Source organism: Triticum urartu, chromosome 6A, assembly GCF_056163025.1.
Source record: "Triticum urartu cultivar PI428250 chromosome 6A, HENAU_Tu73, whole genome shotgun sequence".
Taxonomy (NCBI): domain Eukaryota; kingdom Viridiplantae; phylum Streptophyta; class Magnoliopsida; order Poales; family Poaceae; genus Triticum; species Triticum urartu.
Genome location: NC_141878.1, coordinates 69,493,783 through 69,637,961, shown reverse-complemented (window position 1 = coordinate 69,637,961; position 144,179 = coordinate 69,493,783). Strand labels below are relative to the sequence as shown.

At 42.6% G+C, this 144,179-nt stretch overlaps 4 protein-coding genes, 1 long non-coding RNA gene and 1 pseudogene across 22 annotated transcripts; all 6 read right to left on the bottom strand.

Moving 5' to 3' along the window:
- Nucleotides 1-80,338: 80,338 nt before the first annotated feature.
- Nucleotides 80,339-82,062, bottom strand: LOC125512887 (protein FAR1-RELATED SEQUENCE 5-like). The gene is made up of 3 exons (XM_087529780.1): nt 81,608-82,062; nt 81,121-81,503; nt 80,339-80,571 (listed from the first exon to the last, which is right to left on the bottom strand). The coding sequence occupies exons 1-3, from the start codon at nt 82,060-82,062 to the stop codon at nt 80,339-80,341; spliced, it is 1,071 nt and encodes a 356-aa protein (XP_087385906.1).
- Nucleotides 82,063-84,459: 2,397 nt separating this feature from the next.
- LOC125512886 (chlorophyll a-b binding protein, chloroplastic-like) lies at nt 84,460-92,750 on the bottom strand (annotated as a pseudogene). Its single transcript, XR_015607305.1, has 2 exons — nt 92,616-92,750; nt 84,460-90,167 (listed from the first exon to the last, which is right to left on the bottom strand). The product of XR_015607305.1 is annotated as a chlorophyll a-b binding protein, chloroplastic-like (transcript).
- A 139-nt stretch (nt 92,751-92,889) lies between these two features.
- Nucleotides 92,890-93,871, bottom strand: LOC125512885 (chlorophyll a-b binding protein, chloroplastic-like). The gene has a single exon (XM_048677955.2). It carries the CDS (start codon nt 93,798-93,800, stop codon nt 93,000-93,002), a length of 801 nt encoding a protein of 266 aa, XP_048533912.2. The 5' UTR covers nt 93,801-93,871; the 3' UTR covers nt 92,890-92,999.
- A 3,081-nt stretch (nt 93,872-96,952) lies between these two features.
- Nucleotides 96,953-99,111, bottom strand: LOC147963986 (uncharacterized). 2 transcript variants are annotated; one of them, XR_015608917.1, is made up of 4 exons: nt 98,113-99,111; nt 97,887-98,048; nt 97,589-97,796; nt 96,953-97,487 (listed from the first exon to the last, which is right to left on the bottom strand). It is a non-coding gene; the product is annotated as an uncharacterized LOC147963986 (long non-coding RNA). The 2 variants fall into 2 exon arrangements; XR_015608916.1 differs by having other exon boundaries at nt 97,887-99,111.
- A 218-nt stretch (nt 99,112-99,329) lies between these two features.
- On the bottom strand, nt 99,330-118,604 carry LOC147963985 (uncharacterized). Of its 2 annotated transcripts, XM_087526618.1 has the most exons (3): nt 118,368-118,604; nt 118,201-118,262; nt 99,330-109,062 (listed from the first exon to the last, which is right to left on the bottom strand). In XM_087526618.1, the coding sequence occupies exons 1-3, from the start codon at nt 118,575-118,577 to the stop codon at nt 108,801-108,803; spliced, it is 534 nt and encodes a 177-aa protein (XP_087382744.1). In that variant the 5' UTR covers nt 118,578-118,604; the 3' UTR covers nt 99,330-108,800. The 2 variants fall into 2 exon arrangements, with proteins under 2 accessions (XP_087382744.1, XP_087382745.1); XM_087526619.1 differs by lacking the exon at nt 99,330-109,062 and having other exon boundaries at nt 111,179-118,262.
- A 3,461-nt stretch (nt 118,605-122,065) lies between these two features.
- On the bottom strand, nt 122,066-127,322 carry LOC125512909 (uncharacterized). 15 transcript variants are annotated; one of them, XR_015607302.1, is made up of 6 exons: nt 126,778-127,261; nt 125,806-125,897; nt 125,302-125,506; nt 122,948-124,246; nt 122,691-122,812; nt 122,066-122,614 (listed from the first exon to the last, which is right to left on the bottom strand). XR_015607302.1 is itself a non-coding variant. In XM_087526616.1 (4 exons), the coding sequence occupies exons 1-3, from the start codon at nt 126,832-126,834 to the stop codon at nt 125,347-125,349; spliced, it is 309 nt and encodes a 102-aa protein (XP_087382742.1). In that variant the 5' UTR covers nt 126,835-127,261; the 3' UTR covers nt 122,066-124,246; nt 125,302-125,346. The 15 variants fall into 15 exon arrangements, 3 of the variants coding, with proteins under 3 accessions (XP_087382742.1, XP_087382743.1, XP_048533931.2); XR_015607300.1 differs by having other exon boundaries at nt 122,066-122,812; nt 122,948-123,025; nt 123,490-124,246; XR_015607303.1 differs by lacking the exon at nt 122,691-122,812 and having other exon boundaries at nt 122,948-123,025; nt 123,490-124,246.
- Nucleotides 127,323-144,179: the final 16,857 nt, after the last annotated feature.

Here is a 144,179-nt window from a genome sequence, read left to right as displayed (position 1 = left end):
AGGTGGATTATGGTGGAGGGGGGCACCGCGCACGGCTAAAAGATTAACTGATCAACTTGTGTGTCTTGGGGTGCCCCCTGCCCCCGTATATAAAGGAGCAAGGGGGAGGCTGGCCGGCCCTAGCAGGGCGCGCCAGGAGGAGGAGTCCTCCTCCTAGTGGGAGTAGGACTCCCCTTTCCTAGTCCCACTAGGAGGGGGAAGGAAGGAGTGGGAGAGGGGAAAGGCAAGGGGGGGTGCCGCCCCCCCTTTCCTTGTCCTATTCGAACTCAAGGGGTGGGGCGCGCGGCCCTGCCCTGGTTGGCCCCTCTCTCTCTCCACTAGGGCCCAACAAGGCCCATTAACCCCCGGGGGGTTCCGGTAATCCCCCCGGCACTGTGGTAAAATCCCGATTTCACCCGGAACTATTCCAATGTCCAAATATAGGCTTCCAATATATCAAGCTTTATGTCTCGACCATTGCGAGACTCCTCGTCATGTTCGTGATCATATCCGGGACTCCGAACTACCTTCGGTACATCAAAACACATAAACTCATATTACCGGTCGTCACCGACTTTAAGCATGCGGATCCTACGAGTTCGAGAACTATGTAGACATGGCCGAGACTCGTCTTCGGTCAATAACCAATAGCGGAACCTGAATTCTCATATTGGTTCCTACATATTCTACGAAGATCTTTATCAGTCAAACTACAAAACAACATACGTTGTTCCCTTTGTCATCGGTATGTTACTTGCCCGAGATTCGATCGTCGGTATCTCAATACCTAGTTCAATCTCATTACCAGCAAGTCTTTTTACTCGTTCCATAATGCTACATCCCGTAACTAACTTATTAGCTACATTTCTTGCAAGTCTTATCGTGATGTGCATTACCAAGAGGGCCTAGAGATACCTCTCCGACAATCGGAGTGACAAATCCTAATCTCGATCTATGCCAACTCAACAAGTACCATCGGAGACACCTGTAGAGCACCTTTATAATCACCCAGTTATGTTGTGACATTTGGTAGCACACAAAGTGTTCCTCCTGTACTCGGGAGTTGCATAATCTCATAGTCACAGGAACATGTATAAGTCATGAAGAAAGCTATAGCAACAAACTAAACGATCATAGCTCATGAGAGAGGCTTAGTCAATGGGTCTGCAACATTCAGATCCGTATGTATCTTGGAAATTTCTATGTCTCCCTCCTTGACTTGATCGCGGATGGAATTGAAGCGTCTCTTGATGTGCTTGGTTCTTTTGTGAAATCTGGATTCCTTTGCCAAGGCAATTGCACCAGTATTGTCACAAAAGATTTTCATTGGACCCGATGCACTAGGTATGACACCCAGATCGGATATGAACTCCTTCATCCAGACTCCTTCATTTGCTGCTTCTGAAGCAGCTATGTACTCCGCTTCACACGTAGATCCCGCCACGACGCTTTGCTTAGAACTGCACCAACTGACAGCTCCACCGTTCAATAAAAACACATATCCGGTTTGTGACTTAGAGTCATCCGGATCAGTGTCAAAGCTTGCATCGACGTAACCATTTACGACGAGCTCTTTGTCACCTCCATAAACGAGAAACATATCCTTAGTCCTTTTCAGGTATTTCAGGATGTTCTTGACCGTTGTCCAGTGATCCACTCCTGGATTACTTTGGTACCTCCATGCTAAACTAATAGCAAGGCACACATCAGGTCTGGTACACAACATTTCATACATGATAGAGCCTATGGCTGAAGCATAGGGAACATCTTTCATTTTCTCTCTATCTTCTGTAGTGGTCGGGCATTGATTCTGACTCACCTTGTAACACAGGCAAGAACCCTTTCTTTGCTTGATCCATTTTGAACTTCTTCAAAAATTTATCAAGGTATGTGCTTTGTGAAAGTCCAATTAAGCGTCTTGATCTATCTCTATAGATATTGATGCCCAATATATAAGCAACTTCACCGAGGTGTTTCATTGAAAAACTCTTATTCAAGTATCCTTTTATGCTATCCATAAATTCTATATCATTTACAATCAATAATATGTTATCCACATATAATATTAGAAATGCTACATAGCTCCCACTCACTTTCTTGTAAATACGGGCTTTTCCAAAAGTCTGTATAAAACCATATGCTTTAATCACACTATCAAAACATTTATTCCAACTCCGAGATGCTTGCACCAGTCCATAAATGGATCGCTGGAGCTTGCATACTTTGTTAGCGCCCTTTGGATCGATAAAACCTTCAGGTTGCATCATATACAACTCTTCTTCCAGAAATCCATTCAGGAATGCAGCCTTTACATCCATCTACCAAATTTCATAATCATAATATGCGGCAATTGCTAACATGATTCGGACAGACTTAAGCATCGCTACGGGTGAGAAGGTCTCATCGTAGTCAACTCCTTGAACTTGTCGAAAACCTTTCGCAACAAGTCGAGCTTTGTAGACAGTAACATTACCGTCATCATTAGTCTTCTTCTTAAAGATCCATTTATTTTCGATGGCTTGCCGATCATCGGGCAAGTCAACCAAAGTCCACACTTTGTTCTCATACATGGATCCCATCTCTGATTTCATGGCCTCAAGCCATTTTGCGGAATCTGGGCTCATCATCACTTCCTCATAGTTCGTAGGTTCGTCATGGTCAAGTAACATGACTTCTAGAATAGGATTACCGTACCACTCTGGTGCGGATCTTACTCTGGTTGACTTACGAGGTTCGGTAGTAACTTGATCTGAAGTTACATGATCTTCATCATTAGCTTCCTCACTAATTGGTGTAGGAGTCACAGGAACAGATTTCTGTGATGAACTACTTTCCAATAACGGAGCAGGTACAGTTACTTCATCAAGTTCTACTTTCCTCCCACTCACTTGTTTCGAGAGAAACTCCTTCTCTAGAAAAGATCCATTCTTAGCAACGAATGTCTTGCCTTCGGATCTATGATAGAAGGTGTACCCAACAGTCTCCTTTGGGTATCCTATGAAGACACATTTCTCCGATTTGGGTTCGAGCTTATCAGGTTGAAGATTTTTCACATAAGCATCGCAGCCCTAAACTTTAAGAAACGGCAACTTTGGTTTCTTGCCAAACCACAGTTCATAAGGCATCGTCTCAACGGATTTAGATGGTGCCCTATTTAACGTGAATGCAGCCGTCTCTAAAGCATAACCCCAAAACGATAGCGGTAAATCAGTAAGAGACATCATAGATCGCACCATATCTAGTAAAGTACGATTATGATGTTCGGACACACCATTATGCTGTGGTGTTCCGGGTGGCGTGAGTTGTGAAACTATTCCGCATTGTTTCAAATGAAGACCAAACTAGTAACTCAAATATTCTCCTCCATGATCACATCGTAGAAACTTTATTTTTCTTGTTACGATGATTTTCCACTTCACTCTGAAATTCTTTGAACTTTTCAAATGTTTCATCAAGTAGATATACCCATATCTGCTCAAATCATCTGTGAAGGTGAGAAAATAACGATACCTGCCGTGAGCCTCAACATTCATCGGACCACATACGTCAGTATGTATGATTTCCAACAAATCTGTTGCTCGCTCCATAGTTCCGGAGAACGGCGTTTTAGTCATCCTGCCCATGAGGCATGGTTCGCAAGTACCAAGTGATTCATAATCAAGTGATTCCAAAAGTCCATCAGAATGGAGTTTCTTCATGGGCTTTACACCAATATGACCTAAACTGCAGTGCCACAAATAAGTTGCACTATCATTATCAACTCTGCATCTTTTGGCTTCAATATTATGAATATGTGTATCACTACTATTGAGATTCATCAAAAATAGACCACTCTTTAAGGGTGCATGCCCATAAAATATATTTCTCATATAAATAGAACAACCATTATTCTCAAATTTAAATGAATAACCGTCTCGCATCAAACAGGATCCAGATATAATGTTCATGCTCAACGCTGACACCGAATAACATTTATTCAGGTCTAAAATTAATCCTGAAGGTAGATGTAGAGTTAGCGTGCCGACCGCGATCACGTCGACTTTGGAACCATTTCCCACGCGCATCGTCACCTCGTCCTTAGCCAATCTTCGCTTAATCCATAGCCCCTATTTCGAGTTGCAAATATTAGCAACAGAACCAGTATCAAATACCCAGGTGCTACTGCGAGCATTAGTAAGGTACACATCAATAACATGTATATCACATATACCTTTGTTCACCTTGCCATCCTTCTTATCCGCCAAATACTTGGGCCAGTTCCGCTTCCAGTGACCAGTCCCTTTGCAGTAGAAGCACTCAGTCTCAGGCTTAGGTCCAGACTTGGGTTTCTTCACTTGAGCAGCAACTGGCTTGCTGTTCTTCTTGAAGTTCCTCTTCTTCCCTTTACCCTTTTTCTTGAAACTGGTGGTCTTGTTGACCATCAACACTTGATGCTCCTTCTTGATTTCTACCTCCGCAGCTTTTAGCATCACAAAGAGCTCGGGAATTGTCTTATACATCTCTTGCATATTATAGTTCATCACGAAGCTCTTGTAGCTTGGTGGCAGTGACTGAAGAATTCTGTCAATGACACTATCATCCGGAAGATTAACTCCTAGTTGAATCAAGTGATTGTTATACCCAGACATTTTGAGTATATGCTCACTGACAGAACTATTCTCTTCCATCTTGCAGCTGTAGAACTTATTGGAGACTTCATATCTCTCAGTGCGGGCATTTTCTTAAAATATTAACTTCAACTCGTGGAACATCTCATATGCTCCATGATGTTCAAAACGTCGTTGAAGTCCCGGTTCTAAGCCGTAAAGCATGGCACACCGAAATATTGAGTAGTCATCAGCTTTGCTCTGCCAAACGTTCATAACATCTGGCGTTGCTCTTGCAGCGGGTTTGGCACCTGAAAGTGCGTTATATCGACTAGAGGGGGTGTGAATAGGCGATTTTTATGAAATTCTTCACTGAGGAATTTGCCGGTGAGGAAATTCCTTAGCGAAGAACTACTAGCAGCGGAATAAGTACTCAAAAGTAAACATAACAGAATACAAGCATAGTCATCATGATGAAATGAAGACAGGCACAGAGTATAGGAAGCATAAGCACAGGATAACATAGGATGAAGACAAATAGACTAAAGAAATTGAACTGAGGAAATTGAGAAAGTCTTTAGTCAAAGTCTTCAAACACAAATATGAACAAACACACAACACCGTTATGAGGAAATGAACGAGTTGAGGGAATAGAACCAGTAAGCTTGGTGAAGACAATGATTTGGTAGACTAGTTCCAACTGCTGTCTCAGTTGTACGTCTGGTTGGAGCGGCTGAGTATTTAACCTCGAGGACACACAATCCCGGACACCCAGTCCTGAACACGCAGCTCAAGACACCCAGTCCTCACCGTATTATCCTTGAACTAAGGTCACACAGACCTCATCCAATCACTCGTTTTAAGTCTTCAGGTGACTTCCGAACCTTCACAAACTTGGTCACTCAGCGATCCACAATTCCTCTTGGATGCTCTAGACCATGACGCCTAACCGTTTGGAAGAAGCACAGTCTTCAAAGGTAACAAGCATCGGATCCACGCAGGATCAATCTCTTCAGTGATGCTCAATCACTTGGGGTTTGTAGGTGTTTGGGTTTTGGGCTTTTCCTCACTCGATGATTTTCGCTCAAAGTCCTTGGAGGATGGGTTGCTCTCAAATGACAAGTGTCAGTTTCTCTTGGAGCAGCCAACCAGCTAGTGGTTGTAGGGGGAGGCTATTTATAGCCTAGGGAGCAGCCCGACATGATAAGACATAAATGCCCTTCAACGATATGACCGTTAGGTGGATAGATATTTTGGGACAGCTGGCGCATAGCACAACAACGGTCGGAATTTTGAGTAGCAAAATCCTCAGGGCTATCATGTTCCTCACTGTGTAGGCAATCCGCACTGGCGAATTCCTAACTCCTTAGTCAGAACAAATTTCTCAGAGACCAGAAGAACTTTGTCTCTGTCGCTGAAGAATATGACTGGACTGTATGAGATTTCCAATGGCTTCACTCGAAGGGATTGGTAGGTGTAGGATTTTGAGTTGAGCATCACATGGTAATTTTTCCTTAGTATTTCCTCGACCCCCTTTAACAGTACGGTGTTTCCTATGACTCAAGAAAGAGAAAATGAAACTATGAAAACAAAAGTCTTCACGCTTCATGTTCCTCGAATGAATACCAAGTCTTCAAGGTCACACCAATTTCTTCACTTTCAAAGTCTTCAGAAAATCTTCAGAGATTTAAAGTCTTCAGTCGAAGAACTTCATTTTTAGGGGTCGACTTTCTCTGTAAATATCAAACTCCTCATAGACTTATAGACCTGTGTACACTCACAAACGCATTAGTCCCTTAACCTATAAGTCTTCAATACACCAAAATCACTAAGGGGCACTAGATGAACTTACAATCTCCCCCCTTTTGGTGATTGATGACAATATAGGTTAAGTTTTCAACGGGGATAAACGTAAGAAGTGTAAATACTGATATTGAGGAATTTGATTGCAAGATATAGAAGAACTCCCCCTGAAGATGTGCATAGTGAGGAATTAGCTTTTGAAGCAATGCACACTTGAAGAGTTGAATCATGGAGATCTCCCCCTATATCTTGTAATTCATACACGCATTTGACATATACCAGTGAAGAATTTGAAATGCATGATGAAATATGGTGACTGATGTAATTCAGCATGCGTGCAATAATATTAACGAGGAATAAGCATGCAGAAAAATGTCTCAAAAGTATCAGAGCACCATCGGGTTTAAGTTTACAACTCGATCTAATAAAGTCTCAGAAGAACGAGAGTTGTAACTTGAGAAAAAAAACGCCCATATAGAAAGACCCGCTTGAAGACTAACTCAAAATTCTCCCCCTTTGTCATCAAATGACCAAAAGGATCGAATATGAGGACTAATGCCCCTGAAGAATATCAAGTTGATGAAGGAGCGCCAGTGTTGTTGGGGTCGTTTGTCGTAGTAGGGCCTGCCACAGTGTCGTCCAAGTCTTCATTTTCATTAGTGTCGCGTGATGAAGAATATGAGCTGGCCACTAAGGAAGGAACCTTGACCTTCTTGAATTTCCTCGGTGGAGGTGCAGACTAGTCAAAATCTTCTTTGAGACCCATTTTCTTCAGATCGTCTTCACCATACAGATGTGACAGGATTGCCCAGGTGCGACCGAACACTTCCTGGAGGTAGTAGTGGTTTTTCTTCACTGCATTGTGTGTAGCAGTCATGTTGTGAAGAAATGAACCAAACTGACGCTTAACCCATTTATGATTTCGATCCACCTTCTGGTGAAGACTAAGCAGAAGCTCACGATCAGTCATCACACGAGGAGCAGTGGCTTGAGGAGTAGACTTGGGTGCATTGGCAGAGTCATGTGTGGCAGAGTCATCACTGGTGGAATAAGAGGCAGCTTTGCGAAATTGTCCATCCAATGGACGAATGCCTTCATCTATAACAGCTGGTGCCATGCCCTTTTCATCAACTGAGGAATAGGTCTGCTTGAGGACTTCAATTGGGGGCAAGTAGCTGAGGTGATTCTGAAAATCAGCTTTGTAGTTGAGTGAAGACCTTGTCCTGAGGAATCTCATAATCCAAGGTGCATAAGGCTTTAGCTCAAACGGAGACAGTGCAACATTTGCCAGAGTCCTCATGAAGAAATCGTGATAATTGACAGGAATGCCATGAACGATGTTGAATACCAGATTATTCATGATGCCAACAATTTCCTCATCAGATGAGTCGTGGCCTTTGATAGGACTCATTGTCCTCGTAAGAATACGATAGACAGTTCTGGGCACATAAAGTAATTCCTTCACGAGGAATTTGGTTCGTGGGGCCTGACCTGGCTTCAAAGGTTTCATCAGAACCTGCATGTAGTGATTTGTAAGCTTAGGTTCACTGTAGATGCAACGAGCTTCTTCAAGGGGAGGACTGAGTGGTAAGGCACGAAGCAATTCAGAAGCTGGTGCAGTGTAGTGAGTGTTTTCAGACATCCAGTCCAGCACCCATGAATTCACATCTTCAGAATCTCCTGTGATGTGTAGCGTTGCATAAAATTGAAGAATCAGTTCTTCATTCCAATCGCAGTTGTCAGAGCAAAAGTTTAACAGTCCAGCATCGTGAAGAACACTGAGGACTAGTGCAAAGCACGACAGAGATTCCATATCCACGTGAGGAATATGCTCATGGTAGAAGATTTTCTCTTTGTTGAACAACACTGAGGAATAGAAATTGGCTTGACTAGCAGTCCAGAAACGCCTCTTCCTAATGCGAGCAGAGTTATAAGGGTTGTAGTCTTCGAAGAATACATGCTCGCCGAAGAAATCATCAGCCTTGAACTTTTGCTTGCATGAGAATGGATCCTTTGGCTTGGGCAGAGGAGTGTAAGTGAGTTGCATCACGACCTCAGGAATCACAATCTCAGGTTCTTCAGGCTGAGGAATTTCTAGTTCCTCTTCAGTGGCAGTCTGCGTCTTCAGATGTTTAGCAGCAACAGTTTCTTCAGCACTAGTGGCTAGAATTTCCTCATGTACAGATGAAGTGGGGTGAGTTTCTTCAGAGCCCATTTGAACAATTTGTGCGGGGGACTGAGGTATTTGCTGCAACGGTGTGAACATTGGAGAGTTTGGATGCTGACTTTCCCAGAATTCATCACTTATTACGGGTGTGGAGCAGCCAACGTCCACATTTTCATCTTCCATTTCTTCAATGCCAACCTCTTCAGCTGTGAACTGAGGCATGGGCGAGGAGATGACAGGTGTTGAAGGGATCGTATCCACTTCAATTTCTTCATCAATCTGCTCTGACGAAGCAGCAAAATGATTTTCTTCATCAGATCTGCTAGGGATATCATATTCTTCACCAAAAGGAACAAGGTCCTTTGATGGCATGGTTGATATTGGAATAGCATCAATGGGATTAGCAAATGAACTGGTCAAAGGCTTCATCTTCTTCGAAGCTGAAGAATCTGAAGTAGCTGATGCTTTCCTTTTCTTCACCGCTGCACGCTCTGCAGCCTTGGGCTTCTTCACATCTGATGCAGATGGAAGGATCGGAGTTGGTGTTGGAGCAGGAGGAGCAGAGGAATTTGGTTGATTTTCTTCAGGCACAACTGATGTAGTTGCCCCGATTTCTTCAGTTTCTTTAGGCGCACCACTAGTGGATGCCCTGGCAATTTCTTCAGCGGCTGGAATGCAGTCATCAGCCCTGGAACTCACATTTTCTTCAGCAGCCTAATTTTCATCAGCGGTGCTGGAATGTTCTTCAGTCGACTGAGTGGATGCTTCAGCCTGAGGAACTTCCTATTGCATTGGGGCAGCAACATTGGAAGTGAAGTTATCCGCAAGTTTCACAAAATGAACCTTGGCTCCAAGCCAATCAGCATGGTATGCGTCGAATTCATCACTGAGTTTCTTGATCTCAGATTGAGTAGTGACAAGTTCTTCAGTTGTCATAGAGACAACGTTTTTGTTCAGATAGTGCTCCTTTTGTACTGCGCTTTCTTGATCTGCCTGGCCTTCTCATATTTCCATTTTTCTTCTTGGATGAAATGGGTCAGCATGTGACTTTGGCTAGGAGTCAACTTGAAATCAGGCATGGGAGTGTTGGGTCCTTGTGCCAAACATCAATGTATTCGAGGATCAACTTGGGATCCAAAAGCAGTGGCACATCTGTTCCCTTGGCTCTAGCGGCCCTGACTTGCCTATCTCTGATGATTTCAGCAAGTTCATCATCATCAGCTTCGTCTTCATCAGACGGCACTTGGAAGGTGACTTGCTTCTTCTGAGGACTAGGGCGAGGACCTCGTCCAGCAGTGGCCTTTGTCTTCAGTAGAGAGGGTCCCGTTGAGGAAGTTGGTGCAGCTGAGGAACTAGCTGAAGCTCCTGAGGCAATTGAGATGCCTGCAGTCCTTTGGCACGAGGCAAGATGCATAGGTGCTGAGGACTTTGTCGGAACAGCCGAGGACTTTGGAGGAGCTGAGGATTTTGAGGGATGATAACCCACAAGTATAGGGGATCGCAACAGCTTTCGAGGGTAGAGTATTCAACCCAAATTTATTGATTCGACACAAGGGGAGCCAAAGAATATTCTCAAGTATTAGCAGCTGAGTTGTCAATTCAACCACACCTGGAAACTTAGTATCTGCAGCAAAGTGTTTAGTAGCAAAGTAATATGATAGTGGTGGTAGCGGCAACAAAAGTAAAGACAACAAAAGTAATGTTTTTGGTATTTTGTAGTGATTGTAACAGTAGCAGCGGAAAAGTAAATAAGTGTAAACCAGTATATGGAAAACTCGTAGGCACTGGATCAGTGATGGATAATTATGCCGGATGCGGTTCATCATGTAACAGTCATAACATAGGGTGACACAAAACTAGCTCCAATTCATCAATGTAATGTAGACATGTATTCCGTATATAGTCATACGTGCTTATGGAAAAGAATTTGCATGACATCTTTTGTCCTACCCTCCCGTGGCAGCGGGGTCCTATTGGAAAATAAGGGATATTAAGGCCTCCTTTTAATAGAGAACCGGAACAAAGCATTAGCACATAGTGAATACATGAACTCCTCAAACTATGGTCATCACCGGGAGTGGTCCCGATTATTGTCACTTCGGGGTTGCCGGTTCATAACACATAGTAGGTGACTATAGACTTGCAAGATAGGATCAAGAACTCACATATATTCATGAAAACATAATAGGTTCAGGTCTGAAATCATGGCACTCGGGCCCTAGTGACAATCATTAAACATAGCAAAGTCATAGCAACATCAATCTCAGAACATAATGGATACTAGGGATCAAACCCTAACAAAACTAATTCGATTACATGATAAATCTCATCCAACCCATCACCGTCCAGCAAGCCTACGATGGAATTACTCACGCACGGCGGTGAGCATCATGAAATTGGTGATGGAGGATGGTTGATGATGACGATGGCGACGAATCCCCCTCTTTGGAGCCCCGAACGGACTCCAGATCAGCCCTCCCGAGAGGTTTTAGGGCTTGGCGGCGGCTCCGTATCGTAAAACGCGATGATTTCTTCCCTCTGATTTTTTCTCATCGAAACTCAATATATGGAGGTGGAGTTGGAGTCAGAGACGCAATAGGGGGCCCATGAGGTAGGTGGCGCGCCCTAGGGGGGGGGGCGCCCCCCACCCTCGTGAGAAGGGTGTGGGCCCCTGGTCTTCATCTTTGGCAAGGATTTTTTATTGTTTTTTCTAAGATGTTCCGTGGAGTTTTAGGTCATTCCGAGAATATTTGTTTTCTGCACATAAAACAACATCATGGCAATTCTGCTGAAAACAGCGTCAGTCCGGGTTAGTTCCATTCAAATCATACAAGTTAGAGTCCAAAACAAGGGCAAAAGTGTTTGGAAAATTAGATACGACGGAGACGTATCAACTCCCCCAAGCTTAAACCCTTGCTTGTCCTCAAGCAATTCAGTTGACAAACTGAAAGAAAGAAAGAAAAACTTTTACAAACTCTATAACTATGTTAAGTCAGCATTCAAGTTTTCAGCATAGATCATAACTAACCACATTTGCAATAATTCTCAGGTCTCACAATTACTCATATCAATAGCATAATCAACTAGCAAGTCATAATAATAAATCTCGGATGACAACACTTTCTCAAAACAATCATAATATGATATAACAAGATGGTATCTCGCTAGCCCTTTCTGAGACCGCAAAACATAAATGCAGAGCACCTTTAAAGATCAAGGACCGACTAGACATTGTAATTCATGGTAAAAGAGATCCAATCATAGTCATACCCAATATAAATTAACAGTAATGAATGCAAATGACAGTTGTGCTCTCCAGCTAGTGCTTTTTAATAAGTGGGTGATGACTCAACATAAAAGTAAATGGATAGGCCCTTCGCAGAGGGAAGCAGGGATTTGTAGAGGTGCCAGAGCTCGGTTTTGCAATAGAGATAAATTGTATTTTGAGCGGTATACTTTCATTGTCAACGTAACAACTAAGAGATGGCGATATCTTCCATGCTAAACACATTATAGGCGGTTCCCAAACAGAATGGTAAAGTTTATACTCCCCCTCCACCAACAAGCATCAATCCATGGCTTGCTCGAAACAACGAGTGCCTCCAACATACATCAGGTCCCAGGGGGAGTTTTGTTTGCAATTAATTTTGATTTAGTTTGCATAAAGCATGGGACCGGGCATCCCGGTGACCAGCCATTTTCTCGTGAGTGAGGAGCGGAGTCCACTCCTCTTGAGAATAACCCGCCTAACACGGAAGATAAGGACAACCTTTGTTGATACATGAGCTATTCGAGCATACAAAACAGAATGATTATTTGAAGGTTTAGAGTTTGGCACATACAAATTTACTTGGAACGGCAGGTAGATACCGCATATAGGAAGGTATGGTGGACTCATCTGGAATAACTTTGGGGTTTAAGGGATTGGATGCACAAGCAGTATTCCTGCTTAGTACAAGTGAAGGCTAGCAAAAGACTGGGAAGCGACCAACTAGAGAGCGACAACAGCCATGTACATGCATTAAAAATAATAAACATTGGATGCAAGCATGAGTAGGATATAATCCACCATGAAGATAAATATCGTGAAGGCTATGTTGATTTTGTTTCAACTACATGTGTGAACATGTGCCAAGTCAAGTCACTTAAATCATTCAAAAGAGGATACCACCCCATCATACCACATCATAATCATCTCAATAGCATGTTGGCATACAAGGTAAATCATTATAACTCATAGCTAATCAAGCATGGCACAAGCAACTATGATCTCTAATTGTCATTGCGAACATGTTTATTCATAATAAGCTGAATCAAGAACGACGGACTCATCATATTTACAAAAACAAAAGAGGTCGAGTTCATACCAGCTTTTCTCATCTCGGTCAGTCCATCATATATGTCATCATAATTGCCTTTCACTTGCACGACCGAACGGTGTGAATAATAATAAGAGTGCATGTGCATTGGACTAAGCTGGAATCTGCGAGCATTCAATAAACAGGAGAAGACAAGGCAATATGGGCTCTTGGTTAAATCAACAATAATGCATATAAGAGCCACTTCAACAATTTAATTATGGTCTTCTCCTACTGACCCCAAAGAAAAGAAAAGAAATAAAACTATTTACACGGGAAAGCTCCCAACAAGCAAAAGAAGAACGGGAAATATTTTTGGGTTTTTTTAATTATTACTACTACAGCAGAAAAATAAACTACTACTATTTTTTTATTTTTCTTAAGGTTTAACAAACACACAAGAAGAAAGCAGGAAAAAGAAAATAAACTAGCATGGATATTACAGTGAAAAAGTATGAGCACCGAAATCTAGCAATGAGTGTGTGTGAACATAAATGTAATGTCGGTGAGAAATATGTACTCCCCCAAGCTTAGGCTTTTGGCCTAAGTTGGTCTATGGCCACGGCTGGCCTGGCGGATATCCATAATAATAGTTGTTGGGGTCGTACTGTGATGAGGAGGAATAGTTGGAATCATACTGTGATGAAGAAGAAGACTCTGACTGCCACTGGCTGACAGTCATCTCTGGATCCCAAGAATAAACAGATTGTCGGGGAGGCTCATCTTGTGGCTCCTCTTCCGGGGCTGGTGCAGGATTCTTGTAAGCTTGGACAGCAGCCCACGTAACGAGGTAGGGTCCTACAAAACTAAACAAAGAAGGAGCAGGCAACGTAATAGTTTCAGGATGATGTTTGTTAAATAACAATTGATATTTAAGCTCTCCTGCCCTATTCTTAACAATAAAATCATGTGCCACCATACTTTTATGATCTAGATAAACACGGGCAGCGCCTTTTCTTCCTTCTCAGCATGCCTAATAGGTATGTTAAAATGTGCAGCTAGGCGTGTGGCATAGATGCCTCCAAAGATGGGACCCTTAGTACGGTTCATACTTAACTGTCGAGCAATAATACCGCCCATACTAAAAGTGTTATCACTGTATAAACCGTGGTGCAGAATAATTATATCAGGGATACTCAGGTTTCCACTGTTTCCGCGTCCAATTAAACAACGACTAGCAAATAATGCAAAGTAGCGTAAAACAACAAAATGTATGCTAGTGATTCGTGCATCGGAAACCTTTCTAGTTTCTCCTACAGTGATAGTATCAATAAACCCAGCCACATCATCATGATATGGTTCTTCTGTCTTGCCCTCAAAAGGGATTAAACAAATCCAATAGAAATCATAAAGTGACATCTCCTTATGCTCATCATATAAATGAAACTCCACCGTAGGTGGTGAGTTCCTAGAATGAAAATGAAAGTTTTTCACACAAGTATTTATGAGTAAGAGATACTGATCGCATTTGTCGTGGAGGAAAGCGGTGAGGCCTGCATTGTGAGCCAATTCATGAAAATCTTCATAGATACCGGCTGCTCTCAAGAAATCTTCAGAAGGCCATTCACACGCTCGAATCTCTGCGGTGCGCGGCAAATTATACTTAGGCTTCAGTGCCTTTTCCTTCGAGCTTTGGCTCAACGAGCCCCTCAACAATCTGAAATTTTTAGTAACTTCAAACAAAAGTGAACCAACTTCAATAAAATTGATAGCAACTACTCCTACAAGTGCCTAGAGCCTATATCAAGCATTAGAACTACTTGGAACCATATAAATTTGACATGCAAGCTCAAGAACATGGTCACCTATGCAGCACAAATTTGCAAAGAATAAAGCACTAGAACAAAAACTAATTGGACCAATGGAGGAGTCACATACCAAGGAACAATCTCCCCAAGCAGTTTTGCGAGAGGTGCTTTGAGCAAGGAGATCAAAAATCGCGGCAAAAGTGGCTGGAACTCGTGCTTGAGTTGCTTTTTCGGGTTTGTGTGAGATAGATGAAGAAGATTGTGTTGGAAATATGCCCTAGAGGCAATAATAAATTGGTTATTATTATATTTCCTTGTCCATGATAATCGTTTATTATCCATGCTAGAATTGTATTGATAGGAAACTCAGATACATGTGTGGATACATAGACAACACCATGTCCCTAGTAAGCCTCTAGTTGACTAGCTCGTTGATCAATAGATGGTTACGATTTCCTGACCATGGACATTGGATGTCATTGATAACGGGATCACATCATTAGGAGAATGATGTGATGGACAAGACCCAATCCTAAGCCTAGCACAAGATCATGTAGTTTGTATGCTAAAGCTTTTCTAATGTCAAGTATCATTTACTTAGACCATGAGATTGTGCAACTCCCGGATACCGTAGGAGTGCTTTGGGTGTGCCAAATGTCACAACGTAACTGGGTGGCTATAAAGGTACACTGCAGGTATCTCTGAAAGTGTCTGTTGGGTTGGCACGAATCGAGACTGGGATTTGTCACTCCGTGTAAACGGAGAGGTATCTCTGGGCCCACTCGGTAGGACATCATCATAATGTGCACAATGTGATCAAGGATTTGATCACGGGATGATGTGTTATGGAATGAGTAAAAGAGACTTGTCGGTAACGAGATTGAACCAGGTATCGGGATACCGACGATCGAATCTCGGGCAAGTATCGTACCGCTAGACAAAGGGAATTGTATACGGAATTGATTAAGTCCTTGACATCGTGGTTCATCCGATGAGATCATCGTGGAGCATGTGGGAGCCAACATGGGTATCCAGATCCCGCTGTTGGTTATTGACCGGAGAGTTGTCTCGGCCATGTCTGCATGACTCCCGAACCCGTAGGGTCTACACACTTAAGGTTCGATGACGCTAGGGTTATAGGGAATAGATATACGTGGTTACCGAATGTTGTTCGGAGTCCCGGATGAGATCCCGGACATCACGAGGAGTTCCGGAATGGTCCGGAGGTAAATATTTATATATGGGAAGTCCTGTTTTGGTCACCGGAAAGGTTTCGGTTGCTATCGGTAATGTACCGGGACCACCGGGAGGGTCCCGGGGGTCCACCAAGTGGGGCCACCGGCCCCAGAGGACAGCATGGGCCAAGTGTGGGATGGGACCAGCCCCAGGTGGGCTGGTGCGCCCCCCCACAAGGGCCCAAGGTGCCTAGGGTTTAGGGAGGGGGCGCCTCCACCTTACTTGGGGGGCAAGTCTCCCCCTCTCCCCCCTTGGCCGCCGCCCAAGATGGGCTTTGGGGCTGCCGCACCCCTTGGCGTGGAAACCCTAAAGGGGGCACACCCCCTCCCTCTCCCCTATATATAGTTGAGGTCTTTGGGGCTGCCAACACATGAGTTTTGACCTCTCCCTGGCGCAGCCCTACCTCTCTCCCTCCTCGTCTCTTACGGTGCTTGGCGAAGCCCTGCTGGAGTACCACGCTCCTCCACCACCACCACGCCGTCGTGCTGCTGCTGGATGGAGTCTTCCCCAACCTCTCCTTCTCCCCTTGCTGGATCAAGGCATAGGAGACATCACCGGGCTGTACGTGTGTTGAACACGGAGGTGCCGTCCGTTTGGCACTAGGATCATCGGTGATTTGGATCACGACGAGTACGACTCCATCAACCCCGTTCACTTGAACGCTTCCGCTTAGCAATCTACAAGGGTATGTAGATGCACTCTCCTTCCCCTCGTTGCTAGATTACTCCATAGATTGATCTTGGTGATGCGTAGAAAATTTTGAATTTCTGCTACGCTCCCCAACAGATGGGTGCTGGGATAAGTGGAGGAGGGCCACTATGGGCCCATGAGGCAGGGGGGCGCGCCCTATAGGGGGGCCCACCACCCTCGTGGCCAGGTGGCAGCTCCTCCCGCAGTAATTTTTGCACAGTAAATCCTCAAATATTCCTGAAAAAATCATATTGAATTGGCATGGCATTCTGAGGACTTTTATTTTCGGGATATTTTTATATTGCACGGATAAGTCAGGAAACAGACAGAAAATACTATTTTTACTTTATTTAATATAAATAACAGGAAGTAAAAGTGGGGTACAGAAGTTTGTGCTTCTAGTTTCATCCATCTCATGCTCATCAAAAAGAATCCACTAACAAGGTTGATCAAGTCTTGTTAACAAACTCATTCCGATAATCATGAAACAAGAGAAATTTCGTATAACACTATGTTACCTCAACGGGGATATGCACATCCCCAATAATAAGAATATCATATTTCTTCTTGACAGTAGGAAGAGGAAATTCAAAACCTCCAAATATAATCGATGGAAATTTTCCAATAGAGTTGATACTATGAACTTGAGGTTGTTTCCTCGGAAAGTGTATCGTATGCTCATTACCATTAACATGAAAAGTGACATTGCCTTTGTTGCAATCAATAACAGCCCCTGCAGTATTAAGAAAAGGTTTTCCAAGAATAATAGACATACTATCATCCTCGGGAATATCAAGTATAACAAAGTCCGTTAAAATAGTAACGTTTGCAACCACAACAGGCACATCCTCACAGATACCGACAGGTATAGCAGTTGATTTCTCAGCCATTTGCAAAGATATTTCAGTAGGTGTCAGCTTATTCAAGTCAAGTCTACGATATAAAGAGAGAGGCATAACACTAACTCCGGCTCCAAGATCACATAAAGCAGTTTTAATATAATTTCTTTTAATGGAGCAAGGTATAGTAGGTACTCCGGGGTCTCCAAGTTTCTTTGGTATTCCACCCTTAAAAGTATAATTAGCAAGCATGGTGGAAATTTCAGCTTTCGGTATCTTTCTTTTATTAGTAATGATATCCTTCATATATTTAGCATAAGGGTTTGTTTTGAGCACATCAGTTAATCTCATACGCAAAAAGATAGGCCTAATCATTTCAGCAAAGCGCTCAAAATCCTCATCATCCTTTTTCTTGGATGGTTTTGGAGGAAAAGGCATGGGTTTCTGAACCCAAGATTCCCTTTCTTTACCATGTTTCCTAGCAACAAAGTCTCTTTTATCATAACGTTGATTCTTTGATTGTGGGTTATCAAGATCAACAGCAGGTTCAATTTCTACATCATTATCATTACTAGGTTGAGCATCATCATGAACATCATCATTAATATTTTTACTAGGTTCATGTTCATTACCAGATTGTGTTTCAGCATCAGACATGGATATATCATTTGGATTATCAGGTGGTTCAGCAATAGGTTCACTAGAAATTTGCACAGTTCTATCATTTTTCTTCTTCTTGTTTTTAGAAGAACTAGGAACATCAATATTATTTCTTTGAGAATCTTGCTCGATTCTCTTAGGGTGGCCTTCAGGATACAAAGGTTCCCGAGTCATTCTACCAGTTCTAGTAGCCACTCTAATAGCATAATCATTTTTCTTACTATTCATTTCATCAAGCACTTCTTTTTGAGCCTTAAGTACTTGTTCTACTTGAGTGGTAACCATAGAAGCATGTTCGCTAACAAGTTTAAGTTCACCTTTAATATTAGCCATATAATCACCCAAGCGTCTAATCATATAAGCATTTTCTTTTAATTGTCTACCAAAATAAGCATTGAAGTCGTCTTGCTTAAACATAAAGTTATCAAACTTATCCAAGCACTGACTAGCAATTTTAGTAGGAGGAACTTCAGCTTTATCATATCTATAGAGAGAATTTACCTTTACTACCTGTGTCGGGATATCGGGATCAGGAAGTTCTTCAGTAAATAAAGAATTGAGATCATATGTTTCTTCAACAAACGGTATATTAAGACCATGTATTTCTTCAGTAGGAGGTAAATTCTTAACATCTTCAGCTTTAATACCTTTTTATTTCATAGATTTCTTTGCCTCTTGCATATCTTTGGGACTGAGAAATAGAACACCTCTCTTCTTCGGAGTTGGTTTAAGAATAGGCTCAGTAATTGGAGCAGGAGTTGGCTCAGGAGTTGGCTCAGGAGGTGCCCAATTATTTTCATTTTTCAACATATTATTCAATAGAATTTCAGCTTCATCCGGTGTTCTTTCCCTAAAAAGAGAACTAGCACAACTATGCAGGTAATCTCTGGAAGCATCGGTTAGTCCATTATAAAAGATATCAAGTATTTCAGGTTTCTTAAGAGGATGATCAGGCAAAGCATTAAGTAACTTGAGAAGCCTCCCCCAAGCTTGTGGGAAACTCTCTTCTTTAATTTGCACGAAGTTGTATATTTCCCTCAAATCAGCTTGTTTCTTATGATCAGGGAAATATTTAGTAGAGAAGTAATAAATCATATCCTGGGGACTACGCACACAACAAGGATCAAGAGAATTAAACCATATCTTAGCATCACCCTTTAATGAGAACGGAAATATTTGGAGTATATAAAAGTAACGCAATCTCTCATCATTAGTGAACAGGGCAGCTATATCATTTAACTTAGTAAGATGTGCCACAACAGTTTCAGATTCATAGCCATAAAACGGATCAGATTCAACCAAAGCAATTATATCAGGATCAACAGAGAATTCATAATCCTTATCAGGAACACATATAGGTGAAGTAGCAAAAGCAGGGTCGGGTCTCATTTTATCTCTAAGTGATTCTTTGTTCCATTTAATTAATAACCTCTTAAGCTCATATCTATCTTTGCAAGCAAAAATAGCAGCAGAAGATTCCGTATCAAAAAGATAGCCCTCAGGAATAGTAGGCATATTTTCATCATCACTATCATCATCGTATTTAGATTCAATAATTTTTTTTCTCTAGCCCTAGCAATTTGTTCATCAAGAAATTCACTAAGGGGCAAAGTAGTATCAGGCATAGAAGTAGTTTCATCATAAGTATCATGCATAGCAGAAGTGGCATCATCAATAACATGCGACATATTAGAACGAATAGCAGAAGAAGATGTAGGTGTCGCTAACTTACTCATAACACAAGGTGAATCAAGTGCAGAGCTAGATGGCAGTTCCTTACCTCCCCTCGTAGTTGAGGGATATATCTTGGTTTTTGGATCTCTCAAGTTCTTCATAGTGTCCAGCAGATATAAATCCCAAGTGACTCAAAGAATAGAGCTATGCTCCCCAGCAACGGCGCCAGAAATTAGTCTTGATAACCCACAAGTATAGGGGATCGCAATAGCTTTCGAGGGTAGAGTATTCAACCCAAATTTTTTGATTCGACACAAGGGGAGCCAAAGAATATTCTCAAGTATTAGCAGCTGAGTTGTCAATTCAACCACACCTGGAAACTTAGTATCTGCAGCAAAGTGTTTAGTAGCAAAGTAATATGATAGTGGTGGTAGCGGCAACAAAAGTAAAGACAGCAACAGTAATGTTTTTGTTATTTTGTAGTGATTGTAACAGTAGCAGTGGAAAAGTAAATAAGCGAAACTAGTATATGGAAAACTCGTAGGCACCGGATCAGTGATGGATAATTATGTCAGATGCGGTTCATCATGTAACAGTCATAACATAGGGTGACACAGAACTAGCTCCAATTCATCAAAGTATTGTAGGCATGTATTCCGTATATAGTCATATGTGCTTATGGAAAAGAACTTGCATGACATCTTTTGTCCTACCCTCCCGTGGCAGCGGGGTCCTATTGGAAACTAAGGGATATTAAGGCCTCCTTTTAATAGAGAACCGGAACAAAGAATTAGCACATAGTGAATACATGAACTCCTCAAACTATGGTCATCACCGGGAGTGGTCCCGATTATTGTCACTTCGGGGTTTCCGGATCATAACACATAGTACGTGACTATAGACTTGCAAGATAGGATCAAGAACTCACATATATTCATGAAAACATAATAGGTTCAGATCTGAAATCATGGCACTCGGGCCCTAGTGACAAGCATTAAGCATAGCAAAGTCATAGCAACATCAATCTCAGAACATAATGGATACTAGGGATCAAACCCTAACAAAACTAACTCGATTACATGATAAATCTCATCCAACCCATCACCGTCCAGCAAGCCTACGATGGAATTACTCACGCACGGTGGTGAGCATCATGAAATTGGTGATGGAGGATGGTTGATGATGACGACGGCGACGAATCCCCCTCTCCGAAGCCCCGAACGGACTCCAGATCAGTCCTCCCGAGAGGTTTTAGGGCTTGGCGGCAGCTCCGCATTGTATAATGCGATGATTTCTTCCCTCTGATTTTTTTCTCATCGAAACTCAATATATGGAGGTGGAGTTGGAGTCGGAGACGCAACAGGGGGCCCATGAGGTAGGGGGCGCGCCCTAGGGGGGGCGCCCCCCACCCTCGTGAGAAGGGTGTGGGCCCCTGGTCTTCATCTTTGGCGAGGATTTTTTATTGTTTTTTTCTAAGATGTTCAGTGGAGTTTCAGGTCATTCCGAGAATATTTGTTTTCTGCATATAAAACAACATCATGGCAATTCTGCTGAAAACAGTGTCAGTCCGAGTTAGTTCCATTCAAATCATACAAGTTAGAGTCCGAAACAAGGGCAAAAGTGTTTGGAAAAGTAGATACGACGGAGACGTATCAAGGGAGTAGGAGCAGCATGAGGAATTGGCCTTGCGGGATTTGAGGATTCTGGCCGTGAGGGCATTGCTGAGGAACTTGGCCTTGAGGGCACTGTTGGTGAAGCACTTGGCTTGCGCGCATGCTTCTTTGACATAGCCTTCTTCAGCTTGACAGCAGAGGCCACAACAGAGGCAGCAGCAGCATCAGCTGAGTCTTCATTGAATTTCCTCACCGCTTCTCCGGCTTGCTTTGCCAAGTTGGCTTGGCGCTTGGCCCATTCATCAGGATAGTCCTCACCGCGCTTGAGGCTGGTGGGATCAGCTATTTGGCCAGGTGCCAATGGAGGCCTTGGGCATGGAGGATTGAGTGCGAATTTCTTCATGTACTTGGGAGTGACATATCTGTACTCCCTCCACTCTCTAGCCCATCTCCTCTCTATCTTCTGAATGCGCACCTTGCGCTCATTCTTGGTTTCCTCAGGAGGTGTGCAGTACCTAGCATATATTTCATCAGGGATCTCAAACGCTGTATTGACATCATGCCACTTTCCTCCTTTCTGTGGCTTCTTACCGTCAGCCATTTTCTTCAGTTGAGGAATTTGGACAATTGAATTCTCTGAAGAAGTATGCAACTTTTCTTCGAGGAACACTGCAAATGAGTTAAGTTGATGAGAACCTAGTGATTCAGTAGCTGACATAAGTACCTGTGAACAGAGTATAGTTGCGAGGAATTTGGAGAGGTTATATGTGTTCTCAGAAGGTTTTTCAAAAAGGAACAAGTTTGAGGAATTTGACCAGATGAGTCTTGAAGAATTTCACTAAGCGTTCTTTGTCTTAGGTTCCAGAGTTGTATAGATCGAAGATCCACACAATTGAGGAATCTTGAAGAAAAATGATGCTTAGAGAAACGAATCAAGAACAGATGACTTGTGAGGTGTTTAGTGTGTGAAGATATGAAGAGAAACACCTTTGAAGATTTTGTAGATAATCATTCGAATCAATGAGGGCAGTAAAAGTAACTTTTAAATTACCCTGGATGAAGAACACGATGAATAGTGAAGTAGAGAGGTGAAGTTCGTCTCTGTGTAGATCTTCCACACCCTAACTCGGCGGAGGAAGACGGCTATGGCGGCGGTGGAGTGAAGATTTCCGCGGACGGCGCGAGTACGACGGCGATGAGGTCGAGGCAGTGAAGCTCTTCCTCACCGGCGATGATGAAGTAGTGGCGGCCATAGGGTTTGAGAAGCTCGAGCTGGAGAAAGGTCGAGCGGAGTAAAAGAAGTGAGGAAGGGAAGGAGGGGTATTTATAGCCACGGTGAAAAACTGTTTGCCCGAAGAAATTGGACGAACGTGCCCCTGACCCTTCTCATTCGCTTGACATGTGTCACCCATGTACTGAGAGGTGGAGATCGTGTGCGATCGTGGGTGAATGGATAAGTGTATCGTGGGATGCGGAACGGTTTGAGCGGCAAAGCCGAAAATTTAGATAAGATAGGTTTTAAAGTTCCGTTCGCAATTTCTTTAGCTGACAAGGACACAGTGAAGATTTTGAACGAATTTCAAATAGAACGCATATGAAGAATTTGTGAACAGATTGGGTCGAGTATAGCATAGAGGGGAAGGGTCCGACCACATTCACTTAGCAGAAAAATCAACTTGAAGAATTAGCAATAAGTGAATGTTGTAGAGGACATAGACTTATATATATAGCTAATGAAGAAAAACGACGGAAACAGTGAAGACAATGCAAAGTTGAAGAATATGAACAACTGAGGAATTTCAACTTTTGGTGGTGGCATGACCCACCGTATAAGAATGATGATTTCAGACACCGCGTACAATTATCGTAGGGTTCTGAGAATCAAATTCTTCGTTAATTTCTTCACATTAAGAATGTTATTCTTCATTGATTGAAGAAAAACGTTTCTTCATGTGTTGCACATCTAAGTCATCAATTTTGCATAAGTGTTAGGATGAGTGTCCTTTTCAAAGAACATTCGAAGATTCTAGGATATTTAGCTCACACCGCAACTTGCTAAATCTCTTCTCATCCAAGGGCTTTGTGAAGATATTGGCTAGCTGTTCTTTAGTCTTCACATGCTCAATAGAAATGTCGCCCTTCAACACATGATCACGAAGAAAATGATGACGAATCTGAATGTGCTTAGTCTTCGAGTGCTGAACTGGGTTGTGAGCAATCTTGATGGCACTCTCATTGTCACAGAAGAGAGGCACATTCTTCATGTTGACGCCGTAGTCCTTGAGAGTTTGCTTCATCCATAGCAATTGAGCACGGCAAGAACCAGCGGCAATGTACTCAGCTTCAGTAGTAGATAGTGATACGCAGTTCTGTTTCTTCGAGGACCAACATACCAAAGATCGTCCGAGGAAATGACATGTACCATATGTTGACTTGCGGTCCACACGATCACCAGCATAGTCAGAGTCAGAATATCCATTGAGATCAAAAGCCGAGCCCTTGGGGTACCATAATCCAAGTGTTGGTGTGTGAGCTAGATATCGAAGAATATGCTTCATAGCCTTATGGTGTGATTCCTTCGGTGTAGCTTGAAATCGGGCACACATGCAAACACTAAGCATTATGTCTGGCCTAGATGCACATAAGTACAATAAAGAGCCAATCATGGAGCGGTATACCTTATGATCAAAGTCAATACCATTTTCATCAGTGCACAGATGGCCATTTGTGGGCATAGGAATTTTGACGCCTTTGCAATCTTGCATGCCGAATTTCCTCAGTACATCCTTGAGGTATTTCTCCTGGGATATGAATATGCCGTTGCGTTGTTGACGAATTTGAAGACCTAAGAAGAATTTCAACTCTCCCATCATAGACATTTGATATTCTTCACTCATCATATAGGCAAATTCATCACTATAACGTTGGTCAGTACAGCCAAAGATAATATCATCAACATATATTTGGCACACAAACAATTCACCATCATAAGATTTAGTGAAAAGAGTAGGGTCGAGTGAACCGGGTTTGAAGCCTTTGTTCATGAAGAATTCCTTCAAGGTATCATACCACGCCCGTGGGGCCTGCTTGAGGCCATAGAGGGCCTTGTTGAGTCTGAAGACTTTGTCAGGATTCTTTGGATCTTCAAACCCAGGGGGTTGAGCAACATATACTTCTTCCTCAAGCTTACCATTGAGTAATGCACTTTTCACATCCATTTGATATAAAGTGATATCATGATGGTTAGCATAAGCAAGTAATATGTGAATAGCCTCAAGTCTAGCAACAGGTGCAAAAGTTTCATCGAAATCAATTCCTTCAACCTGTGTGTAGCATTGAGCTACGAGCCGTGCCTTATTCCTCACCACAAGACCATTTTCATCTTGCTTGTTGCGGTAGATCCACTTTGTGCCAATGATATTGTGCTTGCGAGGATCTTGCGCTTTGATGTCATTGATGATCTTTTCAACTTGCACTTCTTTTGCAATGCGAGGACGAGCTGGTTGTCATTGAAGAATTTGATCAGCATTCTCTTCAGCACCATTTTCTTCAGTATTTTCTTCAGGTGCATTAGCTCGACATTCTTCCTGTTCTAGAATGAATTCTTCAGCAGATTGTTCAGTAGGAATGACATCCTCAGTAGCCTTGAACTTGATAGTTTCCTCAGGTGCTGGTTCATCTATCACAGTAGGTAGGTGCTCTCTTTGCGAGCCATTAGTTTCATCGAACCGCACATCTACAGTTTCAACAACCTTGTGAAGAACGTTGTTGAAGACTCTATAGGTGTGCGAGTCCTTTCCGTAACCAAGCATAAAACCTTCATGTGCTTTCGGTGCAAATTTTGAGTTGTGATGTGGATCTCTAATCCAACATTTAGCACCAAAGACTTTGAAATAACTTACATTGGGTTTCTTATCAGTGAGGAGTTCATAGGAAGTCTTCTTGAAGAATTTGTGAAGATATACTCTGATGATGATGTGGCACGCAGTATCAATTGCCTCAGTCCAGAAACGACGAGGCGTTTTGTATTCATCAAGCATAGTGCGAGCCATCTCAGCAAGAGTCCTGTTCTTGCGTTCCACGATGCCATTCTGCTGAGGAGTGTAAGGAGCAGATAACTCATGAGTAATACCAAGTTCATTAAGATAGTCATCGAGACCAGAATTCTTGAACTGAGTGCCATTGTCACTTCTGATGTGCTTGATCTTCACACCAAAGTTGGTTGAAGCCCTCGAGGAAAATCGTTTGAAGACTTCCTGCATTTCATGTTTGTAAGTAACAAGGTGTACCCATGTATAACGAGAGTAATCATCAACAATAAAAAAGCCATATTGAGATGCATCATTTGAAACAGCAGAATAATGATTAGGACCGAAGAGATCCATGTGAAGCAATTCAAATGGGCGAGTAGTGGTCATGATAGTCTTCGCTGGATGCTTGGCCTTTGTCATCTTCCCAGCTTCACAGGCTCCGCATAGGTGATCCTTGAGGAATTTGACATTCTCGATGCCAATGACATGCTTCTTCCTCTCAAGCGTGTGCAAATTCCTCATGCCTGCTTGACCAAGTCGTCGATGCCAGAGCCAGCCTTCTGAAGCTTTTGCAAGTAGACACACGGCTGGTTGTGGTCCTATAGAGAAATCAACAATATACAAGTCTCCTCTCCTAAAGCCTTCGAAGACTTTGGAATTGTCAGCTTCCATAACCACAACACAACGGTACTTGCCAAAGACAACAACCATATCAAGATCACAAAGCATTGAGACAGACATAAGGTTGTATCCTAAGGACTCAACAAGCATGACCTTGTCCATGTGTCGATCCTTTGTGGTCGCAACCTTACCTAGACCCAATACCTGACTTTTGCCTTTGTCGGCAAAGATGATATGCTTTAGATGCGACAGAGATAATGGAGCATCCATCAATAGATTCTTGTCACCAGTCATGTGATTTGTACATCCACTATCGAGGACCCACTCAGTGGCTTTGGGTTGATCATCCTGCAGATGAATTAGTGCAGCTTACAAACTCATATACTTCATCAGTGAAGAATATGACATCAATTCATCAGATCAATTTCATCAAGCAAGAGAACAGATAAAGCAATATGAGGACGTGAGAAATGAAAGTTCATTTCTTCATGATTAGCCTGCATCCTATCAGGCATGCTCAGGTCTCCAGCAAATTCTTCAAACGATTAAGTACGTCTGGAGACCTGACCCTGCAGAAGAGATTAGTTCTTTTTCTTCACCACCCACATCCGAAGGGGTGGCAAAGAGTTCATCATTCTGCGAGCTCCATACGAGAAGGATGGCATAGAAGCCAGTCCATTTCATTTCACATAAGAGGGGTTAGAGTAAGCAGAGAAATTCTTCGAGGACTTATGGACATAATGATTTGAAGAATAATGCACATATCCATAATCCTTGGATCTTCCCTGCGAAACAGACGGGTTAGCACGATGATGTTCATAAGAGGACTTTGATCCTTTTGAGGAATATGATCCATGTGAGGAGCTTGGTCCGTATGGGGACTTGGATCCATATGAAGAATTTGGTTCATATGAAGAATTTGATCTGGGGTTCCTATTCTTCGCAGGTGGCGTCATGATGACATTCACCTGAAGATTTTCAAGGCATCTTTTGGGAACCCAGATTTTCTTCATAGGGGAACCGTTCCTGCAGTTAGTGCCAACATATCTAGCAAATACTTCACCATTCTGATTTTTGAACAGTTTATAGTTGGAGTCAAATGACTCATCATCAGAACGAGGGGATTCACATGCAAATCCAGATAAGTTAGATGGATCAACTGGAGGTCCCTTTGCAGCAACCCATGTAGTTTTGGGGTACTGCTCAGGCTTCCAATATGTACCATCAGCATTGAGTTTCCTCTCAAAGGCAATACCCTCTTTCCTAGGGTTCCTGTTGAGGATCTGCTTTTTAAGCACATCACAAAGAGTCTGATGCCCTTTGAGGCTTTTGTACATGCCTATCATGTACAATTCCTTTAGCCCTGCATCATCAGTGATACTAGCAATGTCCTCAGATGAGGAATTAGTGATAGCAGAGGCATGTGAAGAATTTGAAACATTAGCAACATTTGAACATTCAGGTGAAGAATTAGCAGATTCACGTTCAATGCATTTCAAACAAGGAGGAACAAATTCTTCCTGAGAAGCGTTGATTTGTTGAGCAAGTAATGAATTGCGCTCCTTCTGAAGATCTTCATAACTCACTCTTAGCTTCTCAAGGTCTTGCTTTCTTTGAAGAAATTCATAAGAAAGCTTCTCATGATCGGATAAGAGAGTGTTATGATGATCTTGAAGGGTGTCATACTTAGTATGAAGTCTCTGAAGACTTTCAGCCAAAGCTTTTGATTGATCCATTTCTTCACCCAACAAATCATCGCTCTTATTTAGCATGTAATGAACTTTTTCCAAAGCTCTTTGTTGTTTAGTGGCAAGGGAAGCAAGTTTGACATAGCTGGGCCCAAATTCATCACCAGACTCATCATCACTAGACTCGGATAGGTAGCATTCAGTTACCTCAGCATCTTTTGCCATAAGGCATGATGTAGAAGATGATGATTCTGGTTCGAATGTCATCGCTTTGAGAGATTCCTTGAAGTCCTCAAACCAAGGATCATGACAGGTTTGATGACCTTCATAGACCTCAGAGAGACGGTCCCAGATAAGCTTCGCAATTTCGAGATGCATGATATCCCGGAACTGATTTTGAGACAGACAGGAGCAGATGACGTCCTTCGCCATGAGGTTGAGAAGAGTGTACTTGCGAATGTCATCTGCTTCCTCCATCTTGCACAAATCGGTCAGACCAATCTCAGTGATGGTCCACAGCTCGTTGTTCATCGCCATGAGGTGCTTCTTCATCATGGCCTTCCACTTGGGATACTCATGACCGTCAAAGATGGGGCATGTCACTTTCTTCATACCTGCGGTCGACATAACTAAACTCCAGGCGGTTAAACCAAATCACACAGAACAAGGGAGTACCTTGCTCTGATACCAATTGAAAGTGCGTTATATCGACTAGAGGGGGGGTGAATAGGCGATTTTTATGAAATTCTTCACTAAGGAATTTGCTGGTGAGGAAATTCCTTAGCGAAGAACTACTAGCAGCGGCATAAGTACTCAAAAGTAAACATAACAGAATATAAGCATAGTCATCATGATGAAATGAAGACAGGTACAGAGTACAAGAAGCGTAAGCACAGGATAACACAGGATGAAGACAAACAGACTGAAGAAATTGAACTGAGGAAATTGAGAAAGTCTTCAGTCAAAGTCTTCAAACACAGATATGAACAAACACACAACACAGTTATGAGGAAATGAACGAGTTGAGGAAATAGAACCAGTAAGCTTGGTGAAGATAATGATTTGGTAGACCAATTCCAACTGCTGTCTCAGTTGTACGTCTGGTTGGAGCGGCTGAGTATTTAAACTCGAGGACACACAGTCCTAGACACCCAGTCCTGAACACGCAGCTAAGGACACCCAGTTCTCACCATATTCTCCTTGAACTAAGGTCACACAGACCTCGTCCAATCACTCGTGGTAAGTCTTTAGGTGACTTCCGAACCTTCACAAACTTGGTCACTCGGCGATCCACAATTCCTCTTGGATGCTCTAGACCATGACGCCTAACCGTCTGGAAGAAGCACAATCTTCAAAGGTAACAAGCGTCGGATCCACGCAGGATCAATCTCTTCAGTGATGCTCAATCACTTGGGGTTTGTAGGTGTTTGGGTTTTGGGTTTTTCCTCACTCGATGATTTTTGCTCAAAGTCCTCGGAGGATGGGTTGCTCTCAAATGACAAGTGTCGGTTTCTCTCGGAGCAGCCAATCAGCTAGTGGTTGTAGGGGGGCGGCTATTTATAGCCTAGGGAGCAGCCCGACATGATAAGACATAAATGCCCTTCAACGATATGACTGTTAGGTGGATAGATATTTTGGGACAGCTGGCGCATAGCACAGCAATGGTCGGAATTTTGAGTAGCAAAATCCTCAGGGCTATCATGTTCTTCACTGTGTAGGCAATCTGCACTGGCGAATTCCTAACTCCTTAGTCAGAACAAATTTCTCAGAGACCAGAAGAACTTCGTCTCTGTCGCTGAAGAATATGACTGGACTGTATGAGATTTCCAATGGCTTCACTCGAAGGGATTGGTAGGTGTAGGATTTTGAGTTGAGCATCACATGGTAATTTTTCCTTAGTATTTCCTCGACCCCCTTTAATAGTACGGTGTTTCCTATGACTCAAGAAAGAGAAAATGAAACTACGAAAACAAAAGTCTTCACGCTTCATGTTCCTCGAATGAATACCAAGTCTTCAAGGTCACACCAATTTCTTGACTTTCAAAGTCTTCAGAAAATCTTCAGAGATTTTAAGTCTTCAGTCGAAGAACTTCATTTTTAGGGGTCGACTTTCTCTGTAAATATCAAACTCCTCATAGACTTATAGACCTGTGTACACTCATAAATGCATTAGTACCTTAACCTATAAGTCTTCAATACACCAAAATCACTAAGGGGCACTAGATGCACTTACAGCACCTAGCGGTGCTTCAAGACGTAATTCTTCTGTGCAGCAATGAGGATAATCCTCAAGTTACAGACCCAGTCCGTGTAATTTCTACCATCATCTTTCAACTTTTCTTTCTCAAGGGACGCAGTAAAATTCAACAGAACAACAACACGGGCCATCTATCTACAACAACATAGACATGCAAAATACTATCAGGTACTAAGTTCATGATAAATTAAAGTTCAATTAATCATATTACTTAAGAACTCCCACTTAGACAGACATCCCTCTAATCATCTAAGTGATCACGTGATCCATGTCAACTAAACCATGTCCGGTCATCACGTGAGATGGAGTAGTTTTCAATGGTGAACATCACTATGTTGATCATATCTACTATATGATTCACGCTCGACCTTTCGGTCTCAGTGTTCCGAGGCCATATTTGTGTATTCTAGGCTCATCAAGTTTAACCTGAGTATTCTGCGTGTGCAAAACTGGCTTGCACCCGTTGTATGTGAACGTAGAGCTTATCACACCCGATCATCACGTGGTGTCTTAGCACGACGAACTTTCGCAACGGTGCATACTCAGGGAGAACACTTATACCTTGAAATTTAAGTGAGAGATCATCTTATAATGCTACCGTCGATCTAAGCAAAATAAGATGCATAAAAGATAAACATCACATACAATCAATATAAGTGATATGATATGGCCATCATCATCTTGTGCCTGTGATCTTCCATCTCCAAAGCACCATCATGATCACCATTGTCATCAGCTTTACACCTTGATCTCCATCGAAGCATCGTTGTCGTCACGCCAACTATTGCCTCCACAACTATCGCTACTGCTTAGTGATAAAGTAAAGCAATTACATGGCGATTGCATTTCATACAATAAAGCAACAACCATATGGCTCCTGCCAGTTGCCGATAACTATGTTACGAAACATGATTATCTCATACAATAAAATTTAGCATCATGTCTATACCATATCACATCACAACATGCCCTGCAAAAACAAGTTAGACGTCCTCCTTTGTTGTTGCAAGTTTTACGTGGCTGCTACCGGCTGAGCAAGAACCGTTCTTCCTACGCATCAAAAACCACAACACGGTATAGTGATTGCTTTTTGATCTTCGTAAAGAACCCTGTTCATTGAATCCGATTCAACTAAAGATGGAGAAATAGACACCCACTAGCCACCTATGTGCGAAGCACGTCGGTAGAACCAGTCTTGCGTAAGCGTACGCGTAATGTCGGTCTGGCCGCTTCATCCAACAATGCTGTTGGATCAAGAATCAACTAGTGACGGCAAGCAATATGTATATACCCACGCCCACAACCCCTTTGTGTTCTACTCATGAATATAACATCTACGCATAAACCTGGCTCAGATACCACTATTGGGGAACGCAGTAATTTCAAAAAAAAATCCTACACACATGCCAGATCATGGTGATGCATAGCAACGAGAGGGGAGAGTGTCGTCTACGTACCCTCGTAGACTGTAAGTGGAAGCATTATGAGAACGCGGTTGATGTAGTCGTACATCTTCACGATCCGACCGATCCAAGTACTGAACGTACGACACCTCCGAGTTCAGCACACGTTCAGCTCAGTGACGTCCCACGAACTCCGACCCAGCAGAGCTTCGAGGGAGAGTTCCATCACCACGACGGCGTGATGACGGTGATGATGCTACCGACGCAGGGCTTTGCCTAAGCACCACTACGATATTGACCAAGGTGGATTATGGTGGAGGGGGCACTGCACACGGCTAAAAGATCAACTGATCAACTTGTGTGTCTTTGGGCGCCCCCTGCCCCCGTATATAAAGGAGCAAGGGGGGAGGCCGGCCAGCCCTAGCAGGGTGCGCCAGGAGGAGGAGGAGTCCTCCTCCTAGTGGGAGTAGGACTCCCCTTTCCTAGTCCCACTAGGAGGGGGAAGGAAGGAGTGGGAGAGGGGAAAAGCAAGGGGGGCGCCGCCCCCTTTCCTTGTCCTATTCGGACTCAAGGGGAGGGGCGCGCGGCCCTGCCCTGGCCGACCCCTCTCTCTATCCTCTAGGGCCCAACAAGGCTCATTAACCCCCGGGGGGTTCCGGTAACCCCATGGCACTCCGGTAAAATCATGATTTCACCCCGGAACTATTCCGATGTCCAAATATAGGCTTCCAATATATCAATCTATATGTCTCGACCATTTCGAGACTCCTCGTCATGTCCGTGATCATATCCTGGACTCCGAACTACCTTCGGTACATCAAAACACATAAACTCATATTACCGATCGTCACCGAACTTTAAGCGTGCAGACCCTACGGGTTCGAGAACTATATAGACATGACCGAGACTCATCTTCGATCAATAACCAATAGCGGAACCTGGATGCTCATATTGGTTCCTACATATTCTACAAAGATCTTTATCGGTCAAACCACATAACAACATACATTGTTCCCTTTGTCATCGGTATGTTACTTGCCCGAGATTCGATCGTCGGTATCTCAATACCTAGTTCAATCTCGTTACCTGCAAGTCTATTTACTCGTTCCATAATGCTACATCTCGTAACTAACTTATTAGCTACATTGCTTGCAAGGCTTATCGTGATGTGCATTACCGAGAGGGCCCAGAGATACCTCTCCGACAATCGGAGTGACAAATCCTAATCTCGATCTATGCCAACTCAACAAGTACCATCGGAGACACCTGTAGAGCACCTTTATAATCACCCAGCTACGTTGTGACGTTTGGTAGCACACAAAGTGTTCCTCCGGTACTCGGGAGTTGCATAATCTCATAGTCATAGGAACATGTATAAGTCATGAAGAAAGCAATAGCAACAAACTAAACAATCATCATGCTAAGCTAACGGATGGGTCAAGTCAATCACATCATTCTCTAATGATGTGACCCCGTTAATCAAATGACAACTCATGTATATGGTTAGGAAACATAACCATCATTGATTCAACGAGCTAGTCAAGTAGAGGCAAACTAGTGACACTTTGTCTATGTATTCACACATGTACTAAGTTTCCAGTTAATACAATTCTAGCATGAATAATAAACATTTATCATGATATAAGGAAATATAAATAACAACTTTATTATTGCCTCTAGGGCATATTTCCTTCATGATTATCTATGAATATTATTTGATTCTTCTCTGAATTCTTATATGCATGATTTGATATCTTTGCAAGTCTCCTCGAATTATCGGTTTAGTTTGGCCTACTAGATTGATCTTTCTTGCAATGGGAGAAGTGCTTAGCTTTGGGTTCAATCTTGCGGTGTCCTTTCCTAGTGACAGCGGGGGCAGCAAGGCACGTATTGTATTGTTGCCATCGAGGATAAAAAGATGGGGTTTATATCATATTGCTTGAGTTTATCCCTCTACATCATGTCATATTTCCTAAAGCGTTACCCCGTTCTTATGAACTTAATACTCTAGATGCATGCTGGATAGCGGTCGATGTGTGGAGTAATAGTAGTAGATGCAGAATGGTCTGCTTGTCACGAACGTGATGCCTATATTCATGATCATTGCCTTAGATATCATCATAACTATGCGCTTTTCTATCAGTTGCTCGGCAGTAATTTGTTCACCCACCGTAATACTTGCTATCTTGAGAGAAGCGAAACCTATGGCCCCTGGGTCTAGTTTACATCATATTAGTTTCCCGTCAACTAGCCATTTCTGTCGTCGTTTATTTTGCAATCTTTACTTTCCAATCTATACAAAAATACCAAAAATATTTATCTTATTATCTTTATAAGATCTCACTTTTGCAAGTGGTCGTGAAGGGATTGACAACCCCTTTATCGCGTTGGTTGCAAGGTTCTTATTTGTTTGTGCAGGTACTAGGCGACTTGCGTGTAGTCTCCTACTGGATTGATACCTTGATTCTCAAAAACTGAGGGAAATACTTACGCTACTTTGCTGCATCATCCTTTCCTCTTCAAGGGAAAACCAACGCATGCTCAAGAGGTAGCAAGAAGGATTTCTGGCGCCGTTTCCAGGGAGATCTACGCACAAGTCAAGACATTCCAAGTACCCATCACAAACTGTTATCACTTGCATTACATTATTTGCCATTTGCATCTCGTTTTCCTCTCCCCCACTTCACCCTTGCCGTTTTATTCGCCCTCTTTTCCGTTCGCCTCTTTTTGCTTGCCTCTTTTTTGCTTGTGTGTTGGATTGATTGTTTGTCACGATGGCTCAAGACAATACAAAATTGTGTGACTTTTACAATACCAACAATAATGATTTTATTAGCACTCCTATTGCTCCTCTTACCGATGATGAATCTTGTGAAATTAATACTGCTTTGCTGAATCTTGACATGAAAGATCAATTTGCTGGCCTTCCTAGTGAAGATGCCGCTACCCATCTAAACAGCTTTGTTGATTTATGTGATATGCAAAATAAGAAAGATGTGGATAATGATTTTATTAAATTGAAGCTATTTCCGTTTTCGCTTAGAGATCATGCTAAAACTTGGTTCTCATCTTTGCCTAAAAACAGTATTGATTCATGGAATAAGTGCAAAGATGCTTTTATCTCTAAGTATTTTCCTCCCGCTAAGATCATCTCTCTTAGAAACAATATTATGAATTTTAAGCAACTTGATCATGAGCATGTTGCACAAGCTTGGGAGAGGATGAAATTAATGATACGTAAGTGTCCTACACATGGTTTGAATTTATGGATGATTATACAAAAAATTTATGTTGGGTTGAATTTTGCTTCTACAAATATTTTAGATTCGGCCGCGGGAGGCACTTTTATGGAAATCATTTTAGGAGAATCTACTAAACTCCTAGATAATATTATGGTTAATTATTCTCAATGGCACACCGAAAGATCTACTAGTAAAATGGTTCATGCGATAGAAGAGATTAATGTCTTGAGTGGAAAGATGGATGAACTTATGAAGTTGTTTGCTAATAAGAGTGTTTCTTCTGATCCTAATGATATGCCTTTGTCCACTTTGATTGAGAATAATAATGAATCTATGGATGTGAATTTTGTTGGTAGGAATAATTTTGGTAACAACGCGTATAGAGGAAACTTTAATTCTAGGTCGTTCCCTAGTAATTCCTCTAATAATTATGGTAATTCCTACAACAACTCTTATGGAAATTTTAATAAGATGCCCTCTGATTTTGAGACTAGTGTTAATGAATTTATGAATTCGCAAAATAATTTCAATGCTTTGCTTGAAGAAAAAAATGCTTAAGATTGATGAGTTGGCTAGGAACGTGGCTAGAATTTCTCTTGATGTTGATTATTTGAAACTTAGATCTATTCCACCTAAGCATGATATCAATGAGTCTCTGAAATCCATGATAATTTCCATTGATGAGTGCAAATAAAGAACCGCTAGGATGCGTGCTAAAAAAGATTGCTTTGTAAAAGCGTGTTCTTCTAGTTTTCATGATAATAATGATGAAGATCTAAAAGTGATTGGTGTGTATCCTATTAAATCTTTGTTTGCCAATATGAATCTTGATAAAGATGGGACTGGAGATGATTCAACTTTAGTTAGAAGGCGTCCTAATGATTCAGAGTTTTTAGATCTTGATGCAAAAATTGGTAAAAGTGGGATTGAAGAGGTCAAAACTTTACATAGCAATGAACCCACTATTTTGGATTTCAAGGAATTTAATTATGATAATTGCTCTTTGATAGATTTTATTTCGTTGTTGCAATCCATGATAAATTCTCCTCATGCTTACGATCAAAACAAAGCTTTCACTAAACATATCGTTGATGCTTTAATGCAATCTTATGAAGAAAAACTTGAATTAGAAGTTTCTATCCCTAGAAAACTTTATGATGAGTGGGAACCTACTATTAAAATTAAAATTAAAGATCATGAATTCTATGCTTTATGTGATTTGAGTGCTAGTGTTTCCACGATTCCCAAAACTTTGTGTGATGTGCTAGGTTTCCGTGAATTTCATGATTGTTCTTTAAATTTGCATCTTGCGGATTCCACCATTAAGAAACCTATGTGAAGGATTAATGATGTTCTTATTGTTGCAAATAGGAATTATGTGCCCATAGATTTCATTGTTCTTGATATAGATTGCAATCCTACTTGTCCTATTTTTCTTGGTAGACCTTTCCTTTGAACAATTGGTGCAATTATTGATATGAAAGAAGGAAATATTAGATTCCAATTTCCATTCAGGAAAGGCATGGAACACTTTCCTAAGAAGAAAATTAAATCACCTTATGAATCTATTATGAGGATCACTTATGGATTGCATACCAAAGATTACAATACCTAGATCTATTCTTGTTTTTATGCCTAGCTAGGAGCGTTAAACGATAGCGCTTGTTGGGAGGCAACCCAATTTTATTTTTGTTCCTTACTTTTTGTTCCTGTTTAGTAATAAATAAATCATCTATCTATTATGATTGTGTTTTTTATGTTTTAATTAGTGTTTGTGCGAAGTAAAGCCTTTAGGATCTTCTTGGATGATTGTTGTTTGATCTTGCTGAAAAAAACAGAAACTATGTGCTCATGTCAATAATTTTAATTTTAACCAGAGAGCGATAAAATACCAATTCAAACTGCAGTAGATCAATATTCAATTTTTTTAGGTCGTCCTAATTTGGTAGGACTGTTTGAGTTATAGAAGTATTCGAAACCTATAGATTACTACAAACTGTTCTGTTTTTGACAGATTCTATTTTTCGTGTGTTGTTTGCTAATTTTGATGAATCTATGGTTAGTATCGGGGGTTATGAACCATAGAGAAGTTGGAATACAGTAGGTTTAACACAAATATAAATAAATAATTTGTTCATTACAGTACCTTAAGTGGTGATTTGTTTTCTCATACTAACGGAGCTCATGAGATTTTTTGTTGAGTTTTGTGTTGTGAAGTTTTCAAGTTTTTGGGTAAAGATTTGAAGGATTTTGGGACAAGGAGTGTCAAGAGACTAAGCTTGGGGATGCCCAAGGCACCCCAAGTAAAATCCAAGGACAACCAAAAGCCTAAGCTTGGGGATGCCCTGGACGGCATCCCCTCTTTTGTCTTCATCTATCGGTAACTTTACTTGAGGCTATATTTTTATTCACCACATGATATGTGTTTTGCTTGGAGCGTCTTGTATAATTTGAGTCTTTGCTTTTTAGTTTACCACAATCATCCTTGATGTACACACCTTTTGGGAGAGACACACATGAATCGGAATTTATTAGAATACTCTATGTGCTTCACTTATACCTTTTGAGTTAGATAATTTTGCTCTAGTGCTTCACTTATATTTTTTGAGCACGACGGTGGTTTTATTTTGTAGAAATTATTGATCTCTCATGCTACACTTATATTATTTTGAGAGTCTTTTAGAACATCATGGTAATTTGCTTTGGTTATGAAATTAGTCCTAATATGACAGGCATTCAAGATGGGTATGATAAAAAAACTTTCATAAAAAGTGCATTGAATACTATGAGAAGTTTGATTCTTTATGATTGTTTTGAGATATGAAGATGGTGATATTAGAGAAATGCTAGTTGATTAGTTGTGAATTTGAGAGATACTTGTGTTAAAGTTTGTGATTCCCGTAGCATGCACGTTTGGTGAACCATTATGTGATGAAGTCGGAGCATGATTTATTTTTTGATTATCTTCCTTATGAGTGGCGGTCGGGGACGAGCGATGGTCTTTTCCTACCAATCTATCCCCCTAGGAGCATGCGCGTAATACTTTGTTTCGATAACTAATAGATTTTTGCAATAAGTATGTGAGTTCTTTATGACTAATATTAAGTCCATGGATTATATGCACTCTCACCCTTCCACCATTGCTAGCCTCTCTAGTACCGCGCAACTTTGACCGGTACCATAAACCCACCATTTACCTTCCTCAAAACAGCCACCATACCTACCTATTACGGCATTTCCATAGCCATTCCGGGGTATATTGCCATGCAACTTTCCACTGTTTCGTTTATTATGACACGATCCATCATTGTCATATTGCTTTGCATGATCATGTAGTTGACATCGTATTTGTGGCAAAGCCACCATTCATAATTTTCCATACATGTCACTCTTGATTCATTGCACATCCCGGTACACTGCTGGAGGCATTCACGTAGAGTCATATTTTGTTTTAAGTATCGAGTGGTAATTCTTGAGTTGTAAGTAAATAAAAGTGTGATGATGGAGACTATGATTGCCCCACAAGTCGGGATGAGACTCTGGACGAAAAAAAAGAAAAGAAAAAGAGGCCATAAAAAAGAGAAAAGGCCCAAACAAAAAATGAAAGAAAAAGAGAGAAGGGGCAATGCTACTATCCTTTTACCACACTTGTGATTCAAATTAGCACCATGATCTTCATGATAGAGAGTCTCCTATGTTTTCACTTTCATATACTAGTGGGAATTTTTCATTATAGAACTTGGCTTGTATATTCCAATGATGGGCTTCCTCAAAATTCCCTAGGTCTTCGTGAGCAAGCAAGTTGGATGCACACCCACTTAGTTTCTTTTGTTGAGCTTTCATACATTTATAGCTCTAGTGAATCCGTTGCATGGCAATCCCTACTCACTCACATTAGTATCTATTGATTGGAATCTCCATAGCCCGTTGATACGCCTAGTTGATGTGAGACTATCTTCTCCATTTTGTCTTCTCCACAACCACCATTCTATTCCACCTATAGTGATATATCCATGGCTCACGCTCATGTATTGCGTGAAGATTGAAATTTTTTGAGAACATTAAAAGTATGAAACAATTGCTTGGCTTGTCATCGGGGTTGTGCATGATTTAAATATTTTGTGTGATGAATAGAGCATAGCCAGACTATATGATTTTGTAGGGATAGATTTCTTTGGCCATGTTATTTTGAGAAGACATAATTGCTTAGTTAGTATGCTTGAAGTATTATTTTTATGTCAATATTAAACTCTTATCTTGAATATTTTGGATCTGAATATTCATGCCACAATAAAGAGAATTATATTGAAAATTATATTAGGGAGCATTCCACATCAAAATTCTGTTTTTATTATTTACCTACTCGAGGACGAGCAGGAATTAAGCTTGGGGATGCTTGATATGTCTCCAACGTATCTATAATTTTTCATTGTTCCATGATATTATATTATCTGTTTTGGATGTTTAATGGGCTTTAATATACCTATTTATATTATTTTGGGGACTAACCTATTAACCGAAAGCCCAGTGTAAATTGTTGTTTTTGCCTATTTCAGTGTTTTGCAAAAAAGGAATATCAAACGGAATCCAAACGGAATGAAACCTTCGCGAGGATCTTTTCTGGAACAAACGTGATCCAAGAGACTTGGAGTGGGCGTCAAGGAAGCAGCGAGGGAGCCACAAGGCAGGAGGGCACACCCCCACCCTCGTGGGCCCCTCGCAGCTCCACCGACCTATTTCTTTCACCTGTATATACTCTTATACCCTAAAACCTTCGGGGAGAGCAACAAAACACCTTTTCCACCGCCGCAACCTTCTGTACACGTGAGATCCCATCTTGGGGCCTTTTCCGGCGCTCCACCGGAGGGGGATTCGATCACGAAGGGCTTCTACATCAACACCATAGCCTCTCCGATGATGTGTGAGTAGTTTACCACAGACCTTCGGGTCCATAGTTATTAGCTAGATGGCTTTTTCCCTCTCTTTGGATCTCAATACAAAGTTCTCCTCGATCTTCTTGGAGATCTATTCGATGTAACTCTTTTTGCGGTGTGTTTGCCGAGATCCGATGAATTGTGGGTTTAAGGCTTGATTATCTATGAATATTATTTGATTCTTCTCTGAATTCTTATATGCATGATTTGATATCTTTGCAAGTCCCTTCGAATTATCGGTTTAGTTTGGCCTATAGATTGATCTTTCTTGCAATGGGAGAAGTGCTTAGCTTTGGGTTCAATCTTGCGGTGTCCTTTCCCAGTGACAGCAGGGGCAGCAGGGCACGTATTGTATTATTGCCATCGAGGATAAAAAGATGGGGTTTATATCATATTGCTTGAGTTTATCCCTCTACATCATGTCATCTTTCCTAAAGCATTATTCCGTTCTTATGAACTTAATACTCTAGATGCATGCTGGATAGCAGTCGATGTGTGGAGTAATAGTAGTACATGCAGAATGGTCTACTTGTCACGAACGTGATGCCTATATTCATGATCACTGCCTTAGATATCACCATAACTATGCGCTTTTCTATCAATTGCTCGGCAGTAATTTGTTCACCCACCGTAATACTTGCTATCTTGAGAGAAGCCACTAGTGAAACCTATGGCCCATGGGTCTAGTTTACATCATATTAGTTTCTTGTCAACTAGCCATTTCTGTCGCCGTTTATTTTGCAATCTTTACTTTCCAATCTATACAAAAATACCAAAAATATTTATCTTATTATCTTTATCAGATCTCACTTTTGCAAGTGGCCGTGAACGGATTGAAAACCCCTTTATCGTGTTGGTTGCAAGGTCCTTATGTGTTTGTGCAGGTACTAGGCAACTTGCGTGTAGTCTCCTACTGGATTGATACATTGGTTCTCAAAACCGAGGGAAATACTTACGCTAATTTGCTGCATCACCCTTTCCTCTTTCAAGGGAAAACCAACACATGCTCAAGAGGTAGCACCCTCCCACCCTTTTTCTTCAAGGACTCAGATTTCTTAATCAAGTATCCTTTTTATTGATGGCAATTCTCTCTATTATTTTCCGTCAATGTTCTTATCCGGTGATCCTTAGGAAGATACTAAGGAAGCTTCAAGTTTATCAATCTTCATTCTCTTTTCTTCTCCGGTGGATTCTATTCAAGCTTTGTTGTTCATATCTCCTCGTTTCAAATGTTTTCCCATACCGGTGCACCTCGTAATTTTTCACTTCTTGTTATTCATTTGTTCCGGAGTGCTTAAGATTATCTCAGAAGATTTAAGTTTCTATTATTAATCTTTTCAAGCTATTCCGAGGTCTTACCTTATTCAAGCCATTTGATTTAACCCGGTGCAATCTCTCGGTTTAAAATCATTTCAACGGTGCTTTTCTGAGTGGGCCCACAGGTCTTTTCCTAGGATCTTAGCTCACTCTTTCAATTTTCCCATAGCTATTCTCAAAGTCTTTCAAAAGTGTGACGTAAGAATGAATTTTCATCAGTCAGATGCCCTTCCAAGGTTGCTTTCAGATTCTTTCCATCATTGGTTCAACCTTTCTATTCTTCATTCCGGAGTGCCTCAATAATTCATGGTGGTGTTTCTCATCGTCATTCTCTGCATTTGAAGACTGAAGAATATTTTCTCTGAAATCTTGCTCCATTCTCTTGAAGATGCGTAGTTCAAGCTTGATGCCATCCTCACATAATTGTTTTTCGATTGTGAGAAGTCTTTTCACCCATCTGGAGCAATTCAGGAATCTTTTCAGTTTGATTCTCCGGAGGCCATCATCTCGGGATTATTCATTCCAGCTTTCAGCTCTCGTTCTCCAAATCTTACTGGTGCATCATTCAAGTATTCTCTAATCAGCTCGGGACCTCTTCATTCTCTTGTATCTAAACTCTCTCAAGTATCTTCATTTTTTTTAATTCTTACCGATGATCCATCCCTTTACTTCATTGTTTCAATCCTACCGGTGGTTCGTTGAAGACCTTCCCAAGTTTTGCGCTATATCTATCTTAATCCTTTCTATGATAATAAGTGACATGCCAATTCCGTCGCTTGTTATCAATTTAAGTTGATGAACGGTAAGCATGGCATAATTCTTATCATCAAGGTGATTTAATTCCTTATCCCGGAGGCTCGTCAAAATTCCTGAATCAAGTGTTTCATCCTTTTCTTTCCAGAGTCTCAAGATCTCAATTATATCATCACGAAGATCCATCTAAATCAGTGCAAGGATTCACCTTGTGTTTTCAACTTATCTTTCTTTCTATCATCCTTTTATTACCGGAGTTCTTCATGGAGGCTCTATATGGTGGTTCATCAAGGATTCTTTTAATCCTTCAATTGTTATTCAAGATTCCTCTCGAAATTATGATCCGCCAACCTATACTCAAAATTTAACATGGTGCTCAACACATGTTTTGTTTTGAGGAGTTCAAGCATTCTTCATCTTGCATTCCGAAGTGCAATTCTTTCTACCTTATCTTTTGAGGTGGTGTTATGTCACTCTTGACAATTTTCCCTTCGTGTTTCATGATTCACATGTTTTCAAGAAATGAGGTATTTTAAATCCATCAATCTCTTTGTTGGAGTTATCTTCTGTCATATTTCACCTAAAGCCTTCCCTAAGGAATGTTGCTATTGTGGTGCTTATCAATGACCCAAGTTCTTCATTTATCCCCCGGTGAAATAAGTTTCTTGTATCCTTGTTCATATCAATCCAATCTTTTTCCCATGAGTGGCAGGTTGTCACCTCATAATTTTAAGATGTTTTCCATAAGCCCACTACAAGCTTACTCGTTTCGTTGTTGTTTTTCCAACAACTTCGTTATAACCTTCTTGGAAGGGTGCTTTCCAAGCTCATTTGTGGCATAAGTTGGCATTTTCCTCTCCATTTTTTTATTCCAATGATCTATCTTATATTCTTTCTTCCGGAGGCATTGTGATGTTGCTCTCTTCACTCATCATCTCGAATTGTGAGGATCATGTTCCTTCATGCTTATCCATTTAGCCGGAGTGTCGTGTCCGCTTTTCAAGTTCTTCCCATTTTTGTCAAGTTTTGATTCTCTTTTCTACCGGAGTGTTGCCTGCATTCTTTTGTTCTCATTCCTTGCTTATTCTGTTTCAACCGGAGTGGTTACATGTCCTTCCTTGTCGCTGGAGCTCTTCATTCATGTCTTTGTAACCCCAAGATTTTCACAATGTTCCTTGTTCCTCTTTTCTAATAGAGTGTTTTCAACTTCGTTCATCTCCGTTGTATTCTTTTCTCAAAAATTGTTTAACCTCTCAAGGTTCATTGGTTTCACTCGTTTGTACAAGAAGCAACTTTGTTTTACCTCTCCCTCTTCTGTTTCTCCCTGGTGCCATCCTAGATCTTGGGACGAGATCCTCTTGTAGTGGTGGAGTGTTGTAACACCCCGGATGTAACTTTCCATGTTTGTAACTCCAACTCTTGCCATTTACGGCTATGTGATGTGATATTTCCTTCATGGTTAAGTTTTGTCTTTCCTTTTTCATTTTGGTCATGTCATCATCCGCATTGCATCTGCATGTTTTCAAAACTTGCATCCGTCCGGGTCTCCCAGTTCTCTCCGTTGTCCGTTCCGATCCCAACCACACTCACACGCGCCCGCGGCACCTCCGAAATATTATTTTATAAGTGACCGGAAAATGTTCTTGGAATGGGATGAAAGTTGGCGTGCGGTGTTGTTGTGTTGTAGGTAGACCGTCTGCCAAGTTTCATCGCATTCGGAGTCCGTTTGATGCCTCAACGGATAACTATAGCGGCACCGTTGTCGGTCCAACGTCGTACGTTTTCGGTCTCCGAAAAAAGTTGCCGGACCTCATTTCTCTTCTCTCATCTCAGTCCAACCCCTGTACACAACCCTCCTAGCCCATCTATTTAACCCCCCTCCGACCGGAACCGTCCGATCGGCATCGGAGGGTCCAGAAACAAACCCTAGACCCAAACCCTAGCATTTTTTGCTATATATGGACACCCTCCTTCCAAATTTGGCATCCCTAGTCTGCACCTACCTCCAGCCACTGATACGTCTCCAACGTATCTATAATTTTTGATTGTTCCATGCTATTATATTATCTGTTTTGGATGTTAATGGGCTTTATTATACATTTTTACATTATTTTTGGGACTAACCTATTAACCTAGACCCCGGTGCCAGTTCCTATTTTTTTCCTTGTTTTTAAGCATCGCAGAAAAGGAAAATCAAACGGAGTCCAATTGACCTGAAACTTCACGGAGTACCGGAGGTGGGCCAGAAGAGTCCCGAGGCCACCACGAGGGTGGGGGGCGTGCCCTACCCCCCTGGGCGCGCCCCCTGCCTCGTGGCTCCCCTGGTCGACTTCTTTCGCCTATATATATCAATATACCCTAGAAACATCGAAGAACAGAATAGATCGGGAGTTCCGTCGCCAAAAGCCTTCGTAGCCACCGAAAACCAATCTAGACCCGTTCCGGCACCCTGCCGGAGGGGGGAATCCCTCTCCGATGGCCATCTTCATCATCCCGGCGCTCTCCATGACGAGGAGGGAGTAGTTCATCCTTGGGGCTGAGGGTATGTACCAGTAGCTATGTGTTTGATCTCTCTCTCTCTCTCTCGTGTTCTTGAGGTGATACAATCTTGATGTATCGCGAGCTTTACTATTATAGTTGGATCTTATGATGTTTCTCCCCCTCTACTCTCTTGTAATGGATTGAGTTTTCCCTTTGAAGTTATCTTATCGGATTGAGTCTTTAAGGATTTGAGAACACTTGATGTATGTCTTGCATGTTCTTATCTATGGTGACAATGGGATATCACGTGATCCACTTGATGTATGTTTTGGTGATCAACTTGCGAGTTTCGTGAACTTATGCATAGGGGTTGGCACACGTTTTCGTGTTGACTCTCCGGTAGAAACTTGGGGCACTCTTTGAAATTCTTTGTGTTGGTTGAATAGATGAATCTGAGATTGTGTGATGCATATCGTATAATCATACCCACGGATACTTGAGGTGACATTGGAGTATCTAGGTGACATTAGGGTTTTGGTTGATTTGTGTCTTAAGGTGTTATTCTAGTACGAACTCTATGATAGATCGAAGGGAAAGAATAGCTTCATGTTATTTTACTACAGACTCTTGAATAGATCGATCAGAAAGGATAACTTTGAGGTGGTTTCGTACCCTACCATAATCTCTTCATTTGTTCTCCGCTATGAGTGACTTTGGAGTGACTCTTTGTTGCATGTTGAGGGATAGTTATATGATCCAATTATGTTATTATTGTTGAGAGAACTTGCACTAGTGAAAGTATGAACCCTCGGCCTTGTTTCAACGCATTGCAATACCGTTTGTGCTCACTTTTATCATTAGTTACCTTGCTGTTTTTATATTTTCATATTACAAAAACCTTTATCTACCATCCATATTGCATTTGTATCACTATCTCTTCGCCGAACTAGTGCACCTATACAATTTACCATTGTATTGGGTGTGTTGGGGACACAAGAGACTCTTTGTTATTTGGTTGCAGGGTTGTTTGAGAGAGACCATCTTCATCCTACACCTCCCAGGGATTGATAAACCTTAGGTCATCCACTTGAGGGAAATTTGTTACTGTCCTACAAACCTCTGCACTTGGAGGCCCAACAACGTCTACAAGAAGAAGGTTGTGTAGTAGACATCAAGCTCTTTTCTGGCGCCGTTGTCGGGGAGGTTAGCTCTTGAAGGTCTATCTTTAGATCTTGCAATCGAATCTTTTAGTTTCTTGTTTTATCACTAGTTTAGTCTATAAAAGAAAACTACAAAAAATGGAATTGAGTTTGTCTCATACGCTTCATCTTTTTAATATCTTTCGTGAGAATGATGGAAAGGAAAATTATTCTCAAGTGCTAGGAGAAGTCTATAAAATGTTTGGCACTAAATCTTTGAATGATGAGCAGGATTGCAATGTTATTAGTATGAACTCTTTGAATATCCATAGTACTAATGATGATTGCACTAGTCATGATGAAAATATCTCTTATAAGCATGTCGATTTTTGCGGAGTGCATAGAGTTTGCAATTACATACCAAACAGGGAAGATAGATTTTGCAAGAGGCATAAGTATTTGGAAACTAAATGGTTGCAAGAAAGGCTAGATGTTTGTGCTGAAAATTTAAACTTTCTTGTCCCTACTTGTGAACTTTGCAATGAACGTGATCATTTCAGTACCCAATGCAAATTGTTTCATGGTCGTATCGTGTCCAAAAATTGTGGTGACTTGATTTCCCTTGCACATCATAATGAACTTAGTTTGCTCTTGGGTTATGAAGAAATGAAACATATATCTAAGGTTATTCCAGAATTTTCCCTTCATTGAGTTCTTAATTTTGATCTAGAGGAAATTTATATGTATTGTGCGGTGAATTGCATTGAAAATTCTTATATTGCCAATTACATAAAGAAAATAAAACAAATAGAGGATGAAGAGAATACTAATGAAAGGGAAGAGACTTCCCAATGTCCTCCTATTATTTCTTATGATGAATCAGGTAACGAGGAGGCGCTTCCTATTCAACCAATCTCATTAATAAGGAGCTCCAAAAAGAGGATTAAACCCACACATGATGTGAAGAAGAAAAAGAAAAGACGGAGAAGCAAAGGTAGAAAGGTATCTCTCCCAAATGATGTTGCTCCTATTACTCATTGTGATGATGATAATTGCTATACTATTGGTGCCATTCATACTATTAATGATGAGAGTGATTATGCTTATGATATGAAAAGGTCCAAGCTTGGGGATGCTATGTTTGATGAAGATGATGTTTTTGAGAATATATTTGCTGCAATTAATGTTTGTACCAAGCTTGGGGATGCTACGTTTAATGAAGATGATATTTTTAGTCTCCCAAGTTTTGATATGCAAATTTATAATGATGATAGCATGCCTCCTACTTATGATGATTATATTAATGAAAGTGGGTTTGGAAGAGTGTCAACTTTAGGAAGTAATGATCCCACTATTTTGGAGGATGTTGAATCTTATTATGATAATTATGAAAGTGGATTTGGAGAGGTCATGACTTTATTTAGTAATGATTCCACTATCTTGGAAGAGGTTTCAATTGATTATAATGAGAACAAAGTTGCTACTTATGATGATTACTGTGATGATACTTATGATATAAAAAGTAGAGATGATTATATTTATAAAACTTGTCATGATTATGATTACCCTTTTCTGAACATTACTCCTTTAATGTGGAAACAATTTATAGTATTCGAGTCTCTTATGATACTCCCACTATTCCGATTGAGAAGAATCTTGCTTATGTAGAGAGCAGAAAATTTTCTATGCTTGTAGATCATGAAAAGAATGCTTTAGGTGCTGGTTATATTGTTGAATTCATTCACAATGCTACTGAAAATTATTATGAGGGAGGAACATATGCTTGTAGGAATTGCAATAATATCAAATTTCCTCTTTATGTGCTTAAAATCCGGAAGTTATGCTTGTTTTACCTTCCTATGCAAGTTGATTCTTGTTCCCATAAGTTATTTGCTCACAAAATCCCTATGCATAGGAAGTGGGTTAGACTTAAATGTGCTAGTCATATTCTTCATGATGCTCTCTTTATGTTTCAATTCTTATCTTTTATGTGAGCATCATTGAAATCATCATGCCTAGCTAGGGGCGTTAAACGATAGCGCTTGTTGGGAGGCAACCCAACTTTATTTTTATTCCTTGCCTTTTGCTCCTGTTTAGTAATAAATAATTTATCTAGCTTATGTTATGATTGTGTTTTTTATGTTTTAATTAGTGTTTGTGCCAAGTAGAACCTTTGGAAAGACTTGGGGAAAGTCTTTGCGATCTTGCTGTAAAAAAACAGAAACTTAAGCGCTCACGAGATTTGCTGCCATTTTTTATTGGAGAGTGCTATTTAGTTAAATCTTTTTGCAGATGATTAATAGATAAATTCCTCACGTCCAGCAATTTATTTTAGAATTTTTGGGGTTCCAGAAGTTTGCGTTAGTTACAGATTACTACAGATTGTTCTGTTTTTGAAAGATTATGTTTTCATTGTGTTGTTTGCTTATTTTGATGAATCTATGAGTATTATCGGAGGGTATGAACCATAGATAAGTTAGAATATAGTAGATATTATACCAATATGAATTTAGAATGAGTTCACAACAGTACCTAAGTGGTGATTTATTTTCTTATGCTAACGGAGCTTACGAGTTTTCTGTTGAGTTTTGTGTTGTGAGGTTTTCAAGTTTTGGGTAAAGATTCGATGGACTATGGAATAAGGAGTGGAAAGAGCCTAAGCTTGGGGATTCCCAAGGCGCCCCTAGGTAATATTCAAGGACAACCAAGAGCCTAAGCTTGGGGATGCCCCGGAAGGCATCCCCTCTTTCGTCTTTGTTCATCGGTAACTTTACTTGGAGCTATATTTTTATTCACCACATGATATGTGTTTTGCTTGGAGCGTCATTTTATTTTATTTTATTTTGATTGCTATTTGAATAAAATACCAAGATCTGAAATTCTTAAAGGTTAGAGAGTCTTCACATAATTGCATAATTATTCGACTACTCATTGATCTTCACTTATATCTTTCGGAGTAGTTTGTTGTTTGCTCTAATGCTTCACTTATATCCTTTTAGAGAACGGTGGTGGTTTTATTTTATAGAAATAATTTATCTCTCATGCTTAACTTATATTATTTTGAGACTCCTTTAGAACAACATGGCAATAATAAAGACTTTCATATAAGTGCATTGAATACTAAGAGAAGTTTGATACTTGATGATTGTTCTGAGATATGAAGATGGTGATATTAGAGTCATGCTAGTTGAGTAGTTGTAAATTTGAGAGATACTTGTGTTAAAGTTTGTGATTCCCATAGCATGCACGTATGGTGTACCGTTATGTGACGAAGTCGGAGCATGATTTATTTATTGATTGTCTTCCTTATGAGTGGCGGTCGGGGACGAGCGATGGTCTTTTCCTACCAATCTATCCCCCTAGGAGCATGCGCGTAGTTCTTTGTTTCGATAACTAATATAGTTTTGCAATAAGTATGTGAGTTCTTTACGACTAATGTTGAGTCCATGGATTATACGCACTCTCACCCTTCCACCATTGCTAGCCTCTCTAGTACCGTGCAACTTTTGCCGGTACCATAAACCCACCATTTACCTTCCACAAAACAGCCACCATACCTACCTGTTATGGCATTTCCATAGCCATTCCGAGATATATTCCCATGCAACTTTCCACCGTTCCGTTTATTATGACATGCTCCATCATTTTCATATTGCTTTGCATGATCATGTAGTTGACATCGTGTTTGTGGCAAAGCCACCGTTCATAATTCTTTCATACATGTCACTCTTGATTCATCGCTCATCCTGGTACACTGTCGGAGGCATTCATATAGAAACATATTTTGTTCTAAGTATCGAGTTGTAATTCTTGAGTTGTAAGTAAATAAAAGTGTGATGATCATCATTATTAGAGCATTGTCCCAGTGAGGAAAGGATGATGGAGACTATGATTCCCCCACAAGTCAGGATGAGACTTCGGACAAAAAATGAAAGGTCATAAAAAAGGAGAAGGCCCAAAAAAGAGAGAAAAAGAGAGAAGGGGCAATGCTACTATCCTTTTACCACACTTGTGCTTCAAAGTAGCACCATGATCTTGATGATAGAGAGTCTCCTATGTTGTCACTTTAATATACTAGTGGGAATCTTTCATTATAGAAATTGGCTTGTATATTCCAATGATGGGCTTCCTCAAAATGCCCTACGTCTTCATGAGCAAGCGAGTTGGATGCACACCCACTTAGTTTCTTTTTGAGCTTTCATATACTTATAGCTCTAGTGCATCCGTTGCATGGCAATCCCTACTCACTCACATTAATATCTATTGATGGGCTTTTCCATAGCCCATTGATACGCCTAGTTGATGTGAGACTATCTTCCTCCTTTTTGTCTTCTCCACAACCACCATTTTATTCCACCTATAGTGTTATATCCATGGCTCACGCTCATGTATTGCGTGAAGATTGAACAAGTTTGAGAACATCAAAAGTATCAAACAATTGCTTGGCTTGTCATCGGGGTTGTGCATGATTTAAATATTTTGCGTGATGAAGATAGAGCATGGCCATACTATATGATTTTGTACGGATAGCTTTCTTTGGCCATGTTATTTTGAGAATACATGATTACTTTGTTAGTATGCTTGAAGTATTATTATTTCTATGTCAATATTAAACTTTTGTCTTGAATCTTATGGATCTGAATATTCTTGCCACAATAAAGAAGATTAAATTAAGAAATATGTTAGGAAGCATTCCACATCAAAAATTATTTTTTTTATCATTTACCTACTCGAGGACGAGCAGGAATTAAGCTTGGGGATGCTTGATACGTCTCCAACGTATCTATAATTTTTGATTGTTCCACGCTATTATATTATCTGTTTTGGATGTTTATAGACTTTATTATGCACTTTTATATTAATTTTGGGACTAACCTATTAACCTAGAGCCCAGTGCCAGTTCATGTTTTTCCTTGTTTTTAAGCATCGCGAAAAAGGAAAATCAAACGGAGTCCAATTGGCCTGAAACTTCACGGAGTACCGGAGGTGGGCCAGAAGAGTCCCGAGGCCACCACGAGGGCGGGGGCACGCCCTACCCCCCCCTGGGCGCGCCCCCTGCCTCGTGGCTCCCCTGACCGACTTCTTTGAGGCTCACAACCTGAACTGCCTGAGTAACGCGCCTGAACTTCCCTCTGTACAAACCCGAACTTCGGGCTATCTTCGCAATCATGGCTTCCCCCACGAATTATTCCGGCCGGTAGTGTTGTGTGGGATGTGACTGTAATCCAGATACTCATACATGCATCTAAATGCTCGTTTTGATTCGTAATTTTGCATTTTGGCGGATTCACTTTTGGGGCGGATGAACTCGTGTCTGTTTATAAGTTTAATGCATTCAGTGGATGTTCTGGAACCTCTAACATGATGGTAATTTGGTTAAGTACGAGTTTCGTGGGTAATTTGTCGTTAATTTCAACGGATTTGATTTGCGGCTCTGTGTTCTTCGTCCGCGGGAGTGGTTCCGCCGCTTCTGTAGATTTGTTATTTTTATTTGAGTATAGAGGGCGGATTTGATTGCAGTAGTGAGATTGGACCGTTCATGCGTTGTTAATTCCATCGGGAAGGCGAATACACCGTTGAAATCGGGCGATTGGATCTCGTGTCCGCACGTGATGGTTTTTGGTTCTTCAATGAGACAGCTTGGTTGATTTATCGTTTTGATGTCAGGGCGCAATAGGATATCGTTCGAGGTCGCGGCCTGAGAAGGTGTAGTCACCCAAGTGATTAAATCTGAAAAGCAAATTCGATAATGTGTTTTTTTCAGTGATTCTACTGTCTGTGTTACAGAGTTGGACTTCTGCACCTTTTGTGCTTGAACTTCCCTCTTTTTAATGCATGTTTTTTGGTTGATGCTGCAATACGATCTGTTCGGTTGGTGTTGTTATAAAAATTTTGTGTACATTTTTGTTTTGTTTTTCAGAGTACTCATATACGTAAATGTGGAGGTGGTCCATAGATACACAAATCATCCTTTTTATATTTATTCTGTCTTCGGGGCTAGTTTTTTGGATCATCCACATTCTGTGGTAGTAATTGGACTTCTATGCTACCAGTGATTGAACTTCCTGATTTCCACATTGCAAGGTGGTGCAACATCGCGCTCTATTTTTTGTTTTTTTTTGTTTTTTTTGTAATTTTCAACTTTCTAATTTGGGTTTTAGTTTGTTCCGTGGCAACTATGGGATTATTCCCAAATACGCATGCATACCTTACTTATTTTTTTGTAACACGTTTGCATACTTCAAAAAGTGGTAGAACTTCAGTTTGTGTTTAACGTGAACTTACAAGATTTTTGCTTCTGTGTAATTTGTCTTTTCTACATGTTCATTTGATGTTTTTTTCCAAATGCCGAACTTCTGTGTTTTTACAACTTGAACTTACCTTTATTTAGAACATTTTATTAGTTAACTTATGCCTTGTGCATTTTGTTTCTTCGACACTAAACATTATTATTCCTTAGGTGCTTCTTTCTTGGTTTTTTATGTCACAGCAAAAATTTTCTTGAATGAAGGTTCATATTTTTGACTTTGATATTCCAGGACAGATTACATTCCAGAAATCAAAAATCCTTAGTAGATTTCTTCTGCAATTTGTTGTAACTAGTGTGTAAGTGTGGAGCTGGATCACAAGCACTATCTTCAGTAGGATCTGGACTTCTTTTTTATTAATGGTTGAACTTCTGGTTTTGGAGATTTGCACTCCACATTGGAAGGCAAAGGTGCATGATGCTCTATATTTTGTTTGTTTGTTTTTCTTTGTAATTTTTAATTCTCCAGATGTTCTTTTTAGACTTTTGTCTAGTGAGAAATCATGGGATTAGCCCAAGTATGGGCCGAGACAGGAACGAGCCAGAGCAGGCGACGACGCGGCGTGCCGCGTCGTCGCATGCGGAGGCGAGTCCGTCACATCCATGACCCCACTATCTATCTTAGGGTTTTTAAGGTTTAGGGGTGCGTGAGGTGGGGGTGGAGACAGAATAACCGCATTGTGTCTTGTCAAATCCTAGCGCGCAGCAATGCAGTAGCGCGAGGCCGAGCAGGGGGGAGGGGGTCGGGACCCCCTCCCCTCCCCCTGCGAGGCCGAGACAGGAACGAGCCGGAGCAGGCGACGACGCGGCGTGCCGTGTCGTCGCATGCGGAGGCGAGTCCGTCACATCCGTGACCCCACTATCTATCTTAGGGTTTTTAGGGTTTAGGGTGCGTGCGTTGGGGGTGGAAACAGAATAACCGCATTGCATCCTGTCAAATCCTAGCGCGCAGCAATGCGGTAGCGCGAGGCCGAGCAGGGGGGAGGGGGTCGGGACCCCCATCCCCTCCCCCTGCGAGGCCGAGACAGGAACGAGCCGGAGCAGGCGACGACGCGGCGTGCCGCGTCGTCGCATGCGGAGGCGAGTCCGTCACATCCATGACCCCACTATCTATCTTAGGGTTTTTAGGGTTTAGGGTGCGTGCGGTGGGGGTGGAAACAGAATAACCGCATTGCGTCCTGTCAAATCCTAGCGCGTAGCAATGCGGTAGCGCGAGGCCGAGCAGGGGGGGCAGGGAGGTCGGGACCCCCTCCCCTCCCCCTGCGAGGCCGAGACAGGAACGAGCCGGAGCAGGCGACGATGCGGCGTGCCACGTCGTCGCATGCGGAGGCGAGTCCGTCACATCCGTGACCCCACTATCTATCTTAGGGTTTTTAGGGTTTAGGGTGCGTGCGGTGGGGGTGGAAACAGAATAACCGCATTGCGTCCTGTCAAATCCTAGCGCGCAGCAATGCGGTAGCGCGAGGCCGAGCAGTGGGGTCGGGACCCCCTGCCCTCCCCCTGCGAGGCCGAGACAGGAACGAGCCGGAGCAGGCGATGACGCGGCTTGCCGCGTCGTCGCATGAGGAGGCGAGTCCATCACATCCGTGACCCCACTATCTATCTTAGGGTTTTAGGGTTTAGGGTGCATGCGGTGGGGGTGGAAACAGAATAACCGCATTGTGTCCTGTCAAATCCTAGCGCGCAGCAATGCGGTAGCGCGAGGCCGAGCAGGGGGGGAGGGGGTCGGGATCCCCCTCCCCTCCCCCTGCGAGGCCGAGACAGGAACGAGCCGGAGCAGGCAACGACGTGGCGTGCGGCGTCGTCGCATGCGGAGGCGAGTCCGTCACATCCGTGACCCCACTATCTATCGTAGGGTTTTTAGGGTTTAGGGTGCGTGCGATGGGGGTCGAAATAGAATAACCGCATTGCGTCCTGTCAAATCCTAGCGCGCAGCAATGCGGTAGCGCGAGGCCGAGCAGGGGGGAGGGGGGTCAGGACCCCCCTCCCCTTCCCCTGCGAGGCCAAGACAGGAACGAGCCGGAGCAGGCGACGACGCGGCGTGCCGCGTCGTGGCATGCGGAGGCGAGTTCGTCACATCCGTGACCCCACTATCTATCTTAGGGCTTTTAGGGTTTAGGGTGCGTGCGGTGGGGGTGGAAACAGAATAACCGCATTGCGTCCTGTCAAATCCTAGCGCGCAGCAATGTGGTAGCGCGAGGCCGAGCAGGGGGGAGGGGGGAGGGACCCCCCCTCCCCTCCCCCTGCGAGGCCGAGACAGGAACGAGCCGGAGCAGGCGACGACACGGCCACTACAAGAAATATGTTAACTTGTGACCACCACTATTGGTCACTGAAAGGTCATGGTTTTTCATTTGCGACCTTTTTGTGACCAAAAACAGAAGGTCAAAAGCTGGCGGTCATAAACTGACTATAGCGACCTTTCTTCTGGAATGGTCGAAGACGTTTACGACCAAAATATGCCTACTATGGCGTTTTGGTCACTAGCAACCTCCCCAGGCCACGTAGGCATCCAGCATGGCAATCTGACGTGGCACAAGATTTAGCCCGGTCCAATTCGGTTTTCTACATGGGCCTAGCCCAAAAATTCGGCCTTTTTAATATTTATTTTTTCTGTTAATTTTCGCTAGCTACATGGGCCTAGCCCAACAATTTAGCATTTTTATTTTCTGGGCCGTGGCCTTTTTGCAAACCATTTCATTAAGCCTATTTTTTTGGTTTTTCTAAAATACACAATGTTCTGATCCACTATAGTTTGGGCCATAGCCTTTTTAGAGCCCAAATATTATTTTGTCAAGTAGAACATTTGGTCTTTTTCATTCATAGATTTCAATTTACACATTTGAACAACAAAATAATAAATCTCTCAATTAACTGATTAAATCCAGAAATCATCCAGTCAAATACTCACACGAGCACATACACGTTTGCACGTCCAACAAGTGCACATACAATCAAAAACAGATACACAAGCACCAAAACTTGGTGGCAACATCAACTAAAACTATGGCGCGCATCTCCAAGCTTCTTCTGATCTTCTATCACAGCAGCAGCAGCCTCGACGACATTAGATCCTGATCCAGATAAGCTATTAGTGAAATACACTGGAAGTAAATAATATTCTTTCAAGAGGCTAAAATTTATACATACATGCCCAAATGCCCCAATTCAGTAAACACTAAGCATGGCATAACAAAACTTCCAACAACTTGAATGCAACAGATTAACCTGATGTTGTTCTACAATAGTAATCTATACATACCTGCATGGTACATTGGTACAAAGTTTAGGTAATGAAATGAACATCACTATAACACTAACCTAAAAAAATTCCTATTCTACTACCACGACCATCCATTCAACTAACAATACTAGTAAGTGCACAGAGACTAACATCACAAGGCAGGAGACAATTATGACAATTTTGGCAAGTTGGAGAAATCGTTTAATCAGTTTTGGTATACTTAGGTTATGAGCCAAAATAGATCAAGCAAAAAAAGCAGTAACTGGTGATGCATGAGCATGAATATGGTACAAAATTGAGCATATTAACGTTAAGATTTGGGCCTTCCAACTTTACTGGTCATACATACATATACAGAATTGAGCGTGAATCATTGGTCTTAGTTGTATATGAGACTAGTTGGGCTCTGTATTCTAAGCTCCAAGCAGGTTACAGAAGAAATTGAAGATGAACCGTATATAACAGACTAAAAAATCAAATAGAAACCCAAAAATTAAATACGAGTATAACATGAAGGATTACAACAGGTTCAATTCAATTAATTTCTAAAGCATTGAATCAGTAGCATAAGCATGCAACAACAACATAAGAATTTAATCAACAGCAGCGCGAGTATAAGCATTTAATTAGCAGCAACAACACAAGCAGCACCACCACCAGCACAAGTGCACACCTATTCAAGCTAGTAGCAGTCTAGCAGGCTAGCAGCAGAAGCATTCAGACAACTAGAGAAGCACAGTACAGCAGCAAAAGCATTGAAAGAGCAGCAAAGCAGGTTTGAACTGTCACATGCATATCTTATAAACTTAGGCAAGTGTTCTCAGGTTATCCTTAACATCATGCATTAACTTGGGTAATTAGCATCAAACAATACATATCAGTACAAGGCTAGGCAAGATAATAAAGACTTGGGAAAAGATAGCAGAGTTGTAAAAAATGATATGTGCCCTTAAAGAGAGGGCAGTGTCAAGTGCGGCCACAGACATAGGCATTAGCCGCACCCACGACCCCTGGACACTCTCACAACCGAAGAGGAGGTGCCTTGCGTATAATCTCCTTCGAGTCTGCGAGAGAAAGAACAAGGTGAAGGTCAGTACGCATCAAGGATGCTGCTGTTTTGGGTCAATCTAAGTCAAGGGCATAAGAGAATTTATTCAAAAAATAAAATAACATGTGAACATCTTGCACAAACTATCATCATTTATAAAAATACAAAACAAATATGCATACGAAGGTGAAATATTACAAAGAAAGCACTCATCAGGTAGCAGAACAGGAGAATTAGTTAACACTATACATTGCAACTTCAGCAACTACAGAAAGGAAAAAAAACAGGGCACATCCATTCTCCAAGCATCCAGTGTATTATCAGAATGATGAAACTTTCATAACAAACAGAAAAGCATATGTGGTGGTAAGATGATCGACATACTGAATCTTTTATGGCGAGTTTGGCGAGTACTAGTTAAGCAAACAAACATAAAGAAGGACTAAAAGAATAAACCTTTGTAACAAAGTAACTAGAACTAGCACCAACTGCAAGATGACATGTGGTGCAGCAACTAATTATAGCTAAATGGGTTGTCCAAATACATATATTATCATTAGATGGATGAAACCAACAAGATCAGATCATACAAATATTCCAGGGTATCTGACTTTGTTATCCAGAAATATCGCATGAGTGTAGTGCACACCAGGATAAATTGCAAGACGGAAACACTGGGATCAAGCAACTGATGTAGTAATAAGCTTTCATGGAATTTTATTTTATGTCATGCTAAATGCAGCAGGCATGCATAACTTGATTCACAAGGCTGCACGCAACATACACAGTGAACTCTCATGAACAAACACACCACAGCTTTAAAAACAAAATTTCAAGCATCATAGTGCACCATACGAATCAACAATGAAACACTATAGTTCATCAATATCACTAGGCCCAACTAGTGTGTGGTGGGATATCGAACCATTTCGAAAAAATTTCAATGGATTCCATACAGCAAGGGGGATTTTCCACAACTAGCTCTCAAGAACAAACACACCACAGCTTAAAAGGAAATTTCCAGCCTCACAGTGCACCATACGAATCAGTGGTGTGTACACAAAATATATACAGGTTCATCCAAAAACTAAACCAACCCCTACTGTGCTCACTAAACACCAGCACCCAGGCCCAACTTTGTAGCGATGATTACATAGACGCACTGCTAAACTAACGCGACATGTAAACCAGATCCACGCATCGAGAGCTAGCAGAGGAGGTCGGGACAGCTGCCAGAACCCCACATGAACAAAGCAAGGGTAATCCATCTAGAAAATGGCGCGTTTCTGGAACAGAAGCCCGGCGAGCGACGGCGAGAGCGAGAGCGAGCAAGCTAGGGGTCTTACCTTGAGGCCGATGTACCGGTCGCTGTGCACCCTCTTGAAGTGCTTCACCCCGTTCTTCATGATCGCCTTCTTCAGCAAAGGCACCGCCATCTGCACAGCGCATGGAGGAAACTCAGTAACAGGAAGGCACGAAGGACCGGCGGCCGGCGATGGTGTATCCCTCGACGGATCTGCATCCAGAAGGCGAGGTGGGAAGGGGGTCAGCTACATCCTACCCGTGCGGATCGATCAGATCGGAGGGGAAAAACAAGCGGGGATGAGGGGCACCTACCCGTGCTGGTCCGCCATCGCGGCCTTGTCGGGGACGAGGGAGAGTTGGGGAGGTGTCCAGGCAACTTGGAGGGGTAGAGTCCAGCAGCAACCATCGAGGATGTGGCTGTCTCTAGCGTGGACGAGAGGCCGTGACGAAGGGGGAAGTCGGCGAGATGCAGAGGCCGGAGGAGCGTCGGACGGTGAAGGAGCCGCGGCGGAGCGTGGCGTCAAGTGCTCGGAACGGAGCCGCCATCGCGCTCCGGGCGCGGTCGTCGAAGGCGCTGCAGAGCAGCCATGGAGACGAGGCTGCGGTGCCGGCCATGGACTGTAGAGAGAAGGAGGAGGGCGGCGCTACCGAGCGCGAGGGTGGATCGGCGGCGGGTGGGTGGGGGTGGCGGCGGGGCATGCCTCGATCAGATCTAGGGGATCGAGGGGAGGGGGAGAGGCCGAGAGGGTGGATCGGGAGTGGGTGGGTGGGTGGGTGGCGGTGGCGGGGATCGAGGAGGGTGGGTGGGTGGGTTAGGGTTTTTGTTACTCGGGAGAGGCTCCACCGTTGGATGGATGCACGATAGACGGCTCATATTGCGTCCAATTTGATGATCCGCGTGAAGGTGGTTCCTCGCGTCTCATTGGCCGGTTGTCTCTATTTTGAATCTCAAAAAATTGGACTCAAATCTTTGATTTTTTTTAAAACATAACAATGGCATAGTTTGTCAAAATGATCTCATATTTGCATTAGTGTGCATCTTGAAATGGCAAACAATGTTGCCAAATAGAGCTTTAATTTTTATTGCACAAAAAAATCTTTTTCTATTTTCCGAGTGCATAAATGATTTTTTTGTGAAGAACCTACCAAATGTTTGTTCCAAAATAGCACCACTCCATTTTTTTTCTAAAATAGTAGACCACATTTTATATAAAATTGACCAAATAGTTGCATCACAAAAGCTTTTGATCCACCTCTCGTGAAAAAACAATTTCCATTTTTTGAGTGCCCAAAATGAGATTTTTTGTGAAGGACCTACCATATATTTGTTGCAAAATTGTACCAAATCAATTTTATAAAATACTAGTACATATTTAATTCACAATTGACCAAATGGTTGGGTGTAAAAAGATTTGATCCACCTCTCGTGAAAAAGACAAATTTCCGCTGATTCAGCCGGAAGTGGGTCAAATTTGAACTGTAGCTGCCTTGTAGTTTGCTCTTTATTTTTTCCAAAAATCATTTCTAGGTACATAAGTATCTATTTAATCAGAGAAACACCAAAAAAATTCCAAGATTCAACCACTAGCTAGGAACAGTCATTCCCGCTGTTTTGATCGCATTTTGAAACGGGCATAAAATTTTAAAAAAAAATCAAAAAATTGGGAAACCTTCGCATTGTGTCATTATATGTGGCCAAGTTCCCAGGAAAAATAACAAACTTGTAATACGACAATTATTTTAAAAAAGTGTTCTCAGAAACGAGCTATCATGTATGGAGATCAATGGCTTTCAAGCCAAATGATCAATCTTATGGCCACATTCATGGCATAGTTTGTTCAAATGATCTCATATTGTGCACAAGGGTGCATATTGGAATGGCAAACAATGTTGCCTAAGGAAGTTTTCATTTTATTTGTACGAAAAAACCATTTTTCATTTTTCGAGTGCCCAAAAGGAGGTTTTTTGTGAAGGACCTCCCAAATAATTGTTGCAAAATTGGACCAAATAATTTTTATAAAATACTAGGCCATATTTAATGCAAAATTGACCAAATGGTTGGGTGCAAAAAGTTATGATCCACCTCTCGTGAAAATGACAAATTTCCGCCGATTCAGTTGGAAGCGGGTCAAATTTGAACTGCAGCTGCCTTGTAGTTTGCTCTTTATTTTTTCCAAAAATCATTTCTAGGTACATAAGTATCTATTTAATCAGAGAAACACCAAAAAAATTCCAAGATTCAACCACTAGCTAGGAACGGTCATTCCCGCTGTTTTGACCGCATTTTGAAACGGGCATAATTTTTTAAAAAAATAAAAAATTGGGAAAACTTCGCATTGTGTCATTATATGTGGCCAAGTTCCCAGGAAAAATAACAAATTTGTAATACGGCAATTATTTTAAAAAAGTGTCTCAGAAACGAGCTATCATGTATGGAGATCAATGGCTTTCCAGCCAAATGATCAATCTTATGGCCACATTCATGGCATAGTTTGTTCAAATGATCTCATATTGTGCACAAGGGTGCATATTGGAATGGCAAACAATGTTGCCTAAGGAAGTTTTCATTTTCTTTGTACGAAAAAACCATTTTTCATTTTTCGAGTGCCCAAAAGGAGGTTTTTTTGTGAAGGACCTCCCAAATAATTGTTGCAAAATTGGACCAAATCATTTTTATACAATACTAGGTCATATTTAATGCAAAATTGACCAAATGGTTGGGTGCAAAAAGTTTTGATCCACCTCTCGTGAAAATGACAAATTTCCGCTGATTCAGCTGGAAGCGGGTCAAATTTGAACTGCAGCTGCCTCATAGTTTGCTATTTATTTTTTCCAAAAATCATTCCTAGGTACATAAGTATCTATTTAATCAGAGAAACACCAAAAAAATTCAAAGATTCAACCACTAGCTAGGAACGGTCATTCCCACCGTTTTGACCGCATTTTGAAACGGGCATAAAATTTTTAAAAAAAATCAAAAAAATTAGGAAACCTTCGCATTGTGTCATCATATGTGGCCAAGTTCCGAGGAAAAATAACAAACTTGTAATACGGCAATTGTTTTAAAAAAGTGTTCACAGAAACGAGCTATCACGTGTGGAGATCAATGGCTTTCAAGCCAAATGATCAATCTTATGGCCACATTCATGGCATAGTTTGTTCAAATGATCTCATATTGTGCACAAGGGTGCATATTGGAATGGCAAACAATGTTGCCTAAGGAAGTTTTCATTTTCGTTGGACGAAAAAACCATTTTCCATTTTCCAAGTGCCCAAAAGGAGGTTTTTTTGTGAAGGACCTCCCAAATAATTGTTGCAAAATTGGACCAAATCAGTTTTATAAAATACTAGGACATATTTAATGCACAATTGAGAAAATTTTTGGGTGTAAAAAGTTTTGATCCACCTCTCATGAAAAAGACAAATTTCTGCCGATTCAGTTGGAAGCGGGTCAAATTTGAACTGCAGCTGCCTCATAGTTTGCTATTTATTTTTTTCCAAAAATCATTTCTAGGTACATAAGTATCTTTTTAATCAGAGAAACACCAACAAAATTCTAAGATTCAACCACTAGCTAGGAACGGTCATTCCCGCCGTTTTGACCGCATTTTTAAACGGGCATAAAAAATTCAAAAAATCAAAAAATTGGGAAACCTTCGCATTGTGTCATCATATGTGGCCAAGTTCCTAGGAAAAATAACAAACTTGTAATACGGCAATTATTATAAAAAAGTGTTCTCAGAAACGAGCTATCATGTGTGGAGATCAATGGCTTTCAAGCCAAATGATCAATCTTATGGCCACATTCATGGCATAGTTTGTTCAAATGATCTCATATTGTGCACAAGAGTGCATATTGGAATGGCAAACAATGTTGTCTAAGGAAGTTTTCATTTTCGTTGGACGAAAAAACCATTTTCCATTTTTCGAGTGCCCGAAAGGAGGTTTTTTTGTGAAGGAACTACCAAATAATTGTTGCAAAATTGGACCAAATCATTTTTATAAAATACTAGGCCATATTTAATGCACAATTGACAAAATGGTTGGGTGTAAAAAATTTTGATCCACCTCTCGTGAAAAAGACAAATTTCCGCCGATTCAGTTGGAAGCGGGTCAAATTTGAACTGCAGCTGCCTCATAGTTTGCTATTTATTTTTTCCAAAAATCATTTCTAGTTACATAAGGACCTATTTAATCATAAATACATGGTTTGGTGGCGATACGTCGAGGTTTGGGCGGTGGCCGAGGGCCCCAACTCTAGAGCGCGTAAACTCGCATGCCCGTCGCATGGTCACCACGTGACCGTAATGTTGCCATGTGTTCTGGGCGGCCTAGGCATGTCTAGTGGGTTGGGCACTCCCCAGGTTGGTGCTAGGAAAAAAAATTACAACATAAGATTCTCACGAGAAGACCGATCGATGCTCAAACATGAATTAGCAGCCAAGTGTTTGATTAGCGGTACGGGAAATGCACATGGCCAATGGGCGTGAGTTTTGGCTGAGGATGATCATCTACTAAGGAGAATTTCTTCACAAATGTTTAGCTCAAAAGGAGGATCCTAGGTGGTACCTGCTTTGCAAAGTACCACGCTGGACAAAAATATGAATGTTGAAGCTGGGCTCAAAATAATGAATGGAGTGAGCTGAAATTTTGTGGAGGATGGTTATTTGGGCATAGGAAAGCATTGTAGAAAATTGATACCATTTGGACATGCCAAAGTAGTACTTCCTTCACAATGCTCTTCTATGGACAGAAACTTGGGAAAACTAGTGAGAGAGATTGGATGAATGAAATGAGCTCAAATTTGGTGTAGGTAAGTTACTTAGGTATGGTCATGCGCTGGTAAAATTTCAGATCATTTGGGTAAGCCTAGCTAGTACTTACTTCACAAAGCTTCTCTCAAGGTAGAAACTTTGGAAATTTCCCGAGAAAGATTTACTAGGAAAATTGAGCTGAATATTACCATGTGGCAATGATTTGGGTATGTAAGAGTTCCCGAAAAGTTTGAGGGTAATAGCAAGGGTCTATATAACACTTGCTTTGCAACGTGCCAATTTGGCCATAAAATATAAATTGAACCTGGGCTCACATAGATGATTTGACTGAGCTGCAATTTGGAGGAGGGTGATAATTTGGGCATATGAAGGAACTGTATAAATTTCATGTCATTTAGAGATATAAAAAAGGTACTTCCTTCACAATGCTTCTAGGTGGACAAAAACTTTGGAAATTTGCCGAGGAAGATTTGCTAGGAAAATGGAGCTGAATTTTGTCATGCGGTAATGATTTGGATAGGAAAGAGTGCCCAAAAATTCCGAGGGCAATCAAGAATATATAAATAGCACTTCCTTAATAAAGTGTTGTTGTGAATAGAATAGGAAAATGAATATTGTTGAATTAGTTTTGAACTAGGCAAGGAAGGATTTTTTACATATTTGATGAAGATATGCCCCAAAGAATTTATGAGATTTTTTTGGGAATTTTGGGAATGATAGAAATATAGGTTGCTTCACAACCTAGGGCAAAAACTGCCACATGGACATGACACATAGGCAAAACTGATGAGATGGCGCCTAGTCATCACAACCCACCACAATCTACAAGGCTATGACCATCTATATTGGTCATTAACAACTAGAAATAAGGCAGCGGACTAGCACTGTTTGCTTTCTGACCATTTCGTGTAAGGAAATTACGACCTTTCTGACCAAAATGGTCGCAATGGTTTAGGGTTTGGAGCCCCCTGAACAGCTTTTGACCAATTGGTCTAAAATGGTCATAAATTTATGACCAATTCTTCGAGGGTCACTGATAGAAGGTCATAAGTTGACATATTTCTTGTAGTGGGCGTGCCGCGTCGTCGCATGCGGAGGCGAGTCCGTCACATCCGTGACCCCACTATCTATCTTAGGGTTTTTAGGGTTTAGGGTGAACTTCGTCTGTTTTTGTAGTTTAACATCTTCTTTTTGTTTCTTTATGGTTTATTTATTATTATTCCTTTACTTCTTTTATTAGGGTACCTGAACTTCTGTTCTTTGTTTTTTGAACTTTTTTTCTCTTGTTTTTTAGGGGCATATTTATGTATGTATGTTTCTTCCTTTAGTACTGTATTTGCCATCTATTTTTGGTTTTGAGGATATCAGTTGTGCTGTTTTGTGATCTTATCTCATTATAATAGATGCATTCAAATGGTGCATTTATGTATCTACACATGTATTTACTATTTTAGCTATTGGGGTAAAAGTGTAAATTCAGTGGCGCTGCAAGTCCCACGACAGAGAGGCATTAAGTGACCATCTCCCTCGCGACCACCTGTCAGAAAACTCCTCTCCCCTTGTCGCTCGCTCTCCCCCCCTCTCCGTCGCTCTGCTGCCTTCCTCTCCTCCAACTCCCCCCGATTTCTCCGCCCCTGTCCCCTGCCCTCGTGCTGGAGTAACCGGCGCACGCCCCCGCTCCTATTTCTCCCCCACGCCCCGCTCTCTCTCGCCCAGCCCGCTCTCTTCTGCTCTGAAGCGAGGGCGGCAACTGCCTGCGCGGTTGCAAGGTGCGCGTGGCGTCGTGGGGAGTGGAAGAACCGACGCGGATTCGTGCGTGTGGGAGTCGTCTGGAGAGGTACAAGTGCTGCCCCCCTCCTAATGCTTGCTTCTAGTTTCTCCAGATCAGTCGAGGCCTGCCTGTTTCTTCTGTGTGCTCTCGCGTCCGCCTCCCTCCCCCTTCTTCTGATGGTTTGGTGGTAGATTAGGTAGGGTTCTTGTGCGTGTGGTGGTTGGATTTCAATTCCCCGTGGTCAGATTTGTTTGTGAGATGCTTGTGTGTGCTATTTGTCCCTTCATACTTGTGTGGATTTCATTTCCCCTTTGTTGATTTTAGCAGTCAGATGAATGTAAGAGAGGGTGTGGTGTGATGGATGGTTGATGCTGGATCTGATGTATTTAATTGCATTGGTGCTATGGATTTCGAAGTCTAGATTATGTCTGTGACATTGTATTTAGTTTATGGATACATTTTTTGTTGTGCTTGCCTAGATGTGCTACTATTCATCCTTTGTTGGTATGTTGTAGTTGTTCATCCTAGGGTTTGATTCAGTTTCTTTTTGTATTTTGTTGTATGATTTTGTACTTGCTAACTATATGCAATCAATCCCGTGTTTTTAGCAGGTTGTTCTAGTGTTTGGAGTTGCATTCATCAAGGCGGTTGTGTTGTCATGGCTTCAAAACCTTATCCAGGTATCTTAATGTAGTTGTATCTTGTATTTTAAATAGCATTATTCTCATATATGTCTGCCCATATCTTCACTTAGTATTCATGTTGGACTGCCATTCTTAATAGTGTGAACTTCTAGTAATGGTTATGTGTATGCTTTTTACCATTAGTTTGACTTAGTAGAGTGTTTGCTTACTTTGTAGTTGATGATTTTGCAGGTGAAACTTTGTCACCAAGTGTTGTTGGACTTCCCAGATGTTTCATTTTTGTAGTTTATATCTTTGTTTTTTTTGTTATCATGTTGATGGCATTGATATTTAGTTTGCCTGTGAAATACTGTTTGTGGTCATGCTACATCTTTTTTATGTGCTACTTGCTTGGGTCACATAGTTGAACTTCTGGTTTTAATTATTGTTTGATTGTAATGAAATTTGGTTGAACTTCTGTTATGCACATTTTGTTTTACTGCTTTGTTATGTATCGTTGAACTTCTGGACATTCATGATATATGTAGTAGCCCCTGTGGTGTATATTGTTTTTATATTTAGTTTGTAGACTTTTATTTGTTTTTTGTGTTTACTGCTTTGTTAGGTATTGTTGAAGTTCTGCGTATTGGACATTGTTGTAAAAGTAGAAGTCCCTTTGGTGTAGGATTGCGGATTAGAACTCAGCTGCCTTTTTACTTGCATTTTTTGTAGTTGGTGATGAGTTGAATAGTTCTGAAAAAAATGCCTGCGATCAAGATGGAGCTTCAGAGGTTAATACTGATGCTCCAATATCTGATGCGGCTACACTACAACAATACCCCACCTATAGCAACGCATTTTTCCGTATCTATAAGTCCATATATGCGTTGTAACTGTCTTTACCAACGGTTTAGGATGCGTAGCCTTATCCAGTGTTGCTAGCGCATAATGCAACGCTTATGCTGTCGTTGGTAAAAGGGGTGTTGCAAGAGTACAACACATAAAGCCGACCTTTACAACACTTTTATATGTTGGTGCTTAATGTACAAGAATCCAAATCTCATTTTCTGGCAACTATGAATTTTCAACACTTCAGGTGTTGTTACATATATAATGTGAATAATATTGCCAACAATTAAATTAATTCTCAACATAACGGTGATGATTATGTATACCAAGTGTGGGGAAAAAATAAAAGAATATACTCATAAGAGAAAGAAATCATATGTTGGATAAAGCTGTTGGATTACAATGGTTGATATTACAGGGGAAACATCATCGAAAGGTGATGCATAATCTAAATATTTTCTTGACAATGAAACTTAAACAGAAAGCTTCCTTCAACATCCCTACAACTTAACTAAACTTAACCAGGGAACATCATCCGACAGGATCATCATCCCTACAACTTATATTAACTAAGATAGCATCCATCATCATCATCATGAACCGGAACATCGTCATCATTGCAGTATACTTGCCACGCACCATTATAATCATCCATATATCTTTTGAATCTATAAAGAAAATAACAAAATGAACTGTTAATACACAATGCATTGACATGATGCTTGTGATAGAGGTATGATATTAGGCACGTACAAATGTTGAAGGTCATGGACTCTTTTTTTCCTGCATTATAGAGAGTATTACTGCTTTTGCGATTCAGTACTAAATCTTCAGTTTTCACAAGTACCATATTGACATGCACTACCCCGAATTCATTTGTAATTTTAGCACCATCAAGTTTAAATTTAGGATCACAACTTACAACTACAGCAAGAGCTACGTCCCTGTTATGATTATGGAAAGATACTCGCATGAGTGTTAGTAGTCATTGATGACTAATCCAGACGCCACAATATATGACACAGCCTGCAGAACAACATGGCTTAATAAAATTATATGGAGAGTAGCCTAAGTGCTGATGTGCATTCAAGGGCAATGTGAGTGACAGTACCACTTCTCTTGTTTTCTCCATTTAGTTAGCAAACTAAACCAAAATGGTTTTAGTAATCTGAAACTGAACCAAAACATATAGCTCTAGTTGGTTTCAGTCATCCAACAGGAAACAAACAAATCTACAGGTCCTCACCATGCTTTGGAACAAAACTACAGCCCCAAATCCACTGAAACGAATTAACATAGTCATTACCAGCCTAGAGATCCATTGCTAATTCTGTACACCAACAGTCAAACTGTTTTGTGTGAACCAACAGAATTATTTATTGCTACATAAATCCACTGAAACCTACAGCCCCAAATGCTATAAATTTACATGCAAAGCAGCATAGAACCTAGCACGGCTCAATGGTCGTGGACACAATGAGCAGCACCATGGTAGGGACAGGGACAGGGTATACCTTCCATGGCATTGTCCATGACTTGCTCCACGAACTCGACTTGCTCCATGGAGTCGCCGTACATCGAGTTGGTGCATGCAACTTCAAAACCAACGGAAAAGGTTACAGGTGTCTCATGCATCTCTAGAACAGTGCAAAAGAAGTAAAGCTCCATCAAGTTCCATTCATACTTAATAAAAGAAGAGCAACCTATATTCGTCCTGTTCTACGTGTCCTAGTTACTACCTTGGCAACTTTACATCTGGCTCAATGAATTTATCCTCGAGTTAGTTAGACTAGTCATCAACCCGTGTGTCTGCACATGCTAGACAATATTAGTTTACCATATATAACTGGAACATATTTATCTAAGAAAAAATATTAGAACCATAAATTTTAAAAGAAGCATACTTTTGACTAATTCAGAAATATTACATGTGATACTGTGTTGGCTTCCATGTGGCTAAAGTATATTTAATTTTAGTAAAGGCATTTGTACATACTATTTATCATTCCTATAAATAAAGTTTCGAAATTATAATTTGTATGAAAAAGTCAGGAATCGAGAAGGTTAGAAAATATACAGAGGATATTGGTGAATATTCTGATTTCCTTTAATTACATAGCAGGAGTCTAAATCTTGTGTGCTCCTAAAATTAGCTATCTGGATACCCCAAATGCATCCCATGCTTTAGTGATTTCAGTTAAAAACAGGAAACCGCAGTTTCTAGTTAACAAACAAAACTAAAGCTAATGTACATGAATATATGTCTTATATATATATATGCAAGGCTTCATTAAGAAATGTTTTCTGAAATAAACACGTACATCACTCAAATCTTCTACATAAGAAACACATCAAATGATTATGTTAAGCCATCTATAAACATCAAAGTGAAATGCTGGCTGGAGGCAGCAGCGCAGCACTACTGTTTGGAACTTTGATTATGTGGTGCTGCTGGAGGTGATCAGAGCTGCAGACCACCCCAACTGCATGCTTTCACTCCCTGCAACACAATCGAGTAAAGATGAGTACTCATCAATACACACGTACAAAACATTTTTTTCTAGATAAAAGAACAATGATCAAGTCGATTGCATAGTTCTTTCGTCTGTTATGACCTTAAAGGATGGATAAAAGAAAATGAATCACCACACAGCCAGTTCCTTCACTCAACAACCTTGCCGCCAAAGACACTTGCGGCCGCCTAATCTACTTTCAAACTACCAACACTACACCTCCGCCGCCACATGGACTATCGTTAGATTGATTTAGTAATTAGCCTAAAACAATATATGTTGGATTTTTGCATTGTAAAAGCCTGAACAATAGAATATTAAAGATTGGAAAAGAAAAGGATTGGGGCCTCGGGGAGATATTGTATTAATTAGACTCCGACCTGATTCCTAACCATATACCTGGTGTTTTCTGTGAAAATTACCTCAAACACACTGGTTGCTGCTCCAAGACGTAGATGGGCTTCAGAATAGCTTACTAGAAAGAGAATCGTTCCCTACAATGTTGTTGCCCTAGAAAGAATATGCAACTCGGGGTTAATTTGAAGCCACTACTGCTCCTGATGTGCTACGAACCATAGCAGAGGGGAGGAGTGGCCAACTCACACGAATCTAGAGGAGGAGGAGGAAGCTCCATGGCTGCTTCGTCCCGCGCAGTTGCAAGGATGTCCACTGGCGGTTCCTCCCTGCACATGTACAGAAGAAGAGAAGAGCAGGTTAGAGAAAGGGGCGGAGAGAGAGAGAGGATGAAGCTAGGGTAGGGGATGCACTAACCGGACAAGAGGAGGACGACGGCCACCGGAGCCGACGCCTGAAACCCTAGTAGCCATTGGGGGGTTATGGTGATCGCGAGCACCGGATCTAACCGGATGGGAGGGCGCCGCGGTGCGAGGGGACCTCGGGCTATGCTTCATGGTGGCGGGGTTCACCGGAAGTCGCCTGAATCAGCCGCCGCAGTTGGCGCAGCAAGGAGCCGCATGAAGAGAGGGAGATGGGACGCGAGAGGGATGAGTGGGTGGGGATTGGGCAGATCCGGCAGCCACCGGAGCTGCGAGGTGGGAGGAGCGGAGGGGGAGGGCCGGCGGCGAGGTGGGTCAGAGACTCGGAGGAGGGAGACGAGGCGATGGATGGCGGCGATTTGGGACAGATGAGGGGAATCCGGGACTCTGTTTCTCATGCGTCTCTCTCTTCTTTTCTCTGTATTTTTTTCATATATGTACCATGAAAAGGTCATGAACTCCAACTGTACAACGCATATCATGCAACCCTTATATACGTATCTACTATGAATTTTGCAACATATAGCCAAACTGTTGTAGAATTTTTGTTGCTTTATAAGGGGTATCCTTGTAGTGCTAAATCACCCATTATCCCTTTGACTGTGATTGCCGAGGTTGCTTCGAGCCTTGAGAATTTTTCAAGCCTTGAGGATCTTGCTTCTGCAGCTCTTGCTTCACCTAGTATGTGAAACCCCTTTTCTTTTCATTTTAAAGTTTTGAGCCATGTTTTTTTAGCTTGTTCTTGTCGTTTGTTTTTGTTTTTGTTCCTGACTTTTTTTATTTTTTGCTTCGATTTTTTGTGTTCTTTGCAGATGTGTCTACAGAGGAGGAAGCTGTGAACACCATCAACGATGTTTTATCTGAGTTGGGTTTATCAGAAACCCCTGCTGCTGCTGAGGAGGTGGCTCCGTCAGTCAAAGGTTGTGATTCCGTTCCGGATCCTTTGTGCTCTCTTCAGATGTCAGAGACGTAGTCGCAGTCTGTTGATGGCACTGAACCTGTCACGCAACCCGAGGATGTGCGTCCTCAGCTTCTCCTGGAGGACCAACGTAATAGGAAGAAGCAAGAAGATTTTGACAAGAAGAGGGCGGCCCGCCTTGAGAAAGGTTCTGATGTTCCTGGATCTGTTCATGCGGCTGAGCTCACTGTTGAGGAAGACGTGTCGTGTGGTAGTGATGGCAAGGTTGTCCCTGTTAAGAAGAAAATCAAGAAGACTGCTGCGAGGAAGATAGTAGTTGGTGAAGTTACTCCTCGGAGGAGCCCACGTGTTTCAAGGCATGCATAAGTTGTTGAAGATGAAGGGTTAGGCCTTGGTGGTACGCCATGCCGTAGTCCTCGTGTGTTTTCCACTGCCGCGCCTACACCTTCTCCGCTTGGTGCTGGTGCATCTGATAAGGGTAAGAAATGCGGCGTGAAGCGCAAGGTTCCACCTGCAAAGGTCAACAAGGGTGTGAAGAAGTGTTCTCGTGTTAATCCAGAGGACAAGGATGATGCTGATTTCAATGCTGATGATGAGGAAGACGTCGATGATGATGCTGCCGCTAATCAGGTATGAATGTCTCATGTTTACTGGTTTTAGAGCATTTGTCGTTGTTGCTGTAGTTTTATTGTTTTTAGCACTGCCTTGGCATACATAGCTGAGCTTCTGCTCCATCTCAATATAGACGAATAAATTAGCCGACGTGCTTTGCTTTTATGGTATTACTGCCTTTGTGTACATAGTTGGACTTCTGGGTATATACATGAAGAAATTAGCTCAACTTGTTTGTATACATGTTTGATTACTGCCTTAGTGTATATGGTTGAACTTCTGCTTTTTAAATTTCCAACATTTTTGAAAGCATGTTAACTAGTGTTCATACATGGTTGTACTGCCTATGTAGACATAGTTGGACTTCTGAGATACATGTTTGATTACTGCCTTGGTATACATGGTTGAACTTCTGCTTGTAAATTTCCAACATTTTTTAAAGCATGTTAACTTCTGGTCATACATGGTTGTACTGCCTATGTAGACATAGTTGGACTTCTGAGATGTGGTGCGTATGTAGGCATTAGTGGAATTTTGGTGAAGCTTGTGTGTCTCATTGTTCTGCCTTATTTCCTTGTCAATGTATTTTTTTCAGTATCAGCTTGTGTAGTGGTCTAAGAGGAGGAAGAGAGGAGGCAAAGCGCCCAAAGAAGGTGGCCAAGGAGGAGGTGACGCGAAACGTTTTAACAAGACGGTTCGCTGCTCACTGAAAGAGGTCAAGACGTGTGTGGAAATGCTACAAGGCACAAGACGAGGGTTATCAATGATGGTTTTGGTTGTGTGTTTCACTTGAAGGTTGGTTCCAACATTTCTCGTCCTTTGATGGGCAACATCTACACGAGGATTGACCCTTCAACCATGATTTTGGACATGGGTGAGGTGAACAAGGTTATACGTATTACAAGTGATGCTATTCACCATCTCTTTGGGTTCCCTCAAGGTAATCGTACCCCCCCTAGGCCCTCGAATGATGGTTTCGATGATGCTGTTATGAGGTTGAAGGGCAAGCTTGGGTATGCTAGGAGTGACGACATCAAGACAAAGGATTTGCGGAATATCCTCGCTGAACTTGTGAAGGATGAGACGAAGGATGATTTTGCTCTGCATGTGTTTTACCTTATTGTTTTCATGAAGGTGGTTATCCCTGGAACGTCTACACGAGTGTCCAGGGAGGCAGCAATGGCCGAGAACCTTGTGTTTGAGGACATGGCAGACATGGACTATTGCCAGTTGGTTGTTGACGATATTCGGAGTGCTGTTGTTAGGTATCAGCAAGGTACTAGCAGAGGAAAAGCTGTCACAGGCTGTGCCATCGCGCCGCTGCTTATGTATCTGGACTGCCTTATCATTGGCAAGACGCCTAATATTGACTTGAGGACCCCTCGCATCAATTTCATGGATCAGGCCAAGCTTCTTGAGCTTGCTGCGGCTGACTTGGTCACGAAGGGTGATGATGACCTAGCCAACTATGTGTTTGGGAGACTGCCTGTGAGTGTTTCTATGCATTATTCTTTCCTGTGTAGTTTAACTTGAACTTCTGGTATTGTCTTGTATATTTTTTGTTCCCATGTTCCTTCATTTGTTTTCTGACGCGTTGACTTTTGTTTTTGTATGCAGTGGAAGACACAGGCTGAGGTTGTGTTCTTTAGGGTTATTGAACGTCCTGTTCTAACTATGCCTCGTTCTGCCGGCCTAGGGAGTGGAACTTCCCCAAGATTTGAATTCTCCCAGGATGTTAATACCGGTGCCCCCCTGTAGATCCAGGAGGTTCTTCTGCTCGTGTGAGTGCTGCAGGCGGCGTTTCTTCCGAGAATTTGTTTGAAGCTGCCAATGTTTCTCTAGTTAGGATTGACAGTCTTCTTGAAACTGTTTGTGGGGAGTTGGCTCGTGTTCCTTCAACTGCTGAGCGTCTTAGTCCCATTGATGGGATTCTTCCTCCCGGACACGGATTTGATGTTGAGTCTTCGAAGGGGGTCTTATCTATTGAAGCTAAATTTCTTGAAGAGCTTCGTCAGAGCACTTCCCACCTCCGGACTAGCGTTGGGCTGTTCAAGGAAATGCGGGATGCTCATTGCAAGCCTTTTGAAGATGAGGCAAGTGTTATTGTGAGACTGATTCAGAGGCAGGATTCTGTTCGTTCGGGTCGTGAAGGAGGCCACGTGGAGCGTACCAAAGAGGTTTGTTTATGTTAGCTTTTGATATTTCTTTCCAATAATGTTCAATGTTAGCTTCCAGTTATTACTGTTTGTAGTCATAGGCGCTCGTTATTGATTTCATGTGTCATAAACCGTTTTTTTAGCACAAGTGTTCCTATGTGACCTTCTATGTTTATAGAACCTGAACTTCAATTGCTACAGCACCTGAACTTCCATGACTGGCCCTTTTTTGTTCCCTTTTGTATCTTAGAGTAGTTTGATATCTGACCTGCTATGTTTACTGTATTTGGACTTCCATTATATGTCAGTTGTGATAGCTGACCTTCACTGATTATGCAATCTGAACTTCTGCTGATTAGGTATTTTGTTTTCTACATGATTTCTTTTTGTAGGCTGTTGATGATGATGTTAGGGTTGAGGACGATGTTTTACCTGCACATGAAGCTGCTCCTGTGCATGAGGCTGCCCCTGTGCATGAACCTGCTCCCGCTAGTGGCGTAATAGTTGATGAGGTTCATGGCAGTGAAAATAAGGTACCATTTTTTCTTGTCCATTTGTCTTGTTTGCCCCTGAGACGGACTTGTTGCCCCTGTGCATGAGGTTCAGTCAGCCCTTTCTAATGACTTTTTGTTTCTTTTTTCCAGCAGCAGAACGATGATGTTAGTGTTGCTCCAGAGAAGGTTGCGGACATGTCCGTCTCAGGCACCGGCTGCTCCGATGGGGTGGTCCTGACTGAACCTTTTTCGTCCATTGGCGTTGAGGTTTCTGATGCTGAGCAGGGCAAGACAAATGGAGACATCATTTTGGAGAAAGATCATGTTGAGTCTGTTGTACAAACTGGTGGTAGTGCTGCTACAAGCCCGGAGAAGTCTCCTGCAGCAGAGCCATCAGTTGATGTTGATGTTGATGATGAAGATACCGAAAGCGATAGTTATGGAGAGGAGGTTGATCATTCCAGTGCTGCCACTGGTCTAGGCAAGGATCCATGAAGAGAGGAGTATGCTTCTCTCTTCTTTCCCCATCCCCTGTGAACTGCCTGTGTGGTCTAAGTTGAACTTTTGGTTTTGTTGTTTGTTGTGTGGGTTGTAAAGAATGTTAAGTGAACCTGTTTTCTATGTGGGTGGAGGTTTGTAATGCATGGGTTGTGATGTCTATGATGTTGTGGTTTTATCTTTTCTGATGTAGCAGCTGAGATGTGCTTATGTTTTGAATGTTTGTGCTTGAATGTTGGTCTTAATTGAAACTGTCATGAATCTATGTGCTTTGAGTGTTGCTGTTAATTGCTATTTTCTTTTTGGTGAGCAGATAGCGACCTTGCTGTCGTCCGAAAGAAGGTTGATGACTTTTATTACAGTGTAACTAGGCTTAGGAATGATCGTTCCAAGAGGTGAGTGCAGCTGCTCAATATTTACATCATCCATGTACCCCCTGTGAACTGCCTGTGGTTTCTTACCTGAACTTCCCAACTCTATGTACCTGAACTTCTTGTTTTTTTTTGCTTCTCTGGTGCTGAACTTCTGGCCTCTTTTGCACTGTACTGCCTATTGTGATATAGCTGAACTTCTGTGCTAACATGTGTTATGAACTTCCTGAGTTCCTGCTGCTGAACTTGTTTTACTTTCTATTCGCTTGTTTTAGAGAAATGATTATGGTCCGAAACAAGGAGTGCGAAGCTTCTGTTCAAGAAGTCGCAATATCTTTTGGTCCTCGCGGAATGCTTACATCTAATGTGGCTGAGTGTGCACTCTACTGTCTACGTGCGAAGTACCAGGGATCGGATAAACTCATCCTGCCGTATTGGGTTTGTGTAAGTCAACCATACAGTGATTTCTTTTCTGTTTTGTTCCTTACCATTTTAGTTAAAACTTGTTCATCTCATTTTTGTATTTTTTTTCATATGTTGGTGTTGTCTGCATTATTTTAGGACAAGATTTTCAGAGGTCAATTTGATTCCCGTGTGAGGAAGTACTTCATGGCGAGTGGTCCGGATAGCATGGATGCACATGATTCGGTATGCAATATCTTGTTCTTTGCCTCTGTATTAGTTTTGCAGTGCGATCCACTGTGTTAATATTTGTTTTATTTTTCTTTTGTACCGTTCTGATATTAATTCTCATTTTTAATGATTCGTGTGTTTATGATGCTTCAGGTTGTTTTCCCTACTTTTGACCCGCCTGAGCTTCCTGCTTCCATGGGTGGTGTCGGTCATTGGGTGTCGGTATTCCTTGACCTGAAGAATTCAAGGTTCCAGCTTCTCGATTCCTACTATGGACCAAAAGATGAATGTGCGGTACGCCTGTTTCGACGGATGACCAACAACATCAAGAGGCTTTGGAAGGATGCCAGCAACAACAGGGAGACACCCTTCAGTCCTCTTAGCATCGACAAATTCCCTCTGGATTGGATTGATGTCCCCCAGCAGCAAAACAAGTATGAGTTCGACTTTTTCTCTTTATCACATATGTTTAACTGTAGTTGTACTTAACCTGCGACGTGTTTAATTCGTTGGCTTTCTTTTTCTATCCTAACACTATTTCTTTTACTTCGTTTGATGGCAGTATCGACTGCGGATTCTTCATGCTTACAAATGTTAATTCGTATCATGACGGGGTTCTTGCAAATTATTCCCATGAGAATATCGGGGATATCAGGAAGATGTGGTTGTACTCAATCGCTTCTTCTAACCTGTTTGAGACAGACTTCCAAGCTCTGTTTGGCTACTACACATGTAAGTATTTTTGGAACTTGTACCGCTTACCTGCACTGCATCTTTTATTCTACCTGAACTTCATTTTTTTCTCTGAACTTGGACTTCTGCTTGAGGTCTGGCTGGGCTGCTGGTTTCGAAAGGAGAGGAGCATTTTCTTTGTACATGAACTTCATTTCTATCTTTTTTAATTTTCCTTGTGTGTTTTGTTTCAGTAATTTCTGTCCTTCCATTGCTTAAATGAACATGAGCATTTTCTTTTCTAATTGAACTTCAGAGATGATGATTTCCGGTTCATCGGTTTATCTTGAACTGTGCCTCTGGTTGTGCCTGAACTTCATTTAGTTTTTTACTGCAACCAATTTTTTTAGGTCGGCTTGAGTAGTAACCATGTCATCTTTATTAGTTGGACTGCACATTGTGATGTTCCTGAACTTCAGTTGTATTTTAATGGTGATGTTTTCTCTTCCTTTTTTATTTGACAGTGGATCCGTTGGAGTTGACCGATCACCACTACTCATTCCTCGGGTCACAGGAATACCAGCCTAGGGAGGAACTGATAAGTACAGCTCCGATAGAATATGATAGACCTCGGACCCTCATTCCTTCCAAGTTGGGGAAGCAGGTTGGTGGTATTCGTGGTACTCCAAAAACCCCTTGCTACATGAAGGCTGATGCAGTCGAAGCAGCCAAAGCAGAAGTGATTTCGTTCGATGATGATTTTGAGAAGATTGCTTACCCGAAGAATGTTAAATGTGCTGCTGGTACTGTTGCTGGTAGAGGTGGGAAGAATGTTGTGATTACCAGGAGGAAACCGACAATTGAGTCTGGGAACATAACTTCCTCCAAGAGAGCATCAAGATTGCCTTTGAAGTGGCGTTCTCCTGTCGCTCCCCTAAAAAAATACAGTTACCCTCATCTATCCGAGGCCCGGAAGTTGAAACAGTATGTGCGAAGTAAAGACGGTCTGGAGAAGTATTCTGAGTGAGTTTTCTTCTTCTTTAACTTTGTTGCTGCCAGAGATGCTACTCTGTGTCTGAAACTTCTGTTGCTGTAGTATGTGGGCTTCTGTTCATTTCTCCCTTGCCTTGGAGTTATAGTGTCTGAACTTCTATTTGTTGTATTGTCTGAACTACCGTTGTTGTAGTATCTGAACTTCTGTTTTATGTCTCCTCTTGCCTTTTGAGTTATAGTGTCTGAACTTCTGTTTGTTGTTGTATCTGAACTTCTAATATATATTTTTACCATCCTTTTGTATTCTGTAGGACAAGCTACTACATGTTTACCATCCCTGGGAATGTGATTGACCTCACAGGACGTGTCCTTTATACGCTTTTCTGTGAAGGGCAGCAGATGGAAGGAGACATAACGGATTATCTCATAAATTTGTGGAAGGATAAGCCGGAGACCTCTGAGATTTTCACTAATGCTGATAGGGTTGTACTTAGTCCCTACTTCATACTGGTTTTAGTTCTTTGCACCCCTATCTCCTTTTTTTGCCTTAGTTTTGTTGTGGTGGCATCTGGGAGGTGTTTTAATTGTGTTTTGGTGAATGCTCAGTACTGCCTGGAGTATGATTTCTACATCGCAACAGTTCCAAAGTTTGATGCAGAAAAATCTGCTGGTCTCCTCTCAATGTTTGTTCACAAGGAAGAAGACCTTCTTAATGCAAAGCTGGTTAGTTTTTCATAACTCTTGCTTTTTTTAATTTCATGTGCATCCTTTTGCTGAGTTTGTCAAGAAGTTTTTGTTCATGCCGGTTCTTGAGTACATATGCTTTATAGTTTGTGTTCACCGGTCCTTCCATTCTTTGCAGGTTTTCTTGATTCTATTCAAGCCAATTGGCACAATGGCACACTATAGTGTGTATGTGGTGAATAGATATCGTGGGAGCATTGACATCCTTGATTCACTTTCTTACGCTAATATGGAAACGTCGCGAACGAGTTTCCACGGGGACTGCCAAAGTATCATGAGTGTTTCTTAGCCTGAACCTCCTTTAACATTCTCTCGTTTGACATGAAGTTTATTATGCCTTGTGTTGACAAAATATGTTGATGTCTCTGTTTTGGTAATACTGCTTGAACTGAATGTCATTTAGAAGTTGAACTTCTGCTATTTTGTTTAGGTGGATCTTATGCAAGTGTCGCTTTTTTATGTACCTGAACTTAACTATTTCGGTTAACATGTTTTTGACTTCATCTAATTTTGTTATTTCCGGCAGATGAAGAGATTTGTTGGGTTGCTCGAGGAGGTGTACGGCAAGGCTGCATACAAGGCGAGCAAGCAGCCTAACTGGGTGACTATTGCAAAGAGGCCAACCTTCATCGATGTTCTAAAGCAGAAGAGTAATGATTGTGGTTTCTTTGCCGTGAAGTTCTGCTCTTCGTATGATGGTGATGAGGTTGTTGAAGATTTTGGTGATGTGGAAGTATGTTCTGTCTTTGTTCTTGTCTCATCATCCTTTGATTATTCTTGTGTGTTTTTGCTGAGACGCTCCTGCTGTGGTTTTAGATATCCGTTACTAAACCATCATTTTCACCTTTCTTTGCTTGCAGGCTGCTGCAGATGACTGGAAGGCTGAGTCCATGCACACTCTAATTTTTAGCGAGAAGAATGAAGTCGTGCGTTCAGAGATCCCTAAAGAGATCCAGTCCTTTGGCCCGTGAATTCGAAGCATTAGTTTCATTGTAGATTTGATTTCGCATAGATTTTTAGGTTTGATAATGATTGGAACAATTCCGTAAAGATTTGGTTGTAAGAATGTTTTTAGTGATTTGTGTATCTATAGGTGCAGCACTATTACTTATGATATTGTGGACAAATGCATTTGGTGTGAAGAATGATTTGGCTTTGTGAATTTCAATGTACTGCGTCGTTTTTCAGTATCCATGTGTTGAATGTTTTTGCCCCAACAGATGTACCTGAACTTCTGCCTCGGTTTTGGTTGAACTGCTTGATTTTTTGTGTTTTTTATTTTTAGGCTCCCAACATATGATCGTAGACTTGAACTTCTACTTTGAGATGTGGTTGGGCTGCTGGTTTCAGATGGAGAGGATATTCTGTGTTGTGTAATGTATTGGTAATGTTCAACCCAACCAATATCTATGCTTTTGCGTAGAATCTATATTTGTTTTTTTGTGTTTTTTCAAGTGCGAAAGTATTTCATATGTAAATCTGTGCATAAATATTGTTGACGTTTCTTTATCTTTGTTGCATTGTACATGAACTTCTGCACGTATCCAAGCAGAACTTCACATTTGAACGCGTTGTCTTAGGCTTGCTAACCTTAGTTTATGCGGCGAAACTTTATTTTTTAAGCATATTCTTTTCCTACATCGACTTTACATACCAGAACTTCTTCTGTAAGCTGACATGAACTTCAAAACTGTATGATTATTTTGCTGGTTGCTCTTTCATGCAATACAACACCAGCACATCACTTCCTGCCATAACATACCAGGACTTCTGCAGTAATATTACTTGAACTTCACAGTGTATGTTTTTCAATTTATTACTACTTGCTCTTTCATGCAATACAACACCAGCACATCACTTCCTGCCATAACATAACAGGACTTCTACAGTAATATTACTTGAACTTCACAGTGTATGTTACCAGGGGAAGACATAATGTTCTGCACATTGACATGACACAAGTTTGCATTGTGTTAATGGACCTATTCTAACTGTTCATGAGCCTTGCGCTCCTCCTAGGCTTTGGTGGTAGAGGTTTTTGCTTGACATGTACCTCTTCCTCTTCATCGTCCTCTTCCTCTTCATCGTCGTCTTCCTCTTCATCATCGCATTCCACTTCATCTTCCTCTTCGTCTTCCTCTTCTTCGACAGTGTCTTCATCTTCGTCTTCCTCTTCATCTTCCACCACTTTCTTGTTGTTGGCTCTAGGTCTTGCTTTCTGTTTCTTCTCTGGCATTTTGCTTGTCTTTTCAGCATCTGCGCGCTTCGGGCATGTTCTTGCATTATGTGGTTCATACTCCTTGCATATGCTACAAAGTCTGCTGCTTTCTTTCTTTGGGTGTGGTCCCTTCTTTTGTTCCATAACTTTGGGCTGCTGTTTTTGAGATTTGGTTTGCTTGATCTCCTCAGCATTGTTTCTTTCCAATAGTGTTGGACAGGTCAGCTTGTTGTGTCCCGCAACCTGGTTGCACACACTGCATTTCCTGTGTCCAAGTGGCACTCCGTTCTCATCGTGCACGACGACTCTTCCTGCAGGTGGTGCCTTCATTTGAGCTCTCTTGTCACTTTTCTTTGCTGCAGTAATTTTCTTCCTACCCTTTGTTTCAGAATACAACGGCAATTTCATCGTCTCTTGCTGTCGCTGCTCCATTGATTGGCCATCACCCTTCTTGCATTGGTTGGCTTCAGCGGCAGCGTTGAGCATTTCAGCTGCATAATAATGAAGGTCATCTTCAATTTCAGCGTCCTCTTCAGCCATCCTTTCGTCAGCATCCGCTTGATTTGCTGAATGTATTGCATCAAGCTCTTCCACAAGCCTCTTGAGAACATAGTAGGCTCTGTCATATTGCTGGTCACATCTCACCGCTTTCTTGTTAACCATCAAATTCAGCTGCGGCAAGATGTCTTGCTTCGATAGCCTTGAGCTGCCATCCGATGCGGTTGTGTTGTAGTCCCTTGTATCAAAGGTTGGTTGTGATCTTGCAGTCTTTGTGTACCGTTTGAGGATATACTTGTTTGGAAATTTGTCAGGCTTGATGTAGTCCAGTATGTTCATGATGTGAAGGCAGAACAGGCCTGCATTTTTGTGATGAATGCAGAATACATAGTTTGTGAGCCAGCAATGAGTTTCATAAATTTTGATATGATACTACTAGTCTAGCTATTTAATGATCTTGTTTTTTTGCTCACCTGTGTGTGTCCAGAGCTTGCATTCACACTCGTATATTTCCTTCTCTAGGTCAGCTTAACCTGGAATTCATGCTTTGACCAGGAAAATCTTTCTTCATCATCATGGCCAGGCTTGTTGTGGTAGTACACAAGGTACTTAGTGGGCTCTGTTGTACGCTTTGCGCGAAATAGTGTGGCCTTTCTCATCCTATTCCTCATCTCAGTGTACACGGCTCTTGTGTACTTGATAGACATGTCTTCCTCGTAGCCGTAAGTTGTTTTTGTCATAGGATTGGTCTGCACATGTCAAAAAGTGAGATATTAGTCGAAGCAGAGTCATGGGTTTCATTTTTATAAATTCAAAGTGCACATGTTGAAGGTAAAACAGAACATGATGGGGGTGTTTTGTACTTGTCATCATACCATGCTGGTCATTGTTTGCTCGTTCTCCTTCTACATCCGAGTTTGTATGCAAGCATTGACCCGCCTAGCAAACTTGTGTAGGTTCTGGGTCCCCTTGACAAACCCTTTCTTTAGCACGTGGTTCATGCTCTCGCTTTGTTGTGTGGAAGTCATTCTAGCACCGAAAATGTTCTTGTAATATGCTGAAATCCACATCTTCCTATCACTCCAGAGCTGCATCATCATCTAGTCGTTCTCCAGGTTGTAGTTGTGCACGAGTTTAGCCCAGGCATCTTCAAACTCTGTTGGCATCAGCAGCCAGTTTAATATAGCTGTGAACTCCTCTTTGAATGTTTTATACTTTTTGTACAGCAATGCAAGGTATTCCCTGTACTTCTTCATGATGTGCCAATGGCATAGCTTGTGGACGGTGTTTGGAAATGATTGTGGTATAGCTTTCGCCATCGATGGGCATTGGTCTGCATGAATTAAAAAAAATGAAACTTGATTCTTTTTTGTACTAATGGCGAACTTATGTTGTACAAGTACTTGAACTACACATCTTGGCAATATGGTATCTAAGAATGTCACATGTATTTTTTCTTTACAGCAGCGTTGCTGAACTTCTTTGGTATCAGTGCTTGCCTTCACAGTTAGTAGTAGAACAAATTAGTAGTGTCGCAATCAAATTTTTTCTTAAAGCATTGTTGTTGAACTTCTGTGGTGGCAGTGCTTGAACTTCATGTAAATAACTATATTTTTCTGAACATGCTACGTATATTTATCTTACAGATTTGTCCTTGAACTTCTATGATTCATGTATTTGAACTTCACATTCATAACTAATTTTTTTCTAAACATGTGACAGACAATTTTGCTTTCTTGTACTGCTAGTTGGACTTCTGTGCTTACAGTGGTTGAACTGCATTCTTTACATTATTTTCAGACAAAACCAATATACCCAACCAACACAAACCCATAGACTGAAAAGATGATGAAACTTGAGGAGTTTTTTTTTTTGAACTCACTTGTTAGAATGCAAATTGGGTGCTTGTTGTTCATGCACCGTAGAAATGTATCGAACAGCCACTTGAATGACTTTGCATCTTCGTCTCTTATCAGGGCAACAGCAAATATCGTTGACTGCAAGTGATGGTTTGTTCCAACAAACACTCCCAGGGGCATATGAAATCTGTTGGTCTTGTAAGTCGTGTCAAATGTTACGCAATCGCTGAAGTCTTGATAGGCTCCTCGGCAGCTTGCATTGGACCAGAAAATGTTTTTAATTGACTTATCCTTGTCCACTTGGATGTCATAGAAAAGCTCATCATTTATTGCCTTCATGTCTTTGAAGAATGAAACAAGTTTCAATACATCATCCAAATCATCTTTCCTTGCATTCATGGCTTTCCTGCAAATCACATGCAAACATGCATTTGTTTATTTTTTGCTAGCAAAGGGTTGTGAGCTAGGATGCTATTTTACATTGCAGTATGTGGGTGTTTGAATACTTACTGGTTTAGCAGGTCTCGTCCGGTCATGCTTAGGAAGTAGCTTCCATCTTCATTTTCAGATAGCATGGACATGATTGTTGTGTGCTTGACATCATGGTACTGCAGGAGCTTTACGTACTCCAAAATAGTGGGGTCACAATTCTTGTGTGAGTGCAAAAATACCAGCATGTCATCAGTTTGCATGAGCTCGTGATTATGATTGTACTCAATGTCCACTGCCACGCATGTGCCATCCTCCTGCATCTTCACCCTCATTCTTGCATTGCAGCCCATCCTCTGCGATGTTTTGTTTCGCTTCCTGTTGGCCTCTGAAACAGAAGATGTGTGTATCCCTTGGAAGGCACAAACAAAATACTTGTGGTTGTCATTTCCACCCATCTTCCTGATTCCAAAACCAGCGTGTCTGGCGTATCTGTTATAAAATTCCCTTGCTTTCTCTACATCTTTCAATCGCATCTTTAGTCTTGGTATTCAATAATCCGGTAGATCTGGCGTCTGCAGAAAAAGAAAAAAATAATCCAAACAGCACCTTAAAATGCAGTTTATGAACTTGTTATCCTGGAGGGAGCAGAAAATGTGTAGATAATACAAGATGCGTATATAAATATTTTTTGTTTCACTTACGTACGTGTATGATCGCAACTCCGCCGGTGTCGGCTGCTGTCCCTCTGGGATGGGGCATGGCGGAGTAATCATAGCAGGATGCAGCAGTGGATCACGAGGAGGAAGGAGGGCTGAAGATGGCCTCTCTCTTGTTTGCGTCCTTTTTTCTTGAGGTGGTTGTGGAGGTATTGCGGTCCTGGTCTTGGTTTGCTCTTTTTTTTGTGAAGCAATCCATCTACCTTATGCCCCGTAGAATTCTGACTTGTAGCAGCAGCAGGATCAAACGGTGGTAGTGTGTAGATCACTCTCCTCCGTGTGTGTGTTGCTGTTGGATTTGTCCTGGGATCCGGTTTAGTTGCTTCGCTTTGGCATTGATGAGGCACACCAGGATAACCTCCAGAGTTACACGCAGGACTTGAGCTAACCCCCTCCTCCATCGGCGTGCTTGGGAGTCTGCTGGTGGATACAAAGAATCCGCGGGGGATTTCCGGCGTCACCCAATTAGGTGGAGGCGCAAACCTGTGCAGATAGGGTTGTGACCCATCATCTTGGAAGTATCCGTGTGTTTCGGGTGTCATCCATTTTTGGTCTGGAGCAGGTTGGTAATGTTGTTGGTGCATTTGAGGTGTGACCCATTGAGGGGGTGGTGCAACGCGTACAGGCTTTGGATTGTGTACTTGCTGCTGGGAACTTCTAAGCTTCTTCATGCGTCTCTCGTCTTGCTGACATAAAAGAAAAAAATGTCTATTAGCACACAAGTTATATCTGCATATACCTTTGTAACTGAACTTAGCATTATTCACAGCCTGAACTTCTCATATAAAAGTGGTGAGAGCCATCACACTATGCACTAAGCTGAGCATCTGCCAATGCCTTTGTACCTGAACTGAGCACCCTTCACAGAATGAACTTCACATCATGTTTTTTAATTCTACAATATTTGATTACTTATATGTACCTGAACTGAGCACTCTCCACAACCTGAACTTCTTGTTTTGCAAAGGGGAAATATTGTCTACAGTTAAAAAACCTGAACCTTCATGAGTTTTTGAATGGTTGGACTGCTAGTGCATACCAACCTGACCTTCATGTCATATCACATGCATGTTCTATTTTCCTTTTTATGCACAGAACTAGACACATACCAACCTGAACTCTAGCACACTTACTAGTTGAACTTCACATGGCTTTTCCACATGTGAATGTGAATGCAGGCAGATTTTATAGTGTTTGTAGCCTGGACTGAGGCTCACATACTACCTGAACTTCACATGCATGTAAGCAGGCAGTTTTAAAAAAAGCTTTTGTACCCTGGATTGATGCTCACACACCACCTGAACTTCACATAGCTATAAGAAAATAACAAACCAAAGGAAGGAAGAAGTTCAACCATACCCTGGCTAGAAGTTCGGCCAACCTTTTTCCAGCAGTTGATAGGCCACCTTGAGAAAAATTCGTCGTGGAGGTAGGAGAGGAACCGCATGGCAATCCATGTCTTGCAGGGGGCGCGAAGTTCATATGCACGAAGCAAGAAGGTCAGAGAAGGCAAGATTGAGGAAGAAGGCAAGATCAGGGAGGAAATTCATATACTGTTCTTATATTTGAAGGCGTCGCCAATGCGGCCTCCACCGCCAAGATGCTTCCTTGGGTGCGATGTTCGCCGTAGGTTGTGCCTTGGCCATCACGAGCACTGCCAAGCCGTCTGGCGGTGACGATGGACCGAGGATGAGGCTTCCGGAAGTCCATGGCGGCCGTTCATCGCAGAAATCCGGCAGCTTCGCCGGCTCCAGGCGACGCAGGCTCCCTCGCGCCGGCATCCGCCGTCGCTCGCTCACCCGCGCCGATGGTCGGGCAGGAGGTGGAGTCGGAGGGGGCAGAGCTCGATCCAGTCGGCCAGAATCTGGAGAAGGAAGGGAGGCGCTGGATCCGGCGGATTTTCGGCGGCGAATCACGGCGGAGATCGAGGGGAGGAGCGGCGAGGAGGGGGGTTGGGGAGGGGCGGCTCGATCGAGATCGGGGTCCAGGTGGGATTCTGTCGGGATCGGGGTCCAGGTGGGATTCTATCGGGCTGGGCCGGCAGTCCAGGGAAGTTCGGGAACCTGTCTTCGGGCTCTATATAGGGGTTGCTATGATCCAAATAACTATTCTTATCCTGGGATTAGAATAGTGCTGTCTTCAGGCTCTCTCTCTCTATCTATATATATATAGGGTCGCGCTATTCGTCACCCTGGGTGAGGAATAGTTATTCTTCACCCCCCCCCTCTATTTTACCATCAATGCCCCGTAATTTTACGTTCCGTAACTTTTCTCTTATTTCCGACGTAAAAAGACACCGTAAGAAAATATATAATCGTTGTAAAAAATATTTTTTGTTATGTCAAATTACAAACATAAAAACATAGTGTAAAATACACATAAACGGCAAATTTTCTTGTCTTATGACCTATATTTTTATTTTCTTATGCCAAATTTTACGTAATGAATCAATAGGAATGTAACTATTTAAATTGCAAACGTAATTTAATTATGAAATTATCATAAGATTACCTCGGATGAAAAATAATTTATTCTGCACCCTGGGTGATGAATAGTAACACTATATATATGTATATATATACCCTAGAAACATCGAAGAACAGAATAGATCGGGAGTTCCGCTGCCAGAAGCCTCTGTAGCCACCGAAAACTAAACTAGACCTGTTCCAGTACCCTGCCAGAGGGGGAATCCCTCTCCGGTGGCCATTTTCATCATCCCGGCGCTCGCCATGATGAGAAGGGAGTAGTTCACCCTCGGGGCTGAGGGTATGTACCAGTAGCTATGTGTTTGATCTCTCTCTCTCGTGTTCTTGAGGTGATACGAACTTGATGTATCGCGAGCTTTGCTATTATAGTTGGATCTTATGATGTTTCTCCCCCTCTACTCTCTTGTAATGGATTGAGTTTTCCCTTTGAAGTTATCTTATCGGATTGAGTCTTTAAGGATTTGAGAACACTTGATGTATGTCTTGCATGTGCTTATCTGTGGTGACAATGGGATATCACGTGATCCACTTGATGTATGTTTTGGTGATCAACTTGCGAGTTTCGTGAACTTATGCGTAGGGGTTGGCACACGTTTTCGTCTTGACTCTCCGGTAGAAACTTTGGGGCACTCTTTGACGTTCTTTGTGTTGGTTGAATAGATGAATCTGAGATTGTGTGATGCATATCGTATAATCATACCCACGGATACTTGAGGTGACATTGGAGTATCTAGGTGACATTAGGGTTTTGGTTGTTTTGTATCTTAAGGTGTTATTCTAGTACGAACTCTATGATAGATCGAAGGGAAAGAATAGCTTCATGTTATTTTACTACGGACTCTTGAATAGATCGATCAGAAAGGATAACTTTGAGGTGGTTTCGTACCCTACCATAATCTCTTCGTTTGTTCTCCGCTATGAGTGACTTTGGAGTGACTCTTTGTTGCATGTTGAGGGATAGTTATATGATCCAATTATGTTATTATTGTTGAGAGAACTTGCACTAGTGAAAGTATGAACCCTAGGCCTTGTTTCAACGCATTGTAATACCGTTTGTGCTCACTTTTATCATTAGTTACCTTGCTGTTTTTATATTTTCAGATTACAAAAACCTTTATCTACCATCCATATTGCACTTGTATCACTATCTCTTCGCCGAACTAGTGCACCTATACAATTTACCATTGTATTGGGTGTGTTGGGGACACAAGAAACTCTTTGTTATTTGGTTGCAGGGTTGTTTGAGAGAGACCATCTTCATCCTACGCCTCCCATGGATTGATAAACCTTAGGTCATCCACTTGAGGGAAATTTGCTACCGTCCTACAAACCTCTGCACTTGGAGGCCCAACAACGTCTACAAGAAGAAGGTTGTGTAGTAGACATCAGCCACCTACCCTCCTCAATTTCCGTGCCTTCCCGCTTCCCCGCTGCCACTTGGCGCGTCGCCTTTCGCCAGCCACCACCTCGCTCGATTCTCCACCTCCAGCCGCGCGGCCCTGCGAAGCCCATCGCGAGCCCGCCTGGGCCCGGACCACGCCGCTGCCCGTACGCCCTTGCTCCCCGCACCAACCTCCCCGAGCGCCTCCTCCTGCTCGACCCCGCCGCCTCGCCGCTGCCCTCCTCTGGCGACCGGGATCCTGTTGGAGCATCGTCGGAACAGGCCGACCTCGCTTCCCTTCTCTTTCTCCCCTGTTTGCTCTCCGTGTCCCTCACCCGTGGCCTCTCTCTTTTCCCCCACGGACAGGAGCCCACCGCCGGCCACGTTTGTTGCGCCACCACCCGATCTGCTTCATCTCCAGCGAGATTCGGGCAGCCCTGCGCCATGTCCAGCGATCTCCTCCCGTTCCCGTCGCTCCGTCCTCCTTCGGAGTTACCCGCGCCGCAGCGGCTCTCCTTCCTATCAAGCAGAGGACGCCCGCTCGTCCCAACCACGTTTACCGCGTCCTGCCTCTTCCAGCGAGGTCCAGCTGTGCACGCTTTCGACGCCAAGGCCCAACACACCAGCCGGCCCATTGCTCCACCAACCTGGGCCATGGCCATGGGTAAGAAGCCCCCTCCAGCCCCTTCCTATGCACTATTGGCACAACCAGTTTTTCCCCGTGTAGTTTTTTTCCCTTGCTGCGAATTTATTCATTTATCCAGGAGTTTGGCAGATTTGTAGAAAAACCCTCCATGTTCATGCATATCATATCTCACAAACCGTGCATCATATGTAAATAACTTATATATGTAAAATGCTTAGAATTTTGTCTAGTTTCATAATATGCAACTTTCATCCATGTTTAAAAAGTTTAAAATGTTGTTTGCATTAATTTGCATATTTTTCATGTTAAAATGATTTAATTCATAACTAATTAACCATAGCTCGGATTTAAATAAACTTTATATGCAAATGGGGTAGAAAAATGCCTAGTTTAACATGGTGCACTCATCTTGCATGTTTAACAACTCTAAAATATGGTTTAGGGCAGAACAGTACCGAATTCATAATATGCATATGGGGATTTTCCGGAATTGTTGTTTGTTATTTCTGGCCTCATTTAAACTTGCCTAAATAGTTAGTTTACTTATGCCTCACTCCTTGCCATGTTTAATAATATTTAATATTGTTGGGTACATAAACGAGAGTGAACTAAATATTTGAATGTGATGTTTCGTCAATATGCAACTTGTTGCATATTGAGCTCCACTTAACGTGTAGTGTTGTTTGTTGCACTTTGCCATGCCATGACTCATTAAACCGGACATGCATCATCCTTGGTTGTGCATCATGCCATGTTTACGTGATGGTTGTTTGCTTCTTTCCGGTTTGCTTCTCTCGTTAGCTTCGATTTCGTTCCGGAGTTGTGAGGATTCGTTCGACTACGTCCATTTGTCTTCTTCATGGACTCGTTCTTCTTCCTTGCGAGATCTCAGGCAAGATGATCATTACCCTCGATATCACTTCTATCTTTGATTGCTAGTTGTTCGCTCTATCGCTATGTCGCGCTACCTACCACTTGTTTATCATGCCTCCCCTATTGCCATGTCAAGCCTCTAACCCAGCTTCCTAGCAAACCGTTGTTTGGCTAATTACCGCTTTTGCTCAGCCCCTCTTATAGTGTTGCTAGTTGCAGGTGCCTTGCAGGTTGTTCCATGTTGGAACATGGATATGTTGGGATATCACATTATCTCTTATTTAATTAATGCATCTATATACTTGGCAAAGGGTGGAAGGCTTGGCCTTTTACTCGGTGTTTTGTTCCACTCTTGCCGCCTTAGTTTCCGTCATACCGGTGTTATGTTCCATGATTTTGTGTTCCTTACGCGGTTGGGGTTATGGGACCCCCTTGGCAGTTCGCTTTGAATAAAACTCCTCCAGCAAGGCCCAACCTTCGTTTTACATTTGCCTAACAACCTATAACTTTCCCTTGGGGTTGCAAACCCAAGGGTCATTTTTAGTTTAACCCCCCCCCCCCCCCGGGGCCAGTGCTCCTCTGAGTGTTGGTCCGAAACAGGCAGCCTGCGGGGCCACCTCGGGGAAACTTGATGGCTGGTTTTACTCGTAGCTTATCCCATCTGGTGTGCCCTGAGAACGAGATACGTGCGACTCCTATTGGGATTTGTCGGCACATCGAGCGGTCTTGCTAGTCTTGTCTTACCATTGTCGAAATGTCTTGTAACCGGGATTCCGAGGCTGATCGGGTCTTTCCGGGAGAAGGAATATCCTTCGTTGATCATGAGAGCTTGTGATGGGCTAAGTTGGGACACCCCTGCAGGGTATAAAATTTCGAGAGCCGTGCCCGCGGTTATGTGGCAGATGGGAATTTGTTAATATCTGGTTGTAGAGAACTTGACACTTGACTTAATTAAAATGAATCAACCGCGTGTGTAGCCGTGATGGTCTCTTTTCGGCGGAGTCCGGGAAGTGAACACAGCCTTGGGTTATGTTTGAACGTAAGTAGTTTCAGGATCACTTCTTGATCACTTCTAGCTTCACGTCCATTGCGTAGCTTCTCATCTTACTCTTATTTGCGCATGTTAGCCACCATATTTGCTTAGCGTGTGCTGCAACTCCACCTCATGGCCTTATCCTACCCATAAGCTTAAATAGTCTTGATCTCGCGGTTGTGAGATTGCTGAGTCCTCGTGACTTACGGATACTTCCAAAACAGTTGCAGGTGTCGATGATACCAGTGCAGGTGATGCTAGCGAACTCAGGTGGGAGTTCAACGAGGACCTTGGTCGTTACTATGTTTCGTTTCCTGTTGATCAGTAGTGGAGCCCAGTTGGGACGATCGAGGATCTAGCATTTGGGCTTATCTTTTTTTATTTGGGTTTGACCGTAGTCGGTCTCTGTATGTATTTTGGATGATGTTTGATTTATTTAAGCATTGTGTGAAGTGGCGATTGTAAGCCAACTCTCCTTATCCCTTTCTTGTTCATTACATGGGATTGTGTGAAGATGACCATTCTTGCGACAAAATCACAATGCGGTTATGTCTCTAAGTCGTGCCTTGACACGTGGGAGATGTAGCCGCATCGTGGGCGTTACAACCTGGCATGCCCAAATAGTTAGGATGCTTTGCGCGTGCACAAGGCTGGGGTTGTCGAGGTAGTCGAGACCACCCTCACTAAAGATCTGGGAGCCAGCCTTGAACCAAACGGCCTCGCCAAACTTGACGCCGTTGCGGGCGAGCAACTCAGGGAAGACGCATCCAAGTGCCCCAAGCATGGCCCAACGACAGTGGATCATCTCTAGCTCCCGATTCTTGGAGAAGGTCTCGGTGTCAGCCGAAAGTCCGGCAGTGTCCCAACCATAATTGCCAGGAAACTCACCGGTGAGGTAGCTCGAGGGCTCACCAGAGAGTGGGCCGAGGTAGAGCACATGATCAGCATCGTACCATGGGCTATCAGAGGAAACCTATTTCGCTTTCGCTGCAGTCTTGCGCATGGTGATGCGGGCCTCACCAAAGAGAGCCGACGACGGTATGTTCTTCACCATCTTGCCGGCAAAGGACGAGGAGGAAAGGGACGTGGTGGTCGCCGCCATTGGAGAGCTAAGACCGGAGTCTGCTGTATGGGTTCTCCAAGAGAGGCGTGAGTGTGAATATGACTTGATAGGAGAAGGGGATGTGGCTACTTAAGGCAGCGGAAGGTATCTAAGCTTTACAAGATAAACACGGATAGAGAGAAAAATCTTGAGCTTTGATGCAATTGGTGCTGCAGAGATCTCTTCTTGTCAGAACACTTGGAGCAGCGAGAACCAGGAAATGCTGTTGCTGTGAGCTTGTGGCTAGAAGTGGCCGTGACTAGGATCTCCTTGGAGACAGCTGACTGGATCAAGTGTGAGTGAGATCTGCGCTAGGAAGCATCGCGCAGCGTCACACCGCTAGCTGTTGTCTTCATGTATCCTTTAGCGTTCAGAAAATCAGAATAGGATGTACCATCAGGCTGTGGTAAAAGATCACATTATTGAGCAAAATTCCATACATAAAACTTATATATATATCCATTTTTTCTCGGAAAATGTAGGTACACCTTAATTTGCCATCAACTAACCAGTAAATTAATTAATTTAATTAATATCTGCATATTCTGTATGTTTTAGATTAAAGTAAATGACTTACGGATGTGGATCTTTAGAACCTGGATCTGGGCGCACCCACTAAAACATTTTATTTTAACTTAAACAATAGCAAAAAAAAAGAGAGAGAAGAGAATCAAACAAATTCTGTGGCGAACATGGTCGAGAGTTCTACTTATGAAGGAAGTTGGCCAAGAAATGACTACCGTGTTATTCTAGGAAAGAAAACAAAATCGCAATATCAAAAATCTTGAATAGTAACTTTTATATAGATCCAACCTTTTGTTTGCACAAAAGACCATGGGAGTCGCTCCTTCATGAAACTTTACATGCGAGTATAACATTAGATCATGTTCATTACAAAAAGTTTAGAATTGTTTATCTTTTTTGCTATTTTTAAAATATCTTTTCAATAGGGGTGCATCTAGATCCAGGTTTCATTGGGTATCTTCGCTCATTATACTGCTACAGAAATAAACATATTAGGTTTGGTAAATAAAAATACTACTAATTTATCCCTAAATTAAAATATTCGTCCTTCCTTAGTAATCTTGAACAAACAAAAAAATCGAAGTGCCTAACATTACAACATAAATTGGGAACATAAAATGATGGAGACTATTACTTTGACATTAAACCAGTGCTTTTTTAAGATGTTAGTTTCCCAAATTTCTGGGATAACATACACATTTATATCTTTGTTGTTATCTGATCCTTGATGACCCCAGATACATTGCATGTGTGTGATCACAAATAATATTATTGTTTCACAACATTGCAGTATAAATTCACGGAACCGGATCCTCTAACATCCTCAAGGGATGTCACGTAAGCTACAGTAACCGTGGCATCCCTTCTTCACATCTATATGGTTAAGCCTAAAATGATTATAATTAATTTGCAAATTACAAATCTACTGTATACATTTACAAAGATTACATACAAACAAAATTATGATGCAATAAAATTATTTTTCGATTTATTTTTGTACATGCTACAGTAAATCCGCACAATAATTGCTATAGTAACCCTGCCATTCCTTCTCCGTTTTACACACGCATGTCACTGTAGCTTCGTGGCATCCCTTAAGGATGTTAGAGGATCCGCTTCCCAAATTCACATACTAGTTCAAAACATCAGTGTTGAGTCAATCTCATCTGCGCGCTTATAATTTTCAGTTATGATTATGTATGTTTCATTTTTATATGCTTAGCTCTTAAATTAGAACAGAAATATGGTAAAAAAAAAAAGCTGACCCCCCTCCCCGTGTCAAAAAGGGTCATAATCACTCAAAAAACGGAAAAGCTTTCTATATTTGCAACAACGTTGATTCTCATGTCGCCTTATCCTTTCTACATTTGTGCAAACAATATTTATTTAGAACATTTTTTTGGGGGATATTTATTTAGAACATTTTAATACGTAGGATATGTAAAAGTATATTTTTAATGTCTCTCTAGTCTGATATGATTTAACAAAATAGTAATACCCTGATTGTTTTAATAAATTGACCCAAAATAGGGACGCACATGATCTTAAGGTGGATGCCCACCCATCTCCACCTCCAATTCTTTGTCATCCACTGCAATATCAGCGTCGGCGACTCCCTTTTCGCACCCCCATCCCCGGCTAAATCGACGATTTCTCCATAGTGATATTGTGTTTCCACTTCAGATAACAATGCCCTGGTGGTGAACCGAACCACATGGCTTTGGGGTGTGGTCGCTTTGGGGAGTTCTTTTTGTGAAAGAAAGGAGGGGTTGTTTGAAATATATAATGGGGGGTAGGGGAGGGTGAAGGCTTTCGCTGGAGTGGTTGGGTTGGGGGAGGCCAATTAGCTGGGGTAGATACAATCTTGCACTCTTTCTGATTGATGGTGCAATCTTGGCTATATATTATTGAGGTAATGAATGAGGTGAAAATGATCAATATTAGTTGTGTGGTGAAATTGGGTAAGAATAAAAAAGATTGGTTCAAGTATTGGATCAGCATAAAAATGTCTAGAAGTTTGGTAGTTCTTATTTGATTGACATTTGCTGATACAATAGCCTCATTCGTTTAGGGGCAGCGAGACATCAGCCGAGAGAGTGGTGATTATTGCGACATGGGAATATGGGAGACAGGGGATGATCGTGTGGGACACAATGTTGTTCTAGCTGTCAGGATTGGACCGGGATTAATTTGGATTCATATACTAGACCTACTTGCATTCATCCTAGGAGTTACTAACAATGGTTGCTTTATGTTAGGTCTGATAAATTTTAAGTAGTAGCACGGAGGCACTTCTGCAATAGACAAATCTAACGATGTTTTACCTGGTGAGAATGATGACCTGTGCACGTAGAAGAAGCCGAACACGAATACGTGGCGAGAGGGTATGTCATTCTTGATTACTAGATCAATGTCTATATATGTCCCACCCGCAAATTCACATGCACACATGATTATATAAGTTGCCACTCGTCTAGGCACAATACAGTAATAGTAAATTAAGCCCACCTCAAAGTGTTTATTTGCTCCTGTTATTGTGATTGTGATGATGTGATCATAAAACAGCAGTCAAATCGACGCAGGCTGCAACATGGAAGGTGGGCAAATCTAACAATGCTTTTGCATAAAATTCTCATAATTTACATCATGATAGTACAACTCAGATCACAGGACAACATGCCTTATGGCGAGCACAATCCCAAGACACCTTACTTGCCGGGGACAAAGTTGGTGGCGAATGCCCATGCATTGTTGTTGACAGGGTCGGTGATGTGGTCAGCAAGGTTCTCAAGAGGGCCCTTGCCCGTGACGATAGCTTGGACAAAGAAGCCAAACATTGAGAACATGGCAAGACGACCATTCTTAATCTCCTTCACCTTGAGCTCGGAAAATGCCTCAGGGTCGTCAGCTAGGCCAAGAGGGTCGAAGCTGCCGCCCGGGTAGAGTGGGTCGACGATCTCACCAAGCGGGCCACCGGCAATACGGTACCCCTCAACAGCACCCATGAGCACGACCTGGCATGCCCAAATAGCTAGGATGCTTTGCGCGTGGACGAGGCTGGGGTTGCCAAGATAGTCAAGACCACCCTCACTAAAGATCTGGGAGCCAGCCTTAAACCAAACGGCCTCACCGAACTTCACGCCATTGCGGGCCAGCAACTCCGGGAAGACACAACCAAGTGCTCCGAGCATGGCCCAGCGACAGTGGATCACTTCGAGCTCCCGGTTCTTGGCAAAGGTCTCGGGGTCAGCTGAAAGCCCAGCAGTGTCCCACCCATAGTCACCAGGGAACTCACCGGTCAGGTAGCTCGGGGGCTCACCAGAGAGTGGGCCGAGGTAGAGCACCCGGTTAGCACCATACCATGGGCTGCCAGAGGAAACCTGCTTAGCCTTCGCTGCAGTCTTGCGCATGGTCACGCGGGCCTCGCCGAAGAGAGCTGGCGATGGTACATTCTTCACCGCCTTGCCAGCAAAGGTCGAGGAGGAAAGGGACGTGGTGGTCGCCGCCATTGGAGAGCTAAGAAAAGTGTCTGCTGTATGGGTTCTCAAAGAAAGGTGAGAGTGTGGAGATGGCTTGACAGGAGAGGGGGAGGTAGCTATTTAAGGCAGCGAGGTGGCATAGGGGATCGATATGGTGTGTAAGCTGACAAGATCAACATGGATAGAGAAAGAAATCTTGAGCTTTGACGCCATTGGTGCCGAAGAGATATGTTGCTCTCTCTGAACACTTGGCGTATCGAGAGCCAGGAAATGGTGTTGTTGTGTGCTTGTGGTTAGGAGTGGTTGTGACCAGGATCTCCTTGGAGACAGCTGATTGGGTCACGTGTGGTACTGAGATCTGTTAATAGTAGTGCCTGGTTCGCATGCAGCAGATTTCTTCTCTGCTGGAAGTACTAACACTAGGAAGCCCTGATGTACTCCATATCTTTTAGCGTTTATAAATGGTGGATATGGTAGAATTGACCGCTGGATGAGCCTTATTTTTTGAAGTGCGCAACGATACCACATAAATTTGGAAAACAAAATGGTGGATACGGTTACATGAAACTAATGTTAGTTTTAGATGTTATTTTCACAAATTTTTGTGATAACATACACATATATACCCTCTTTAATTTTCACATGTCTATGACAGTACATAATAATATTGCCTGACTATATTGCACTATGTATTCACATATGGGCACTGCTACAAATCAGCCGGATGATTTTCTAAGAAAATCATCCGCCTAATTAGACGTCCAATATGGCATTGGTGGCCGTCGATTTCGACAAGGCAGCCTGGCGTCTTCTCTTCTCTGAACCCATCCACCATGCGATTCAGTTCAACAGCCCACGTCTCCTCTGAAGACCGATGTTGCAGAGCAACACAACAACCCACCGTGATACCTGCGCCTACGACATCTCGGCACCGGAATCGCCGGCGACCATTGCATCGCAGCTCTCAGAGCCGCCGGCAACTGCTGCAACACAGCACCGGGAGCCACCGGAGGGCTGCTCCATGGCAACACCGAGCGCGACGTCTCCGGCGAAGCTTCATTGCAGCCCTGACGGAGTCCGTTCCGCCCCCATCGCTGCTCCAATGACCGGGCGGAGCTCCAATGCAGCCCCGAGTGGCGTTTCATGGCAACACCGAGCGCGACGTCTCCGGCGAAGCTTCATTGCAGCTCCGGCGAAAGCTTCATTGCAGCTCTGGTGAAGCTTCATTGCAGCCCCGGCGGAGTCCGTTCCGACCCTATCGCTGCTCCAATGACCGGGCGGAGCTCCCATGCAGCCCCGAGTGGCGCTTTATGGCAACACCGAGCGCGACTTCTCCGGCGAAGCTTCATTGCAACTCCGGCGAAAGCTTCATTGCAGCCTCGGCGGAGTCTGTTCCAACCCCATCGCAGCTCCAACGATCGGGCGGCGCTCCATGGCAGCCACGGGTGGCGCTCCAATGCAACCTCAACGGCGTGAAAATAAGCTCCAACACAGCACCTCCTTCGTGCGGCGTTGCAGCACCGGCGCCGAGCAGCGCCCGCCTCCGGTCTTCCTGCTTCGATGCAACAGCGGCAACGGCGCTATGGCCCGTGCGCCCATGGCGAGCAGCAAACTGCTGCTTCCAGCTCGCAGCAATGGTGGTGCGCCCCCATGGCGAGGAGCACACAGCTAGTGGTCGCGTTTACCCCTCGCTTGTAGCAACAACTTCGGGCGGGGTGCAGCTGCTGGTGGTGGTGGTCGTCCATCCCGGTTGGTGGTTGGCGTCGTCATGGGCATCTCTCCCTCTCAGATGCAACGGAAGAGGCGGGGAGAGGAAAGAAGATAGGGGGGAAACGTGTGGAGGAGCAGCCGTGTGAAGGAGATAAGCTGGAGGGGTAAAGCGGCGGCCTCGTTCTCTTAGGGACACGTGTCGAGCAGAGCAGCCGGTTTACGTGACGCTCTTTTCAGCCGGTTGATTTTAAACATTTCCCATTCACATATACTCCTACCAGTTTTTCAGATGATCATCAACAGATCAGAATCGAGTCAAATTCATATGCGTGCTTATAAATTTCACTTATGTATGTATTTTTATGTGTTTAGCTCTTAAATTAGGACAGGAACCCCCTTTTTTGAACCATGATTACTATGGAAATCTCATAAACAAATATAATTTGAAGTTTGACCTCTCACTCTCTCTCTCTCTCTCTGTGTGACTCTCATGTCGCCGTATCTTTTCTGTTTTGGTGATGACCATGCACAAAAACTATATTGTGGTAAACTCTATTCATCTACAATATTATAATAGTTATGATTATTCAAAGTACATTTTAATATCAATATGGATGAAAAAATTTATGCTTCCAAGATCACGCACACCAACTATAGTGTGCTAAACTTTATTTGCAATCACTAGTGCAGAACCGAGCTTTAGCACCGGTTCGTAAGGCTCTTTAGTGCCGGTTCTGCAACCGGCACTAAAGGATGGGGACTAAAGGTCCCCCCTTTAGTACTGCTTCAACACGAACCGCCACTAAAGGGCCATCACGTGGCACGAGCCAGTGCCGGGGGCGGGGAGACCTTTAGTACCAGTTAGTAATAAAAGGTTTGGGGGGGTTTGGTTTTATTATTTATTTTTCCTTTAATTTTGTGTTTTCATTTAATTTTTTTCATTTGCTGGTATTTTATGATATTACATATTGTACATGTTATGCATATATATAAATAGAATGTCTCACATCACACCATTCATGCACACATACCCACATATATATTTATACAATTTGGTATATATATATATATACAAAGACCGGCGAGGTATATTTACGTATAGTAGCAATTTAGAGATTGTTTTTACATTATAATGAGTTATTAAATCACTAGATGAAAGAACCGCGGATTAGTTTTAAGTGGATGGATCCTAAGTGATCAAGTAATATGGATTATCAATAATCCATATTACTTGATCACTTAGGATCCATCCAGTTGAAACTAATTCGCGGTTCTTTCACCAAATGATATAATAACTCATCATCATCATATTAATATAAAAACTCTTGCATCTCATATCATTACCAACAACACTAGCTAATAATCATCATAGTCATTACTCATTACCACTATTTAATCATCATAGTCATTACCGCTATCTAATCATCACTAACACTAGCTAATAATAATCATCATAGTCATTACTATCAACACTAGCTATTTAATCATCACAGTCATAGTGTAGCACATCATCATCTTCAAACTCATTCTAGCTTAAAGAAGAAACATCCACTTGTACCAGAAGCAAAGATATCATCGAGTTCAACATGGTCATGAGATTATAAGCGTTCATAAGACCACAAAACCAAATCACTTTGAGATTAAGTTCAGGACGAAGAACACGGACATGAGATGACAAGTACTAAGAGCAGGAACTAGCTAATCACTCCTGCTGCTCTTTCTCTCAGGTAAAATAGCATAGAACATGTGTAGCTCTCCTGATTCACCATATTGTAGCATGCAGATGAACCTGTCTTCTAATTGTGGGTTGCGCTTCTGATTGCTATCCCCTATTACTTCTCTGTGATCCTTCACAATTTAACTCTAGTCTTTCACTATTAAGCATTCCTCGGTTTTAGAAATCCTGAATGCACTCATGTGTGATGTAGGATGTCTTGGTCGTAAGCTAATCATTGCCATGCGACATTTTGTCTCGATCCAATGAGGCACAACTATCATCGGGAGTCTCTGTTGAAGAACATTATATAGTAACATACTTAACAATGAAGTTTAGCTTAAAAAATAATATATGCAAAAAATGCACTGAGGACAAATAGTAAAAATCTTACCATCTTTCCTAAATAGATGTGACCGTAGTTTAATACGAACACTATTGGTCGCACGTTTTGAGTGCTAAGATTTTCAAGTCCAGGAACATAATTTCTCTTGACAGTATCAAGATCATCAAGCCATGAAACATAATGACTTATCTCTTCGTAGTTTAGTTCAGCCCCAGGACAGTGGACGGTCCTGTCCACCAAGCGTTGGACATGTTTGCTTGAATAGAAATAAGATGTTAATAGAAATTAGTTGTCAACTATTTTGAATAAACAATAACGAAGACATAAATATGGTTGAGAAACTCACATAATGGTAGAATTGGAGGCGTCTACACATCGACCCAGATTATGATATTACCTTTAATATCATCTTTCGGACGAATATCAAAGGTGATAATCATATCAGGCTCAAATGCATAAGCCTTGCATAGTGCTTGCCAAGTTTTGCATTCAAAATAGATGTAGGTATCTGCATTGTATAATTTTGCGTCAAAAGTATAGCCATGCTCGGTCTTCAATTAAACTCTCTTTACCTCCATAGTTTTTATAGGACTGAAACCAATCTTGTCCAAGACAACAATTCTTGCATGGCAGAGGATACGCTAGTAGAATAGTAAAAAATTAAAATTATAAGTTGAAGCAAATGAAGCATAAGTCATGCTTAATTACGAAAAAAGACTTGTCGTTGTGACTTACTGTATCCACTTCGAAGGTCTCATCTTGATGCTGAAGCGCCTACCATCAAGTAGGAAATTCCTGTCGCACAGGCCGTGCTCATATTCGTAGTATTCGCACATACCGAAATCTTTTCGTCATCAGAAATTTCTTATGTTCATAGTTGAAACATTAATTGATAAACACTTACTAGTTCTATTAATTCAACTAATTCAACTAATTCTATTAATTCAACTAAGCACTTACTAAAAATAAACTAGTTTTATTAATTTTCTTACTAAAAATAAACTAGCTAGTTCTATAGTAAATTTTAATTAGATCATCAAATCTCATATACCTAAATTTTCTTACTAAAAATAAACTAGTTCTATTAATTCAACTAGTTCAACTAAGCACTTACCATAAATAAAAATAATTAATTTTCTTACTAATTCAACTAAGCACTTACTAATTCATCTAACATTAATATATCTAATTCATCTATAACTAAAAGTATAAAAAACTAACTCATCTAATTAACATTAATTAATATCTAGCTAATTCATCTAAAATTTGACATTAATATTTAACATTTCTATCTAATTCGTCTAACATTTGACATTATTATAACATTCTTATCTAGCTAATTCATCTAATTCAATCATCTAATTAACAATTTGACATGCATTGATCTAATTCATTTAGCTAGCTAAAACTTTGACATTAACAATTTGACATTAATCTAAAAAACAGAAAACAAAAAATAAGTAAAAATGTGTGTGTGTGCGCGCGTGTACGTGTGTGTGTGTGCGTACGAGCGGGGCCTCGATCGGGGCGCGGCCATGGCGCGCGCGGGGGTCTTGCACCGTGGGGTGACCGGGGCGAGCGATCGACCGGCGCGGCGACGGGGCGGCGGCACGAGACGTCGACGACGGGGACGGCGACGACGGGCCGGGGCGTCAACGGGGACGGGGATAGCGACGGGCGACGGCGCGGGACAGGGGCGGCGTACGGGGCGGCAGCGATGTCGAAAGAGATTGGAGAAGTGGGAGATGAAACTGAATTTTTTTTTGAAGTGTTGTATATATAAGATGGACCTTTAGTACCGGTTGGTCGCTCCCTTTTAGTACCGGTTCGTGGCTGAAAGCGGTACTAAAGACCGTCCCTTTAGTACCGGTTGGAGCCACGACCCGGTACTAAAGGTGGTGCGCTGCCGCCCCGCGGTGCACAAAGTTTAGCCCCACCTCGCCGAGCGAAGGGCAGCCGCACTGGTTTATAAACCCAGCCGCGGCTGCTCCTTCGAGCTCCTCTCTAATGCACGCTACTAGGACTAAACTGCTGCTCTGCCACGTGGGCCTACTGGGCCTTGCGGGCCTGCATCCTGGCCCAACTATAGGTTGGGTTTCTAGTCGTATGCAGGCCGCTGTGGCCCAGTAGGCGGGCTTTTTTCCTGCTTTATTTATTTTCTTTTATTTATTTGTGAGTTATTTTTTGCTGTATTTAGAGTTTCTTTGTAAATATTTTTGCTTAGGTACAAAAATTACAAACTTTCTGTTAGTTGCAGTAGTTTTCAAATTTGAATAATTTAAATTTGAATTATTTGAAATTTGTCTGAATCACTAGTTTGTGAATAACTTTATTTTAAAAATAGATTTTTCAGTGATTCTTTTTTTCTTATGTTTAATATTAGTGTGTTTTATCATTATATTCAATTTGGCAATATTTAGGTTATGAAATCCCTTTGTAATAGATGAGTTTCGTCCGAAACCCTGATACTTCGAAAGGGATTGTTCATTTCGTACACGAAGTGCATCCAGTTTTTGCCGCAACCCTCTTTACTTTCTTGCACATGCTATGTGGGTGAAATGATGATACCATGCCAAGTTACTACCTTTTCAAAATTCATTTGTAGTGCTTTTCAATTTCAGAGTCATTTAGCTCAAAGCAAATCATTAAATGCATGAAAAATAGCAAATGAAGGCAGAAAGGGTTGAAAGTTGATGACGTGGCTTTGAATGGTGCATACTGAACGCACAAAAATTCTGGAGTTGTAATAAGTTTAAAAAATGAAATTCCTTTGTGACAGATGAGTTTTCGTCCGAAACCCTGCTACTTTCAAAGAGATTGTTCATTTTGTACACGAAGTGCATCCATTTTTTGCCGCAACCCTCTTTACTTTCTTGCACATACTATGTGGGTGAAATGATGAACCCGTGCCTACTTTCAACCTTTTCAGAGTTCATTTGTAGTGTTTTTCAATTTCAAGGTCATTTAGCTCAAAAAAATCATTAAATGCATGAAAAATAGCAAATGATGTCACAAAGGATTGAAAGTTGATGACGTGGCTTTGAATGGTGCATATGGAACGCACATAAAGTTTGGAGTTGTAATAAGTTAAAAAAATGAAGTTCCTTTGTAACAGATGAGTTTTCGTCCAAAACCCTAATACTTCGAAAGAGATTGTCCAGTTTGTACATGAAGTGCATCCAGTTTTTTCCGTAACCCTCTCAACTTTTTTGCACATGCTATGTGGGTGAAATGATGATACCATGCAAACTTTCAACCTTTTCAGAGTTCATTTGTAGTGATTTTTAATTTCAGGGTCATTTAGCTAAAAAATCATTAAATGCATGAAAAATAGCAAATGATGTGAGAAAGGGTTGAAAATTGATGATGTGGATTTGAATGGTGCATACTGAACGCACAAAAATCCTGGAGTTGTAATAAGTTTTAAAAAATAAAGTGCCTTTGTAACAGATGAGCTTTCGTCTGAAACCCTGATACTGGAAGAGATTGTCCAGTTTGTACACGAAGTGCATCCACTTTTTGCCGTAACCTTGTCTATTTTTTTGCATATGCTATGTGGGTGAAATGATGAAACCATGCCAACTTTCATCCTTTTCAGAGTTCATTTGTAGTTCTTTTCAATTTCAGGGTAATTTAGCTCAAAAAATCATTAAATGCATGAAAAATAGCAAATGATGTCAGAAAGGGTTGAAAGTTGATGGGGTGGCTTTGAATGGTGCATAATGAATGCACAAAAAGTCTGGAGTTGTAATAAGTTTAAAAAATGAAGTGCCTTTTTCTACTAGTGAATCAAACTTTTCTAAATACGACTATCAATGGACAAGTGATATTGGTCTCGAGTTCTGGGGTGAAAGCCTAGGTCTAACCCGTGTTGGTTATATACATGGCAATGTCGACACTTTTTATGTCGTTATCTTGTTGAAGGCAGTGCTCAAATATGCTTAGACCGATTCTTCATGGTGAAAACCCAGATTCTTACATTAGATGGTTGGATCCGGTGACGGTGATGCTCGAGCATTGATCCTTCCTAGAGGCATTGCTATTGAAGGAACCCGTCGCATGTGTGGTGTCATGAGATGATGGTGCAGATATTGTCATTGTAGTAGTTTGCCAATCGCATATCTTATTGCTTTGAGTTTTTCCTTTTTGCTCGCTTACGCATAGCTTTGTCTTATATGACTTTTTGCTATTTTCCAGTGTGTTTTCTGTATGTGTATTGTGTTGGGGAACGTAGCAATAATTCAAAATTTTCCTACGTGTCACCAAGATCAATCTATGGAGTCATCTAGCAACGAGGGAGGAGTGGATCTACATACCCTTGTAGATCGCGCGCGAAAGCGTTCAAGTGAACGGGGTTGAAGGAGTCGTACTCGTCGTGATCCAAATCACCGGAGATCCTAGTGCCGAACGGACGGCACCTCCGTGTTCAACACACGTACAGCCCGGTGACGTCTCCCATGCCTTGATCCAGCAAGGAGAGAGGGAGAGGTTGAGGAAGACTCCATCCAGCAGCAGCACAACGGCGTGGTGGTGATGGAGGAGCGTGGTACTCCAGCAGGGCTTCGCCAAGCACCGCAAGAGACGAGGAGGAAGAGGGGTAGGGCTGCACCAACAGGGGAAGAATTCATGTGTGATGGGCAGCCCAAACCTCAAGCATATATAGGGGAAGGGAAGGGGCTACGCCCCACCTAGGGTTTCCACCCCTAGGGGTGGCGACCAGCCTAGATCCCATCTAAGGGGGCGGCCAAGGGGGGAGAGAGGGGGAGGCGCACCAGGGTGGGCCTTAGGGCCCATCTGCCCTAGGGTTTGCCCCCTTTCCCACTCCCTTGCGCCTTGGGCCCTTGTGGGGGGGCGCACCAGCCCACCTGGGGCTGGTCCCCTCCCACACTTGGCCCATGCAGCCCTCCGGGGCTTGTGGCCCCACTTGGTGGACCCCCGGGACCCTCCCGGTGGTCCCGGTACGTTACCGATAAAACCCGAAACTTTTCCGGTGACCAAAACAGGACTTCCCATATATAAATCTTTACCTCCGGACCATTCCGGAACTCATCGTGACGTCCGGGGTCTCATCCGGGACTCCAAACAACATTCGGTAACCACATACAAACTTCCTTTATAACCCTAGCGTCATCGAACCTTAAGTGTGTAGACCCTACGGGTTCGGGAACCATGCAGACATGACCGAGACGTTCTCCGGTCAATAACCAACAGCGGCATCTAGATACCCATGTTGGTTCCTACATGTTCCACGATGATCTCATCGGATGAACCATGATGTCGAGGATTCGATCAATCCCGTATACAATTCCCTTTGTCTAGCGGTACGATACTTGCCCGAGATTCGATCGTCGGTATCCCGATACCTTGTTCAATCTCGTTACTGGCAAGTCTCTTTACTCGTTCCGTAACACATCATCCCGTGATCAACTCCTTGGTCACATTGTGCACATTATGATGGTGTCCTACCAAGTGGGCCCAGAGATACCTCTCCGTTTACACGGAGTGACAAATCCCAGTCTCGATTCGTGCCAACCCAACAGACACTTTCGGAGATACCCGTAGTGCACCTTTATAGCCACCCAGTTACGTTGTGACATTTGGCACACCCAAAGTATTCCTACGGTATCCGGGAGTTGCACAATCTCATGGTCTAAGGAAATGATACTTGACATTAGAAAAGCTTTAGCATGCGAACTACACGATCTTGTGCTATGCTTAGGATTGGGTCTTGTCCATCACATCATTCTCCTAATGATGTGATCCCGTCATCAACGACATCCAATGTCCATGGTCAGGAAACCGTAACCATCTATTGATCAACGAGCTAGTCAACTAGAGGCTTACTAGGGACATGGTGTTGTCTATGTATCCACACATGTATCTGAGTTTCCTATCAATACAATTCTAGCATGGATAATAAACGATTATCATGAACAAGGAAATATAATAATAACTAATTTATTATTGCCTCTAGGGCATATTTCCAACAGTCTCCCACTTGCACTAGAGTCAATAATCCAGTTCACATCGCTATGTGACTAACACTCAAGGTCACATCCCCATGTGACTAACACCCAAAGAGTTTACTAGAGTCAATAATCTAGTTCACATTACCATGTGATTAACACTCGATGAGTTCTGGGTTTGATCATGTTATGCTTGTGAGAGATGTTATAGTCAACGGGTCTGAATTTTTCAGATCCGTATGTACTTCGCAAATTTCTATGTCATCTTGTAGATGCAACTACTATGCTACATTTGGAGCTATTCCAAATAACTGTTCTACTACTATACGAATCCATTTTACTACTCAGAATAATCTGGATCAGTGTCAAAGTTTGCATCAGCGTAACCCTTTACGATGAACTCTTTTACCACCTCCATAATCGAGAAAATTCCTTAGTCCACTAGTTACTAAGGATAACTTTGACCGCTGTCCTGTGATCCATTCTTGGATCACTCTTGTACCCCTTGACTGACTCATGGCAAGGCACATTTCAGGTGCGGTACACAGCATAGCATACTGTAGAGCCTATGCCTTAAGCATAGGGGACGACCTTCGTCCTTTCTCTCTATTCTGCCGTGGTCGAGCTTTAAGTCTTAACTTCATACCTTACAACTCAGGCAAGAACTCCTTCTTTGACTGATCCATCTTGAACACCTTCAAGATCATGTCAAGGTATGTGCTCATTTGAAAGTACCATTAAGTGTTTTGATCTATCCTTATAGATCTTGATGCTCAATATTCAAGTAGCTTAATCCAGGCTTTCCATTGAAAAACACTTTTCAAATAACCCTGCATGCTTTCCAGAAATTCTACATCATTTCTGATCAACAATATGTTAACAACATATACTCATCAGAAATTCTATAGTGCTCCCACTCACTTCTTTGGAAATAAAGTTTCTCATAAACTTTGTATAAATCCAAAATCTTTGATCATCATCAAAGCATACATTCCAACTCCGAGATGCTTACTCCGGTCCTTAGAAGGACTGCTGGAGCTTTGCATACTTATTAGCATTTTTCAGGATTGACAAAACCTTCCGGTTGTATCACATACAACCTTTCCTCAAGAAAATCATTGAGAAAACAATGTTTTTTGCATCCTATCTGCAAGATTTCATAAATAATGCAGTAATTGCTAATATAATTCCAACAGACTCTTAGCATCGCTACGAGTGAGAAAGTTTCATCGTAGTCAACTCCTTGAACTTGTCGGAAAACATCTTAACGACAAGTCGAGCTTTCTCAATGGTGATACTTACCATTATTGTCCGTCTTTCTTTTAAAATCCATCTGTACTCAACAGCCTTACGACCATCGAGCTGTTCTGCCAAAGTCTACACTTTGTTTTCATACATGGATCCTCTCTCGGATTTTATGACCTCGAGCCATTTATCGGAATCCGGGCCCACCATCGCTTCTCCATAGCTCGTTGGTTCATTGTTGTCTAGCAACATGACTTCCAAGACAGGATTACGTACCACTCTGAAGTAGTACTCATCCTTGTCATCCCACGAGGTTTAGTAGTGACTTGATCTGAAGTTTCATGATCACTATCATAAGCTTCCACTTCAATTGGTGTAGGTGCCACAGGAACAACTCCCTATGCCCTGTCACACACTAGTTGAAGAGACGGTTTAATAACCTCATCAAGTCTCCACCATCCTCCCACTCAATTCTTTCGAGAGAAACTTTTCCTCGAAAAAGGACCCGATTCTAGAAACAATCCCTTATTGCTTTCGGATCTGAGACAGGAGGTATACCCAACTGTTTTGGGTGTCCTATGAAGATGCATTTATCCGCTTTGGGTTCGAGCTTATCAGCCTGAAACTTTTTCACATAAGCGTCGCAGCCCCAAACTTTTAAGAAATGACAGCTTAGGTTTCTCTAAACCATAGTTCATACGGTGTCATCTCATCGGAATTACGTGGTGCCCTATTTAAAGTGAATGTGGTTGTCTCTAATGCCTAACCCATAAACTATCGTGGTAATTCGATAAGAGACATCATGGTATGCATCATATCCAATAGGGTGCAGTTATGATGTTCGGACACACCATCACACTATGGTGTTCCAGGCTGTATCAGTTGTGAAACAATTTCCACAATGTCTTAATTCTATGCCAAACTCGTAATTCAGATATTCATCTCTTATGATCATATCATAGATATTTTATCCTCTTGTCACGACGATCTTTCAACTTCACCCTGAAATTACTTGAACCTTTCAATAATTCAGACACGTGATTCATCAAGTAAATATACTCAACATCTACTCAAATCATCTGTGAAGTAAGAACATAACGATATCCACTACACGCCTCAGCACTCATTGGACTGCATACATCAAAATGTATTACTTCCAACAAGTTGCTTTCTAGTTCCATTTTACTGAAAACGAGGCTTTCAGTCATCTTGCCCATGTGGTATGATTTGCATGTCTCAAGTGATTCAAAATCAAGTGAGTCCAAATGGTCCATTTGCATGGAGTTTCTTCATGCATATACACCAATGGACATGGTTCGCATGTCTCAAACTTTTCAAAAACGAGTGAGCCCAAAGATCCATCAACATGGAGCTTCTTCATGCGTTTTATACCGATATGACTTAAGTGGCAGTGCCACAAGTAGGTGGTACTATCATTACTATCTTATATCTTTTGGCATGAACATGTGTATCACTACGATCGAGATTCAATAAACCATTCATTTTAGGTGCAAGACCATTGAAGGTATTATTCAAATAAACAGAGTAACCATTATTCTCCTTAAATGAATAACCGTATTGCGATAGACATAATCCAATCATGTCTATGCTCAACGCAAACACCAAATAACAATTATTTAGGTTTAACATCAATCTCGATGGTAGAGGGAGCGTGCGATGCTTGATCATATCAACATTGGAAACACTTCCAACACATATCGTCAGCTCACCTTTAGCTAGTCTCCGTTTATTCTGTAGCTTTTATTTCGAGTTACTAACACTTAGCAACCGAACCGGTATCTAATACCCTGGTGCTACTAGGAGTACTAGTAAAGTACACATCAACACAATGTATATCCAATATACTTCTATCGACCTTGCCAGCCTTCTCATCTACCAAGTATCTAGGGTAATTCTGCTCCAGTGGTTGTTCCCCTTATTACAAAAGCACTTAGTCTCGGGTTTGGGTTCAACCTTGGGTTTCTTCACTAGAGCAGCAGCTGAATTACCGTTTCATAAAGTATCCCTTCTTGCCCTTGCCCTTCTTGAAACTAGTGGTTTCACCAACCATCAACAATTGATGCTCCTTATTGATTTCTACTTTTGTGGTGTCAAACATCGCAAATATCTCAAGGATCATCATATATGTCCCTGATATGTTATAGTTCATCACGAAGCTCTAGCAGCTTGGTGGTAATGACTTCGGAGAAACATCACTATCTCATCTGGAAGATCAACTCCCACTCGATTCAAATGATTGTTGTACTCAGACAATCTGAGCAAAAGCTCAACAATTGAGCTTTTCTCCCTTAGTTTGTAGGCTAAGAAAATCGTCGGAGGTCTTATACCTCTTGACGTGGGCACGAGCCTGAAATCCCAATATCAGCCCTCAAAACATCTCATATGTTTCGCGACGTTTCAAAACGTCTTTGGTGCCTCAATTCTAAACCATTTAGCATTACGCACTGAACTATCATGTAGTCATCAAAACGTGTATGTCAGATGTTCGAAACATCCACAGACGACGTTCGAGGTTCAGCACACTGAGTTGTGCATTAAGGACATAAGCCTTCTACTGTCTGCATAATTGCTATTATCAACTTTCAACTAATTTTTCTCTAGGAACATATCTAAACAGTAGAACTAAAGCGCGAGCTACGACATAATTTGCGAAGACCTTTTGACTATGTTCAGGATAATTTAGTTCATCTTATGAACTCCCACTCAGATAGACATCCCTCTAGTCATCTAAGTGATTACATGATCCGAGTCAACTAGGCCGTGTCCGATCATCACGTGAGACGGACTAGTCAGCATCGGTGAACATCTTCATGTTGATCGTATCTACCATACGACTCATGCTCGACCTTTCGGTCTCTTGTGTTCCGAGGCCATGTCTGTACATGCTAGGCTCGTCAAGTCAACCTAAGTGTTTCGCGTGTGTAAATCTGGCTTACACCTGTTGTATGTGAACGTAAGAATCTAACACCCGATCATCACGTGGTGCTTCGAAACAACGAACTGTCGCAATGGTGCACAGTTGGGGGGGAACACTTTCTTGAAATTATTATGAGGGATCATCTTATTTACTACCGTCGTTCTAAGCAAATAAGATGTATAAACATGATAAACATCACATGCAATCAAATAGTGACATGATATGGCCAATATCATATTGCTCCTTTTGATCTCCATCTTCGGGGCTCCATGATCATCATCGTCACCGGCATGACACCATGATCTCCATCATCATGATCTCCATCATTGTGTCTCCATGAAGTTGTCTCGCCAACTTATTACTTCTACTACTATGGCTACCGGTTAGCAATAAAGTAAAGTAATTACATGGCGTTGTTCAATGACACGCAGGTCATACAATAAATAAAGACAACTCTTATGGCTCCTGCCGGTTGTCATACTCATCGACATGCAAGTCGTGATTCCTATTACAAGAACATGATCATCTCATACATCACATATATCATTCATCACATCCTTTGGCCATATCACATCACATAGCACACCCTGCAAAAACAAGTTAGACGTCCTCTAATTGTTGTTTGCATGTTTTACGTGGCTGGTATGGGTTTCTAGCAAGAACGTTTCTTACCTACGCAAAAACCACAACGTGATATGCCAATTGCTATTTACCCTTCATAAGGACCCTTTTCATCGAATCCGTTCCGACTAAAGTGGGAGAGACAGACACCCGCCAGCCACCTTATGCAACTAGTGCATGTCAGTCGGCGGAACCGGTCTCACGTAAGCGTACGTGTAAGGTTGGTCCGGGCCGCTTCATCCCACGATGCCGTCGAAACAAGATTGGACTAGTAACGGTAAGAATATTGAACAAAATCAACGCCCACAACTACTTTGTGTTCTACTCGTGCATAGAATCTACGCAATAGACCTAGCTCATGATGCCACTGTTGGGGAACGTAGCAATAATTCAAAATTTTCCTACGTGTCACCAAGATCAATCTATGGAGTCATCTAGCAACGAGGGAGGAGTGGATCTACATACCCTTGTAGATCACGCGCGGAAGCGTTCAAGTGAACGGGGTTGAAGGAGTCGTACTCGTCGTGATCCAAATCACTGGAGATCCTAGTGCCGAACGGACGGCACCTCCGTGTTCAACACACGTACAGCCCGGTGACGTCTCCCATGCCTTGATCCAGCAAGGAGAGAGGGAGAGGTTGAGGAAGACTCCATCCAGCAGCAGCACAATGGTGTGGTGGTGATGGAGGAGCGTGGTACTCCAGTAGGGCTTCGCCAAGCACCGCAAGAGACGAGGAGGAAGAGGGGTAGGGCTGCACCAACAGGGGAAGAATTCATGTGTGATGGGCAGCCCAAACCTCAAGTATATATAGGGGAAGGGAAGGGGCTGCGCCCCACCTAGGGTTTCCACCCCTAGGGGTGGCGGCCAGCCTAGATCCCATCTAAGGGGGGCGGCCAAGGGGGGAGAGAGGGGGAGGCGCACCAGGGTGGGCCTTAGGGCCCATCTGCCCTAGGGTTTGCCCCCTTTCCCACTCCCTTGCGCCTTGGGCCCTTGTGGGGGGCGCACCAGCCCACCTGGGGCTGGTCCCCTCCCACACTTGGCCCATGCAGCCCTCCGGGGCTTGTGGCCCCACTTGGTGGACCCCCGGGACCCTCCCGGTGGTCCCGGTACATTATCGATAAAACCCGAAACTTTTCCGGTGACCAAAACAGGACTTCTCATATATAAATCTTTACCTCCGGACCATTCCGGAACTCATCGTGACGTCCGGGATCTCATCCGGGACTCCGAACAACATTCGGTAACCACATACAAACTTCCTTTATAACCCTAGCGTCATCGAACCTTAAGTGTGTAGACCCTACGGGTTCGGGAACCATGCAGACATGACCGAGACGTTCTCCGGTCAATAACCAATAGCGGGATCTGGATACCCATGTTGTTTCCTACATGTTCCACGATGATCTCATCGGATGAACCACGATGTCGAGGATTCGATCAATCCCGTATACAATTCCCTTTGTCTAGCGGTACGATACTTGCCCGAGATTCGATCGTCGGTATCCCGATACCTTGTTCAATCTCGTTACTGGCAAGTCTCTTTACTCGTTCCGTAACACATCATCCCGTGATCAACTCCTTGGTCACATTGTGCACATTATGATGATGTCCTACCGAGTGGGCCCAGAGATACCTCTCCGTTTACACGGAGTGACAAATCCCAGTCTCGATTCGTGCCAACCCAAAAGACACTTTCGGAGATACCCGTAGTGCACCTTTATAGCCACCCAGTTACGTTGTGACGTTTGGCACACCCAAAGTATTCCTACGGTATCCGGGAGTTGCACAATCTCATGGTCTAAGGAAATGATACTTGACATTAGAAAAGCTTTAGCATGCGAACTACACGATCTTGTGCTATGCTTAGGATTGGGTCTTGTCCATCACATCATTCTCCTAATGATGTGATCCCGTCATCAACGACATCCAATGTCCATGGTCAGGAAACCGTAACCATCTATTGATCAACGAGCTAGTCAACTAGAGGCTTACTAGGGACATGGTGTTGTCTATGTATCCACACATGTATCTGAGTTTCCTATCAATACAATTCTAGCATGGATAATAAACGATTATCATGAACAAGGAAATATAATAATAACTAATTTATTATTGCCTCTAGGGCATATTTCCAACATATTGGTGTTGGTTGTGTGCTCTGTGTTTGTATCCTCTTGATGCTCCATTTTGAGTCAAAAATAAAAATAAAAATATTGGGATGAGTCAAAGTAGTAGTGGTAGTAGTGGTGGTGGTAGTAGTGGTAGATTGATTTATCGTGAAAACTAGTTCATATTTAAGTACAAAATAATATTTTTCACTAACATATTCCTATAAAAAACAATGTTCGAAGTTGTATCTTGGAGACTTCATCCATCACAAAAATCAGGTATTCTAGGATGGCAATAATATTTGCTAACATCTTGCAAGGTTAAGAAGAATGTATTTTTTTTTACAAAACTCACTGTTCACTTACACAATCACTAGAAAAATGTTAGTCTTCGCAAAGTTAGTGGAAGAACAACCCCTTATTTGCTCTCCATGTGGCGTGATTAGGACAGGGCATATGCAGAGAAGGAATCTGAGAGATTGTAATTTTTGCGGCCTGAGGTGTACTCTACCGTTTTATTTTTCGAAGAACAAACTGAAATATCTTTACAACATTTATCCAAATTACAAACCATATTCACTTATGTGTTCCTGGTCAATATCTTTGAAACTAGATATGATGTTGAAAGGGTTCCATGGGTTTTCTTTTGACTTGCAAGTTTACTTCCCATGTTAGTGTGTGTATTCCACATGTTAGTTTGTACATGCACACACTATTTTTTTTGCACTTTTCTAGTAATGAAAATTCATATTGAAGATACCTTTTGAATGGTTTGTCTGAGTTACGAAGCTCTTTCACCTTTATGTTCCTTGCATTGATATATTCGTCAATGCTATTATCATATTACTACTTGTGTGTGTTGATTACACCTTATAGTTGATGCATAGGAGCATCTACAACTGGACTTCTCAAACCATCCCTCATACGCCCGCGGACACGCACGGTCAGTGATCGAACAGGAGAGAGAATGAAAAACATGACCCAACAGGACCCCTCATATCATCCCTATATGTTCGGGCTGTCCGCGAACCCTCATATTCATCTCAAATATGAGGAGGATATGAGGGCTCGCGGACACGCCTGGGCGCGTCCGGGCATTCCGCCATGTAGGACGCGACCCCACCGCAGACCACTTTTCTTTTTTTATTCATTTTTTTATTTCTCTCTCTTCATCTCCACCAATCACGTACAAGTGACCGGATATATGAGAAGAAAAATAAGAAGTGTGGTTGCGCGGACGAAAAAATAAAGACTTACAGACACGTTCCGGTCACTGATCGGGCGCGGCCTCGAGCGTTTAAGGGGTCATATTTGCTATGACCGGTTGTAGATGCTCTAAGAGTTTTATTGATGAAAGATTGTTAAGTTTAAATTGTTCATCATATATTTATACCTACCGATCATGAAACATATGACGTGAGTAGTTTCATTTGTTTTTTAGGCCATGAGAGAAGTTTTGTTGCTAGTAATCATGTGAAGTTGATTACACATTTAGAAGCATCGCTGAAGGTCCCATCTAAGTGTGGTTTTCTTGATCGCCAAAATAAAAGTATCATCATCTGCTCTACAAACAACGCTAGAAACTCACCGGTCAGAGGCCTTTGCCAATGCCCTGTCACCATTAACTTTGAGGAAACATGGTGGTGGCTTAATCCATCTATCATGATTCACTTTGGCCAAGATGTACCTATCATTGTTTGCTTTGGCGGAGCAGCTCCTATTCATGGACATATGCAGCGTAGAACGGGTGTGACTATATCTTGCTTACTATGGGACATAGTGAAGCCTCATGACCCGTGAAACTAGGCCGGCCAAGCGCGCGAGGCCACAGGCACAACCTCGTTTTTTTTATATTTTTCTATTTTTTTGTTTCATTTTCTGCTTCCTATTTTTAATTTTGTTTATATTTACAAATATTACATATATACTATATTACATTTTTTCATATAAAACATTTGAAAAGTGTTAATCGAGCATTTGAAAATGTTAAATCAGTATAGAAAAAATATTTCCCATGTCTACGAAAAATGTATACAATGTGTACTAAAAATGTTGATAATGTATTTTAAAAATATTAATCAAACATTTAAGAAATGTTAATCAAGCATTTAAAAATGTTAAATATATAAAAAAATGTTTATCATCTGTGCGAAAAATGTATACAAAAAATACATGATGTGTATGTAAAAATGTTGGTCTTGTATAGTTGTAAAAAATGTTAATCAAGCATTCAATTTTTTAAAATGTATGTGGAAAAACAACTTCTCATGTACAAGATAAATATATACGAAAAATACACAATGTGTAAGAAAAAAGTTGATCATATATTTAAAAATGTTAAACATGTATAAAAAATATTGCTGATGTATACCCAAAATAAGAAACATACACTAAATTAAAGTAAACATCAAACAATAATTATGTATATACAAAATGGTAAACATTTATATATAAATGTTCCTGATATATACGAAAAATGAACATTATGTGTGAAAAATTGTTTATTACCATTTAAAAATTGTTGACCATGTATTTTAAAATGTTGACCATGTATTCAAAAAGTGTTCAAAACTTGTATTTAAAGAAATATATACTCCCTCTTTAAACTAATATAAGATCATTTAGATGACTAAAGTAGTGATTAAACACTCTTATTTTAGTTTATGGAGGGAGTACATCATATATTTGAAAAATAGTGAAAACAAGGAAAAAACAAAGAAAAATAAAGAAAACCAATAAAATATACATCATATATTTGGAAAATAGCGAACCAAGAAAGAAACAACGAAAGACGAAGGAAACCAGTGAACAATAAGAAAGAAACAAAGAAAAGCGAAGATGAAAAATAAAATAAGAAAAGGAGAGAAACCTAATAAAACCGATGAAGAAGCAAAAAGATAGATGAATAAGACAAAGAGACGAGAGAGAAAAAACACCCAAGATATAAAGAAGATGAAAAACCCAAAGAAAATTGATGAAAAAACCAAAAAAAAAGAAGTATAACCCGAAAGTTAATGAAAACAGGAGAAAATTCAGTGAAGAAATAATAACAAAAACAAAAAAACAAGAAAAAACAACCAAGACAACCCGACCACAAACGGTGGAAACAAGATAAGAAACAGCACAGGAAAAACTAGGCCAAACGGAAAAAACCTAACAAAAAACACAGAGAGAAACAAAAAAAAAATGAACGCACTGCTACATTGAAGGGTTCCTTCTTCTTTTTATCTTTTTTATTCATAACTCTTCATCTTTATACATTTTTTTATAGATAGAGAGTTATGAATAAAAAAAGGTTGCGCCACTTGCACAAGCCCAGTTAAGATCTTACATGAAAATGGTTACCTCACATCTAACTTTTCAGCCATCGGATTCAGACACCAAAATTCGTATTTTTCTTTAATGTGGAGGTGGCCAGAACGATGCGGGCAACTGAGCATAGACAAAGCGATTCGATCAAATGTTTTTTTGTTGAAGCATGGCGTTGTGCGAGACACCTAGTGGCCCGCCATGTGCAATTTTTCAAATTTTTTATTGTTTTTCCTCGAAATCATTAATGAAGGAGTACTCGTTGCAAAGAACACTCCACTTCCCCAGGTCGCGACAAGTGGCGCATATGCAGCCCGCTCCTTGTCGCAACCTGAGAGTTTTCTCTTTTTTCGTAGATTCGTTTATTCAAAACGTTTTATCTCTTTAACCGTGTGTCTAAATCTCGAACCGTTTTCACCATTGGATTCCTCGCGTCGAGATCTTCAAAACTAGATCCCATGTTGATAGGTTTTGACGAACTTTTTTTTCACGAAAAAACCGGGCGAAAAAACCGAATCGGGAGCATGGTTTTTTTTTTCCTTTCCGAAAGAGGCACACCCGTACCTCTCGCGAAATCACAACCGTGCCTCTCGTGAAAGCAAAACCGTGACCCTCGTGGAAGGAAAAACAAACAGAAAACGCATTTTTTTCGTTTCCGAGAGGCACGGCCGTGACTCTAGCGAAGGCACAACCGTGCCTCTCGCGAAAGCAAAACCGTGACTCTCGCGAAAGAAAAAAAAAAAGAAAACGCGTATTTTTTCCCTTTCCTAGAGGCACGGCCGTGACTTTCGCGAAAACACAACCGTGCCTCTCGCGGAAGCAAAACCGTGACTCACGAAAGAAAAAAAAAAATAGAAAACGCGTTTTGTTTTTCCCTTTCTTAGAGGCACGGTAGTGACTTTCGCGAAAGCACAACCGTGCCTCTCGCGGAAGCAAAATCATGACTCTCATGAAAGAAAAAAAAACAGAAAACGCGTTTTGTTTTTCCCTTTTCCGAGAGGCACGGCCGTGACTCTCGCAAAAGCACAACCGTGCCTCTCGTAAAAGCAAAACCGTGACTCTCGTGAAAGAAAAAAAACAGAAAACACGTTTTTTTTCGTTTCCGAAAGGCACGACCGTGACTCTCGCTAAAGCACAACCGTGCCTCTCACGGAAGAAAAACCGTGACTTTCGCAAAAGGAAAATAAAAAAAACGCGTTTTTTTCGCGCAAAAAAAATTTTCTTTGTTCGAAAAGCTAAGAAAGACCGGGGAAAACCAAAACATCAAAAAAACCCGTTTAAAAAACCGAAAACGCGTGCGGAAAAATAAAAAAACAAAATCCAAAGGAAGCGTCCAAAGCGCGACACGTGGCGAATGGCTGAGAGCACGTCAAGTGACGCTGATCGTTGCGAGGCTCCCGAAGGAGCGCTCGTTAACTAGTTGCTCCCTTTTTTCCTTTTCATTGACTTGTCTCATTTTTTTTGTGCGGAGCACATCTACGTGTTTTTTTCAGCCTCTTCATTCTATTTTTCCTTTCATCCGGGCCCATTCATGTGTAGTTTTTCATCGTCAGTTTTTACTTGAAAAGCTTCCTTAAACCCGACTCAAAAGTCATCGAAGTTCAACCGGGACTATAGTTTGTTTTTATCTAAGTTGTAATTCCATCCTTGACTTGTAACTAGGGCTCATAGATTGTAGTAGTCTTAGTTGCAACTCCCATCATCGACTCGCAACCGGTATCGTAATTTTGAGTAGTCCGAGTGGCAAGCCCATCATCGACACGGAATTGGGCCCATAGTTTGGATTTTTCTCAGTTGCCAGTCCAGCCTCGACTCGCAACTAGGGTCCAACCTTTTTTCCTGAGTTGTCAGTCTAGCCTCGACTCGCAATTGGGGCTCGGTCTTTTTTGTCTCATTTGCAAGTTCATTCTCAACTCGCAACTGGGGTCATCCTTTTCTGTCCCAATTGCAAGTCCATCTTTGACTCGCAACTAGGGAACGACCTATTTTTCTCTCAGTTACAAGTCCACCCTCGACTTGCAACTAAGGCCCGAACTTTCTTTCTAGATGCAAGTCCACCCTTGACTCGTAAATGAGGTCTGACCTTTGTCTTTTCTTCCAGCTATGAGTCCATCCTCAAGTCGCAACTTGGGTCCGACCTATTTTTTTGCTAGTTGCAATCCCACCCTCGGCTAGTATCTGGGACCCGACTTTTTTGTGTCCCGGTTGCAAGTCCACAGTCAACTCACAACTGGGGCTCTGACCAATTTTGTTCCAATTGCAAGTCTACCCTCGACTCGCAACTAGGGTTTGAAATTTTTTCTCCAGTTGTAATACCACTCTTGACTGGCAATTCGGCCTGATTGTTTTTGTCCTAGTTGCAAGTCCACCCTCAACTTGCAGTTGGGGTCCGACCTTTTTCCCCAGTTGCAAGTCCACCATCGACTCATAATTGAGGCTCAACCTTTTCTTTGTCCTAGTTGCAAGTCACTTTTGACTCACAACTGGAGCTTGACTTTTTTTTGTCTAAGTTGCAAGTGCACTCTCGACTCGCAAGTAGGGCCAACCTTTTTTGTCCGGGTTGCAAGTTTACCTTCGACTCGCAATTGGGGTCCAAACTATTTTAGTAGTTTCAAAGTCCTATACTTGCAACTGGGCCTGACTTTTTTTTTTCCAAGTTGCAAGTCCACTCTCGACTTGTAACTAGGGCCCGACCTTTTTTCTGTATCAGTTGCAAGTACACCCTCGACTTGCAAGTGGGGCCCAACTTTTTTTTTATCCTAGTTGCAAGTCCGAATTCGACACTAAGCAAACCACACATGAGCTGGCCCAAGTAGCTAGGATACGTTTTTGTTTTGTTTTTTTCTTCATGATTTTCATCTTTTTTCATTTTTTTTTCACGAGTTTTCCTCTCCTTTTAGTTTTTCTATTTTGCAAAAGTCGATCTCGTTTTTCATTATTATTTAATTTTTCATTCTTTCTGAGTCTTTTTTTCATAAATTCGCAAGTTCCAAAAGGTTCCAAAATTCATTTTTTTTATTTTTCCAAAAAATTAGTGTTCACATAAAAATGAAAATTTAAAAATGTGTTCATTTTTTCAGAACAAATTCACATGTTATAAAAATGTTCATGTTTTTCCAAAACAAGTATAAATGTTCAAAGCAATGTTCACGTTCCAAAATTTATTTGCAAATTCAAAAAAGTTCAACTTTTTGAAAAAGTGTACGCATTTTCAAAAAATTGTTTACATTTCTAGAAAATGTTATGAAGTCTGTAGAAATATACTTGTTTCCTAAAAAAATCTCAATTTTAATAATTAGCTCTCATTTTTGCAAAAACATATCTCAAATTCAAAAATTGTTTGTATCAATTTAAAAAATTCACAGTTTCAAGAAATGTTTGAAAAAAATTCTGAATTGTTCGATCTGCCGCATTTTAGTGTTTCACGGTGACAAACAGTCACTAACGTCCAATAACTCTAGTGGCTAACTACAGGCGTGCCTTTATACGAGGTCTTGTGTTCGATTCTAAGCGCCACATGTGGATTGTTTTTTACTCCTTTCTGGTCTAGGTTTTTAGGATGTTCATCGTTTTAGCTTCGGCGGTGATGATGATGGCGCTGAATAAAGATTTTTCGGATCGTTCCCTGATGAGGCCATCAGTCCTATGGTAGGGGAGCGATTTGAAAACATGTTTGTTCAAGCAAGAATGGTGTGACGGCGACGACATCCTCATGGTGGACCTTTGTCCCCAGACTCCGCTGTTGCGACGATGTTTACTCGTCGACGCAGAGCTTGGGAGGTAGTTCAGGAGCGGATACAGATTGTGGTCTGCATCGACGACATCTGAAAGACGGAACGTGTGCTGGGTTTGTGGTTCATGGATGGCAGGTATGATTTCTTCCTTCGGCGTCTTAGTCGAGGTGGGGTGCCAGATCTGGAGTTCGATGACGCGCCCGTGGTGTTGCCCCTGTCTGATTCGTTTAACGACAAAGACTTCACTTTTGGTGAGCCACCTTGGAGGTTCGCAAAGCTGAATATCAGCGATGGAGCTGCATCAAGCTCGGGTGAGGATGTGATTCATCATTCTTTTTTTCGGTGACTGTTGTGGTGGTGCCGGAGGCAGATGACGGCCGTTGGTGTCAAGCTCAGAGATGTTCTGCTACCTTTTGAATTTGTCATGCCGGTCCTTACATGATTTGTATTTGATCTTTAAGATATGAATGAGATATATATTCAGTTTTGCTAAAGCACATCTAGATGTGCCATAAGTATTGCATATCTAAGTCTTATGTCATTGATCTTATGTTGAGATTTACGTAAATATTTTTTTCTTTTTTCTCTTCCTCTTTATGCCATATATATTACCATGAAAAAAAAATCTATCGCGCGGCAAGCCCTTCCAAACCAATCAACGAAATATGATTCTCAGAAAAAAAAAACCAATCAACAAAAGATAGAGGAACAAAAATCTAGTGTTTGCTCGTGTGGCACCTCCAGGACAGGTAAGCGCAGATGCAACCGACGGCGACGAACCCTGCCGCCGCGTAACAAGCCTGCGTACATTCATGAGAGTTCAAGCCCCATGAGCTGTGACGGCCGCGATCCAAGACATGCAAACTCTGCGCGCGACCTGAAGAATGCATGCCCAGCGTGCGTACCTTGCGCGTGCGGGACGCCGGCGTTGCACCGACTCCGCCGCGACGGCATTGACCGTCCGTCCCCGGGACGAGCACGTCGTCCACGAGGCTGGCGCACAGGTCGCCATACCGTGCTTCCTCAACGAGGATGTCCGCCGTTCCGCCACCGCCGCCGCCGTCCTCCGTGTCGGAGTCGCCCCACGTGAGCAGCCTCCGGTCTAGGGTTGGCATCGCGAGGGCCAAAACGTGGTTTCTGAATTTCTGACGGGAGCAAATCATACGCAAGTCGCATTTATGCATGCTGGAGCTTGTGCTGTAAGTACTATCATTAGGGCGGTTAACAACCAAGGTGGTTAAATAAGGGAAGCCAGATCAAATTAAGGTGTTCGACAGGTTAGGAGCAGAGCATTCATCCACTTGGAACACCTGAATACGCATACGGGTTTTCCAAAGAAATTTACATTGCCAACATGTGTTGTTACAACATTTCATATCTTCTTCTAAAGAACTTTCAATCTATTCATAACCAATTAGAAATAACAAAAAATACAACTAAATGCATGAACCTTCTACCAACAACTCCAAGCACTTGAGTGAGCCGGACTGCCGGAGACACACCGCCGTATCAATTGGTGGTCATGCCTACAAGTTCTCAAAAAATGGTTTCCTGCCTAATTACGTCTTCACATTATTCCACGCTTGTCGGAGCGACGTCGAGGCCATCGTTCCCTTTCCTCCCTCTCCCTGTCCTCGTCTTCCAAGGCGTACAACGTGGCCATGAAAAGCGACAGGAAGGTGAGCAGCACCAGCACCACAACCAGCAGCACCTGGAGCCAGTTGCTGCTCCGCGTGGCCGCGGTCACCACAAAGGCGGGTGCGGCGAACGCCGTGTACGCAACCAACGCCGCCTTCGCGAGCACCCTACGAACGGGGCTTATGTGCTGCGTCGTCGTCTCCAATTCGTAGACGTCCGAGTCGTCGCCCCCCTCGTCGTCGTCGTAACCATCGGGGATATCCACTGCGACGTGGCGAGAAACGGCCAGCGGCGTGGTAGACGGGCCAACGACGGCCGCCCTGTAGCTTGCTGTGCTCGGCGGCGCGGAGTCGGACAGGAGCTGCGCGCGGCGGAGCGGCTCCGGAGACACGAGCAGGCAGAACATACCGACGGGCTGGCCGGAGATCGACTTCCACGACCGAAAAGTGGCGGCCGACCTGATTGCAATTGATCGATCGATGTCTCTAGCTAGGATGTGCCTGTGCGGCGATGGATCGAGCCTGGAGCGGCCAACTCTTGCCCTTATATGGCCATGTGCGACCTCAGTTTCCCGAGTTCCAAACTGAATGGCATTGTTGTCTCGAGGCTTGCGACGACCGAAGCCAAACAAACCTTTGCCATTTCGGACTCGGCGTCGAGCTTTGCTACACGCACACATGATCACGGGCTTTTACTCGGAACCTTAGAGCATCTCTAGCATTACCAGTATAATGCCGTGACCCGTGAAATAACTATTAAAATACGGGTTCGCGTGAAAAATGCTGCCCGATCAGATCCTGTAAACGTGTTTGACCCGTAAAATTTTTTGCATAGTGCGGCAAAAGTTCGTCCTCAACTATTAGATTCACAGAGTGGGAGGCCGATCCGAGCTCGCCCCCTATCCGCAGCGAGATTTGGCGAGAGGGAAATTTCCACGTGGATGTTCCCGCTCCCCTCCCCCCCCCCTCCTCTCTCGGCCACCATTGCACACCACCGCCCGCTCCGGTCCATCTTCCCCGGCCATTGTTCGCCGCCATGGAAGCCTCCTAGCCGCCTCCCGTCACCGTGGAGGTCGCGCACATGCAATCCCCTCCGGCGGATCTCGCCGCCGGTCATGTCGCCCCCGCCGGCGCTCAAGGCACCACCGCGCCTGCTCGCAAGTGGCAGGGCAACGTTGTCGTGCAAGGCGGCAATCCGGCTGGCCCCACCGGAAAGGCACGCGCACCGGGCGCTGCCGCCCTTGCGCGATCTGCCCGGCCGCCGGCGGAGAAGGTGGGCAAGGTTTCGGGTGTGAAGCGCAAGAAGGTTCCTATGAAAAGGCCGGCGCCTTCATCCACTCCCTCCGTCCCGGCAAGATGTTCCCTGGCGATGCCATTCAACGGCGCTGCTTCCACCGCAGGCGAGGTGTTCGATAAAATGGTCGGAAGGTATGCATCTTCGATCCCTTGTACTTGCTTCGCTTTTCGTCATTGTGGTAGCTCGTGACTTGATGTCACTCACTGTAGCGGTGGTTCGAACAATACCACTGCCAAGTTCGTGAACTTGTTGGACACCAACGCAGTCGACATCGATCAAGCCCCGTTCACTGATTTCGATTACAACTGAAGGGGGGGGGGGTGGCGTGGATGATCATGGTTGTGAAGATGAAGTGAAGGAGGTAGATGAGGGGGCGTATGAGCAAGCACAAGCAAAAAAAAGCGTGAGATCAAAGAACTACACGATGTTTTCTCATCGGGATTTGGAAACAATGTCGCCGATGCATTTAGTGCGCCCGACAATGCTTTCGGTGCCGGAGTTGGAACAAGTGCCGGTGATGGATTCGGGGGCGGCGATGACATCGATGGAGGTGGTGCGGAGTGAAGATCATGACGACAGGTGAAAAACGACCAAGATGATGATGGACGTGGTCGTTGCTTTTGCATGAAATCTTTTTGCGTTTGTCATACAAAATTATGCTTTTATTTGCGCGTGAACTATGTTTTATTGTTCGAATTTGAATTCAATTGTCGGAATCGCTGTCAAATTCGCTTATCGAGGGTTTTCGTCTGTTACACGGGTCTGCTCGGCCGCAGCCCGCGTCAACCCGCAAATTCGTTTTTCAGTGACCTGTAAATGCATTTTGCGCGTCGACATTATACGGGGTGTGATAGAGATGCTCTTAGCTGGGACTTTGATGGGAAGAAATCATGATGAGGAGCCCACACCCATTGAAATTCAGGTGGTTGGAAGATTAATTCATGAACAGATCGCATAATAGGCCTGTAAAAGTCCGTTGGTTTAGAATTTTTGCTGGGCGTCCGTGTCATCAGCGAGCCAGCACACACCCCAATATATCAGGCGTCAGATGAATTTCGGCGTGGCAATTACTTGTTGCAGCATGACAATTTTTTACACTACATGACAAACCTTAGATTATTTTGTGAGCCAATTTGTGCTTGAATGGTTAGTAAAACAATGGTATCTCCTGCACATTAGAGTTCAAGTTTTAGGTCTTCCGACGACATGCGTTCAATGGGAGGAGACGTTTACGTCGATTATGAAGACGTGATCTGTGCCAACTTTGTCAATTTCAAAATGATATGCCAGCTCAATCCTTTGGAGATGATCATAAAGTAGGATGTGCGTGTATGTAGTCATAGAGATGAGTGTGTGTATATTATATTTATGAACGTCTGCATCTGTACCGTGTGACAAAAATCTCACCGCCCGTCAGCTCTGCCAGGTGCAGCTCAGCTTTGAGCCTAACTAGATAACTAGTTGCGCCCATGGCGCAAAAAGCGAGATCAAGCCAATGCACCTGTGACTGATTTAGAACCAACTTCATGGATACTTATATCCCATTAATTACAATATAGATGATACCATGATAGACTAAAAGGAAGTAACAAGATCGCCTTGATAATAGCATACATTGGTTTACCCGTTGTGCCGATGGTGCAAAGGGCGAGAGGGAACCAAGCAAGAGTGTTTAGAGGATATTTAGATACAATGTTCAAACATAGTGTTATATATTCCATTGCATGGTACCAAGATGGCTGAAAACAAAGTCATGAAACCAACCTCATGATAGAAAGCAAGCTGGATTACATAGCTCCATCTGCATTTGTATTTCCACACCAATTTAAAAAGATGTTTCATCTACTTTATATTATGAAGTACTGGAGCTGAAAGGATAAGGTGACGCAGAGCACATTATATGGTCGAGAAAAGTAGTGCATGACCTAGGTCTTGAACCTGAGCTATATTATGAGATGATGGCAGTGGTTGCTCATGAAGCTATCAAAGGGAGTGCACGATGATATGAGTTCTCCTGCCAATTCCTCAAAGGCAAATGCATATGACACTCCTCCTTTCATATTTGCGATGTCAAAGAACTGAGTCCAGCTTCTTGTGATTGTATGATAAGCCGAGCAATGACGATGGCAGGTCTGTTTCCAGCTTTGATCAGCAAATCAGTATGCTCCCCATGCATGTGCCCCTTGAGATATTCTTGTGTGAAGTGAGTGGAAAAGTACTGCAATAGATATTAAGCATGGTTAAGATGCAGCTATGAAGATTCATAAAAAGGAGAAAGGACGGGAACAGAATACCATTTGTTGACCACTTGTTGCGAACATCTTGTTCATGGTACAGACATAGTAGGAAGAGAAATTTTGTTTCCGTCTAGTATTAAGCTGTTCAGAGTGTCAACATGCTGTTTGTATAGTGTTACCTCATTCCCAAACAAGAAAATAGTAGCTCAGCTCAGCTATGTACCCATGAATGCGGACATCTATTTAATTTGAAGGCTAATTTAATTATCATGCCTAAATGTGGTATAAATGGGGCGACACCGTTAGCTTCTTACCACGGATAATGCATTTTCCATCATCCAGAGTGATCCTCATGCGTGCATATTCAGTTACTGGGCAATATGATGCCAAATCTACACAGAGAAAAAAAAAATGGCTATTACTTCATACTCCCTCTGTAAACTAATATAAGAGCGTTTAGATCACTATTTTAGTAATCTAAACACTCTTATATTAGTTTACGGAGGAAGTACCTCCTACACATCCAGAGTGATCCTCCTGTGTGCATATTCAGTTACTGTGTCACAAAATAACATGATGCCAAATGATAAGCATGTATGAGGAAAATTAAAATGTTCAATAAAGATTTCTCTAAAGGGCATATGATGCAAACTTTGAGAACAACAGGACTTCCAACTCGCTGGAACTGTAGTCGCACACATGAAACATACTATGCTTCAAGTACCAGAAAGACAGTAGAACACATGGAAACAAACATGTGGATACCAATCGCTTATTCAGGCACAGAGTAAGAAGCCTATACGCAATAATGAACGGTGGTCTGATTAAAGAAGATCAGGTGTTGGGGAAAATATACCTTGTCGTCGCTGAAATTTCACTTGGAGGCATCTATGGCGACTTGATGTGGCATGCATGAAATCTTCTTTGGTAATAGGCAAGTAAAAGTCACATTTTAGTTTTGAAGCAAGCAGACAAAGTCTGTGAATATATACTATAGTCCATGCAAAGCAGACAAGATCCACGTATTAGCAATTTATTAAAACAGGAAAAAAAATCAGCATATACATTTCCACGCATTAACATCTAACCAACTAAAAACCAGAGAGAGGAAATCAAAAACTTCTATTTTTAGGCCTGACAACATTGTCACCAAAGACTGGGAAGCATGGATTGCATGCGCCAATTAAAATTTACCAGGCAAAAAATAAGACATATCATTTTCTATCAACACTTATATACCAGTTAAAAAGCATGATCCATTATGGTCTTAGTAGTAAACAACTCGGATAGAAGCATAGGCTAATGTGAGTCAGTTACACATGTCGCAAAAGCATCCTAAAGACGGATGTTTTTCACGCAAGCTACATTAGTAGAGAAACTATTGCTCAGCTTTGTAAACCGTAACCAGAAAAAGGAAAGAGAAGACTATGAAAAATTGCACAGGAGCACATATTAACAGAAGGAATATCCGACTAAAATATAAAATCCTATAACTTAGTCCTAGAATCCTTTCGTACAAGGAGTGAAGAAATGTTTGTAGTCTCAAGAGCCTCGTCGGTGCAAAATCTTTCAACTATTTTGTTACCCGTGTCAATATCCCTCAGTTCCAGCGGCTGCAATCAAGAGTCAAGAATAAATCAGATTGGTAATTAAACAAATGACAAATTTAAGCTCCAGTTAAGTCAAGCATATATAAAAAAAACATGCCCCTGAACTTAATTTTCGTCATTTGGGGGATGTATAGCATGGAACTGCAGATATGCCAATGGGGAGTTCTAATTCAGAGCACCTCTAAATAAAGAGTGTGCAGTAAGAAATGATAGCAGTATTTATACTCAGGGTCGCCGGAGACATGCATCGAAGGAAATATGTGCATTGTACCACCATATTTCTTGGCTGACTCAACCAAGTCACATACTTTCTCCTGCTACCGACGTCTGTGTTACTACAAGGGGAAGAAAAAAGTTCAACTATTACCACTCCACTTTCAGTATATATACGGTGCCAACAACTTGGCATAGAACCTAATGTTTTTCTGTGAGTTCATGGATCGGCCATTGGGAGAATATTACAGGGTGGAGGCATAAGGAGAATAATCAAATAGCAAGACTGTACAAGAAAATAACCTGCAACTTGCAACTCATGAAATTCTGTTTAAATTTATAGGTCATATTAGATGCATAGGAAGCACATGTAAATACAGAAGTTCAGCTTCAAGCCACTCATCAAATATGGGGGACCTCCCTTGCTATGCCCAGACCAACAAAAATTGAACTGTCGATACAACCGGACTGACAAAATGAACTATTGAAAGGGAAACCTACTTTTTTTGCAGAACATTTTCAATTTGACAATGCAAAAAGTAGTAAACACCACAAGATGTGATTTTTTTCCCATTCCTCAATCGAGAGTAACGATCAACAACCAGCTCATGTTGCAAATATATTTCAATTGAACAAAGCAGGCTACATCCAGCAATAACTTGACCTAAGTTTCTACTTGTGACCTTTTAGTGTTTGTTTATGCCATGAACAATAAGGAGTGGAAATTAATATATCCCAAACCAATATTTCAAAATTTGTAGAGGCCAAGTAATTCATTAATCTAATGTTTCCTGGTGAGACACACCATTCACCCATAGCAGGTTAGGCAAGCAAGCTTAACAAACCTACTGCAATGGCCGCTGCTGCACCACGAGCGTCGGGGAAGACGTCTAGGGAAGAAGGCGGCGGCGCGAGAGGCCGTGGGGCCGGAGGGTCGAGGAGCAGAGGAGGCTGGAGATGCTGAACGGCGCGGACTCGAATGGGGCTCGAGGAAGGGAAGGATTGGTCCTTTGTGCGCTAGGTTTTCGGGACGCATTAGTGCCTTTCGTGCTGGACAAAATAACTTGCAAATCAAAATCTGTATAACTTTACTCCTGAGCCTGGCCAACATTAATTAGCATGGCTCCTTTTGCTCATATTTGTACATTTAGTCGGCAAACCTTTCCGAAATTGTATCTGAAAGAAACTGCTACTATCTTTTGCTTGTTCTCGCAAAGAATTAAATCCATAGTATGCCAAGAAGCTATGGAAAATTTGCAATTGCTTCAAAGAATATAATACATTGCAGAAATAAAATACTCTATCAGAGAGTTGGCAGGCGAGGTAGTGGGGACAGAGCAAGAACTAACTTTGAGAGGAGAAGGGCAGACTCTTGCGTCATGCCCTGGCTGACCCCTACGCTTACGCCATGCCTCATGTATCCATTCCTCATTCCTCTGTGCTGTGATAGAAATTCAGAATGGCAAATAAAAGTATTCTTAGATTGCAGCCTTCATTTCTTATCCTTTAGTAGGCACATTTGATTATGAAGGAAGAAGATGGGAAATATGCATATAGCAAGGAATAGTAAAAAGATGTTCTTTCAAACTTGCATGGCTATTTGTTTTTTCTGTAAACATGCCAATCTACTGCCATCTCGCTGGCCTTAATTTCTTACCTTTTCATAGATGCAAATTTGATTTTGAGCAAGTAGAGAAGCAATATACGATAGCATACATCAAGAAATAGTAGATGAATGTTCTTTTCAGCCTTAATTCTTTTCAGCATATATACGACCATCGTTTTTTCCTGTAAATACACTGATGTACTACCATCTCATTGCAAATTATGTATTGTGCAAAGGAAAAATCATTTTACTTTTCAGCATATATATACGATCATACGGTAGTCACACATATAAGCAGCACCACAAAAACAAACACACAAACACGACACCCGGAAAAACCAGGAATACAAAGGAATTAACACGATAATAAGCAGTAAACAATATAGTATAAAAGTGCAGCGCTTAGGGAAGAAGGACAAGGACAAACCTAAAAAACTATCAAAGGGATGAAACAGTAATCTGAGAGGGTGAGGCGGCATGGTGCAGATTTGGTTTTCTGAAATAAAGCATTGGCAATTAACAAAAAAATCGTCACACAAGGCCAGATATATGAATGACCAACATATTAAAATCTCCTTAAAGCTTGCAAGCCAGTAGTAATATAGGTAGGAACGATGTATTCCCCGTCACATTGAGGGAGGAAAGGGGAAACACATGGTCTGTGAGGAGATTAGGAGAACGAACAACTATAAGGACCAACGGATCTGACACGTACCTCAACCAGCTTGCCGGCGGCGCCGCCTCCATGACGAACCACGACGGCCTCCTCCATCTCCCCAGCAGCTATCTCCCCTGCTCCTTGCAACCCGTTGCTTCTTGTCCTCGGCACCTATCTCCCCTGCTCCTTGCAACAATGGCGACATGGGAGAGAGATAGGAGGAGGAGAGGTGGCAGCGCAAAGATCTGCGCCCGATCCAGAATCACGGCACGCGGCGCGTGATGCCGGCGACCTGCACCGGATCCGGCTGGGCCGACAAGTGCCGCAGCCGCTGCTGTACCTCGAGCGCCGGGGAGAGAAGGCCGCGTCGGCCGCTGCGTGGAGCCGGCGGCGCGACGGTAGGGAAGGAGGGGATCAGGGGAGGGGAGAGCACGTGAGAGAAGGCAAGGGAGAGGAGATATTTTCACGGGTGGCCGCTGGGTGCAAACGAGGACGGTAAAAAAACACCCTGCCAACACACGATCGATTCGCCCTGCTTTTCACCCGGACAGAAGCACGCACACACCGGCCGCTGCGAGGCTGGCCCGCGCGCAAGGCTGGCCCATGTGTCAGTCGCTCTAGTCCGGTTACTCGGAGTACAGAAAAACGAGCGACCGGATGTTTACCACCACGATGAAAGGTACGATGTCCCTGGCCAGCGAGGCAAATCGAGTGTTTAGGATGAATTTAAAACGCGGATGGCGCTAGAATGTCGGGTTGGGTAGCTGGGTTTATATGTTCAATTTCGTTGGGCTGTCCCAGGCCAGCCTTGCCCGCCTACTGGACCACACGTCCTTGTAGATGATTGGACTGGCCCATCTTCTATGCATATTTTTTTCTTTCTTTTTCACATTTTCCCTTTTATTAGTAATTACCGTTTTAAAATCTAAAAATGTATGATAATATCTTCTCTTATATTTCACTCATTTCATACAAAAATCCATTACTTCATAATTCAAATTTTTTTTTTGCAATCACCTTTTTTAACTACTATTTTCTTAGACTTATATATTTCTTTTTTATTTCTTTCATACATTTGCTACAGTTGTTTAAAATTCTTTTTTACAATCCTTTTTTCACTTATTTTCTACAATCTTTTTGTACACTCCTTTCTTTCACTCCAAGATTCACAATTTTTTTAAATGATGCTTGATTGCATAATCTAAACAAAAGATAGCATACAGCACAAAAAAATTCCATGCCACACAAATATAGATAGCATTCTAGATTAATAAGATAGATACCATCCAGTACATCTAAACACGATATCCAGTCCAGAGACATACTACATTACAGTAATATACATACTACATTAGCAGACCAAGTTTCCAACAGTTCACAACCACATGCACTTTAGCAAAAGTAAAACATCATCACATATACTGATGATGAGTACCATCCTTGGGGCTACTACATGGGAAGCAAAGCCTTCAGGAGGGCAGCATGATGCATCCCGTGCATGCGATGGAAGGTGCTCAGAGAGCCCATCCTTGGGCTTTGGCTTGGTACAGTAGGGGCACTGGTACTTCTTCCTCTTGTAGTAGGAGTCGTTTCCTGGTCCTTGATCTTCTGAACTTCCTTCGCTATGAAGGACTCAATGTTGCCATCGTCCACATCATCCAGAGTCATACTGCACACAGAAATGAATTACATGAAGACATTGTTGTTGGAAATATGCCCTAGAGGCAATAATAAAATGGTTATTATTGTATTTCCTTGTTCATGATAATTGTCTATTGTTCATGCTATAATTGTATTAACCGGAAACCGTAATGCATGTGTGAATACATAGACCACAACATGTCCCTAGTAAGCCTCTAGTTGACTAGCTCGTTGATCAATAGATGGTCATGGTTTCCTGACCATGGACATTGGATGTCATTGATAACGGGATCACATCATTAGGAGAATGATGTGATGGACAAGACCCAATCCTAAGCCTAGCACAAGATTGTATAGTTCGTCTGCTAAAGCTTTTCTAATGTCAAGTATCATTTCCTTAGACCATGAGATTGTGCAACTCCCGGATACCGCAGGAATGCTTTGGGTGTACCAAACGTCACAACGTAACTGGGTGGCTATAAAGGTGCACTACGGGTATCTCCAAAAGTGTCTGTTGGGTTGGCACGAATCGAGACTGGGATTTGTCACTCCGTGTAAAACGGAGAGGTATCTCTGGGCCCACTCGGTAGGACATCATCATAATGTGCACAATGTGACCAAGGAGTTGATCACGGGATGATGTGTTACGGAACGAGTAAAGAGACTTGCCGGTAACGAGATTGAACAAGGTATCGGGATACCAACGATCGAATCTCGGGCAAGTACTATACCGGTAGACAAAGGGAATTGTATACGGGATTGATTGAATCATCGACATCGTGGTTCATCCGATGAGATCATCGTGGAGCATGTGGGAGCCAACATGGGTATCCAGATCCCGCTGTTGGTTATTGACCAGAGAGATGTCTCGATCATGTCTACGTGTCTCCCGAACCCGTAGGGTCTACACACTTAAGGTTCGGTGACGCTAGAGTTGTAGAGATATTAGTATGCGGTTAACCGAAAGTTGTTCGGAGTCTCGGATGAGATCCCGGACGTCACGAGGAGTTCCGGAATGGTCCGGAGGTAAAGATATATATATATATATATATATATATATATATATATATATATATATATATAAAGATATATATATATATATAGGAAGTCCAGTTTCGGCCACCGGGAGAGTTTCGGGGTCACCGGTATTGTACCGGGACCACCGGAAGGGTTCCGGGTGTCCACCGGGTGGGGCCACCTATCCCGGAGGGCCCCATGGGCTGAAGTGATGTGGGAACCAGCCCCTGGTGGGCTGGTGCGCCCCCCTTGGGCCTCCCTTGCGCCTAGGGTTGGAAACCCTAAAGGGGTGGGGGCGCCTCCACCTGGCTTGGGGGCCAAGCCACCCCTAGGATGCCGCCCCTCCCATTAGATGGGATCTCTAGGGGCCGGCGCCCCCTAGGGCCCCTATATATAGTGGAGAGGAGGGAGGGAAGCAGCACCCAAGCCCTGGCGCCTCCCTCCCTCCCGTGACACCTCTTCCTCCCCGCTTTTGCTTGGCGAAGCCCTGCCAGGATCCCGCTATTTCCACCACCACGCCGTCGTGCTGCTGGATCTCCTTCAACTTCTCCTCCCCCCTTGCTGGATCAAGAAGGAGGAGACGTCTCCGCTCCGTACGTGTGTTGAACGCGGAGGTGCCATCCGTTCGGCGCTAGGATCATCGGTGATTTGGATCACGATGAGTACGACTCCATCAACCCCGTTCTCTTGAACGCTTCCGCTTAGCAATCTACAAGGGTATGTAGATGCACTCCCCTTCCCCTCGTTGCTAGATTACTCCATAGATTGATCTTGGTGATGCGTAGAAAATTTTAAATTTCTGCTACGATCCCCAACAATTATGCATTCATCTAGTAAAACATGTCAAAGGAACTAAATGAACAAACTTCATAGACTTCGTCGTCAACAAAGTGAGGATCATAGTGGTCCTTGAACCCAGTCATGGCCAACTTCCTCTTCTTGCCCACAGGATCCTACTCTTGCAATATAAAAGTACATCCATTACTACTAATTACGGAAACCAACTGAAAATTTAAATATACACAAAGTCACATTGATCATATTATCCATAATATGATCCTATTTGCATTTTCCATAGGCATGTGCACATATTTCACAACAAAGCTAATAAAACACACTATGGTGGAGAACTTTATAATTACAGGAAACCTACAAAAAAGAACAATTTAAAGCTATCTAAACATTTTGATTTGGGATAATGAAGCAAAGCTCCAAATTAAATTGAAAAGGTGCAGTAGTTAGACATAGTATGTTAATTTCAACAGCAAATTGATATACTATAAATGAATCAAGTAAAATCTTAAACAATTGATAGGTACATCAAAATTAATGCATTCCTTTTGGGCATATGACATAGAAAACCCTATCTCTGTAGAATTCAAGCACAAATCTAATATGCATAGATATCTATAGCATTCAAGGTCAAATCTAATAAGCATATATCTCTGTAGCATTCAAGCAGAGAGATCCCTATCTCTCATTAAGATCTCTATAGCATTTTTGCACGAATGTAATACAAACAACCTAATGCAGAAAACCCCATCTCTCAAACAAACTAATCTAACCAATTGTACTACCGTACGAATCACAATCAAACCAACTAATCCTACATTCTAAATCTTAGAACTAACAACGACATGGAAGTACCTCCTCGACCACCTGCTCATCGCCAACTTGCGCACCTGGAAGCACTGAGTCGCTCGACGCCTTCAACTCCATCTCCGGCACGGCCGAGGCGGAGCCCGCCACCTCTTTCTCCTCTAGACCCGCCGTAGTGGCGCCAACGGTTGTAGCATCTCCCGCACCACCGTGGATGCATGCAACTTCCTACACTGCATCTGCCGCGGTCACCTCGCCCTGCTTCTCCAACAGATCTCCGGCGGCAGCGCCACGAGCGTCCTCCATCAAACAGAGGGATGCGGTGGGAGAGAGCTGAAGGAAATATGCCCTAGAGGCAATAATAAAGTTATTATTTATTTACTTATATCATGATAAATGTTTATTATTCATGCTAGATTTGTATTAACCGGAAACATAATACATGTGTGAATACATAGACAAACAGAGTGTCACTAGTATGCCTCTACTTGACTAGCTCGTTGATCAAAAATGGTTATGTTTCCTAACCATAGGCATGAGTTGTCATTTGATTAACGAGATCACATCATTAGGAGAATGATGTGATTGACTTGACCCATTCCGTTAGCATAGCACTTGATCGTTTAGTTTATTGCTATTGCTTTCTTCATGACTTATACATGTTCCTATGACTATGAGATTATGCAACTCCCGTTTATCGGAGGAACACTTTGTGTGCTACCAAACGTCACAACGTAACTGGGTGATTATAAAGGTGCTCTACAGGTGTCTCCGAAGGTACTTGTTGGGTTGGCATATTTCGAGATTAGGATTTGTCACTCCGATTGTCGGAGAGGTATCTCCGGACCCTCTCGGTAATGCACATCACTTAAGCCTTGCAAGCATTGCAACTAATGAGTTAGTTGTGGGATGATGTATTACGGAACGAGTAAAGAGACTTGCTGGTAACGAGATTGAACTAGGTATTGAGATACCGACGATCGAATCTCGGGCAAGTAACATACCGATGACAAAGGGAACAACGTATGTTGTTATGCGGTTTGACCGATAAAGATCTTCGTAGAATATGTAGGAGCCAATATGAGCATCCAGGTTCCGCTATTGGCTATTGACCGGAGACGTGTCTTGGTCATGTCTACATAGTTCTCGAACCCATAGGGTCCGCACGCTTAACGTTACGATGACAGTTATATTATGAGTTTATATGTTTTGATGTACCGAAGGTTGTTCGGAGTCCCGGATGGTGATCACGGACATGACGAGGAGTCTCGAAATAATTGAGACATGAAGATTGATATATTGGAAGCCTATGTTTGGATATCGGAAGTGTTCCGGGTGAAATCGGGATTTTACCGGAGTACCGGGAGGTTACCTGAACCCCCTGGGAGGTAAATGGGCCTTAGTGGGCCTTTACGGAGAAGAGGAGAGGCGACCAGGGCTGGGCCGCACGCCCCTCCCCCCTAGTCCGAATAGGACAAGGAGAGGGGGCGGCGCCCCCCCCCTTTCCTTCTCTCCCTCCTCTTCCCCCCCTCCCAAATCCTATTCCAACTAGAAAAAGAGGGGGGGAGTCCTACTCCCGGTGGGAGTAGGACTCCTCCTGGCGCGCCCTCTCCATGGCCGGCCGCACCCCCCCCCCCTTGCTCCTTTATATACGGGGGCAGGGGGCACCCCATAGACACAACAATTGATCAAGTTGATCTTTTAGCCGTGTGCGGTGCCCCCCTCCACCATAGTCCATCTCGATAACACTGTAGCGGTGCTTAGGCGAAGCCCTGCGTCGGTAGAACATCAGCATCGTCACCATGCCGTCGTGCTGACGAAACTCTCCCTCAACACTCGGCTAGATCGGAGTTCGAGGGACATCATTGGGCTGAACATGTGCTGAACTCGGAGGTGCCGTGCGTTCGGTACTTGATTGGTCGGATCGTGAAGACATACGACTATATCAACTGCGTTGTGCTAACGCTTCCGCTTTCGGTCTATGAGGGTACGTGGACAACACTCTCCCCTCTCGTTGCTGTGCATCACCATGATCTTGCGTGTGCGTAGGAATTTTTTTGAAATTACTACGTTCCCCAACAAGAGCGAGACGATGTGGTGGGGGAGAACAAGACGACGCGGTGGGGGAGAGTGAGACGATGCGGCGAGGGAGGCGATTTGGGGGGAAATGGTGGGGCGATGCAGCCGGAGGTGGTTCCCCTCCTCTTATACGATGGGCCATTTTTAGACTTTTCGATGGATCGCGGTACGTTGCACGCGGAAACGAAACACCCACATATATGAATACTATTATACGATCAGCGTACGAATTAACCGGGCCGTACAGGCTCGTCCAGAGCTCTACGCACAAGCAAAAAAGACCATCTTGCCCCTTCCGAATGGGTGTTGGATCATCTCAGCCGTCTTTGTGTTTCTCCCCTCCGCATTCGGTCCATGGAAGCACCGGAGCAGAAACGCGGCATCGCAAAGGCAAGGAGGTGGTTTCTGAATTTTTTATTCCCTCGTGCCGGGAGCAAATCATACGCAAGTCGCATTTATGCATGCTGGAGCTTGTGCTGTAAGTACTATCATTAGGGTGGTTAACAACCAAGACGGTTAATTAAGGGAAGCCGGATCAAATTAAGGTGTTCGACAGGTTAGGGGCAGAGATTCATCCACTTTGGAACACCAGAATACGCATACGGGGTTTTCCGCAGAAATTTACATTGCCAACATGTGTTGTTACAATATTTCAAATATTTTTCTAACGAAACTTTCAATCTATTCATAATCAACTAAAAATAACAAAAAATACAACTAAGTTCATAAAACTTCTACCAACAACTCCAAGCACTTGAGTGAGCCGGAGACACACACCGCCGTTTTAATTGGTTGCCATGCCTCTACAAGTTCTCAATAAAAGGTTTTGTGCCTAATTAGGTCTTCGCATTACTCCACGCTTGTTGGAGCGACGTGGAGGCCATCGTCCCCTTGCTCCTCCCTCTCCCTGTCCTCGTCTTCCAAGGCGCACAACGTGGCCATGAAGAGCGACAGGAAGGTGAGCAGCACCAGCACCACAACCAGCAGCATCTGGAACCAGTTGCTGCTCCGCCTGGCCGCTGTCCCCAGAAAGGCGGGTGCGGCGAGCGCCGTGTACGCAACCAACGCCGCCTTCGCGAGCGCCCTACGCACGGGGCTTATGTGCTGCGTCGTCGCCTCTGGTTCGCAGAAGTCCGAATCGTCGACGTAGACGTAACCATCGGGGATATCCACTGCGACGTGGCGAGAAACGGCCAGCGGCGGGGTAGACGGTCCTGCGGCGGGGTAGCTTGCTGGGCTCCGCGGCTCGGAGTCGGACAGGAGCAGCGCGCGGTGGAGCGGGTCCGGAGACACGAGCAGGCAGAACATGCTGGCGGGCTGGCCGGAGGTCTACTACGACGACCGAAAAGTGGCGGACGACCTGATTGCAAATTTGCAATTGATCGATCGATGTCTCTGGCTAGCTAGGCTGTGCGGCGATGGATCGAGACTGGAGCGGCGCACCCTTATATATATGGCCATGGTACCGTGCACGCGTGTGGCCGAGTTTCCCGAGTTCGAAACTGAATGCCATTGTTGTCTCGAGGGTTGGGACGAGCAAGGCCAAACAAACCTTTGCCAATTCGGACTCGGCTTCCGTCTCACCGGCGAGCGAGCACACGTTTTTCCCATCTCGCCCTTCTTTATAATGTTTTCTTGAAAGTCGTGCAGTTAATACTACATCAGGGGCCTTTCACCGGTTGCATGACAATAATTCAGATGGGTAAGTTCAGTCTTCAGTGTGTCTTAGATTTGACATAAACGGTCATATTTTCTGGGCGACGCTACGTCGGTGGATAGAAGGAAAACAGCCGCCGCCTCCAAGGCCATCCGAGTGACTCAAAAATAACGTCAGATCTCCTCAAACGTGTGTCTCAAATTGCAACAAGCTTGCTGTTGCAATGTTCGCTCCACAACAGCGGCTTCGTTGCAAAACCACCCAAAGCATATTTTTAGCTTGACGTGTTATTTCCTTAAGTGTTATTTTTACAACAAAGATCGTGTTGTAGAAAATTTATTTGCAAGGTTGTGTTGCATGAAAAAAAATCATCTATCACCTTGTTCATCTTTTGAAACATAGATGATGTTGTGGAAGAAGTTTTGCAACAGAGGTTATGTTGCAGATATTTGTTTCGTCTTCACATTTTTGCAACATCAGCGATGTTGCGGAAGAACTTTTGCAACATAGGTAATGTTGCAAAAAAAAAATGCAATGAGATGATGTGGGAAAAATGGTGTTATTGCCGATGCATATCACAGGAGCACAACCGTTGTTTGTCACCGTTTGCAACAACGCCGATGCTGCAAAAGTTTACAGTAAAATACCTTGTTAAAAGAAACATCTGCACATCCAAGTCCGGCCACCATGGCCATGTAAATTCTATGGGAAGCGTTAAACCCTTTTCTCGGGCCGCAGATCTATTTATATCTTTGTTGTCGTAGCTTGCAAGATGATCGATCAGGAGTTTGATCGAGAAACATATAGAGAAGGTCGGTAAAGAGGAGACCGAGAGAAGAAGGGATGGGAGAGGTTTATAGAGCACCAACCCTATTCCTGTACAACTTGTATTTCAACACTCCCCCTCAATCTAAACCTTAAGGAACTCCAAGGTTAAGATTGTATTTGAACTCATCAAGCCTTCTCATAGTAAAAGGTTTTGTGAAACCATCAACTAGTTGATCACCTGTAGGAATGAACCTTATATCAAGCACCTTACGAGCTACTATTTCTCTGACAAAGTGAAAGTCGACTTCAATATGCTTTGTACGTGCATGGAAAACAGGATTAACTGAAAGATAGGTTGCATCAATATTATCACACCATAATCTTGCAGCTGGTGGAGCTTTGACTCCATGTTCAGAAAGTAAAGTCTGAATCCACATGATTTCTGCTGTAGCATTCGCAAGAGCTTTATATTCAGCCTCAGTGATTGATCTAGAAATTGTAGCCTATTTCCTTGCACTCCACGATATAAGGTTTGTACCCAGGAACACAACAAATCCACCTGTAGATCATCTATCATCAGCACATCCTGCCCAATCTGCATCAGAATAGGTAGACACAAGCATAGAAGGAGACTTAACAATTTTCAGTCCAAGCTCTCCTGAAAACTTAAGATATCTCACAATTCTCTTAACTGCAGTCCAGTGAACAGTGGTAGGTGGATGTAAATACTGACAAACTTTGTTCACATAATAAGAAATATCAGGACGTGTAAGAGTTAGATATTGTAATGCACCCACAACACTCCTATAGTTTGTTGCATCCTCAAATCCAAGTGCTTCTCCAATATCGGTTGAGCTTTTTCTGAAGTTGAAATTGGCGTACTTACAGGCTTGCAATTTTCCAATCCTGCTCTTCTGAGTACACTAGTAGAAAATGGGCCTTTAGTCCCGGTTCTGGAACCGAGACTAAAGGGTCGGGACTAAAGCCCATACCCTTTAGTCCCGGCTTGCTTACGAACTGGGACTAAAGGAGCTCCAGGTGGCCGGTTTCTAGAGCTCCACATTTAGTCCTAGTTGGTAGGTCGGTAACACCGACCGAAACTAAAGGAATTTTTTTGAAAATTAGTTTTTCTAATTTTTTTTGAAAAAAATGATTTTTTTTAGAATTTCAAAGTTCTGAGTTATTTGACAATTTAATCTCTAATCATCCCTCATCACTACTCAAGTATGTACCACTCATTCCAAATCGTCTAACTTCCAGGCTGGTCACCCATTCTCTCGCTACCCCAGCCTAAGCATGCTTAACTTACGGGTTCTATTCTCCCTAGTTTGCAAGTCTGCACTTGCTGTTTTTCTGACAATTGTAAGTTGTCAATCATGAGCATGAAGCACCATTTCAGTTTGAAACTATTATTCTAAAAAACAATAATTAGTAACACTAATATTTCTTAAATAAGTAGTTTGACCAAAAATTCAAAAAAACTTAAATTTGAGGATAATTTTTTTTCCTTTCAGAATTTGAGGATTCTAAAAATTTTGCAAAACGTCCTATGGCGGTCGAAATTGGAACCGGATTTTCGTGCTGAACATTTTGATATATTATACGTTTTTTTACATCGTATGCAAAAATTATAGTCGTTTTACTTTTTCATAACACTTCTTTGCAAAACATGTCGAAATTTATCTTTTTAATTTTCTTAACAGTAGATGTAGTAACATAACTACATCTCGAAGATTTTATTTTTTGAAGTTTTTGTCATTTGGTGAACCTATGTATTGTGCTGCTTGACGTGTTGGTCTTTTTGGGATCCGAAGAGTGCTAGACAGGCTGTGGCTGAGGCCCAAAAGAGTGTATGACCCCAAATTAGTACCACCTCGTTTATATTACGATTTTGTCCATACAAATTATAAAAGCGTATTATGACATGAGAAGAAAGCGTATTGTGACGGTGAACCCGACAAAGTCAATCCGTGCTTTATTATTAGGGAGAGATTACGATCACGATGAACAAGATGCATAAGATAAAACTTCTGATGAAATTCCAATTTCAATCGTTTGTAGTCCGATGATCCCATATCATCACATAGCCTATACCATGTCAATGACTCTCCCTTCAAAGATAAAGGGAAGATCTTCTTCTTGATAACATCATCGGGCATACCTGCAAGCTTAAATAATCTGCAAACTTCATCCATATAGATTAAGTGTAAATCGGGATGCAATGTTCCATCTCCTGCAAAAGGATTAGCTAGCAGTTCTCTATCATACCCGAAGGAATTTCAAAGTAAACATTTTCAGTAGGTTCAGTAGGTTGAGGAGCAACTCTTTGCTCTACTGGTCGGGGTGAAGATACCCCGAACAAACCCCTCAAAGGATTATGTTTCATAGTAACAAGTGACAGTAAATTTCAGCACACTATATAAATTTTTCCTTACCAAATTCCACCTACCAAAGGCGCTTCACTCCCCGGCAATGGCGCCAGAAAAGAGTCTTGATGACCCACAAGTGTAGGGGATCTATCGTAGCCTTTTCGATAAGTAAGAGTGTTGAACCCAACGAGGAGCAGAAGGAAATGATAAGCAGTTTTCAGTAAGGTATTCTCTGCAAGCACTGAAATTATCGGTAATAGATAGTTTTGTGATAAGGTAATTTGTAAGGAGTAGAAAGTAATAAAAGTAAATAAGGTGTAGCAAGATGGCACAATCCTTTTTGTAGCAAAGGACAAGCCTGGACAAACTCTTATATGAAGGAAAGCGCTCCCGAGGACACATGGGAATTATCGTCAAGCTAGTTTTCATCACATTCATATGATTCGCGTTCGGTACTTTGATAATTTGATATGTGGGTGGATCGGTGCTTGGGTACTGTCCTTACTTGGACAAGCATCCCACTTATGATTAACCCCTATTGCAAGCATCCGCGACTACAATAGAAGTATTAAGGTAAACCTAACCATAACATGAAACATATGGATCCAAATCAGTCCCTTACGAAGCAACGCATAAACTAGGGTTTAAGCTTATGTCACTCTAGCAACCCATCACCTACTTATTACTTCCCAATGCCTCCCTCTAGGCCCAAACAATGGTGAAGTGTCATGTAGTCGACGTTCACATGACACCACTAGAGGGATGATAACATACATCTCATCAAAATATCGAATGAATACCAAATTCACATGACTACTTATAGCGAGACTTCTCCCATGTCCTCAGGAACAAACGTAACTACTCACAAAGCATATTCATGTTCATAATCAGAGGGGTATTAATATGCATAATGGATCTGAACATATGATCTTCTACCAAGTAAACCAACTAGCATCAACTACAAGGAGTAATCAACACTACTAGCAACCCACAGGTACCAATCTGAGGTTTAGATACAAAGATTGGATACAAGAGATGAACTAGGGTTTGAGATGAGATGGTGCTGGTGGAGATGTTGATGGAGATTGACCCCCTCCCGATGAGAGGATTATTGGTGATGACGATGGTGATGATTTCCCCCTCCCGGAGGGAAGTTTCCCCGGCAGAACAGCTCTGCCGGAGCCCTAGATTGGTTCCGCCAAGGTTCCGCCTCGTGGCGGCGGAGTTTCTTCCCGAAAGCTTGCTTATGATTTTTTCCTCGACGAAAGACTCCATATAGCCAAAGATGGGCATCGGAGGGCCACCAGGGGGGCCATGAGGCAGGGGGCGCGCCCAGGGGGGTAGGGCGCGCCCCCACCCACGTGGCCAGGGTGTGGGCCCCCTCTGGTACTTTCTTCGCTCAGTATTTTTTATTAATTCCAAAAACGACTTCCGTGAAGTTTCAGGACTTTTGGAGATGTGCAGAATAGGTCTCTAATATTTGCTCCTTTTCCAGCCCAGAATTCCAGCTGCCGGCATTCTCCCTCTTCATGTAAACCTTGTAAAATAAGAGAGAATAGGCATAAGTATTGTGCCATAATGTGTAGTAACAGCCCATAATGCAATAAATATCGATATAAAAGCATGATGCAAAATGGACGTATCATTCCTCCTTCCTGTCCTTGGTGACGCTGATTGTTTCCAACGGCGCTTGGCTCATCAGATCAAGGTGATGTGCCATCTGTGCGCCCTTGATTTGTGGCAGCATGATGGCTTTACACATGAGGAAATTGTTCCTCGTCGGCTTCTCCTGTGGTGGCGGTCCGAGGCTCGTGGCGTGGGAGGTACTGGATGAAGGGGCAAAGGTAGATGATGAAGCAAGGGAGGTGGAGAGGGAGGTCATGTTGCTCGATTGGGTGGAGGGGGTAGTCATGGCGAGGCTTGGGATTGGTTTCGGGATTGGCTAGATGTGATCTCTCCTTGATCTAGGAAGAAGATGCTCTAATTACCATGTAAATTCTATGGGAAGCGTTAAACCCTTTTCTCAGGCCGCAGTTCTATTTATATCATTGTTGTCATAGCTTACAAGATGATCGATCCAGAGTTTGATCGAGAGACGTACAGAGAAGGTCGGCAAGGAGGAGACCGAGAGAAGAAGGGATAGGAGAGGTTTATAGAGCACCAATCCTATTCCTGTACAACTTGTATTTCAACAGGCCATGGTTGTGGAGAAGCTCTCAAGCTTGGGCTGGGCCCTTCCTGCCTGGCTCCACGCCACACATGTCGCCCCAACCATCCTAACCACGGCCGCTCGTCCAAGCTGTAGAGCGTGTACGTGTGCAAGCTCCGCCTAGACCTTTGTGTGTGAGCTTCACTCTTCCATGGCCACTATTGAGTGAGAAGAAAATAGAGAATGTGATAAGACTGAGAAAGGGGAGAAGACAAGGTTGGTGAGGCCAACATGGACACGTGTATCATAGAGAAGGCGGTGGACATGGGACGAGTTTTCAGCCAGCTGATTGATAGCGCTTTCCATATTTTCTTGCCTTTATTTCAGAGTTTCTAACTATTCCTTGTTCGATAGGAGATGATGTTCACATAGACTACAAGCAGCCTGTGATGCATTTTGATTCTCAAGATTTGTTGCTCATTCTCTAAAATAATAGGAATGTATCTGGTTTCCTGAAACCATTTTGTCCCCCTTGCATTTATGTCCTGGTTGAGGTAATACACACTCTAAATCATGTTTTACAATTCGTTTGATTGCATGCATTGTATCACAAGATCATTTGATACATACTGTTTGGTTTGCATTAGTTGAGGGTTATGACTGTGGACATGTAATAAGATGGCATTTGGTTGCTCTGGCCTAATGTTGTGGTCACTCATTCTCAGTATTGGTGACTTTACTACGCTGAAACTATATAGGCAATACCAAATTAACATGTTTCAGTCCTACCTACTAAACTAATGGCAGTTTGTGCTATCAACTAACAAATGACACTACAAATTAAAAGTTCACCATCCTCGTCTTTTCCTTCTTCATCCTATATCTTCTTCTTCCTCCTTAGATCAGTGTCGCTTATGTTAGCCCACACTGTGCCAGTCCACTCCTACCTTTTGTTCTTCCAAGCTTCATTGGCATGTGTCTTCACACCATGGACAAACTCATCATCATCATCAGTCGTCACATCCTCCTCCTCCGACACATACTCATCAAAACCCCATTCTAAGATCCAGTTATAAAGAATGCAACATGCACAGACAAACTTAACTTGGGTGGAGAAAGGGTGAAATGGCTTCCAATCCAAGATCTTAAATTAGTTGTCACAGCCCTAGAATTGTTTGCAATAGTTGCATAAGAGAGCATCCATGCATCATGTCTAATTTCTGAAAGTTGAATTGAGGTTTGTTGAAACCCTCAGAAATCAGTTCAAAAATAACCAACTTTAAAAATCTTCTCAAATGAGTCCAATAAAATGTTCCTATTATTCTATAGAATTATTGGCAAGAGCTAAAATTCAAACCAATATTTTTATGAGCTCAGAAACATTTATTTTGGCCATTTGAATTAATCCAATAATTATTTGCTTTGGATTTATATTTAATATATATTAAATATAACTTCAATAATTCTGGAAGTTTGTGAGTGGCTTTGTATATATTTTAGCAAGCCATATAATAACCTACAGAATTTATGAAAATGATTTAGTGGCTAAAACTAAATCAAAACAGAGAGGAAATAAAATAGAAAACAGCAATTAAAATAGAAAACAGAGAAGGAGGGAGTACATGTAACTTACCTGGCCCACGAGAGAAGCCAGCCCACCAGGCCCATGTGCCAATCATCCTCCTCCTTGCGCCAGAAGGGCGCCGGGCGCATGCCCGACGCGCGCCGGCCACCTCCACCTTGCCTGCCTGTCTTCTCGCCGCCCCGAAGCGCCTAGAGGACGCCACGCACCCCCCGGACCGCTCTCACTCTCTCCTGCGCTCATCCTCTCCTCTGCCGCCCTCTCTCTCCCGCGACCGAACGCTGCCGTCGCCGCCACTCGTCGTTGCCGTAGCCACAACCACCCCCTCGCCTCTCCGACGCGTCCCCGAGCTCCGCATTGTCATCCTCTTCTTCCACTTCGAGCCAAGCAACTGGGGAAGAACCGCATCGCCATCCCTAACGCCTTCTTCAACCTCGGTGCCGGTGATCCCTGCCGCTCAATTCGCCGCCCACAGAGCGTCCCCGGCCTCGCCCTCGCGCTCGTTGGACTCGCGGTGAGCCGCTGACCTAAACCCCTCTTCTCCCCCTCGCGTTCGCATGCTCTAGCCCCATCCCCCGCCATGGCCGAAGCTCGCCTCCGCTTGAGCTTGTCGCCGGCGTCGCTCCGACGACCATTTGGCCATCCCGTGCTACCTAACATGCTTACCGCACCGCGTAGTGCCTCGCTAGCGCCTCAGTTCGCGCGTTTGCACGCCGCAGCCCCAACCCCGTACATGGCCGAACTCCGGCGGCCGCAAAAGAGCTCGCCGCCGTCAGCTCCGGCCACCTCAGCTCCAGCCGATGCCGCCGTTGGATGCGCGAGACTCTCAGCTTTCCGTAGCCGCAACCCGCGTCCAAAACCGAGCCCTGTGGGCGTTTTCCGAAGCCCTTCGCCGCGTCTGTCGTCGCTGGCATCAAACCGCCGGCGAGTTGACCTCATTTGACCTAGGGTTTGACTCCCCTGGGTCAACGAAAGGTAGGCCCAGAGCTCTGCTAATTTTAGCTTAGCACTAATTAACTTTTAGTTAACCCAATAAGTCACTGACATGCGGGCCCAGGCCCCACTGACAGTTTAGTTAGTATTAACTTAACCCTGTTAATTAGTTGTTTCACTGACATGTGGGTCCCAGCCGTCAGGTTTGACCTGGGCTGGCGCCTTTGACCTGCTGATGTCACGGTGACGTAATGCTGAGGCAGTAATCTGTTTTCTGGATTTTAAATAAATCAAAAATTATTTATTTATTTCAGGAAATATCCTAAACTTCTAAAAATCATAGAAAATAATCTATAACTCAGATTGAAACGATTTATATATGAAAAATGATCAGAAAATCCAATCTATCCATCTGTGCCACTTCCATGCATGTTTAAACAACTTAACCTTGCTGTTTAGATCAAAACATGATAATGCACTTTATAAGTTCTTAGTTTGAATTTGAATTTGAACCTTTGGTTCAAATCAACTCACACCCTTCTGTTCTTAGCTGCATTAGCTCCAATCACAGTATATCGACATGTCATGATCATGCATCATATTGTGCATTGCATTGATTGTGTTTTCTCTCTGTTGCCGGTAATTGTCCCCTCTCAGTAGATGTTGCTTCGACGATGTGATCGTTGACACTGATGAAGACCCAATGCTATCTTCAGAAGTGTCAGGCAAGCAAAACCCCCTTGTTCATTCCGATACAATCCCACTCTCTCGCTCCTTCTCTCTTTTACTGCATTAGGACAACAACGATTCATCTGTTACTTGTTGCGGTAGTTGAACCCCTTATCCTCTGCATGACCTGTCATTGCCACAGTAAATAGATGAAACCCACTAGCATGAGTAGGAGTTGTTTGAGCCCTGATGTGCCTACTCATTCATGCTTGTTTGCCATGCCTGCTATTGCTTAGAGTTGTGTCAGGTCTGATTTGTCGGGGATGAATTGGAAAGTTGTGAACATGTCCTACTGTGTGTGAGCTAAGTGTGTTGAACACGATTTGGTAAAGGTATCGATGAGAGGCCATGTAGGAGTACATGGTGGGTTGTTTCATTGGAACCGTCCTTCAGCACCGAGATCTGTATGTGTGATTTAAGAATCAGTTACTACCATGCATTGGGATCCTTAATTGACCCTCTCGGCTTCTTAACCACCCTAGTCCTCTGTCCAGGAGTTGCAACTAGTTTCTGGTGTTTATAGGATATGTGTTGGCGGCCGTGCGTAGCGCTGACCCTAGGGGTGGGCTATGATGCGGTAGATACACCGTGGCCGGGTATATCGGGCGCCCGTTTGGTGTCTCGGAACCCTGTACACATCGTTCGGGGCCGTATGTGGAAACCTCGGCCGGACTCCCTGCGGATGGAACCTGGATAGGCGATAAACCTAGACTAGAGACTTGATTGTTAGGTAGGCCGTGGCCGACACCCTCGTTGGGCTTCCGCTTGAAGGTTGCCGAGTACATGTCGTGTAAACGACGGTAAGTGGTGAGAGCGTGTATGAAGAAGTATACCCCTGCAGGGTTAACATCATCTATTTGAATAGCCGCGTCCGCGGTAAAGGACTACTTGGTTTCCTATACAGTTCATAGATAACTTAAAGTGGATACTCTAAAA

What these genes read in the sequence shown, in the direction of transcription:
- LOC125512887 (XM_087529780.1), bottom strand. Translation starts at nt 82,062, where the DNA reads ATGCGATTGAAAGATGTAGAGAAAGCAAGGGAATTTTATAACAGATAC. An exon ending in GGACGAGACCTGCTAAACCA is followed by an intron (nt 81,504 to 81,607) that starts GTAAGTATTCAA and finishes TGTGATTTGCAG; the next exon opens with GAAAGCCATGAATGCAAGGA. An exon ending in CCCAATTTGCATTCTAACAA is followed by an intron (nt 80,572 to 81,120) that starts GTGAGTTCAAAA and finishes TAATTCATGCAG; the next exon opens with ACCAATGCCCATCGATGGCG.
- LOC125512885 (XM_048677955.2), bottom strand. Translation starts at nt 93,800, where the DNA reads ATGGCGGCGACCACCACGTCCCTTTCCTCCTCGACCTTTGCTGGCAAG.
- LOC147963985 (XM_087526618.1), bottom strand. Translation starts at nt 118,577, where the DNA reads ATGCCAACCCTAGACCGGAGGCTGCTCACGTGGGGCGACTCCGACACG. An exon ending in CGGCGTCCCGCACGCGCAAG is followed by an intron (nt 118,263 to 118,367) that starts GTACGCACGCTG and finishes GAATGTACGCAG; the next exon opens with GCTTGTTACGCGGCGGCAGG. An exon ending in TGCGCTTACCTGTCCTGGAG is followed by an intron (nt 109,063 to 118,200) that starts GTGCCACACGAG and finishes CTGTTGGTGCAG; the next exon opens with CCCTACCCCTCTTCCTCCTC.
- LOC125512909 (XM_087526616.1), bottom strand. Translation starts at nt 126,834, where the DNA reads ATGGAGGAGGCCGTCGTGGTTCGTCATGGAGGCGGCGCCGCCGGCAAG. An exon ending in CCGCCGGCAAGCTGGTTGAG is followed by an intron (nt 125,898 to 126,777) that starts GTACGTGTCAGA and finishes TTTCTATCACAG; the next exon opens with CACAGAGGAATGAGGAATGG. An exon ending in TCTGCCCTTCTCCTCTCAAA is followed by an intron (nt 125,507 to 125,805) that starts GTTAGTTCTTGC and finishes TATTTTGTCCAG; the next exon opens with CACGAAAGGCACTAATGCGT.